A 135,392-nucleotide genomic window follows, 5' to 3' on the forward strand; every position below is an offset into this window, starting at 1 on the left:
GGAGGGTTGTTTGGTGTCGGACTTGACAATGTAAATTGAAGGCAGAAGCAAGTTGACTCGAAGGAAGCTAATCGCCCTCTTAGAATATTCGAGAGGCCTACAACTTTATTCGTACTAACTATGTGGATGGGGACGAAATTATCCTGCTCGGTTTCTCCCGTGGTGCTTTCACTGCGCGGTCGGTCGCCGACATGATTGCTACTGTTGGCTTGCTTACCCCTCAAGGATTGGACCATTTCTACAGTCTTCGAAGATTATGAGAGCATGGGAGACATCAATCGAGACTTGAGCCTTTTCTTGGATCCCGAGATGCTACCTTACCGAGACGAAAGGGAGCACGCAATTCTGGAAGAAGTAGCCCGATCTGAATCACAGCTAACTCGAGCAGGGATGTGTGACCAGCTGTCGAGCATCGGGTTTGAGATCAACCAAGGTCGCATGAAGGATATCTTTACTGAAGGCCTCCGGTCCTCTGCTGGACATCCGTTTTCGTATGTCCCTTCGAGCCCCTGGACGTCATGGCTGTGATCAAAGCAACAACTGCCGTGGGCAAACCCCAAAATCTGTCCAGTCAAAGTATCGAGCATACGCCGGGATGACACTGAATGTGACGGGAAAGACCATCATCCGATAGGCAGTGAAGAAGAGCTCTGGAAAACGGCTCGTCCCTGGGGGCTAGGCCAGACCCGATATCCCACCAGCCGCCTCCAGACCATGACAGGAGCCACGATCCGGCACCCTGGGACCTTCATGCGTACAGACCCTGAAACCAATGAGGATACTTAATACCCTTTGCTGAACACCAACGAGAGAATTCATAGCAGCGTGCGGGTCCGTCTAGCCTGCCAGGGCCTCGGAATGGACGATGCCGAGGTATGGGACTGTAAGCCTCTGACTACGGACGACGAGGGAAACAAGCTTTGGAAGCTAGAACGTATGCCTAAGCAGGACGCCTCGCCGGCGGAGAGCATCAAAGAATCCAAGCCCAAAGAGCTGGGCCTTGACGTCGGGGTCTATAATGCAAGACTCTATCCGGTTGAGTAGGAAGATGGCCAATGGACATGGGCCTTTGCCGGTGTTGACAAGCAGCGCAACGCCATCCCGCATGCTAGAACCTTGCCGGAAGAGCCTATGATAGGATACTGGGAACGGTACCTGCTTTCTTTGACAGTAGGAAAGCCTGACGTGCGGAGGTGGGCGGAAGAGAACCCGCCTTTTGGCTTGATCTAGGCCGTCCTTGTCTCAGGCAATGGTGGGTATGTGGAAGCCACGAGATCATGAAAGCAGAACGGATATGGTTACATGTGTCGACTTTGTACTTCACGTCTCGAAATAGCTGCAAATCGGAAAGGCCCCCTCTGTGGCTGATCGACATGCCAATGCTGTGTGCAACACGCGTGAGTTCGAAGTTACGTCAACCTTACCCTATCGTAAGACTCCAAGACCGAGCTGCAAACTCAAAAGGCTGCTAATTGAAAGTGTTTGATTGCCCTCGCTGACCTTGGTGGTAGTATTTCAGCACTTGATTCGAGCCGCAGTCGAGCCCGCCCACAATGACAAGTATGGCCGCATGCGACCTGTGTGGTTCACTTCCGTCATTTCAGCAGCCATGGGAGTGCAACTGCAGCTGACTAAACGGCATTTACCGACAGGCTGTCAAAAAGAGACCATTAGCCATGTCTCTAGTTGTACGAGACATTTTGGTGGACCTTGCCGTGTGCTAAGCTGCGCACTAACGGTCTTCGTGCAATCTGGGAGCTCTCCACCCCGCTCGGCCCTGGGCCGTATGTTCTGTGGTCCATCCAGCTGTAAAGTCTTTCCATGAGAGCTCAAAGATCTTCACTTTCCCGCTCAAGCCAGACAGTTGTGGGCCCCATCTTCGGAATCTTGGCTATCGGTCAGGGCAATCTTAGTCCTAGACAGTGACTGCATTCGTATGTTGACATTGTCCGAAACGGGAAGATCGCGGGATTCGTTGAGAATGACAAGGCATTATATCGAGTATAAGATCGAGGCGATTTTCTTCCCGTCAACAAACTCTTCTGATTTATCCCTGCACCTTGGTCTTCTCATATTCTCTTCACCTGATTTCATTGAATAAGTGCTTGAAAGATCACAAGATGGCCTCTGTTCGCACTATTGCAAGCTTGGCCCTGGCGCTCGGCGTCGCAGCTATTCCTGCGCCCGCTCCCATACCCGAAGCTGCGCCTGCCTTGGTCGACGACCTTTCACAACTCAAAGTCAAGGTCGCACCCTTTTCTCTTTCACTATTGCCCCTCCAAAGCAGCATCGCGGTCAAGGGTCCAGACGTCTCCATAGCTCTGCCGAGCATTGATGTCAAGTCGGATCAGGGTTCTCCTACGGCCAAACTTCTCCCGCGTGTGACGGCGCTTCCAAACGTGCAGCTTCCCAAGATCCCACAGGTCTCGACCAAGCTAGATGGGTTGTCGCTCTCAATCACTCTACCGGATTTGAGCATCCCGAGTGTGGCGATTCCGACGCTGCCTCCGATCCAGACCCCTGCGCTTCCTATCCTCATGGCGACATCACCGACGTCTCTAGGTCTGCTTCTTGCGGGGACGCCAATTGCTCTACCGACTTCGATACCCCGCCCTTCTACTTTTCTTCCAGAAAAGCCAACTACCTTGTTGACTCTGGTTCCCGCCCCTTCAGGATTCCTCACCTGCGCAACCATCCTCTGCAGAGAAGGTTATGTCTGCCGGGAAACGGAGGGCCGGCCCGCTTGCGTTAGCAGGACTCCATGCGGCAATGTTTTCTGCCCGTATGATACTAGCTGCTGCAACGCTAGCTGTAGTGTCTGCACGCCTAAAGGTGTCATGTGCACCCAGCAGTCCTGCGGCCACCTCCCGTCAAACTCGACTGCACCACTTAAGCCATCTGGAGACCCGGGAATCCGTTCTGTTCCTGTTGTCGATGAGAGCCCGCAGTAAACGGACGCGCCGTTGATGTAGGTGCAGGCACCAGGAAAAGGAAGCGTTTTTGGGAGGGTGGGGGGAGGAGACATGGGTACTGGAGGCGGCGTTGCTCGGATGCTTCTCCGCACAAAACGGAGCAGGGGGCCGCAGTAGAGAAGACGTGTAATGCGGAAGGGGGAAACGTCAAAGTTTATCACCCCTGAGGCATGACTCTATTAATTGCTCAATACCTAATGCAGTTCATCTATATCGCAAACTGCCAAGCGGCGATCATCGCTTTCGTCCGAACCTCCCGGTTCTGCTGACTCCCGTTGCTGACTCTTTGACCTCCAAGGTCTATTCTTCGCCCTTAATAGAACTTAATTTAACAGATTATAAGCCTCGTGGTCTTAGAGTACGCCCCTTCGCGTCATACACAGGAGACGGTCGTCGGCGCCGTCAATTAATCAGTCTCGAACAATGGAAGAGGATCATCGCCCGAGTCGCGCTAAACTCACTGTCTGTCTTCATTTAAACGGTTCCCTGTGTCGGAACCATAAAAGGTTGTCGCTTCCCACATCTCAGCTGTCGACTGTGATTACGTTGCAAAGCCATTCATTCTTTCAAGTTTAGCCTTCGGCTTGTACTAAACAGCTGTCCAACTCAACCAGTCGTTCTTTACCAACAGCTCTCAGAATGATGTTTATTCGTGCAATCCTTGTTGCTACCGCCGCCCTTGGCGCCTCCGCTGTCCCGGCCCGAGCCCTCAAGCTACCGAAACCCCCGCACAACCCGCAGAAGACCGGTGCGCCGGCGTTACCTGCCCGGAAAACTCGTACTGTAAAGTTTTCGACTTCCGTCTAGAGCAACCAGTCGGATGCCAAGCAAACGGCACTGTCCCGGCCGATGCGGAAACTTGCGGAAGTGTCATCTGCCCGACTGGAACCACCTGTTGCAACTCGCCATGCGGCGTCTGCACCAAGCCGGGAGATCCATGCTTGCAATGGGTCTGCTAAAGAAAAGGTAGCGTGCATCTCGGGTTTGGAAAAGAGGTCAATGTCAGGAGTTGGGCGTCGTTCGGATCACTGTGTTAAGGCATACATGGGGATTTGTCAACATCGTGGTGCGAGTTCTTTCAGGATTTACGAATAAAGATAGGAATGAGTCCCGGATCAACAAATCCACAAACTCAAACATCCAATGTCAACCACTGTCATCGTTTCTAACTGTTCGTTGGTTGATCCGGTGAACCATATGCTGCAAAAGGGGGTTTTCATGAATCGTGGCCTGTACCTAGGTACTGCGTACTTTCAGAATAGGTCACTAGCCGTCTGATCTTCAGTCTGCTAAGCACTGATGATGGAGAACCCGAACTATTGTCTGGGCTACCCCTGTCTCATTTCGTCACTCTTGTCGATCGACAAGCCGCCGCACCATATTTGACTTTGATTTTTACTCTCTCATCGTTCGTTCTCTCGGGATCTTTTCAGACGGCGCTATCTCTCACTTCTGGCTTTATCACCCTGGACCGCCTCCCACTAGTCATCATTAGTGGTGATTCTATGCCTGCAATACGAGCAGATTTAAGTTTCAACTTGCAAATAGTTCGCTATATCTTCTAGGAATTACTCATGCGCAGCCTAAGGGTTCAATTTGAAGTGAAATCCAGAAATAGAGGCTTCCAACAGGTAATTCACAGGTTGATATCTTGAAAGATGTTAAGATACTGTGTAATATCATCAACTAGCTTATGTTTGCTGTCGGATTGCCATGTTCCTATGACAAGATCATACATGAATTTAGTCAATTCTGGAAACGACAAACCTCTCTTTCCCGAAATCAAATAATGCCCCACGTGGTGAATTCCTCTGGCTCTCTGCGCATTTCCACTGCATCTACACAAGACTTAGGTGATATCCCCCTGCAAGGTAATTCCCCGTCTTTCTTCTGAGCCCGATTGGCTGACTCATCATCGGCATGTAGAACCTGACCACATTCGGCGAATCAGTTCAGATGGCCAGTCTTATCACCAAGAATGTGCTTTGACCCGTTCGCCAATTCATTGTCGAGTATTGTCTTATATACAGTTAATGATCCCAACGAATGTTGTTGTGATGGTGATCCTGACTGTCGACTCGTGCTGTCTTCGCATGCTCGCTAACCGGAACGCTGAGGAGCAAGTTTATAACATGAATGTCGAGATAAAGATTGCTAGGCCGTGTTGTACAATTTCTACCTTTGCTTCGGATTTAAATCAGTCTGATCTTCGGCCCTTGACCAATCGCTTTGATCTCTTGCCTGCGTATTCGTGGCAGTGTGCACACCCCTCGGCTCAAACTACACGTTTGACTCTCAGACGTAGCGAATTGTCTTCAGCAATGGCGATAACCAACCGCTAGCGACCCGAATGGTAAATGTTCGCATGGAAGTTATCAGACAATCACAACTGTTTTCACTTGGAAGCAAAATATGGCACGGAGGGTTGAGTACGGCATCTATCGTTCCATTGCAAGCAAATCCTGTAAGCAGTACAAAGATATCATATTCGCGATACAGCCAGACCCAAAAAAGACCAAAGGAGTGACGCAGACCATGATACTCCCTCATCTCGCGCAACCGTTTCAATCGTCAGACATAACAAACTACCATGCTAATTATCCTCCTCTTTCCAACTCCTGTCGTAGCTTACACAATCTCATATACGCCTGGTGGGGACCAGTCGCTTAGAGCATGAAGGCACCAAGAGCGAAAGCGCCAGCAACGATGGCACCAACAGCGCCGAGCAGGCCGTTGCTGCCGGGGGCGACGAGGCCGGGGGCGGCGTTGCCAGTCTGGCGGCCACCACCGACGATGGTGGAGGTGGCAATGGAGGGAAGACCGCCGTTGCCGGAGGTGAGGAAGGTGGTGGTGATGGTGGAACGCTCGCTGGAGCGAGTGCGGCTGGAGGGAGGCTGGGTAGCCTGGCCACCGCCGAAGGTGGTGGTCAGCTGGGAGCTGGCAGTCAGACGGGTAGCGAGGACGATGACGGTGTTGGCAACGCTGGTGGAGGAAGAGGCGTAGCCGCTGGCGCTGGGAAGCTCGCAGACGTTCATGATGCTCTGAATACCTATAAAGAACCAGTTAGATCGCCTTATACTGGAATGCGTTCATGATGTGGAGACTTACCCTCAAGGCTGCGCTGCTGGTCCTGGGGGACCTTCTCGATCATGCAAGCATTGCACTGGGGAGCCAAGTTCTTCAGGTCGAAGGAGTTGTTGGTGCAGACACACTGGGCGTCGAGCTCATCCTGAACCTGGTCGCTGTTGTTGTTGCCCTGGCCAATGTTGAAGTTGACGGTGCAGATGTTGCCGAGGTCACGGATGGGACGGCAAATGGCAGAGCAGTCCTGGGGAATGTCGTTGTTGTTGATGCGGAGATCAGCGCGGACGACGGCCGCGGCGGCAAGGGAAAGAGCAACGGCCTTGGCGTGCATTTTGAAGGTTGTTGAAGGGGTGAAGTTGGTAAAGAAGATGGTGTTGTTGGAGCGAGTGGTGGATGGAGCCGAGGCTGCTAAAGTTGTGAGAGTCGAAAAGGGCGAGAGACTAGCTGTCGAAGGCGAAGTGAAGCTGGATGAGTGTGATCTGATGAGAGAAAGAGACCTAACTGATGGGCTCGTGATAGGATATTTATGTCCTCGGGCTCAACCATTCATGCCTGTGTGAACCCTCCTCGCCCCTCTGCCCGGATATCCGCTTCGGCATGGAAGGCAGCCCTAGGCGTCGAAACAGCGAGCACGCTGAGCCATGACAAGACACAGGAGCGTGACACTGATGGGGAAAGGAGACCTTCACCCATGAGGCAGGCTGTGGTTGGCAGTGCCAAGCTACGTCTCAGAGCTCCGAGCAGTCCAAGCCTCAGACCGAGAGAGGCTTAGTGACGCTATCGGTATTCCTGACCTGTTGGGTCAGACAGTATGTCCTCAGGCAATGAGGAACTTGTCCGTTGTGGGCGCAGCACAGAAGTAGGATGGTCAAAGAGCCATGCACCCGTAGAACAACATCTGCCGAAGCATCGTATCGTGAAACAACATCTTTGCCTGTCACCGGTCTGTCGCCTCTCCCCTCCACGTGAACGGCGTCGACTAGTGTCTCCGCTCAAACCTTGAATGCTAGCGCGCCGCAGTACTCACTAAGCGAACTGACGGTGCTTCTCTGAGCATTACGGGCGCGGAAGAACATGATGCGGCAAGACCAGATGCAAAGCACGAGTCTTTCCAAAGAGGCCCCTAGTGATTGCTGTGTCCGTTTGATCCCCTGCGTGTCCATCCGTAATAGGGCCCACAATGGCATAGCAAAGAACCGATCGTGTGGTTCACGTTGTCAGTACCAGTTCGAGGTCCATGTTGAACCTCCTCATCCTCAAAGAAAGGGTCGAGGTAACAAGGGGGCTAGGAAGGGTTCTCTTGGCAGCGGGAGGCAGTATGATCAAGGCTCAGAGTGATCATGGCCATGACCGGTGCGCCCCCCTTGTACTAAGAGCGTGCTCCCGCCGCGAAGTTGTGGTAGAGACACTGGGCAGCTGCCATCGGCCAATCATTATTATCAAATCGTCAAACAGCCGACCATTCGTTCTTCTGCAGAGAAAACGATGACTGCTCATCCTCGGCACTCTCCTGCTAGGCGCAGAGCTGCGGGTAGCCACAAGATCGATTGCTGGATCTTCGATTCGAGTCTCGCTACCTACAGTTCCCGAACCCAACTGGGCAATCGCACGGCGCTCTCAGTCCTCCTCCATTGTCCCGACGATCCCCTCGTAGGCGAGCTGTCGCGTTTCACGTCCCGCCGTAGCACCGGGCCGTGCGCAAGGACTAAGGCGTGGCCTTGCCACAGCCGGCTCTGTACTTCCCCAAGTCGTCCGGTGATTGTGGAAACCATGTCTGTTGCCCTTGAATCCTGCAGTTGTGTCATACCGAGGTGCCGGCTAACCGATCCAAGTTGGGGTCGATATGTGGCTCCGGTGCAGCCGTTGGAAGACCCACGTCTGGGGTTGAGCATGTATTGAGGCAACTTACTTCAATTGACTGGTGACTAGTTACGTGAAGCTGTCGGAAAACAAATGCTGTCTGTGCATCCGCTAGGGAACGACTTCTTAGCCCTATTCGAAACTGAGTCGCGGAAACGGACAGAGAGCGGCCTGGTTCCTCGGGGCGTGAGGAGGGCGAGGAAGTCCAAAGAGTATTCATCTTGGCAACACACGAAGAAACAGACACCTTGGCCGTTTCTGGTTACTGGAGAATATACTGGTGTACCCCGCTAAAGTATTTCAAGAATCGGAGCTTGGTCACCTAGGCAATTCTTAATCAGTAGTGTCCGTCACCATCATCAGGCTAGTCGGCGCCACCCTGCCGCGAGAGATTCGATCAAAGTTCTAGTCCCGTTGCCTTGAACCGTTTGGATTTTTGGAGGCAGCCGTCCCCAGTCACATTCCGGTACTCCTTAGCTTCAGCGTAATTTGTCTTGTCATTGTTCTCGCATGAGATGCGGTTTGGCAGTCGTCAAACCCGGGCCGAATACATGTCGCATAAACATGACTGTCTCCTGTCGTTCATCACTCATATGAACAGAGTTGTGCGCACTCGGCAACGTGTTTATGCCGTGATTCAACCCTGGGCTCGGACCAGTACGAGGCGTCCATCGAGATGGCAAGTTCGTCCAAGGTGCTCGCCTCCCGCGACTCAACGGGCCACTCCCTTGCCCCAAGCTTCTAGCCATCTCAAGTTCTCAGTGGTTCCTGCTTTGCAAAGGAGTTGGAATTTTTTATTAGGTGACTAGTTATTCGCCGAATTACGTCACAGCCATGCAATTCCCCGACACACTTGAGTCGTCGAGGCTCGTGGCGGAGCATATCTGCATGCAGCATCGTGGCGGAGGTCTGCATCTCCTCGACACTGCCAAGCCCCAAACCGGAGTGAGGGAGAGGGTTTATCCAAACATCTGCTGCACGCTGCACCCCGCGTTTGGAAAGCAAGAGAGGCCATGATGGAAGCCTTGAGCCGGACATAGGCTCAACAGCCGAGTCATCGGAGCAAATGCATCCACTACCACCTACTGGTTGGAGGAGGGGGACCGGTCAGGGGATTAGAGTTGTTCGTCCTCAGTGCGAGACCGAGCGTCAAATGCCTGCATGGTTTGCTCGCAACCAAGGCTGGAGCAAAAATTCCGAGCAAGAGAACCTGGGAGAAGCCTACGGGCTACTGCATCCGACCCTCATGAGAAATTTGGTGGGAACTAGCAGCCCGTGCCCTTCGTCTCACGAAGTGGTCTGGTCCAAGGCGACCCTTCTCAGAGGCGGCAAAGGACGGTGGCTCGGCCTGCGCCGAAATTACTCGGCGTCGAGACATGTCAAGGCCGTCTGTGCGGGACCAAGAGCAGGAAAACGCGACAGGCATCACATGTCCGTCGGTCACTGAAGGGAATGTCAAGGCGGGTGGCTTAATCTGGGGTATTCCCGGCGGACCAACGTTGGTGAGGTCCGGCCAATGACTATCAGTAGGCGAGAGCCGTCGTGCTGGTCACCTCCGGGATAAAACATCGTCAGACCGGCGCTGACATACCGGTCATTCGTTTTGTCACTTCCGCCAGCCAGTGAACCACCTATGGACCAAAAGTATATTGCGTTCGGTTATTAGAGGGTATCCAGCAATTTTCGGCAATTTGCAATGCCGGTGCTGTTGTTCTATTACTATGTCACGATTTTATCATTTGGCCGGCTAACGAATGTTGCAGTGAAGAGTCAATGTTGAAGTGAGCGCCAACGCAGCAGCGCGTGGCAAATCGCATCGATGTTGGCTGATGAATCTATCAAAAACTACGCTCAACAGAAGCGCAGACGGGATGCGCACTTTGACTTCTAAAAGTACATTTCCGGCCCTCATTATCAGTCAATTCGACGAAGGCGGAAGTATTCCAGCCAACATTTCCTCCATGCGCGCTCGACCGATCGCCTCCGCACTCTCGGGCGACAGCGGCGGCGTCGCACTGGCGAAAAGCGGGGGCCGATTGTACCGGTCGGAAGGATTCGGCGATTGGGCGAATCGGCCGATAGAGTACCCTAGATCCGACGGGACGGGAATTGCGGGGCGTTCGGAGACCCGGGTCGGGGCCAACGGCGGGGTTGTGGGCTTTTCTACGGGGGTCCTGCGGGAGGCAGCACGGGTCAGCAGGTGGTCTCTCGGAAGCGAGGCACCCTTTGACTAGGGATCCTGTCTGGATACGTACTTGTGATCAGAACCACGCACCGCGGCCGTCGAGGACGAGGGCATTGTGCACGATTGCGATGCTGTTGGCACTGCACGGGTCGATCTTGCCTCCGTTCAAAGATGTGATTGGGGACCGGCGGGGAGCCGTTTGTCGCTTGGTTCGGGTAGAAGTTCGGGGTGGGACCCATCCAATCGCTCGCGCGCAGGCTAGTACTGGTGTGGGCGGTCCGGTTTGCAAGGAGACTGCCGGATGTCGGGCACGGTGTTACGACACAAGCTTCAGGCAAGATGATGCAAAAGCAATGGTGATGTGAGCTGCAAACAATGGACGATGTACGCGACCAAGACTAATCATAGGGATCGGAGCCAGGACGATCGAGCATATTTAAGGAAACGGAACCCATCGGCGACACACTCTCATTCAGCTGAGCAGAGGCCAAGGGGGTCGTCAAGCAAGCAAGCAGCCCACGGAGGCAGCCTTACGCTAAAGATGGTGGGATGGCCGGTAGGAACGCTTTCCTCCAGATCATCCAGGGAAAACCTATGGAAAGCAAGCATCAAGGGGAGGGTGACGTGGTGACCGTTCTAGGCCCGCTACGGTCTTGAGCGCCGCATCATCTTGCAAGTCGTCGACACCCCCCCCCCCCCCCCCCCCCGATTACAGCCTGAACAAATTTGGCCAAATGGTTCGCGTCCCGTCATCACCACTGCAAGAGCAGCTCGCGCAAGGCAGTTGCATAGGCATGTTTACGAGTGTACTGAGAGGTCCCTTGCTCTGCTCACACTGGGAGGCAGGTTGGCGATCAAGAGATGCGTCAGTGGTCTAGACCACCAGGCACTCTGAAGACCGTAGCGCCGAGCAAAGGCAATCTGACTTTGCGATGGCTTCCGGCGTCCCTGGAGTCCCATGCCCCAAGCGACCCAATGGATGCGGACCCAGTGGCCGTCAAGCACTCAACAATCGGCAACCGCCAATGATCCAGAGAAAAGAGCCCGGTCCAGAACCTCCAGCCAAGAAGAAAGTGTGGCAGTCTTAAACAGTGACGTCAGGAGAAGACGGGGAGAGGAGACAGGGTGCTTGCGCGAGGCATCCCAAGGAGAATCAGGGGTCTCTGGGGAACCGATGGCGAAAGGGCCTAGACCCCATACCCCTGCACTGACTGCGCCGTCAAGCCAACAGGCGCCGGCAGCGGGCTACGGTCCGCAGCGCAGAAGATTCCCCAGCTGAGGTGGTTCATCGCTCGTGAGTCTGGACCACGAATGACGTGCGCGGCTCATCGTCTTTTCCTGAGCTTGAAAATTGAGGAACCGACGGGTTGTTGTTCGGTAACCTGCTGTCATCGTCCGACGCCCTACTCTCGCCGTGCTTGATTGGGGGGGGCCCTTGGTGGTGTGGCTCACAACTCGCACAATCGATGGTGATGGTTCTTGGAGCAAAAGGGCCCTCAGGATGGGATTTACTGATGCCCATCCAGCTGCCCAGCTAGAAAAGCCAAGTGGGAAACCGAATTCCAAAAGAAGTCCCATCCACAGCGGTCAATCTGCCATCCTCTAAAGTGATGGTTGGACCCTGAAAGCTGTAAGCCAGGGGCCTAGCGGATACACATTTGGCCCAAACGAGGGCAGATCGACGGCGATCCTCCGGCGTCGCCCCGCAGGGACACGGAAGCCATCAAAAACATCCGATTCTTGGCTCGTGTACATCTCGAAGTGTGTGCATGTGACAAAATATACATCGTATGATTCCTTACCCGTGACATCTTTTTCATAATCTCAAGCAAGGCAATGAAAAGGCTGATGGAGATGATCTGGGCCCAGGGAGAAATGACGCAAGCGGCGCAGGTTCAGCTAATGACGTCAAAAGTTGCACTGCCCGCCCCGGTCAGCACAAGTGGATTGTGGTGCACTCACCAACGAGCCCAGGCCTCTAGTTAACTTGTGAAATTTCCAACGAGACTCACTCAACCTTCAACTTGTGACGCTTCTGCAGCTGGACTCAACAATCAACTGGTCTCTCACTAAACAGAATCGTATAGCTGATTGAAAGTGCTTGAGATTAGTTTGTTTTCATTACTTATTAATGTTCTTTCTAGGGTATTGCGAGTATCATCTCCTGTAGTAGGAGAGTTTCAGACTGCCTCTATCACTGTGAAGTCGAGACAAAACGCAAAACAACCCCTTCAGAAGGTTCAAAGACCTCGGCGTTCAACAACAGCTGCCTTCCGCACCATCAACAACGCCAGGAACGAAACCCGCGGTGAAATTGAAAAGACTTTTGCCCCCTTGTCCGAAAATGAAACTGAAGTTGTCTTCCGAGTCTGTAGCCGCCAGCAGAGATGAGGACGAGAATGAATCTGTCGATGAATGCATGGTGGTCGGCTTGACTGGCATCGATCTCCCTTGAGATCTTTCTGATACTGGCCGTAATCTCTTCCTCAAAGGCGCAATTGCTACCGGGGCTGTTCTCTTCAGTTTCGGGGGAGCTTCTGACTCTTTGTCGACCCATTCGCAGGCCAGTACTTTGAACTTGACGGTCTCGGGGTGCGCGTGTTTGCTGAGTTTACTTCGAGTAGCGTACAGAGTAAACCTCTTTCGAATCCAGGACAAGGTATCAACGACCCTAGACTTGACGTTCCACTCGTCCTCGGTGAGTTCGCAATATACCCTGCCTTCGCTTCTGAATACCTTTCTGGGGGCTCTTGTTTTGTTGCCTGTGGTAGGTTGAATTGTTTCAGTGGTTGATGTATTACTATCATGGTAGGCGGCCGTCTTGTTTGGCAACGAGTCGTCATCGATAGCGTCCTCCTTCTTGCCTTTGTGAGTTACATATCAGTATTCCATCGCTAGGCCTATAGAGAAGGATTCTTACGCTTGTCGGACTTATCTTGAGTTGTGGTTTGGGCCTCGGATGATGACGAGCTGGGTTCTCTAGACCTTTGCGCGGTCGAATCAAGTCCCAAGGTCTTCTTCACGATGAGATAGTCGATGAAGTAGAAGGTCTGCAGGTTCGGTAGGTGACGCGCAAGAAATTCGTACAAATGGACGGGATAGACCTTGCTGACACCAGAACTGTGCCGGTTGCCACAGTGGCTACAACAAAACGCGGTGCTCGTCGCCTCCCAGCCATGGCAGTAGGGTATGGCTACATGGCGGATGTTGGCTAGCTCTGGGCATTCAACGTCCAGGGCCATGCGACACCAGCTGCGGAAATTGTCGGCAGACAAATACTCCAAGCACACCACGTCTTCAGAGGAGGCAAGAGACACGATGCGACCGCCGTTCAACTTGACGCTTCCAGGCTGGTTGACCAGACGTTGGACAACCTTCGCTGACTCGAAGCAGGTTACTGAAAGTTTGGACAAGGTACGGTTGAGGGCGACGTAGTTGGACATGTTTGCCCGAGGAGTTGGGTAGCGAGGCTCTAGAGTCGCCGGCCATAGCTTGGAGGGAAGTGATTCGCGATTGAAGTCAAGAATAGGGTTGTTCTGTTCCTCATCCTCGTTATCGCCGACGGGAGAAGTTACAAGAGGCGATGGCAGGTGTGCAGCACGAGCTACGGTCTTGAGGCGGAGGAAATGCATGCCGGTATCGAGGATGGCATCCTCCCAGATCTGATGCCGGATTTCGGGGGCAGTCTCGAGAAGGGGTGGAACGAGCGCGCGGAAGCAGGGATATCGAACTTGATAGTTGATGTCATGATGGGCGATTTCTGTCGGGATCTTGTGGCTGATTATAACGAAGGCGGCGAGAGACTGACGAAAAGACTGGCCATGACACCCTCTGGAGAGAAGGTTATAGTATGTGGAGACTAGAGGGCAGACTGTCGTGGGATAGGAGTAAACGAAGTGTTGAGAAAGGTGACATGCTTCTATGCCTGCCGTGAATTGAACCAGGTGTTGCTTGAGGAGTTTTAAGAGTAGTGCCGGCCGCTTAGAATGGCCGAGTGATGGTAGAAATAGGGGAGGTAGAAGTTACCAGAGCTGCTCGCCAACAGTGAATCAGTGATTCATCCAAGCTAAGATCGAATCACACCAAGTAGCTCCGATCCAAAGTCGTGCTCCTTCCTCCTTGGTCGTAGCTTGATGGAAGGACATGGAAGGAGACCGGATGAAAACCACAAAGAATGAACGGCATGACTCGGCCTCGGAGGGAAAGTGCATCGGCATGGAAAGAACGAGCATAAAGACGTTGCAGCTGCCTACTCCGGCGGAGTGAAATCAAGTCGAGACACGTGGATGGAAGGAAGAACTAGGCTGCTAGAGTGAGTAATCAAGAGCCGAAACCCGAGTACCTTGATGATCTGCGCCTCCTTCTTCATCTCGTCTCATCTCATTAGGGAAACAAGACAACCCGTTTCCAACCTCGAAGTTCAGAATGTAGTTTTGTTCATCATTACACCATGGCTCTATGTCTTGGAGCCTGAAGCCATCATACATACTAAGTTGATGTTGGGGAGCTGATGAGTCTTGATACATAAACAAAGCCATGGTGTTTATCAAAGAACACAATCGGCACGCCGGGAGTCTGCGCTGGTGTCCAGTAAGGTTGCCTCAATGTCAATGTTCACCTCAATAGCAACTATGTTAATGGAAGTATTAAGTCGAGTTACACTTCGAGGTTGATTTTGATGGAATGTAGCCTTCTTGCCTTGATTAAGTTCTGAATACTTCTGTCTCCTTCATGATGATAGGACTGTAGGTAAGCTTACCACTCTCAAAGCGGTTTTGGAGCCAAGACCTTCCAGTATCAACCTCACCCAGTCTCATTTCGTCAGTCGCTAAGAAAGCCTCCGAACACCTACCGCAACTCAAGGAAAATGGGGGTAAAAAGCGTCTGACCAGTGCAAAAACTTTGGACTCGTCGCTTCCACCCAAAGAGAACAACATCGAATGATCATGTAACATCCATACAACGCAGGTATCATGGCTTCCACAGCAGATCCAAATCAAAAGCGATCTGCATGCGAGAGCTGCCGAGGACAAGAGCTCCGGTGCTCCCGCTAGGAAACTGACGAGAATCGCTGCTTTTGCTGCGCGAAACTCGGCGCCGAATGCCTCGCCGGTCAGCAGCGCCGGGTCGGAAGGCCTTTGCAGGGCACGACTACTGGCAGGGTGGAGCCGATACGTCAAACCAATGGCACTCAGACCTTATCCTTGGACGTCGCTACAGCCATCGGCACAGAATCACGGACCGGAACTGAGCCTCCCGCAAGCCCGACTGTTGGCCTATAGATTAGGGACGAGCCGCAACTACGACAACGACAACAACGATACGCAATGACTCAGCCTTCAACCCTGATGTAACAATTAACGCCCTGTTTGACGAGAGCCCCCGGGACGAAGAAATGGCGATATTGCCGCATCCCAAGTGCCAAATTGGAGAATCCAGACGCCCAGACGGACTTGGTTGAAACGCATCACAAATTACCCAGGGTTCTCGCCAGACATCTAGACATAAACCCAGCTACCTAGCATGAGGCTCTCATGAAGGTGTCAAAAATCAACGTGGATTTACATTCTCATGTCGTCAAAGTAGACATCAACGGAGAACGTGTTGGCTTTTGTTCCTTCACACAGCCGGACTCGCCACTCAGCGTTGGCGGTGTCACCGTTACGGAACTCGGCCTCGTTGCTTCTCAGGATTTCACCGAGGACCTCGCGGGTCTCCACAACGTTTGCGCAGTCCATAGAGAAAACGCAACACCTTATACGAGCATTCTATTTCGACCAAGTCGGACAACGTGGATTACATATCTCGACCGGCAAAACTTACGAGTGACGTTAAAGGCATGCAGGAAATTTTGACCGGGGCGCAACAGACATGAGCTAGCTAGCTCAACTGCACAATACGTCTTTGGAGTTTGTGGGCGTCCATGTTATCACCAGCTGTATGTGACAGGCGCCTCGATAAAAGAGGAGAACGGCTTCCGCGGGGTAACGCAACCCACCGAGTGATGGTCATAGCAGCAGACTCGTAGGTTTCCAACTCTCTACAAAATGATTCAACCGTATGATTCTCGCAGGTCTTTTGGACGAGACGGGTGTCGGAACACTTTGATGGTACCCAAACGGGAAACCACACACCCTCGTCTGGCGTTGCAAGACACTCTATTTCACACAGCCGCCCCGTTTAATCACGCCGACCTTCCGTGTAAGCGACATTTATCACCAAATACTCTTGCAAAATTGCTCAAAAAACCCTCAGCAACGCGGCTACATACGGACAATTCTCACATCGACATAGTGGCACGGTCGGCACATGCCATCCGCGGCAGATTGTTCCCGATTGCCCTCTCAAAACGCCTCAAACCCGCTCACATCAGACCCCCACACCCTCCAGGGAACCCACGCGGACTCGGGTATATATATCTGGGGACCCATTGCCCCTTCGTTCTTGGCATTTCCCCCTTTCGTCGTAAAAGTCGAAGCCAAATGAGTGGCAGATGGCGCCGAGTCCCGTCGTATCCGTCCCTTCAGTAAACGGCCCGCCAACCTAGTCTCCCCCAATGAACTCCTTCGTAGTCGTCGCGCATACCCGGCTCCCTCGACCCTACACTTCCACCTACTTGGAACCTGGTCATTCACGAGACCAGAGCAAGAGTTGACCATTTCCTATAGTCTTCTGTTCAAGCAGAGCTTTCCGATTATGACCACTGGGCCGATGGCAGACATTCGAGGCTCGAATCTAGCCCACTCACTAATTTCCCAAAGGTCTAGGCTATGAAGAGCAAGCAGAGACACGCGGTCTCATCATCTGCTTCCACACTGTTGACTCAGCTGAGCAGTATCGTCTAGGCGGCAAAGGTGCCAGACCAACCTCATGGGCCCCTGACACAATGATCAAAACCGGCGTCAAGCGTCCGGCGGAAGAACATGACCACCACCACAAACACCGAATTCACAGGTCACAATCGCATTCGAACAGGGACAGCAAAGTTGTTTGAAAATATGCACATTGCAAAATTTGCAAGACGCCCAGGTGCACCACAAAAAAAGAAAAGGGTGCCCTGGACGCCCGTGGTGGTGGTCGACTAAAAAGGGGTGTTGCAGTGATATATACACCGGGTATAAATCTATTTACATGGTTGTTGAGAAACGAAGCAAAAACAAAGAGCTCTTTCATTTTCCGTTCGGAAGGGGGTTCGGAGGGCGGCAGGCCTTCATCTCGTGTGTCCGGTGGACATGCTCCCTACGCTTACAAGCGGAAAGCGCGAGCGTGGCGGCGGGTGCGCTTGGCGGCGCAGTCGTCGGCGTCGGCGGCGTCAGAGACGGCCGGGGTAGCAGACGGGAGGGTGGTGGTGGGGGTGGAGGGAGTGGCGGGAGCAGTGCCGTTGGTGATGGGGGTGGAGCCGGAGCCAGAGCCAGAGCCGGAACCAGAGCCGGAGCCGTAGAGGGCAGGGCCGGGATGGTGTAGTCGGAGATGGTGGTGTAGGCTGGATGAGAATGTTAGCTACCGTTGCGTGTCAAAAGGTGGATCGAGAAGTAAACTTACGGTTGAACTGGATGCCGGCGTCGGTGGCCTTGTACAGCTCGGTGCCGAGGGTGCCCTCGGGGTTGGCGGTGCCGGAGCCGGTGATCTCAACGTTGACGCACTGGGGGTAGTTCTGGGCGCCGTTCAGGGAGCCAGCACCGTGCATGGCAATGATCTCGTGGCGCAGGACGTAGTTGCCGGCGGCGAGGTCGGAGGGGATGGTGGAGGTCCAGGTGTTGTTGTTCTTGATGAGCTTGGTAGCGGCCCACTCCTGGGTGTCGACGTCGATGCCGGCCTCGTCAATCTTGACCCACTTGAGGGTGGTCTTGTCGATGGAGGCGAAGTCGCCGTCGACCTTTGCGGCGTAGGTCAGGACGGGGCCAAAGTGCGACTCGGGCCAGGCGGACCACTGGAAGTCGACCTTGCCGCCGGCGGCGACCTTGGCCGAGGTGCCTCCGGGCGCGGCATTCTTGTGGCAGATGATGTCGGCGGTGGCGTAGCCGGTGCCGTCGACGAAGCCGTTGTCGAGGTTCTCGGCGGACCAGGCGGCAATGGTGGGGGCGTGCCGCCGTTCTGCTTGAGGTAGTAGTAGTCGAGGCTGTAGCCCTGGGCGTAGGTGCCGTCAAAGACGTAGCCATCGACCTTGCCGTGGGCAAGGGCGCCGGCGGCGAAAGCGCCGACGAGAGCAAGGGTGGACTTGACGGAAGACATTTTTGGAGAGCAAGGGTTGGAAATGTTCCTAAGAAACGGAGAAGAAAGTGAAATGGAGTGAGAGTCTTTGTTTGTTCGTTGGATGTAAGAGTTGCAAAAGAATGTCCCAGCTTCACACAGTGAAGAACTGACGGTAAGACGGTTGGAAAAGAATGAAGTGGTGAAGAAACCAAAGAATGTGTGCGACCTGCAATGTTGGATGCTGAGCTAAAAAGGAACGGGATTACGATGCGAGGGACTCGGCTCTGTATTTATCACATCGGGAGTGCCAGAGAAACGGCACGCTACAAGCAGCAACCCCTTTCGACCTCGTTGCTCTCCTTCTCTCTCCTTCTCCCGTCGTAGCTGCCCCAGACAATCCTGACATCGTCGCAGGCGCCAAGAACTGAGCCGCCTTGACCCCGGCGGACTGGGAGGAGACTGCAGGTGGAGTTGATAGAAACTTCATAAGACCGAAACACCTATATGCATACCGGAGTGGTGGAATTTTGGAGGGGTGGGCACCGGGCCAGGCCGGGGGGCCATTACACCTCTCGGATGTGCTCCGATTTGGAAGGGCGACCGGTCTTGGAAAGATGAGATGGACCGTTCCACTCAAAGGCCGTGAGCGCTTGGCTCCGTCAGCGCAGCCGTTGGTTCCTGGCATGCCTGGGCGCTCTGCCGTCATCCCATTGACGCATGTTCTGGGCCCAGGGCCTAGAGCTGGACGATATCAGGGCCGGGGTAGTGCAGGCGCGGGGGAGGTGACGGTCATGACGGGTTCAACAATGGTGGTTGTGGACCGTTGCTAGTCGGTTGGTTCTCCCAAGACAGTTTTACTCAGGGCCTTCTCGGGGGCAATTGGTTGCTCAGATGATGAGCCGTCCTAGGCCCCCCCCTGTGAGCACGTCTTCTCGCTCGGAAACGATACAGAGCCGCAGGGGTCACCGTAGGCGACTTGGGAAAGTTGACAGACGAAAAAGGCAAGTCTGCCATCCCGGCCACGACACCTGAAGCAGCCAAGCAAAGTTGCCCAAGTGAGAAGCGCTGTCGTCTTAGTCATGCGCGCAGGACGGGACGTTGCCGCGTAGAGAGCGCGTGTGGCCGCATGCAGGCGCAGCGATAACGTCGGGCTGGGCGTACCGGAATCTCAGACGTAGCGCCGGGCATGAAACGGACCCTCCTGTCGCCCTTAATATGGAAAGGAAAATCATAACAAGATCGGATCCGCGTTACCTAAAAGGCACGACATGCTCCACCCCGCAGAGAGAGCCGCCGGGCCAGTGCGTGCCTTGTCATTCTTGTTTGCGTGCGTATTGGCCCGATCTGGACTGGGAATCTGACAACTTGAGAAAAGCAATTTGCGAATATTGGGAATTTGGGCCCGGTCGGCCGTCTTGCCAATAGTGTATATTGACGTTGCGTCTCATCGAGTTGTCCCAGCTAGGGGGGTGCACATGCCCTCGTGGTATTCGAGGCTAGGCCGTAGACGCTCTTGTATAGTAAGTGATGGCCGTGACGAAGTGATTTACAGCCCACGTCATGCAGTTTATCTGGGGCCGTTGATTGCCCAATGCAGATTCTTTGCGCCTCGATGCTCAAACCTCGATCAAGGTTGAAGTAATTAAGGTGTGGTTCCTGGCGCCATATCCCCCCCTTGGCTAATGCTCCACAACTGCCACCCACGTTTTTTTCTCCCTTTTCTGATGAAAATTGCCCACCCCTGGGTGATGCATCATGGTGATCTCGTTTGGGCATTGCCTTGCGTCGATCGCGTAGTCGAGATGAACCCGCCAAGACAACTGCCGCTAGGCCGTTTCTTCTTGATGCGCCGAGGCTGGTGCCCATTGGCGATTCCGTCCCGTCCAGCGCTGCCGTCGTCTGTGGGCACTATCGATGAAACGGTGCTTGCATACCAGTCCGCCGTCGGCGATGATTAGCGATCTCGCAAGTCCGCCGACCGTCTGGCGGCGTACAACCGCCATTCCTGCAGAATGCGACCTTCAGGCTCCCGCGTCCTTTACGTTGCATGTGTGGTTAGGTGGTTCACGAGACCGCCTCATGCAGCGCTTCGCTGAGACGGCGTTACGACGTGGGAGTCTCAATTCTGGCCACATGCGACGGGACTGGTCACTTGACAGTCTCAACGCCACGAATCGTGCCCCTACCATCGACCTTGATTGAGTTAGTGTTTGTTTGAGATATACCGATACTTTCGTCTTCGTCAAGCCTACACGCTGCAGGGATCTCTGCAGCTCAGAGCTTCTGCTTGGCTCAACTACACTCCATACTTGTCTAATATGACATGACGACGACGACGACGACGGTGAAGGTAGTCTGCAGGGAACACCTCTGCTCGGTCTGGCAACCAGTGTCCTTAGCAGCCCCTCTCAACCCTTGAAGCTACGCATTATATGGGACAAACTCTTGATTGAATCATTGAAGCTTTGGCCTCTTTGGCAACCTCGTCTATCAAAGCAGTCGGTCTACAAGAATCCCTGGATCGCCTCCCAGAACGCCGCAGGGTCTTCCCACATGGGAAGATGGCCGGCGTTTGGCACAATTTTCAGCTCCGCCCCCTTGTCTCCCACCAGGTCCTTGAACCCATCCATCGCCTTGACAAGCGCGCCTTTGCCGTCACCGTCACCGACGACCAGCAGCCCGGGAACTTGACAAAACTTGAGCGCCGGCTTGAGATCATAGTCCCACAGGGCCTGGCAGCTGTACTTGAACCCTTCAACGTTGTTGCTTGCGACCATTTCCGTCATCGACTTGACGACGCTCTCCTTTTCCATTGTGGCCGGGTGGAACCAGCGACCCACCGTCTGCCCAGCCAACTTCTCAATCCCGGCTCCGTCCTTCTCTTCCGCCACCGCGATGCGATCTTTCCACGCCTGAGTGTTGGCGGCGCTGGACGTCACGTTGAAATCGCAGGCGATGAACTTCTTCAGCCGCATCGGATACGTGATGGCAAAGTTGGTCGTCGTCGCACCGCCCATGGAAACTCCAATCAGGGCATGCAGCTTGCGGATGCGCAGCGCGTCGAGAACGGTGCATAAGTCCGAGGCTAGGAGATCCAGTGTCGCCGGCACAGGTGGGTTAGGGATCGAGTGGCGGCCACGCGTGTCATATCGCAAGATGCGCAGGTCGGGACGCTGCTCTTTCAACAGCTTCACGATCGGGTCCCACATGTGCAGCGACGTCAAGAGCGAGTTGCAGAAGGCCACCGTCGGCGCGTCGTCCTTGGCGCTGCCCTCCAGCCTGTAGGGGATCGACAGCTGGTCCTCCGTTGTGATGTAAGAGCTAATGACCTCGTCCTCTCCGGGAATCGTGGTGGTCTTGCCGTCCGGGGCGGTAAAGGTGCCGGCCGAGGCTGGAAGTTTTGCCAGGTTGGACAGGTCGCGGGGGCTGGTCCGAAGACGTAGAAGAGCGAATAAGTACGGCGGTTCTTGGCCGTGACAGACTTGGCAACCTCGGCGCCCCAGGCAGTGGCCACGGAGGCCTTGTGCTCGGGACCGCCCAGGCCGTTTGTACGGGCGTAGTCGTGTAGTGCGAGGTAGGTAGTCTTGCTCCCGGCTCCGTCGCCGATGGAGGAGATTTTGAAGAGGCGGGTCCTCAGCCAGCCCGGGACCTTTGACACCATGGGAATGTGTTCCTCTCCGTACCACTTCTTGAACTCGGGTTCGGCGGACTCGTCCTTGAGGGTGGTCTCGACGGCGACAAGCTCGATTCCCTCGGCCTCCTTGTCGGAGAGTTGCTCGATGGGCAGGAACAGCGGGGCCTTTTGCTCAGTGACCAGGTCGTAGAAGTATCTCGTGACTTCGACTTGGCCAATGGTCTCTGCCTCGCGGGCAGAGCGGTTCGCTCGAAGGGTGGTGTAGGTGGGCGTTTCGAGGTGCGACATGGAGGTCACGTCGTAGACGGCGAGAAAGGACGGCTCCTTGCCGTCGTTGGCGCGGTATCGCAAGCCGTTGGTAAAGATTTGGGGAAGACGCAGGCGGGTTGGGCCGTGCTCGTTGTTGTACCACTCGTGGAACTGCTCGAGAGCCAGGCCAGGCTTCGGCTGCATAGTCACGTAGAGCATTCCGGGAGTTGCCATCTTGTTGCTCGGGTCAATCGGCCTTGTTGGTGATGTTGAGGCGTCCGAATTGATTTCAAATGGGGATTCGAAGAGGAAAAGTCGACAGAAACCGCTGGCAGATGCTCCAAGTGAGGGCGGCTCTGGCTAGGTACCGTGGGAAGCGTGGGGTGGGGTTGATGACGAACGCGGGGTCGGAATTGGGGGAGGGTCCGGCGTCTCTCGGGATGTTGCCTCGGCAAGCAGCGCGACCTCTATGACAGCGACTGCGTCGTAACTAGACCGGGAGATAATCTTTTGGGAGTGGTAAAGGACGTTAATAAGGGTCGGTTTGCATTTGCTTCGGGCTGTTTGAGACGGGGTCAATTGTGCGAACGGGGAGTTTTCGCTGGGGTTTGGGGGTTGTACAAGTATACCTAGGTTCTCGCGGTTCGTGGCGGAAAAGTGTTCTGCCAGAGCATTTCGTGTGATTGATGATTCTTCCAGACCGGGTCGGCCAATAGCGATGTCGGTCCCCATCGGGTCGTGTCGTTATGTGCTGAAGAGTCGCTGCAAGTCGTGCCAAGCCTTGAACGACTGCCTGCTCTATGAGTCAATTGACGACTGGCTACCTGCGTTCTTTTAATTTAGTTTTGCGGCATTGCATCGTCGAATGACAGAGCGGGTGGACGAGGAGACGCCCCCGATGGGAGACCGACAGTTTGGCAGAGATGCTACGGACTGCCGCACACGAGAAGCAAGAAGTGAAGCCACTAGAAGTTTCCAATCCTCATTTCATGCCATCTGTATGTGAAGTGTCTATAGGTAGGTGCTCCTCAGTCTTCCAGCCTTCCATGCCTGTAGCTTCTTTCCGCCTCGCGATGCTTGAGACGGCCGGGATGCGCCAGCACAGCAGGCACTGTTTGTCAAGCTCGGCGCGTTTGGCCGTACCGTTTCGGCAGCTGCTAAGGGTTCGACCAATCATCAGCTAGTCCGCCGTTATGGTTGGTCAAAAACCGCGCTTGAGGACCCATCAAAAATGCAATCAGTCTTATTCGGGAAGCAAGCTCAGACTCTATTCGGCTAGCGCGGGGTAAGATACCTAGGTGATGTGCTTCCTCAGTTGGACCGCCGGGCTTGTGAAGCCCATCTCAGCGTTTGAAGCTTCGTCTAAGTAAGGTAGGTAGGTAGGTCGGTAGGTAGAGCTTCGTTCTTCACCTGACAGCTCCTTTCCTCACCTCATCTCACTACCTAACTGCCAAAGTACTCGGTTCGGCAGTCAGTAAGTCCTCACCCGTTTTTATTATCAGTTCTGATAGACGACTTAGAAGCCATCATTACCCCTGCGCCTGTTCGTTTGCCCTGCCACCCGGCTTCCATGTAATCCTTGGCCGCCGACCACCAGCCTCTTAGGACTCAACTGTTTCTGTTTGTTACTGTGATTGGACTCGGCCATGCGCGTAAAGGTACCGCGCGCCCTCCCCGCTTCCTGTTGCATCACGCCGCAGACCACACCGTATCTGGGGCTGACACTCAACCGAGATGCCGCACAGCCTTGTCGAGCCCGTTCTTCATTGAAACCACGCAGTTCTGTTCTGAGATCCCTTTTTTTTTCCCACCCGCAACGCGATGCGATTTCTACGCCTCGCTTGATCATCACCACTCTAGAACCTGCTCTGCCGCCGCGGATGTCCATCACCAATAACCACCTTCACTCTCAGCAACCAAATCTGTTTGGGCTATACCCAAGGGTATCCACGCCTGCCGCATGCGCCACTTCGCTTGCCATCGTCCAGAAACCAGGCCAGGCCCCCCGACCACCAATTGCACCGAGTCGTCCCAGCAGTCTTCGCCGTCATGGAAGTCTTCCTGTCCAACGTCCCTCTGAACCTGACGGACCGCACGCTGGAGCAAGAACTGAAGCCGTACTTGAATGCTTTGGGTATTCTTGACTGGTCATGCTCATCCAAGCGAGACAACAAATTCGGATGGGTGACCTTCCTCCATCAAAACGATGGTCACAAGTTCTTGAGCCGCCATGGGAAACAGTCCATCACTACTTCTGAGGCCACTCGCATCTTCACCTCACTAGGCGGCCCTAAGAACCGAAAGGGCCCAAGAGAGAAGGCAAATCTCTATCTCATGAACAATCCCGTTTTTGTCTCTCAGAGCAATAAACCTCCAGACCCTTTCGTGCTCAAAAATCTCAACCATCGCCTGCAAGAGAAGTGCTCTCAACGCAACCAGCAAGGTGCTTCCACCAATAACGATACTATCAAGTTCCACTTCACCCATTTGGCATGTGGCCACAACTCATTTGGGGACGGCCAGAAAGCCCTCATATTCAACGAGCAGTACCGCTTCAGCGATCAAGGCCTGGCAAAATTCGGCAATAAGAGGCTCATCTTGAACTCCAGTCGTGGCGCCAAAGTGGAAATGCCCTATTCGTCTGTCGTCGAGATGATACACAGCTCGACCCCAAACACTTTTACACTTGTCTTGAGTGAACCCCCGCACTTCTACCAGACGAATCTCGAGATTCAACAGAAGATGTATCAGTTGAGCCTAGGTCTTCGCATGCCACAGCAAAAGTCGCTGGCCCGCTGCCTCGGCATTCCCGATGCCAAAGAGCACGCCAAATACTCTGGCAATTGTCTTGTCTACCAGCTCGGTGTTTTTGACCCCGACTTCGACCACAAGATGATTAGTCTTGAGAAGAAGGGCTTGCTGGTTATTGCTCACTCCAAGGTCGCCCTTAACCAGACGCCTGCTTTCCGCAAAGAAGACCATCACAGTTCGTGGACTTACTTCTACGGCGATCTGGCTGCTGCTGGAAAGAGCGAGATACTCCCTTTTGGTATCCTCTTTCAGCTGCAGTCTCTGGTATGGAACAACTTCTTGCATCCACGCAGCGCACATCGAATGTTATTGTCTCTTCAAGTCATGTTTCAGACAAAAAAAGCGGACAACAAACCTGCGCCAATCTCACAACAGGCTTTCAAGAGCCTGCGTGGGAATATGCAAGATGGCATACCCTTCCCATGCCATGACACAGATCCCAAGATTCTAGACCCGACTGAAATTCTGCGATACCTCTTGGTGATTGAAAAGCGCCTACATTCCGAAAAAGATTACCGAAATAACTTGCTTGGGCCTGAGATGGCGGATCATCACGCGTGGGTTTTCAAGGCTATGGTGACACCAACAAGAATTACGCTCCACGGCCCAGAACCAGAGCCCCTGAATAGAGTGCTTCGCAGGTTCCCGAACCACACTAGTTATTTTATGCGGGTTACCTTTTGCGACGAAGATGGCAGTGATCTGTTTTTTAACCCCAGGGTGTCCTATGACCAGATCTTCGATCGCTACAGGGAGGTTCTGAATGGAGGAATTCAGGTCGCTGGCCGAAAGTACCAGTTTCTCGGGTTCTCCCATTCCTCTCTCCGATCCCACTCGGCTTGGTTTTCAGCCCCATTCGTGGATGATACTGGAAAACTGCAGCTGTACGCAAACATAATTAAATCCCTCGGCGACTTTGAGCACATTCAAATACCCGCAAAGTGCGCCGCGCGCATCGGACAGGCGTTTTCCGAGACGCCTGCTTTCATCAATCTTCCAGAACATCGCATTCAGTCTTGGGACATACCAGATGTTAAATCATGCGACAGGAACATGGAACGAGTTTTTAGCGACGGCGTGGGAACGATCTCACAAGAAGCTGTCGAACTAATTTGGCCGCGTCTCCCTAGAGGGTCGCTGGTTCCCACATGTCTGCAGATCCGCTGGGGTGGCGTCAAGGGTATGCTTTCGCTGGATTCTCGGCTGCCCGGCCGTGCCATCTGCATCCGGAGGGAATCCATGGAGAAATTCCCGAGCGATGATGTGACGAACCTCGAAATCTGTGATGCGGCGTCCAAGCCTCTCAAGTTGGTTCTCAACCGACAGATGATCAAGATCATGGAGGATATGGGTGTCGACAAGAACTTCTTTCTCCGATTACAGAAAAAGGAGCTCGATCGTCTGCGTGCTGTCACCGCAGACGCCTACAACACCGGCACATTTCTGCATCTACAGGGTGTGGGCTCGGCCTTCTTTCTTCCGACCTTTATCAAAAGCCTCGAAAGGTATGGTATCGATTACCGAAGAGACGAGTTCCTGAAAGCGGTCGTCGAGTCTACCGTGTTAAGGGAACTGCGGTTGCTCAAGCATAAAGCCCGAATTCCTGTGTCCGGTGGTGCCACTCTCTTTGGCATAATGGACGAGTCGGGATTCCTTAAAGAAGGCGAGGTGTACGTCTGCTACGACACCTACAGACGTCCCGGGAAAGCTCACATTGACGATTCTTTGCGAGACGGCGAGTTATTGGTGACACGATCACCTGCTCTTCACCCTGGCGATATACAGAAGGTCAACATGAAAACACCGCCACCGGGCCATCCGCTGCGAAGTCTCCGCAATTGTGTTGCTTTTAGCCAGTTCGGCCAGCGCGATCTACCGAGTCAGCTAAGTGGCGGCGATCTTGATGGAGATCTTTACAATATCATATGGGATAAACAAGCCATGCCACGATGGACGTACAGAGCCGCTGACTACCCTAGAGTAATACCGAAACCTCTCGGCCGACCGGTGCAGAGAGAGGACATGGCAAACTGGTTCGTTGACTTCATGAAGTCTGACGTCCTCGGGTTGATTGCTACGCGACATCTCATTTTGTCAGACCAAGACCCTAATGGCACGCTTGGGCTTGACTGCCTCAAGCTTGCTGGGCTGCACTCCACAGCCGTTGATTTCTCCAAGACAGGGATCGCAGTCGAACCGAGCAATATTCCAAAGGCCTCCCGATTCCGGCCTGACTTGTACGTATATCCTTTGCGCTCTGGCAACAACACTGCTTATCTGCGAACTAGCCTTGCACCAGCCCCTCCGGCCCAGCTTTACGATCGGACCCAGATTGACTTCCTTGGTGAAGACGAAGCAGTTGATGAAGACGAAGATGAGCTCGGGCCGAATCATAAGTACTACCCGTCGGTCAAGGTTCTAGGTGAACTTTACCGGAATGTCAATGAAAGGCAGATTTGGGATGAAGATATCAGTCGCGTTGTCTCGAAAGCTGGTCCATCCGTCTGGGACCAGTTCGTTGGGCTGATGCAGCGCAAGATTGAAGAATACAGCAAAGGACGAATCAGCTGGAAGACGAAGCGCCAGGAGGCCAAAAGTCTGCGTGACGTGTGAGTAGTAATTGCTACGGTCTTGGTCTCGATGTCGCTGAAAATTTCCTAGGTACGAGGATACTGTCAACGGCTTCATGATACAATACTCGGACAGCCACATGAAGCAGCTTACAGAAGTCGAGGTCTTTTGCGGCTCGATCTTCAACAAAACAGGCTCGCAGACGAGACGTCAAAAGGACAATTCCAAGAAGCTTAAGCAAGATTTCGATCGCCTTGCAGATCATATGACGCAGCAGATGAGACGGAGAGTCCGGAATGCCGAGGGGCATGGCACGGCAGCGTATAATAACGTCGACTCTACCACGGAGAAGCAGGATGTTAGTTCAACGCCTGTTGACGATATTGACCGATTTCTCGCGCCCAACAGGGAGGCTTTGGAGATGTCTTACGCCTGTCTAATGGTGGGGCTGCTAAAGAACACCGACGTCGAGTACGAACATTGGACCCATTTGGAGAGCTTCAAGGTGATTGCAGCTAGCGTTCTGCTTAAAGAGCTAACAGAGCTCGCAAATCGCATCAAAGGCGGTCGGTTGGTTAACCCGGCTGATGGGGGCGAGAGCGCGAGCGGAGGCTTCGTCGGTGTCAGCTCTGGGCCTGCCTTCTCGTATGCGTATAGCGGCTACGACGTCGATGTTGGACAGTATCCAAACTATGGATACAGTCAGTATCTGTGATGCGGCCGGTTCAACATACAAAGAAGCTTTTGTTAGATCATGTATGAGTTCGGTTGTAACAATTTCCGTGTTTTCCGGCTGGTCTTTGATGTTGAATTCCACCTCTTTCTTCGAGGAATCGGCCTCATGCGTGTAATCCAACAAGCAAGCAGTCCAATCAGCGGTTGAGATGTCCGTCATGAAAAGCTTCTGAGTCTCATCTAGAAGTATTACCTGTCGACCAAATGCCGATCAGCACCGATACCTAGAAAAAGCATGCGAATTGCCTTTTGTGTCGACCAGAAAGCATTCTGCTGACTCGAGATCATATACTTTGTCGACTACACCATCACGAATCGAGGTTGAAATTCAGCATGCATATCAACAAGCTGGTACTGTATTTTCTCACATCAACGTCTCAAGCCGAAATTATCCCTGTCGGCTACATCAACCAAGGATAGTCTTCGAGCATGAGAAAGCGGTAGATTATGGCGGTCCAATAAAGACACCGTCCATCTTACCGAATTAGCAGGTGGGAAATTCGCCAGTTGTATATAGGCCACCACAGGCCTATGAGAAGGATTGCCGCTTCCGGGCAATCCTATTCACCCTCTGAATAGACTCCGTGCTTGCATCGCTGGAAAACACAGTCGTCGTGACTTCGCTACCCACCATCGCTGAAAAGTTGAACTTTGGAAGTAGCTACGTATGGCTCGGTAACATAATCTTCCTTATAAGGTTGGTCCTCAACTATCAACCAACCTTGCTCCTCACTCCTGAAACCTTGTTCTTAGTACTACTGTGCAGCCGCTATTTGGCCAACTCACCAACCTTTTCGGCCGATGATAATACCTCACAATCTTCATTGTGGCGCTGTACACACTCGGCTAAGGCATCAGCGGCGGCGCCATGCTCATCGCCGGCCGTGCTATTCAGGGCATGGGGAGCGGCGGTATCAACCTGATTGTCGACGTAACTATCTCCGACATTGTCCCCTCCAGGGATCGGGCAACCATATTGCCATGTCTCACCAACTGAATTCTCAAGGTTATTTACCTAGTTTTGTACTCAGGTTTATGGGTTATGTAGAGATCTTCGTAACCAAGCCAATCAATTACTGAGAGCGGCAGGTTTTTGATGCGTACAGTAGACAAGCAATGTGAATTGGAACAGTGTGTTCTGGACTCTCTGCCCTTGGCAAATCAAAATTCATCTTCGTTCGGGCCTGTTGCTTGAGCTAGGGTTCAGCGTCCGACTTTGCAGTTCCGGGGTGTTGGGGCAGCGAATCAATCGCCATGCTGCGGCTCTAGCTCCTGGTGCGAGATGTCTCATGGTCAAGACCCCTCAACATCAATCGGAAAACGAGCCTCGTAGATTGGATGATCATCAATTGTTCATAGCCATAGTGTCATTCAACTAGACTATGTATATGTTAGTAGAGGCGTATTCCTTGTATAGCAATAGCTTTTCCTGACCTGAAGATACTAATTAATACTGGTATGCAGGAACTAGCTGTAGCGTCAACTGCGCGCTTGGTCTAACAACATATTCCCAAAACCAACCATCTTGTGTGTCGGTTTGTCCTGTCAAATGCTGCTCTTTTGCTAACTACACCACCCGGTTTGCAAAAAAAGAAAAACAGGCACCTTAGCGCCTACCACCACGAATGGTTTCAATTCACCTACTTTGCAGCAACCAAACCATCATTAATTTGATAGATATCTCTATACAAATAAACACAGATTAACAGTATAATGCTCTAACTACCAATGAGTCATTTTACCTTAGCATTCATTCGTTTCTCCAAAATTGTGCGGGTATTCAGTTTATGTCTTGTGCCTTTTTTTGTAAACCGGGTGCTACACGAAGGACGAAAGTTATAAACCCCGCATCACAAAATCGTTTTTTGGCCCATCAGAGAGGATTGAGTAAAAGCTTAAACGTCGATCCGGGACCACCAAGCTGCACGGATCAGTACCACGGGCTCCTTGGGTTTCTATTCGTTTCAACGGTGTGACCATTGCGGAAAGGTCCTTGCTTCCATTTTAAGTACAGTCATTCATGCTCTCATGCTCTTCTTTTCCTGTTTCGCCCATTTTGCATAGGTCAGCGCGGCCTTCCGTCAAGGTTCTCTTGTCTTCTTCCCCCTCACCAACTGCATCGCAGTCCCAACAGGTAGCCTGGCAGACTAAAGACTATGTTTCTGAGGTCCTTGGGTCAAGACTGACTCGATCATAGTTACGGGCTGGATTGCTCCGTGTCGTGCAAGCCTACTCTCCAATTATCAGCCGAGTTCACTGACAGCTAAGCTTTATAACCTGTTCCCCACCTGCCACAAGAACTTTGCATCTTCTAGGCTTACATACTTCCGGCGGCCATATCTAAATCAATTTGTAGCCTCTGCGCATCGAGCATCGCAACAGATCAACGCTTCTTCCCGGCTTCTCTCCATCAGCAATTGACATGAGGTGGTCACTTATAGATGACGCGCGCCGGTATGGATCGGAGCAGAATCAAGAAGGTCGCCAGACCTCGAGTTGAGCGACCACTAGCCCGACGCTGCCTGTCATGTCGCAAACAATGGATTACGGTAAGGCCTCATGTACCGATGCTGGTGCTAATGAATAGAACACGTTGTTAACCGGAATCGCAGTGCGACTGCCGGCGTTCACACGGCTCCCACTTGGGAAATGAACTAAGCTCGTCCTCCGGAACAACTCCAATGACCCAGTCATCCATTGAAACGCTCGAGTCCAAGGCCACCAGTCCATCAGACCTCTTGCTCACACCGGGTACCTTGGAGCCCCTCCATGCAGCAGTAACAGCAGCGTTCTTCGCGTTCGTCGGTGACTCGCCTTCACCTATAACAGACATCTTCTCAAGGTCCTTTATGCGAACCTATCTCAGGACATCGATGCCCGTTCGAGCTGTTGTATCTACTATAGGAAACATCTGCTTGGAGTTTCAGAAACGCGCCAGTTTGGAGAGCAAAAAAGCTGCAGCGGCTGCTGTGATGGCAAGAGACCGCGCTAAGCTAAACAAGTTTCTGGAACGCCTAACTGCGCCAGACAGCCACGATCAGCATGTCATACTGCTGTATGGAATTCTAATGATCTATGCTGAGGTTCGCTTCAAACAAAAGGTCATCTACAGGCGATGCAAACTAACTTTGCACACAGCTCATGACTAGCGAGACTTGGGTCTATTTTCAGGCAGCTTTTAGAAAACTCTCGGCAAAGATCCGGGAACAACTTGAACAAGAACAGCGGAAGCCACTCCTCTACCTTGACAGAGGGTTACTCATGAACTTTTCCATGATGGCCACTTTTTACGCCCAAGTTTCCTTCGGGAACACGTTCCTGGTCGACCTCGAACTCTACGATTCCGAGCCTTTTGAGAACGTAGACTCGCTCGGTAGCCAAATCCGTATCAACTCTGCGATCTTCCATCACTACACTAAATTCATGGAGCAGTTTGCACGCTTACATCACAGGTCAGCGGTTTCTATTCATGGAAGGGGCCCACCTTAGGGGCATAAGCTAACAGTTTAGAAAGGGCATTCAAGTGGGTGCAGCAAGCTCGTACCGCTATCAAGGACCGCCACCTGACAGGAGAAGCGCCAGAGGAGGAGCTGAAGGAGACGCTCACAAGCACGGGTCTGATGCAGAAAGGAAAGGATATCATCGAAAGCTCGGCGGCGGCGATCGACGTAATGGAAAACCTTCGCGGAGGAGCCTATAATGATGAAGACGACGACAGAGGCACGACTGACTTCTGCATTTTGAGAGAGGCTTACTACCACTACTCCCTCATGGGCCTTACCCGTACTTTTTGGGACCCGGTATGGAAACTGGTCGATGAAGACTTGCCTCATGTTGGGGACATGCCCGACCTCGAGGCCCACGGCGAATTCGTCCGCGAGCGAATTGCGCAGAGGATGCCGGTTGTGGGGATGGAGGCGTGGAGCTACCTAATCATTCTCACCGGCATTGGTATGGAGTCAAGCACGCATGAGAACAGGAAGAGGTTGACTGAGCTTCTCTATGGTGTCATGGGAAAGGGTTTTGCGACTGCAGCGGCCTTCTTGGAAGACATGAAGCTGGTTTGGGGGTGGACTATGTATCGGCGCACAATGTGTCCGGTTTGTGTCATGATGGAGAAGAGCTGTTGCGAGATGCATTGTGATAGACCATGCTTCTTTAGATCTCACCGGGTCGTCCAAGAAGTGTCACACAGATGCAATGAATAATTAACGCAGCCATCTACACACTGGACTGTACAGATAGCTCAAACCGTACGTAGCAGAATGACTTGGTTAAAATGGCAGTGGGGTGGCGATATGATCATCGGCGTCGACTGGGAGTTCAGTGTTTGGGGAAAACATTCCTTATTCGGGAGCTCATAGTTGAGCGAAACACAGCTGCCGTTGTCTACATGATTATCTCAAGTATAAGATGACCGACCGGATAACGGTGTCAGTAGTCGTTCATGCAGCCCGTGGTAATGAATTCATCCGCCAGAATGACGTCATTTGAGCCCCGCGTACAATGCAATGTCCCCGCATCCAAAGGTGCGCACAAGGTACAAATATCGGGTTGGCTGAAACTGACTGGGATGGGTTTGGTGAAGTTAGAACCATCATCCTATTTCTACCCTGAGGAATCATAAGAAAATGGCGCCGCCTATCTGTACTAAGACGTTCAAGTTGAACAATGGTAAGCCATGCAATGGGTCGCTGACGTCGTGATACGTAGTGAGGAGTGCTAATGCCCGATAGGCCTTGATTTTCCGGCCGTTGGTTTAGGCACCTGGCAAGGTAAGCAAGTCCCGTTCCGTTATCATGACCCATTGTTTCTCACATCTTTCAGGTGCGCCAGGAACGGATGATGCCAAGGCCTTGGAGGAGTCCATCATCCATGCTTTGAAGATCGGTTACCGCCTCATTGACACCGCCCAGATCTACGGCGTAGAGGAGGTGGTGGGCAAGGCTATCCGCAACAGCGGTGTCCCCCGGTCCGAAATTGTTGTCGTCACCAAGTTCTGGGGCAACTGGCACCACGACCCAGCTAAGGCGCTGCAGATCTCGCTGGACGCTCTTGGGCTTGACTACGTTGACGTCTTTCTCATGCATTGGCCGTGGGCCACAACCCCTGCTCCTGAGAAGAAGGTGCTGAAGAAGTGGGAGAGCCCGACCTTTATCGAGACCTGGAAGATGATGGAGCCGCTGGTCGGCGAGAAGTGCAGGTCCATCGGTGTCAGCAACTTTATGCCAAAGGTCATGGACGAGCTGCTTGCAGAGGCCAAGATCGTACCGGCCGTTAACCAGGTTGAGCTTCATGCCTTCAACCCGAACCTCAAGCTTGTGCCCTACTGCCAGGAAAAGGGCATTGTCGTCACAAGCTGGAGGTGAGAATTCCAAACACGTTGCGGTATGCTGTAGAGGGGATGAATGCTGACCTTGCTAGTACGTTGGGCGGTTCGCGCGCGGCGCAGAACGAGATTCTCACCCACGAGCTGTTCACTAGCATTGCCAAGGCTCATGATGTCTCTTCTGGCGTAGTATCCCTCTCTTGGGCGGTGCAGCGGGGCATTGCAGTCATCCCCAAGAGCTCCAAGAAGTCTCGCATCGAAGAGAACATCCGTCTTGTCACCCTTACTGACGAGGAGATGAACAAGATCAACGAAGCGCACAAAACAATCAAGAAGGAGAGATTCTCCAATAACATTGCATCGCAACACATGGAAATTGACGGCAAAATGACTCAGCAGGGCTGGACTTACGTTGACATGGGATATGAAGATGAAGATGGCAACTGGTTGGCGTGAGAAACAAAATGGGCTGAAAAAGGCGGTTCATAAATGTGCAAACTTCGAAAATCAAACCGACCAACTTCAATTGGTAAGTGCACATTATAAGTGTTTCATCGATGAGGTATGGCAGAGATAATAGCTGAGGCCGCACATAACCCATATGCCAAGCCCAGAAATCTTATACCCTATGTCAGCGGAGTTAGGCATTGTTCCGGAGATAGTGATGCCTCTACATGAGGCAACCTGTGAAAAAGACTTGAAGCAGAAGGGTGCCTAGCGCCCCATATAGCTATCTCACTACACAAAATAAGCTCGGAACAAAAGCTTACAGCCAGAGAATTAAATCGTAATCTAAATTTAAGGAAACAAAAAGGAAGTTTGCTACGTAGTTCAAAAGGCAGATGAGGAGAACAGTTCCAATTGATCAATGATCTGGACTGGCCAAGCGATCGAAGCCAAGCCTGGCCCTAGCACCAACTGGGTCGGGGTTTCGGCTCACTAGTGTCGCAAGCGGAAGCATAAAGTCGACCACTACAGCTCCTGTAGCTCTACTGGTCTGTCTTCCTCTCCCAAATTCTACTCAAAATTTCATTGCACAGCATAGGAGCTTGCAACGATGGATAGGCCACCCCAAGAGACGACCGTGATAGCGACAACAACGCTCCAGCTGGACAGAATGCCACAGCAGAGCGAGATAATTGAACCGGGCGAAGACTGGACCGGGGTGGCTTCAAGCAAGGAGAGGAGAAAACTCCAGAATCGCTTGAACCAAAGGGCGCGTCGTTAGTCCCCCCTGCATCTTCAATATGAAGCCGACCTGCGCCTGACGTTTAACTCTTGTATTCTAGGTAGAAGACTGAGGCAGGAGTTCTTCCGCCAGGTAGAAGGCATGACAGACGAAAAGTTAATAGAAGCTGGGCCCTCCGCCAGCGATGCAACTGAAGGCGATGCAGCCGATGACGGATACATACTTCTTCCCTGCCCGGACACGAGGGCCCAGCTGAGGATTGCTGTACAAGAAGCACGTAGGAACCTCGTGCTGGGAACGCCTCAGCTTCTGCAATTGCCAGTCATTGTTAGATTCAACCTTCTCACTGCTCTTGCACGCAACACCCGAATAATGGGCTTTAACAAACATTCCATCTGCGAAGACGAGTTCATCTCGCCATTCAATCTGCAAGGTCCCGGTCTTCCTTGCGCCCCTCGGCAAGCATCTTCATGGCCATTGTTTCTGCGCCCCACAGAAGCACAATTTAAGATAACCCACCATCCCTTTTTGGATGTGTTTCCTATCCCATCACTACGAGAGAACGGCATCCGGGCCGAGGAGCTTGGCTTACTCGATGAGGACGACTTTTGTAATGACATCTTTAACATGGATGACAAAGACGGGGATGCACAACGACCTCGGTTACTGGTCTGGGGTGAGTCCTGGGACCCTCGAGGATGGGAGGCGAATGTGGCGTTTTGGAAGAAATGGGGTTGGCTTATTCGCGGTTGTCCAGAGATAGCAGAAGGAACCAATTACTGGCGTCAGAAGAGGGGAGAAAAGAAACTGAACTTCAATTTCAACCGTTGAAGAGGTCGCGTCAATATAAACCTTGAGATGTATTATGATTGATTTTCTACCTGAAGTATGAATCTTGATCGGGAAGCTGTCAGTTGCACAAGACTTGGCTTAGTCGATCTGAGGAAAGCTAGCGAATGTTGGCACTTGACCTTGTTTTTCCGGTGCAGTTGCTTTACCCACCTGCTCTCCCAGTTGCAGCTGCTGTGAAAGCGATCGTGTGATGCCTGAGATAGCTCGGTGTCATGCAGCAGTCGATGGATAGTGTTACTCCCAATCATCATCTTCCCAGCTGTTGTCTCTCTTCCGCTCTTTCTTTGTCACAATACCCTGCGTGGTTTTGAGATCCCGGATCAGCAATATCAGTAATATCAGAGAAAAAGTACAATATAACCACCAAGCTGCGGTTAGCCCTTTCGCCCACACACTGCTTCTCCAGGTCATAGTCCCTGAGTTTCGGGACATACCGGGGAGTTTCGCACGCCCAGGCGTCTAGGCTGAAAAGTCCGTAGTCATAGGCGGCGGTCTTCATGACGTATCCAGGGTCGAAATGGGCACTGCGACCGTGCTGCACTAATATGTAGATCATGAAAATTGTAGCCAAAAGCACACTGGCGCTCAGGATGGCGATGAGCATGGTTTGATGTTTGCGCTGTAGTTGAACCAGGCACTCTCGACGGTCTGACCGATAGGGTTGCGTGGTCTTTCTTCTGGCCCAAGTATCTCATGCACAAGGTATGACAGAGAGAAAACCTGCTCTCACGGCCGCTGCGCACCATCCGCTTGGTAGCGCAGCGCGTCGTGGCTTTCCGCAGCGGCGAGCCAGATTCCGAGACTCATGACGCAATGTAAGAGTACCTCTGGGAGATCTGCCAGCTCTGTTCAGAGAGCAACCAATCCCCGCCGGTGTATCGATTCTAGTTCGAGGTACCTGAACAGATAGATCCTATTCACGATTCAGACATCAATCTCATCGAAACTTTGCTTGCTGCAGCGACAGCTACAGAAGACCTGGCTCTCGTCCGAGAGCTACTTTCCTCAATGCAGGTTTGCGAGCATATGATCTACCAAAACGGTGAACATGAACATAAGTTAGCCCATTTCAGACCCTGGGTATGAGACAGTGGCCAGGATGCCATGCTAAATGAATCTAGCCCCATACTAGGCTGGGCAGTGGATATTGCGGCCTTCTTAGGTCATGTGGAAATGCTACGTATGCTGCTGGGAGCTATACAAGATCCATCTCACCTATATGATGCACGTTGCGATGGAATAACCTTTGCGAGTAGAGTTAACCAGTTGTGACCCTTGAGCTTTGTCTGGTTCAAGCATACGAAAGCGATAATCCCGACCCAGACGAGATTCTCACAAATACAACAAGCATTGCAGTATTCGACGCCGTCTTTCAAGTGTATAAAGGACTGTTTCAGGCAAATCCCACCTAGTCCTTATGAGCCGAAGCCAGATATATTACGTACATAACTGAAGCTTATTATCAGTCACTTCTCGTCATCCGCCATCGAAGGCAACCTGGCCTTGGTGAAACCCATTGTCCAGCTTGGAGTCTCGCCTACATGTAGAGATACTGGTTCACAGGATGACAACAAACATCGGTACAGAACGCTAATCTAGACATACGCGTATCCGTGATTGGTTTCATTTCAAATCGGCGAACCCACGCGACTTCGAAGCAATGATGAGTTGGTCCCGTATCTGTTTGATCAGGTTCTTAGCAAAATAGGACTAGAGTACTAAATCCTGGAATGTGTTGGTAGTCGATGTGATACTGCGCGTGTTTGACGTTGAAAGCGCTGACATAACTACCATGATTGCTCAGTCACCGGGTCATAGCGCTGCATAGAATAGAAGTCTACGGCGCCTTCCCCGCACTTTTGACCATCCCGACACCAACTACCGGACCATATTCCATTTCCTCCTTAATAAGAGTTTCTTGTCTGTCATTCCCCTTGATGGTCCGTCAGCAGTTCTCTGTTGCACGTATATAAATATGGAGCAGTCTCAGATTGCTGAAGTTCTGGACGTATCTCAATGGCCAACAGCAGAGAGGTTTGTGTCAAGATGCAGTGAGTTCTTGAATGAAGTTCAGGACTTGTAGGTCGTCCTTTCCTTTAGAAGTTTGACTGAACCAAAGAATTTTAGCCAGAAACTAGGAGATAACTAACACTTCGATCAATTACCAGAACCCCTGGGAAAGCCCTTGAGATGAGACTCAACAAAGACTACGGCCCAGGCAATCAGTTTTATGAGGACTTTTGTAGCTTGATCAAGCAGGGTCTTGAAGAGGGATGGGTGGCCCAAACTGAGATCGAAGGTCGGAAGTATCGGCGGGGTAAAATTGCCCTTCCCTCAGCCGTGACGAGGTATTTCAGCATCACAACGGTCTACATGAACAGCGAAAAAGAATTCAGGGGACAGTATCACGCTCATCCTTATGGAGAGATTAACTGCGTTGTCCAGGTTGACCCTGATGCTGAACTAAAAGGGATGCAGGGGTGGCAGGGTGCAGGGTGGACGTCACCTGGGCCAGGTACGCATCATTATCCGGAAGTACGCAAAGGAGCCCTGGTTGCGCTTTTCTTCCTGCCCGCTGGTCGAATTTCGTACAATGCCCAGCCTGGTGCACCACAACCAATCTCAGTATGACGGGTCTACGCTATGCCCCCAATCAGTTGGACTTGAGGCTTTCTGAAGTCCGTTACTTGGATGCAGCTGAGAAGTTTGATCAAGTCAACAAGTTGCTGACTTTTTGAGAATTTTGTATCGCCTTGGTGGTAGTTTATATGCAAGAACCGCCGTGCTTTCTGCACTATAATAAAGACTATGGGTCGATATATTACTCTCTTCTTCAAATGTATAGTGTCTGCATGGTCCCTAATCTCAAACCCTGCAGCTTGTCACTTCGGATCGAATTTTGCTTGATCAGCAATAGTCTCATCGAAAAGCCGTTGAATAATTACTATCTGGAGTAATTAAGTACACTAGACGCTTGGTTTAAGTGCGGACAGACCACGTTTCCATTCCGATGAAGAGTAGGTCGGGGAGGCTATGTAAAGACCGACCATTGTTTTAGTCGTGAGTATTGGTCGAAACAAAAAGTAGTCACATAGGAAAGATAGAGCTATAGAAACTTTACGAAGAACCCCTAACCTTGTCATCTGCTACGTTCGTAAACTAGTAGAAGCATGGCCCATTGTCACGGTTACGTTACGCGAGCATCGCTTGTATTGTTACATTAGGATCCCAGTATGCGGGGTATCACAGCTTATCTATGATGATCTCTGTCCAAAAGATAAAGTGAGGGGCATTCAGACGAGGACGCACGGAGAGCCCCGGTATTCGAGCTGTATAAGTAGAAACGAGCTGTTGCAGTTGTAATTGGATGCTCATAAATCGATAAAGCCTGCTACTTTGGGAAGTTGTGCCTCATGGATTTGTTTCGCATTGCGGCGGTCCTTTGCGCCCCAGCTTTAGCTTGGGGTCTCCAACTCCTCCCGCCAACTCTCGAAGCCACGAGTGCCCCTGCAGGAGCTGCCTGGCAAGTCGCATCGAGCTCAAAGATCATCTACATCGATAATAGCTTCGCCTCCAAGGTTGATACGGATGGTCTGACCTTGATCCCACCCAGCAGCTATGACTTCGCCAGCCTCTTCCAGGAAGACATCAGCCAGCTCACGGGCGTCAACTGGACTTTGAAGCGCGTCGATCGCCTTCCAAATTCTGCTAATGCAAGCGGCATTTTTCTTGGCTCATTCAACGGCAACGCTTCATCTATCACGTACGAGAATGGCAGCCCAACGTCTGAGGGCTATTTACTCGATATTTCACCCATCAGCGCATTCATCGGCGGAACAGGCGCCCGCGGCATGTGGTGGGGAACCAGGACGTTACTCCAACTGTTGCTCTTGCAGAATGGGACTCTCCCTGTAGGACGTGCCATTGATGCGCCAGCATATGCTACGCGTGGCTTCATGCTCGACGCTGGGCGCAAGTGGTACGCACCAAAGTTTCTCAAGGAACTGTGCAGCTACGCCTCTTTCTTCAAGATGAGCGAGTTCCACTACCACCTGAGCGACAACTACCCTCTCAATCGCGGACAGAATGACTCCTGGCAGGATGTTTACTCGCACTTCTCGCTGCGACCAGAAGATGAATCTCTGCTACCAATTCTTCATGGCCGCGAGAACGAGACGCTGTCTCGTGAAGATTTCGCTGATCTTCAGAGTCATTGCGCGGCAAGGGGTGTAACAGTCATCCCCGAGATCGAGGCCCCTGGCCACTGCTTATACCTGACCAAGTGGAAGCCTGAACTTTCTCTGGCGAAGCGCGACCTTCTGAATCTCTCACATCCCGAGGCAATTCCAACGGTCAAGCGCATATGGTCCGAGTTTCTTCCATGGTTCGAGACGAAAGAAGTGCACGTTGGGGCGGACGAGTACGACGCAACGCTGGCTGATGTGTACATTGGGTTCGTGAATGAAATGTCAGAGTTCATCAATTCCACAGCTGGCAAGCGGATTCGTATCTGGGGCACAAACGAGCCCTCACAAAATGTCACAATTTCCAAGGACGTCATCATCCAGCACTGGCAGTACGGCCAGTCGGACCCAGTGCTACTTACCAATACCGGATATGACATTGTCAACTCGGAGGACTGGTGGGCGTATATGTCGCTCAAGAATGACCACATGCCCATTCTCCCCGCTAAATACCCGCAGTTTTTCAATGAGAGCCGCGTGCTCAACTTCGCCGAGGAGCCCGGATGGCAGTGGACGCCCGCCGACTTCAATCCTTTCAATAAGACCATGCAGGTACCTGATGGATCGCACTTCAACAAAGGTGCCGTCTTAGCCGCGTGGAACGACAATGGCCCCGACGCCTCCACTCAGCTCGAGGCATACTATGCAATGCGTCGGGGTATAGCGCTCACTGGAGCCCGCGCGTGGAGCGGCAGCCGAGGTCCGGAGCTCATCGCAGATGATGTGGCGTCCAGCGTTGACTTCTTCTCACCTCTTGCGCCGGGGCAGAATCTCGACCGCGTGGTGCCGTCTACTAGCCCTTCGGCACCTCTGGTTGCATGGACTCGCTCCGCCAAAGACCCTGAGACAGTGCACCTTGGCCACGGCAGCAAGGGCATGAATTACACCCTGACGTTATCTGTCACAGGACCCTTTGTGCTTCATGGCCCAGACAACACACTCTCTCTTGACGGCAATGGTAGCCTCCTCTTTAACACGGACGGTTGGCTGTACCCGCTACGGTCTGTAAGTGAACGAGACGCACTAGATCTTGATCCAGGGCACCCTGGTCGTATCTGGACGAACGTTTCTACCTCGTCACACGAGGTGGTGTATTTCTCAACCTTGCCAACGAACATTACTATTGCAACAGACGATTTGCACGGAAGCATCGCTTGGGCTGATGGGCAGTTCGCAGGGAGGTTCGAGGTTTTTGTGTATGGCGGACGAAATTCTCTGTTCAGTTGGAGCCAAATGGCTTTTGTTGCGCCACTCGAGGACACAACTGGACCCGGACTACATAGCTTAGTCGTTGAGGGAGACATGCATATCCCCTCATAGAAGCCTTCGTAATTTTATTTATTTATTTATTTTTCGAACGTGATCAAGACTTGAATAGCCTTAATGGACGAAGCGCATTTCAAACTTTATGTCGCTTGTGTATTCCGGTTTGTAGTTGTATGAGCTAGCACATGTTTCAACGCAATTGTGATAGGATCAGATCAAAGGACTGCCCGAATTTCCGACAATACAAAACCGACCTCGGTCCTGACAGTGAACCCCATGAATAAAGTCGACTACCCATTACGTTTGCCAACGCATTTCCATTACAACAAAAGATTGTGTCAGTGACCCTTCGGGCAATGATATATTTCTGATGGACCCGGAACTGAGACTGCTGCCCCAAGAATCCGGTCCCGTCTTGGTCATCTACTTAATTGCAAAATATCCACTTCTATGGCCCAACTTGACACTGATCCGGCACTTGATGATCTCCGAGCTCCTTAACCCGAGCAGGAAAATGATAGAGAATATATTCTGTAGGCAAATATATACTCTGAAAATACATGCTGCATCTTGAAATGAATAGATATTGATTTGATCAGGGCTATAATAATGGTGTTTATTGTCTTCTTGTCTGTCAGAGTATCAATAAGGTTCGACATGAATAGGTGATATTTCCTCGATGATGCCCCTTTCTTTTCTCTGTTTGCTTTTCCGATCCCTTTTTATGTCTATCTAGACGTCATTCATCAGAATAATTAGCTGACTGACTAGCAGAAAGGCTCTAAAACCAAATACTCAGACATCCAGGTGTTGAACCCTGCCCCTTTCCAGTACCCATTTGCGTCCTCAAGCGCCTAATGAAGCTTATATTTGTTATATTTCTTTATTTTGTAAAAAGAAATGTTCATTTAAAACAGCGTTGTTTCAACTAAAACATAAAATGCTGCAATAGGTAGAAAAGAGGAGTAGGTTTGGCAGCGACGCGTTGTTGTTCAGAGTGCGTGGTGCGTGAAAAGTAGGGGAGTTGAGTTAGTTACATGTTGACATCGACTTCACGCTAAATTTGTGCAACGTACAAACAACTTGTTTTCGTCACCTCAAAGATTTTTCCTGCTCTTGTCCTTGTATCTTAGATCGAGGTTCACAAAATTCCACCTTCGCATCAACAAAATCCCCATTAGAATACTGATTTGAGCGCATTTTCAAACCAGAAAATTTCATCATCACACCACTTCACAACAATGACTCAGCCATCGGTTTGGTTGATTACGGGCACCACGTCTGGCATTGGCGCGGTCACGACAGAGCAGTTCGCCGCCAGATGAGATAGAGTCATCGCATCAGGCCGCAATGTCTGCAAGAGACTTGCAGGCATGATAACACACAGCTACATCCCCTTCGATCTTGACGTGACGTCACCTCTTCCTGTTATCCAAGCACAAGTTGAGAAGGCCATTGAGATATTCGACCACGTCGACATTATCGTCAGCAACGCCAGATACGCACTTCTGTCGTCAATCAAAGAAGCTGAGTATGGGATTTGGATGGATCTAAGCCTAAATGATGTTCTAATACTAACGGAGTGTTAGTGGAAACCCGTACAGAAAGTGTTTGACACCAATTCATTCGGTGCAATGAAGATTGTTCAGGCTATACTTCCACATTTCCATGACAGAAAGGCTGGACGCTTTGGCTTCACTGGTGCCGCCTTTGCTTGGTCATCCTTCCCGTTTTTGCCGTACTATGACATGACCAAGGTGGCGCTCTTTTGTTAGTCATTGAATGCTGCACCATTATCTGGATGAACATACGTTGACAAAGTTTTATAGTGTTCGTAGAGGGTCTCTAAAGGGAGACTACTCATCTTGGTATCAAGGCCGTCATTTTCGAACCTGGCGGCGTTGACACAGGCAGAAGAATGCTTCAATCGTCAGGGGACGAAACGGCCACTGGTCCACCACAAATTTCAGACTACCAAACGTCATTCGGCGAAGCATCTGGAAAATTCGCGACGGAAATTACCCCAAATCTCCCATATTCAGCAGAAAAACTTCGAGCAGCAGTATGGGACCTCTTGAAGGGAGAAGGCCTCGCAGCAAACAAGACATTCCCCATCAGAGTGCCTATTGGTGTTGACTCTGTGGCCATCATCAGGCAAAAATGCCAGGAACAACTTCGTCTTTGTAATTAATGGGACGAGATCGCTACAGGCGTTAGCAGAGACGGCATCACTCCGAACGAGTACATGATGAATAAGTGTCAATTTTGAATATGGCAGAATGACGCACCAAAGAAACTTTGAAAACGAAAGCGCTTTCTTAAGGGCCCCATAGAAACCGAAGCTATAGCACAAACTCAAGAGCTCTAGAAACATGGAATTGAGCAGATGTGTGACCGAAAGATAATATTCTGCCTCATGACTATCCTGCAAGTTCACTCTGTACTCCTCGGAGAAAGGTTTATACCAGGTTGATCCAGCAAAACAAGAGATGTAAGAGGCAGGAAATGAGCTAAAGATGAGAGAGAGAGTAAAATTGGATCGTCCGTAGAGAATTAATCATTGTCTGAGACTATTAGTGCTTGAAAGGTCAATTGGGCTACCACTGTGGTTTCATGTGATTATTGTAGCAACAAATGTATTCGGCAACCCACACGGTGGCATCATGGGCATAGTATGTGAGCAATTTTGGCATTCGGGTTGCGGATTTCTCCAGATGCCCGCACTCCACAGAAGCAGAAGAGGGGTTCTCTCCATGAGAAAGCCTGTCTTCTCCATGCGTGAATCCCGTGGGCGGACGCGATTGGCCCATCTGTGGCGATGTACTTGCTCACACCGACAACTCGGAGAGCCACTATCCCGACTTGGGCCTAGACGAATAGTCGTGGCATAGAGAAGCTATCCGTCTTTCGATTCTTACTATCCCTGCTCTGATGGGCTTGTCTTGCGACAAGCCCAGGGGCAAAACCAATGATAAGCCCGCAAATTGCTCCAACTTCGAGCACGTCTGGTTGATCCAAGGGGTTGAAGCATGGTTCCGTCACGTCTTTGACACATGCGAGTGGCATACTCTAATCTCTGTTTTCCTGCGGAAGATTTTCAATACTCTTCGACGTACATGAGCAGTTTCCGAAAGTGTTGAATGGATTCTCTCTTCCTGAGAGAACCCGTTTGTACGATCGTACTCGGGTTAAAGTTAGGGTGAACCAAAGATATATTTTCCGTGATTATCTTCCTAACTACAAGACTTGGCTTTCGTACACGAGATATATGATCTCGTACGTCCCTGAGTCAGTTCGGCATGAATATACTTTTGATCCCCTCAATGGATAACCGAGAGCCGAATATCCAGTCTGTGCCCTCTGCCATGATGTGTGTCCCTGAGTCGTGCGTGTCGTACAACCAGCTGGTGCTGTTATTCCAACAGAAAGTCTATATGTATATATATATATTTACGATGATAGCTTCATTTAAGGTCATCACTCTTTAAATCCTAGGAATATGAGTAGCCCGACATTCACCCTCATCCATTACACATCAAGTGACTAAGCCTATTTATATCGCTGCCAGCCTGCCGTGCGCAGTAGGGTTGTAAGGTTGAAAGTAGCTTGTATTCTCCAAGTGCAATCTAACGCGAAGCTGCTTCTAAAGTCAGGGCCGCTGACATAGCCAGGCAAGGTCGCGTGAAAAGTAAGGTAGTCTACCTATCTGGGCAGAATCAACTTACACCAGGAGGATATCATGACAATTTAACAGGGGCTAAACCAAGGTGAGCAGTTGGGTGAGGCGACCGCACTTGAACAACAGAGTGCGCTGCCATTTGAGACGGCCTTGGCTTGAAGGTTATTCAGGACAGTGGAACTCCAGATCCACAGGCGTTACTGACAACCTTATTAAACGGAAATGGCTAGCTCTTAGCGGAGGTCGTGGAGAGGTGGCTTGTATTGAATCGTTATAAACAGCTAGCTGAACCGGAACGAAGCTCCTTGCCCTGTTGACAGAGGCTTGAACTCGATACATGGTCGCTGTCCGAGGCTTCATTGAGCGAATAAGCTTCGAAAAGTCTGCGTTAATAGTCGATCATTTTCTAATTTAATAAAGTCTCAGCAGTCTAGAATGACGGTGTGGACGGTTGAAGCGGCGGTCTTTCCTTCAGCTGGAGTGCACTGTGGCGGCTGAAGCGATCTGTGGCGTTGATGCATCCGGCAGTCATACAATGTGTCTTCAATTAGCGATCTTGCAATTACCGGAATTGGTAAGCCCCTTATTCTAGCGCCAAATCAGGACTGTTCCAGAATTGCATTGCATGTCTTATAATCCTCCTCAGATTCCCATTTCCTTGGCCTGCGGGACAGCTTTTTCTAAGGCCTGCTTGATATCTGCATTTTGACACTCGACGAAACTTCACCCCTTCCCTTCTGGACTACAATTGATCTTGGCTCATTGACAGAAACCTTTTCCACTGTGCCGCACATCGTTCCAGGGTGCAGTCCTCCACCGGACTTAACCGACGAGCCACGATGCATGAAGCCTCGATACTGGCAAGGCAAATGACACGACCAGGCGTAGATGATACCAGAGCACCGCTGCTTATTGGTATGGGCGCTGGTTTCCTAGCCTTCACCCTCGTATTTGTAGGGCTTCGAGTCTATGTACGAGCTGTTGTGATGAGGAAGTGGGGGCCGGACGATTTTCTCGTCGTGATTTCATATGTAAGTCTTTAGGCTGACTTTACTTCGTAACAGCCCTGACATGGGTTCAGATTCTGGCATTGTTTACGGGCATCGTGTTTTCCATTTGTGAGTTTATTTATTTGCCATAATATTGACGATAATGAACGTGATAGCTGAAATTTGAAACAAAGCTACGACAGTTGGCCTTGGGAAGCATCTTTGGGCACTTCCAGTAGACGATCAGCAGGCAGGTCGCAGAGTAAAAGTCAAACACCCGTCCAGATGTTCATGGCAAATACTGACTTTCGTAAAGTTGGTAGTTGCGGCAACCTTGAGCTATCAAATCACCTTTATCGTGGTCAAGATGGCTTTCCTCTTTCAATTCCGTCGCGTCTTTGTCCTCCCAAAGTTTGTTGTGTTTTGCGACATCATGATAGGCTTTATCAGCATATTCGGCATCGCCGTTGTTGTGTCATCTATTGTCTTGAACACTCCGAGATGGAGGGGAGAATCGAAGACACAACTGCAGTATGACCAGGGAATGTGGTGGCTTGCGACAGCCATTGTGCATTTGGTAACGGACATCATCATCTTCTTGATGCCGATACCTATGCTCAGCATGTTGAAGCTGAAACAAATGCAGAAGGTTGCGCTCTTCGTCAGTTTCGGGCTTGGATTTGTGTGAGTGAACATCGGCATTGGATGTTAAGATTGGGCGGCTAACACATGCGCCAGCACAACATGCATCTCCATCGTCAGAATGTCAACCCTTCCACATGTATTCACTAAGGACGTAACTTGGGACATTATTCCAGCACTGGTCTGGTCCGAAGTTGAATTGTGTTGCGCCGTCACCTGCGTGTGCATTCCGACCCTTCGGCCTCTCTTACGTATCAACAAGTGGACACGGACGCAGTATCCGTATGACCGTCGAGCATCAGGAGTAATAAGCGTTAAGGCTCGTTTCAACCGAAAGCCCTTCAATGGTGGGACCTTTGGGAACCACAGTCAGCAGAGCCTTCCGAGTCCAATGTTTATAGATGCCGAGCCTGGGATGGAGCCGAATCCAGAGCTGAAGATGCCATCAAGTGAGCTGTACAACGAGAGTGGTCTTAGGGTAATGGCGGATGTCAGTCCTGCATTGACGGCTGGTGAGTCGGACGATGGGTCTGAAGAGTTTGGGCCGGTGGACATGGAGGTCGTAACACCGTTGAGTCCGCCGCCGCAATGTTATGCCAGTCCAGATAGACACTTTTCTCGATCTCGACCGCTGTCGCAGTCAACTATTGAGGAATGAGTGAAGACATAATGAGTTTCATAATTCAATGTCTGTTTGACAAGTCAGTTTCTAGTCAGGCTTAGCAGGCACAGAGTCTATTGGTCTATTCGCATAGACGTAGAACCTCTTGATTTGTGCATATTCAACGTGATGAAGCATCCGGGCTATCATGCAACCTGGGCAGAGCGGTACAAGTAAGCTTCACGCAACTAAGCCTATGTCGCTATGTCGCTCAATGGTTCCTCCTCTGTAAGCATAAGTAGTAGAGTCAACCAGCAGCGCTTATATTATTGGAAATACCTTTCCCCTGGCAACATGCTCTGTGATGAAAGCTCGTGTTAATTATGTAATCTCAATATCCGGTACAACCGGATGATTGCCGGTACTAATTACCATGTAGGCTATCTGCAGACGGGGAGAAGAATCCGAGGTGGACCCTGAACCAATGAAGAATGCTACCGAGTCAAGGAACATGTGGCCTCGGCGCACTTGTGATTTTCGGGGTCTTAGAGCCGGGCGGGCCGCTAGTCTGGATGGAGACTTTCACGTGCCGTGCTAGCTCCTTCTTGGAAGGCGGTCGAGTAGTCAGACTACGCGGAAGTCTTAGATAAGCCGGCAAAATGGGAACGTCGCTCGCTCGCACGGCCGCCATCGCCGCCTGCCGAGAGGACACCGAATCGACCCTCTTCCGTCCCATTCCTTGTGCCTTTCCCACTCGCCGCCGCCGCCACCTCTCCCTTCTCGACACCTTTCGTCTACTATACAATTTTGGACACCCCGATACCCGTACAAGAAGCGACCCATAATGGCACACGGGAACGGCGAGCATGCTGCCGCCGCCTCCAACGGCTACCCCGCCAAACCCCACTCTTCCGAGCCGACCCCGCGGAGCTTCCACGATGTGTGCGACGAGCTGCGACATAGGGTCGACGCCTTCTTGGCCGAGGAGCAGAAGACAGAGGTGTTGCGCAATGTCCAGGCGCAGCTGCGCGTGTCAATGGGTGTAGTGGAAGAGGCCTTGGCGAGGTACAGGTGCGTCTGCGCCTATGTTAGCCCTACTTTTGAATGCTGATGGATCGCTGATGCGCCACAACAGCTTGGAGCAGATCTCGCTCTCGTATAATGGAGGAAAAGACTGTGCGTTCTCCCTATATCCTCCATGCCTATATACCAACACACCTTGTGGCTTGCGTGTGTTAGAGCTGTGTATTGTAGCTCGTGTCACCCGGCGAATCACCCTCATAACGTTATGATGTATAGAATGCTAATCGAGCCTTTATGATAGGTCTCGTACTACTGATTATGCTTCTCGCCTGCCTCGCTCGTCGATATCCCTCGCCATCCAATTCCTCCCAGACGAACGACTCGAACGGCACGACACCCTTCCCCAATGAGTTTCAAGCCGTGTACATCGTATCCAAACATCCTTTTGCTGAAGTAGACGACTTCGTTGAGACGACAAGCTCTCAGTACCACTTAGACGTAAAACGATACGCCATGTCAATGAAAGAAGGACTGGGCGCATACCTAGCAGACCGGCCGAGTGTAAAAGCCATCTTTGTAGGGACGAGGAGGACGGACCCTCACGGAGAGAAGCTAACACATTTCGATCCTACCGATTCCGGATGGCCCGACTTTATGCGAGTGCACCCAGTGATTGACTGGCACTATGGTATGTTTAATGGTGCTCCTGCTTTCATGGGAGATTCTTGAGCTTTTCGGTTCACTTATGTTCTGAACCTTTCGGAGATATGGAGTTTTCCAAGCTTTGTTTTGAACTGAGGCTAACGTTTTCCCTGCAGCTGAGATTTGGGCAGTAAGTCGCGAATGGGTGTACCCACCTCTTTGAACAACGGCTGCAAACAAGTACAAGGAGGTTTAGGTAAAGATCATGGCTAACAAGGCGTCAGTTTATTCGGCATTTGAACATCCCATATTGCCCTCTATATGATCAAGTAAGCCGAACCCAATATCCATTGAAGAACGATGACTGATATTTCACAAAGGGATACACGAGTTTAGGCGGAACGCAAGATACCCATCCCAACCCTCAGTTGAAGAAACAAGGAGATAACGGCGCTGGCTTCCGGCCAGCGTACGAGTTGATGGAAGACGATGAAGAGAGGCTAGGTCGGGATAGATAACGTCAATACACAGACATGTTGAATTTCGGTCTGATTCCAAGCACAAACGGGACCTATCACAGCGGAGCGTTTTGTATAGAGCATAGACATTGGTGTCATCATCATCATCATCATCATCATCTCACTCAACTCCCAGAGCTATCAATTCTGACATTAAACATAACGCTGGACTTTATCGTATTGACAAACCCAGTGGTGAACACATCTGACGCAGAATTCTAGCGTATCAGCCTCTGATGCGGCAAGCGAAGTCGTTGCAGTCCATTACCTCGCAAGGATTCGACAGTCTTCTCACTGCATCCTTGTGGGGGCGCAATTAACGTCATCGGTTTCTTAGCTGGTCTCCAATACTCCTACCGCTGCTTCAGGCATACAATGACAAAAGTGGTGGTCCTAATCTCGTAGTTGCTTTTAATCTCGACATGAAGATTTTAATTTTGTTCTCAATTCAATTTACTGTTGTCCACGCAATCGTTTGTTTCCAGAACAACATAATTATCACTGGCCATTCACTTATGCCATCAGGCTCTCGAGAGGTTGTGAGCTCAGCTGCTGGTCATGGGCCTTTTCTTTTTCTTTCATCCGCATCCCTTTCGAAGAGCCTTCTTTGAATTGAGATAAGCCTCAGACTGTCATGTAGTAGTACCTCGTTGCCGCATCATACTCTAAGAGCACTTCGGCCTCCATCTGGTCAACGTCAACAACAACGTGACGCCACATACTCAACTCATAAGAGTCAGCCATAAACCCAGGAAGAATCATCGCACAGAGGTACTTGTTGCCCCCGCCAGTGAATTTGCTTGCATCATTGACTAAGTCACGGCTGACATCTCGCACGTTTGGCCCCACGGCAGGTTGGGGACTCAAAACAACAGCCATGTTCAAGCCAGGAAGTCCAAGCGGGAACGTCGATGGCGGAGTCCAGCGTACGACCATACCGGGACGAATTCTGTCTTTGAAAGGCATTTTAGCAGTCTGTGGGTCAGGATCAGCGCTTGATGACAGCATTTCTTGATTCATAACCGTCTTTCTACCAACGCCCTCTTGAGTAGGTTCAGCTTCGGTCTTGATCTCATTCAATTTTGCACTGGACTTTTGCGAATCAACATGCAAGCGCCAGAACTTGGCTTGGAATGCACGAGCTTGATCCTCCGTAACCCCATGAATCTTCAGACACCGAGTGAGAAATTCTGGTGTGGGGAGACGGAGGAGCAGCGCACCGGTCTCGAACGGAGCAAGGATCTCGCCCGAGATTGCAGGGCTTCCGGACTATGAGCCGTTAGCCAGATCTTTACACGAGACGAAACTTATCCTTACGTTTGAGTTTATCCAACTCTTTAGTTGTTCGTTCGACCACGTAGAAGGAACATCGGGACTATAAACCTGAGTTTTTGCCTTAGGCAGAAGTACGCGCAGCATTTCGGCGTACTTCAGTGTGTTTTTACCGGCACCGGCGTCCAGAAGGCTAGGGTTTACGCATGCCACAACGACAGTTTTACAGCTACGCCGGCCAGCGGGATCGAACACATGCTTGAGGATCTTGGTGAGAGAGCTCTGGCGGAATGGGATATGCGTCGGCTTCTTGGGCTTCCCCGTCAATGACGCCGCATCAACCATTGCCCTGCCTCGGATGCAGTCTTTCAGCACTGATAAGCTTGTGTTGATCTCACGAGCCTCCTTCATGCGGTCATTTGTGTGGTTAGCAACATCCCGAGCAGCTTCGGACCCGGCCAAATCAACAAGATACAGCAGTCCATCATCGTCATTCGGCATAGATGGGTTTTCGATGCGGATCCGGCAAATGGCGTGTGATCGTGATGACGCGTCGTTCTTTATCGTAGATGCAGTGCGGCGAAAGCTTGCTGCTTTTTCAACGAGGTCGAGCAAAGTAGCTGCTTCAGTCACCTCGAACTCCATGGCCCAGCAAGCTGCGTGACACCAAAAGAATCTTCCAAGATGGAAATGGGCTTCCGGGAGTTCAGTAGATCTAAGAGAATATTCCACAACTGTCAGCTCAGGTTGCTTCTCGCCAGACCAAATTCGATAGGCTTACCAAAAGAGGAATTGCCCGCTAGCTCGATAATGCACGCATACACTTTGCGCTCACCCTCAAGATCTTTGCTCATAAGTGACTGGGCGACCAGCTTCTCGATGGCGCTGACAGTGAAGGTCTTGCCGGAGCCTGTTTGGCCGTAGGCGAACATTGTACTAACTCCGCCACCCCATGCCCAGGGGACCAGCGGCTGCACCAAGTCTTGATAAATCTGCTCGGAGGTGTCTTCCGGGCCGTAAGCTCGGTCGAGGCGGACTGATGTAGACTATACCAACTGTCAGCACCCCAAACCACCAAAGTGGCGAGATTGGAGTCGCAAGGTAGTAGCTTACAATCAGTGTTGGTGGCCCAAGCGGCTTGATGTGCTTGCGAATTTGGTGTATGTCGATGGCACCGTTTCCGCTCTTCCGGGGAAATACGCTCCGGATGAGACCAGCAGCCACTTCATCCTCCAAAACCGGTCGCAGTCGGGCTGCAACGACCATATCTGGGTTGGATGTGCTGTTCGGGTCATCGGGACGAGTAAGGTCCTGTTTCATCGCCTTGGCGATAAAAGCTTCGACGGAGGCCTGGTACCAGGGAGTGTGTTTGATGTGATACTCGTCCATGGTGGTCGAGGAACTCCAATGCTAGTAGGAGCAGGCCGGATTGATGCTCACAAATTGAATCTCTCTTTCCCAAGACTTGGTCTCTTATACCTTACTGGAGTGCTGGTTTCCACCTAAAGGAGATTATAAAGAGCGTCTCAGCCCAGTTTGTGTTGTTGACAGTAGTGTGACATCCCTGCAAATTCCAGCCAGTCGGCGCCGAAGCCACAACTGACAAAACTCGGTGCCTAAGATCGGTCAGCCGGGCGACCAGGCAGCACTTTTATTCCGTGACAAAACCAAGGATTAAATTTGGCGCGCAGGTAAGCTCTCTGTGAACCAGACCAGAGACGGTGTTTGTCCCAGAAATTGATAGATTAATAGGTGCCTGGAAGTAAGATGCATATGGCAATAGGACCCTGGCCGTATCCCCACTGCGACATGGATCACCCGGACACGCACCACATGCACCTGTTGGAACCTGTTGGAGGATGAAGATTCCTATGCCGCATAAATGTCGATAGTCCACTTCTTACTGTCAGGGTTCCACGGCAACGGGAGATTAAGCCTTTGATACGATCCAAGGCCAGTCGTTATAGCAGCGAGCGGGGACTGCAGCCGCCTCTGTTTCCAGGTCAGAACACTGGTGATATGTGTGACAGATGCTTTTGTATTGTAGATACTTACTCTTGAAAGTAGTGTGCTTGGGTAAGTGAAAAGTAGAGCTAGCCCACACGATAGAGGACTCGGCAGAAATGCAGTGCGAGGTGCGAATCTCGTGGAAAGCGGCGACTCGATCTCCTTTGCGGAAGCTTAATTAGCACATTTTCGCCAACCGCTTCAACATAGTCTGCAATGTCCCGTCCAGGTTCAAAAGGCCGAGTTGCGGAGCCCAGGCTTTGTGTACCTTCCAGTCCTTAGGATTCGTGCCTGAGATGATAGTCTTGATCAAAATTTGGCCTGGACCGAGGACTGGTATAAAGACATCGTGGATGTCGACATGGAGAGTTTTGTCATTGATGTCTTCGTTCGTTGTGTGATCCGTGCTAGGAATGAGGAGTGCAGGGGAGAGGTAAAAAAGAACTTTGATTCTCTGATAATGCTGAGAGAACGATTGATCTTGAACTTGTGCGAGCTGAACATGTCATATTTATAGAATTCAATCGTAGTCCCTCAAACAAAAACGCACAATATTATGCCGTCATGATCTTTTCTGATCCGGCAAGATTAAAGTTATAGACTACAAATAGAACAGCCTTCGGGCAGTTTTTAAGCTGCTCTGCAGTCAGAGGAGTGCAGTAGTTGCGTAACTTTTTAGTCTCGGTGGAAAGCCCAGTATGCCAAAGACGACCACATTCAGAATTAAGGTGTGGAAAGCCGAGACCGTTTTCAAATTGACCAAAATGTCTCCAAGTTGCAAGATCAGAGGTATGGATGGAGCTGAGGTGGGTTAGATGCGAGTGTTGGGGCTGACCCACCTAGAAATTGGAGAATTGGAGACATGGGGTCGTTGTACCTACGTAAGCGGTCTTTTGGCATTATGACTTCTAAATAGAAGAGAAAAGATTGGATTTCTGACTTTAGTCCGAATATCATATCGTGAATCTCTCATATTTCTTTGCTTGAGTTTTCGTTTCAGTGGAACCATCCTTGTGCCCTCTATACGCTGGTGAGTATGGGTACGTGACCCGATCCGAAGCCGCGGCTTCATCGTCTGTGGATAAGATGCCTATCACAAGGGAATCTCGCAAGCTTACTTTTACCTCGAGTCATCACAAGCGGCAATGATGTGATAATAAACCATCTAATTTTCTTATTACATAATGTGGCGTAAATCGATGCGCAAGCTTGTTTGGCATCCCTGGAAAAGAAATCCATGCATGTTCACCAACGTTGCTAAGGTCACCGTCGAGTCCAGCCAGTCGACTCGCAAATCCTGCGGAGCATATGTTTTTGCTACTGAAAAATGGCGGGCGACTACCTCCTGGTCGCTTCAGCATCTTTACCTGCAACTGTATTATTCGTCCTTCTCGGCTCAACCAAAGACATCTTACTGAAACTCTGCAGCAATGTCGGCATATCATGCTATTGACAATCTTGAGCTGAATGTGACGTTCGATCGAGACCTTCCAGTTCCCGTCCTTAAAAACGAGCATGCCACCAATAAGTCAAAGAACGGCCCGACTCCCCACTCACGGACCGGGCCGGTATCGTGGCAACGGGATGGATTCCCCGAGCGGCCCCACTCGGACTGTCGGACATTGGTCCGAGCACTCGGAGAGTTTGGAAATTGCTGGAAACCTCGAAATCTCCCCACCCCTCCCTAGACTTACCTTCGCTGTTACGTCACATATACGGCATGTTGCAGCGGTATGCGTGTGCTACGGCAGGCCGCTGTCTCCAGATTATGATCTGATAGAAGCGCGAGGATGCTCTTCGATTCTGATGCATGTACATATCCATCCTATAGAGCCTCATCATTTTCTCCCTCCAACCACCTTGGTGTCTCCCCGTTGTTGGATCATATTTTCAGGTCGCGATTCTCCCCTTCGCATAATACGTCAGTTTTTGGTTTACCTCTGTCAAATGTCGCTCGCTCAGCATGTCACTCAGGCCGAAGGCTTTGATTATGAGCGCCCTGCAAAGCAGGTCGGACACGACAATAGTGAGGCCGTCTGTGGCACACTTCAGCCGGGAGCGATAGACATAAACAACGACGATCCACAATGGCGGCGTTTGAGTTTCGCCCCCCTAAAGACAGACCACGTAGAGAAGCCAATCGCAGCGTACAAGGTCTCGAACGCGAAGCGATGGGGTATGTGATCAGCTGTAATTGAAGAATGTTATTCATGGTATAGCTAATATCTCACAGTGCAGGTAGCAACCGGAATTGTGACTTGTTGGCTCGCTTCGGGCATTGTTTTCGGTTTCGCCGCTCTCAAGCCTGTTCTAATCTCTGAAGGAGTATACAGCGAGCTATGCGATGCCAATGACCCGAATTCACTTGAAGATGGCGAGTACATCCCATGCGTCGAGCAGGACCTACGTCTGAACCTATTCTTCATCGTTGCATCCGTTACGACGAACGTTTCTTCTCTGTTGGCTGGTTCCGTTCTTGATCGCTACGGCAGGCGGGTTTGTTGGATCGTGTCATCCATCTGCCTCGCCATCGGCTGCGTCTTGATGGCTGCTTCGCACAACTTCACCAGCTTTGATGGATACTTCCTCGGCAACATTTTTCTTGCCCTGGGTGGTACCTTTGTATTCGTGTCCAGCTTCCAGCTCGCCAACGCATTCCCCAAGTACAGCGGGCTTATCATCGCACTGGTTACGGGTGCGTTTGATGCGTCTGCCGCTGTATTCCTCCTCTATCGCATGGTCTACGAAGCGACAGACGGAAACCTTTCACTTGAAAAGTTCTTTTACGCATACATTTCCATTCCTGCTCTAATCCTTATCGCTGAGCTTACGTACATGCCGGTTCGTTCTTATCACACTACCCCTCAGCTAGAGCAAAAGATCGAACGAGCTCAAGACGAGACGCGCGATTGTCACGAATCGGACGAGGAAATCGAGGACGCCAGAGAGCTTCGGAGGATTCGAAACGCTCGAGCAGATCGCCGGTTGGCCAAATTAGACCAGATTGAGGAGGTTGCTGGCGATGCTGGGCAACGTGAAGAGCGCGTCAAGGTCAATGAAGAGCGTCAGGAAGCGAGCGGTGTGTGGGGCGTTTTGCATGGTGTTCCGGCTCATAAGCAAATGCAGAGCCCATGGTTCATTCTCATTCTGCTTCTCACCATTGTGCAGATGCTGAGAATGAACTACTTTATTGCCACAATTCGGGCCCAGTACCGGTTTATGTTGGGCTCTGAGGCCGATGCCGATGCTATCAACCGCTTCTTCGATGTTGCTCTACCAATCGGTGGTTTAGTATCTACTCCATTTATTGGCATCCTACTTAACAACCTCAGCGTGCCCATAACGTTCGGGGTCTTGACCGTCCTGATTGTTGCTATTGGGGCTCTCAATTGTCTCCCCTTTGGCTGGGCAGGATACACCACGGTCGTCCTCTTCGTCATATTCAGACCTCTCTACTATTCGGCTATATCGTAAGTCATGCATTTATCACTTACTTTATGGTTGTGCTAATTATTATTAACCAATTCCAGTGATTACGCAACGAAAGTCTTCAGTTTCGAAACCTTTGGGCGCATTTACGGCACCATAGTCTGTGTGTCCGGCCTAATTAACTTTTCTCAATCCGGTCTTGATGCACTTACACATGGTCCTCTACATGGCGACCCAACACCAGTCAATATCACGCTCGGAGGTGCGGGCGCCATTATTGGAGTCGCTCTTACCGTGTTTGTTGCCATCAAGGGCCGCACGTTTGTCAAGAAGGAGAAGCCCGCATTGGACGCCACCGAAGAACGGCAAAGACTCTTGTCGTCCGTAGGGCAGGATTATGGTAGTCGAGAGTGAGATTGATTAACCCTCAGCTGTGGGCCTAATTAAGGGATTATCAACCAAGAGCGCTTTCCCTCTAATGGTTGTTAGACAGCATAGAACTTAGAAATCATCACGTCCCTAAAAGAAAAAGTCCCGTCGCCCCCTGCAAGTCCCCCCCCCCCCCCCGTCATACTAGATCCAGTCGGCTGTAGTGATCATAGACCATCAACAGGGCCATCACTTAGAGAGTTTTTGTCTATGTTAAGGACTGCACTAATAAACCTTCCTTATTTCCGATCAGCTGCCGACGTTCGGGCACGATGAGAACAACGTTCCTCGAAGGGTAGGATGGAACGTTGGTGATGAACCTATAATAACGGTCTAAAATAGGCATTTCCCAAAGGTAATGACGATATCGGGACAATTCATAGCGAAAGATAAGCTGGCAAGAGACCAGAATCTCGTGCGGCAGTCACTCGGATATGAAGGCATGCTCGCCTGGTACATGAAAGAGAATAGACGGAGCTCCAATTGCGGCAACGACTGGCACGTCTGGAAAAGGGAAGAGTCAGATCGCCGGCCAAAACTCTCCGCGTTTTGCTTCTTGAGCCTTCAGAGTCTGGTATTCAACGTACCACCAGTCTGGTTTGGAAACGAGCTTGATCTACGTCTACCAGTAAGATGTGACGAGTGGCAAGTCGACGACTCGTCAATATGGATACAGGTTCGAGCGAAGGGTTCAGCGCCGGTTCGCTTCTAAGAGGCTATTGTTGCTCTGTTTCGACCGCACTCAGAAGACGGTCCCATCATTTCGCCGTTCGGGAATTTTGTCCTTCTACACGCACTTCTGCAACGTCTCATGGCTATGAAGCAACTTTGCCTCGACCCTCAGACTCAAAGTTTTTAGGTGAAGAAAGTGCAAATTCGAACTGTCGCTGCATCGATGGCGCAAACAATAGTGCAATGCCCCAGAGTCCGTCTTGTACGTTACCGTCTTGTAAAACACACACCACTCGTTAGAAACACGAAAGAATCCCTCTCCTGGACAGCCACATCTCTTATTTGGCTGGCTCATGTTCGCTTATACTTTGCCCGTAGGGCGCAGCAGCAGATCTGCTTCGGCAGCCCGGGAGGTGAAGCCTGGGATGCGAAGCCACCAAAGCGCGGGCCTCGGCTTGCCTACGCCTTGTTACATTCAGTTCATGCGCTGAATATCCCCGTGCAACTCGGCATTGACTACTTGCGAGCTGTCAGGCCTTCTTCTGGAGTTTGCAATACAATTTTTGTTCATTTGACGCAGCTATTTTCTTCAGTAAATGGCTTTTTTTGCTCGTCGCAGACCAGGGGTCGGTGGAGCCAGACAGTAGGTCGCACCGTACCACGAGACTCAGACAAGATTATGACTAACCGTATTTCTCAGCAAATGAGCGTAAATTGCACGGTGGATAGAATGCATGGTCGACGAGAAGCTGGTTTCACGGGATGAGATCGAGGTTCACGACTTGACACTTCGCATCCTTTGGAAACTCTTGGGAACCTGATCATCAGGTTGTTCACCAAAACATTTGAACATTGCAGCGGTGGTTGGCCAATAATGAGGAAAATCGGCAGAAGCCTGCATGAGTACTCGACGATGTTGGATGAACACGGCGGGCTGGCGAGTGTCAGCAAAGGCAAAGGCAGTGCGACGGGTTCGGCTCCAATTCTACAGGACAATGAAACCGGACCTCAAACAGTCCACATCGCATTATGAGCCGAGCTAAAAGTCGTCTATTCAACTTGAACAAACTCCCTCATCCACACAGGAAACTGCAACATAATGTTGTTGTTCAGGAGTCAAATCATTCAGAACTTGAACCCATTTAGATCTCGGAGGGTAGATCGTCAATTTTGTATCAAAGTCGAGCTGTAGCGGCCCTGTGCGCATTACTAGGTGATATGCCAAACATGGTTCAGACGACGATCAAACTGAACGCCTACCGATCTAGCCGTTCGGATGACACACGCCATGATGCGAACCCGATGGGTCCCGGAGACTATGCGGATTGACTCCCACAATGATTCGACGGTAGTCACGAGGGTTTTGACAGGCGAGTTTCAGTCCTTCAAGCGACTTCAGGTTCTTCGGCGCACATGTCGCGGTTCAGTGTCACGGCGCCGAAGCTGAAAACCAAACCGGGGAACAGGGTATGACTATCCACAACTGCGAAACTGTGACAGACATGCGCGCTCTGTCGAAATGTATATGTATCCAAGACGTTATCATCTCAAGATTCTCCTATCCTCCAGTCTCTCAACCTACACAACCATCAACCAATTTTCAGTGCAATTACATTCGCTTCAACGACCTGGCGTCGCAACTCAGTTTATACAACCATCTATAATTATACTCACTTTTACACTCGCAAAAATGGTCCGCATCTCTCTTCTCGCCACTGTCGCTTGTAAGTTTATACCTCTTAAATCTTGACCCGTCCGTAATACGATCTGACTCCAACCCGTAGTTGCGGCCACCGCTTTCGCAATCACGCCCAACAACGCCGGCGCCAGAAACGTCGGTAAGGGCGACGGCTCTCAGTTCATCACTGGAGGCTGCGTTGACAACGCTGACTGCTCGTCTGCTTGCTGCGCGGATGCGAGTGGCGTTGGTGTGTGCTCGGCCGAGGCGGCCCAGTTCCAGAACGGAAAGAACGGCTGCAACTTTGTCGACCCTAACAAGGCGGCAACCATCGCTGCGGCAGCGGCTCAGGTCAAGAAGCAGGGTTTCTAGGCTGAAATGCAGGAACCTTGATAGGACGAGGGCTGGATTTGCAGAAAAGTAGTTGGACTACGGGTTAATACATCTGGAAAGAAGTAGTATCCCAGCCAATGGCTAGGCCGCGGTCTAGATAAACTGAACTCGAAACTTCAAAGCCCATATGCCGTCAATTATATCTTAAACCTGGCAAAAATGTTCCTACCTAGTCTTGGCGCTGTGACGTTGGATATCGGTTGTTTTTTTGCCCCCATTACTGCGCTCACAAAGGAACCAATGATGCTCCCTAGTCACCAACATTGACGTGGTTACCATACCGATCGTAATCAAGATGGGTTTATGAACATCTAGGTGGCACCATTAAAATTGCTATTTATTGTGCAATGCATTCTGTCTCGAAGTAATCGTGCTGCTGTCAAATGTAATGAAGGCCAACTGCGCACACGGAAGACGGCTTGGCACCAGTTGCTTTTTTCTCTAAATCTATGGGAGTGTGCTAGACGATACTTGAGAACTCAAATGTAAGCTGATTAGGAAGTTGTGAGAATCATGCACTGGTTAAGCGAGTTGCAATGCCAAGTCAAAGTTGGCCTGCTGGATTGGGCGCTTCGCCAAGCAACATAGTCCAGCAGAGGGCACGGAGCTTCCTAAATAGAAACGGGGTCTTTGGTATGGCGGTGGGTTATGCTTACTTATATCTTAATGGCGTGACTACTGTTTTCCATGGCGAGCATAAGTAAACGAAGCCACATCAAGTACAACCCCTCGCATTGCCGTTTGACGGCTGAATGCTCAACAACCGAGTCTAGACTGGATATGGCAGCTGATATCAAGGTGCTGGCTTGGCGGGCCCAGATAAGCTTAAAGTCAATGATCCTCCTGCCCCATGCTTCCCTTCGCTCCGATGAAATGCCACCATTCATATAAGCCAATCTAACTATTATGTTTCGCTTCCCTGATCATTGCAACCTGGGGGTCGATCAAGATGCCTTTTTCGGCAGCCGGGCGCAGTGGAAGCTCTTGCAGAACTTGCGGCCCAGCCCGGACTTGCAGATGATCCCCCGCAAGTGAGGCTCACACCTGACAAGTCAGATTCTTCTTTCCTTCCGTCTGGTGTCTGTTCGTATTGTTTACTCGCCTTTGCCACATTCACTGAATCCTTGGAAGGGAAAGAGCGGAGCGGTAACAAGACGTCGGTTTATAAAAACCAACCCTCCGCTCCACCTTGTTTACAGCTTCTTTCTTTCTTTCTTTCTTTCTTTCTTTCTTCCTTCCTTCCTCCTCACTCGCGAGCTTTTCTCTCAAGCCGTCTGTCAACGCCACCTTCATTCAATACTACCAAGGTACCCAACAGACATCATGCGCTTCAGCACCACCCTCGCTGTCGTCGCGGCTTCCTGCGGCCTCGCTGCTGCCGCGCCCGCTACTGGCGATGTGCACCTCAACCCCGGCCTGCGGCTCGTCAAGACCTCCGAAGATGATGCCGGCGCCTGGGTCACCGAGGATGAGAAATTCGAGAAGTACACTTCCAAGGGCATCGGTTTCATTGACATCACCGACATTTCTGTAAGTTTGCTTGGCACTACCCCCAACATCGTTCTTGGCGAGAAGGGGGAAATGCTAACCAATTTCCCAGGATGAGGAGGTCCTTAACGTTTTGTCAACCGCTCCCGAAAACGTCACTTCGCTCATTTCTCGCCAAACCATCACCTACCCGACGACCCTCACCCACGTCACCGAAGCCAACTCCCTCATCAGCCGTGTCAGCAACACGAATCCCCAGTCTTGGCTCAAGACCTTGACCGAGTAAGTCGTCCCACTTCGGAACCGAACTCGTCAAAACATGTCACTAACAAACAAATTAGCTTCAACAACCGTCACTACCGCTCTACCACCGGCACTCAAGCCTCAACCTGGCTCTACAACCAGGCCGTTAGTATCGCCTCTGGCTACTCGGCCATCACGGTGTCGCGCTTCACCCACTCCTTCAACCAGCCCTCCATCATCGTCAAGTACCCCGGTACCAGCTCCAACCTCAGTAAGTTGCATAAGCGTTCCACTTGCCCGTATCATGGTTCGGTTGCGCCTAACATGCTCTTCAGTCATCGTTGGTGCCCACTTCGATTCCACCGCTGGCGCCACCACTGCCCGTGCCCCTGGCGCCGATGACAACGCCACTGGCACCGTTAACCTTCTTGAGGCTCTTCGCGTACTTGTGGCTGCCGGATTTCGACCTAAGAACACGATCGAGTTCCACTTCTACGCAGGTGAGGAGGGTGGTCTCCTCGGCTCCCAGGCCATATTCTCCAACTACCGATCCGCTGGCAAGCGCGTCCTGGGTATGCTGAACCAGGACATGACTGGCTACTCCCCCGGCGGCCGTGCTACCGTCTACACCGACTACGTCGACAGCGCCTTCACTGCCTACGTTCGTCTCGTCACCACTCAATTCACTGGTGCCACCCCTGCTAGCTCGCCTTGCGGTTACGGTTGCTCCGACCATGCAAGCGCCCGCTCCAACGGTTTCCGTAAGTAGCAGTGTTGGGTTTATAATAAGCACTTTGCTGACATGGGAAATAGCTGCCGCCTTTGTCAACGAGGAGCCTTTCAGCACATCCAACCCCAATATTCACAGCTCCAGAGACGTACGTGAAGCCATATGTCGAGAAGGCGGTACAGAGCTAACTATGATACAGACCTACGAGAGCATTCAGTGGAACGCTGTTCTCCGTCACTCGAAGCTTACCGTTGGCTTCCTTGTCGAGGCCTCTTACTTGGGTTAGAATGCCGAGGAGCCCGAGAAGCCCAAGGAGCCTGTCAGGTGCCCCATTCATGACCGTCGTCAGCCCTGCTGAGTCAGATGATGAAGTCCATACGAACTAACATTCTACATCCGCGTCCTACTTTTTATGGGAGACAATCCTATCAGTAGACATAGCGTAGCATAGCATGAATATCTGTGAAACAGTAGCTGTCGTTCTAAACACGTGATATGTTTTTTTCTTCTTCTCTCCTTTACGGGTGAAAGTACATTCACTCATAGCGATCGCAGTGCTAATTTCATGATGGCTTACTAGCATTGCACTCTGGTGACTGGGTGAAGCATAGATCCTGAGGAATTCACGAGGTGAAACCCTTTAGGTTTTCTCAAAATATAGATTCAAAAGCACACTCTCCACGCTCATATGAGTCTGGCCCACGTTATGGCTCAGTTGTGATTGCAACGCAAAGGTCCCTAACGGCGTCTTGCCACAGAGAGCGGGCTTAGATCCGAGCAACATTATATTGGAATGAAGATGTCGCCTGGTCCACAGCTTACATAACTACCATCCAGAGCTGCCTGGGGGGCAAGCAACCAGTGTGAGACTTTGCCATCCTATCTCTCATGATTTACGACGTCAAGTTAAAGTCCAACCACTGGATACATAGTATGACGTTGACCGTGTCGCAATACCTTTATTGTAACGCTGCTGAACTGGAGGGTTTAGCCAACAGAACAACGATACAAGCACACATTGACCTAGAATAGCGTTGTTTGGTTGTGAAAGAAAAGAAAAGAAAAGTTTCGTGAAGGGAAATCATATTCCATTTTTGAGGGCTTCACGTTGCATAGACGGCGACAATGAAATGGGAGTGAGCGCTTTGATGTTTTTAATGGCCACTTTAAATGCTCTAAAATCTTACATCGCGCATTTTGGGGAGGCCTTTCTAGATGACCTTCTTCTTTGGGTGCAAAAAGATAGCGAAACCACAAGGATTCAAAGCCGTTGGACTCCCGAATGGGACTTTTGGACGCAGGTATCGGCGTGTCTGCATAGCCACTAGCAATTTGTGCAGCACCCATGCATTTAAATTCCCATCACATTTGAAGATTTGGTTCGCCCAGCCTTCGGTTTCTTCGTTCAATCATATCTCCACGACCCTTATTTGCATGAAGTCCGGTTTGGACGTCATGCGGTTTACATTCTTGACGGTATCCATCGCTTTGGCGACTCTGGCAAGTGCCCAGCTAGGAAAACTCAATAACTGCCCTCTCCTGGGACCGGCTTACCCCCCTGCGGATCTTCAAAGGTCCCGCGCGATCAAGGACGCTAAAAAGTCATTTGCGAAGCTTATCGATGATGCCATCGCGACCGGCGAAACAGATTTGGGCAAGCTGAACACCGCCACCACCTCATTCTCAGTCGGTGTTTTCTCGGCGCACTCGGACGAGTTCCTCTACGAGCACCACCATCGCGGCACTAAGCTCAATGGCACTCTCGCCGGCGATGTGTTGAATGCAGACACGCTGTACCGCATTGGCAGCGTGTCGAAGCTACTGACCGTGTACACCTACCTCGTCAAACTAGGTCCTGCATACTGGCATGAGCCGATCACCAAGTTCGTTCCAGAGCTGGCGGAGTTTTCGGCGGGAGACAGGGTGCACCGGGTGCAGTGGTCGGAAGTGACACTCGGGGCTTTGGCGGGGCATATGGCCGGGCTTCAGCGAAACAGTTTGGGCTTCGCTCATCCTCAGAAAATTCTGAGCCGGCAGCTAATTCTGGTTAGATGGATTCGTCGACCTATCCGGCGTACCTGGAGTTGAAGGCATCGGCCTGCCTCGTCTCAACGATTCCGATGTCGCCAAGTGCGGTCTACCCGGCATGCCTGCTTGCACGAGAGAAGGTATTCAGAACCCGCTGTCATGTTCAGGAAAGAGATTTGTCTAATAGGTTGAATGCAGAGGCTATCCGTCTGATGCTGAGCCAGGACCCTGCGACAGCAACTTGGCATACGCCTGTGTACAGCAACGAAGCCTTGCAGCTCCTGGGCTGGGCGTACGAAAACATCACAGGGGAGTCTATGGAAGACGGGTTTAAAACTAGCATCCTGGAGCCCTTGGGTCTCTCGCGGTCTTTTTGGTCTCCGCCCAAGGATGACCCGAACGCCAACGTCGTTGAACTCGATCCCTCAACTATGAAGGACCTCGTAGGATATGACTTTGAAGAGGGTCTGGCCACTTACACGCCGTAGGACATCGCACCCCCGCCTTGGGCATCCATGCTGATCCATCTCAGAACTGGCGGCATCTACTCATCCCTAGGCGACCTCTCCGCCATAGGCCGCTCCATCCTCTCCTCATCCCTTCTCCCGCCGTCTACAACTCGAGAGTGGCTCCGGCCGATAACCCACAGCCAACACACCCACACCGCCATCGGAAGACCCTGGGAAATTTTCCGTATGGACCTGCCCTTCACTCCCGGCTCCGAACAAACACGCCTCGTGGACATCTACGCCAAGAACGGCGGCGTCGCTGCGTACCTTACCTATCTCATCCTCTCCCCCGATCACGACATCGGTTTCACGCTGATGGTGGCGTCCAAAACTTCATTTAGCGGAGATGGGGATCTGGACTCGACTTTCAACATACTCAGCGAGCTGCTCTTGGAGAAATGGGTTCCGGCGGCAGAGGCGGCAGCTCGAGAAGCGGCTGGAGATGATCTGGCTGGCACCTACGTGGCAGAGGACGGATCAGACTCGACGGTCGAGTTGGCGCTGGTCCCCGGCAGGCTCGGTCTGACGGTGATGAAGTTTGTGTACAACGGTACCGACTTCTTCGCGACCGTGGGTGAGAACCTGGGCTTTCAGGGGGCGGATCTGCAGTTTATGGGGCTCAAGGACCAGGGTGAGGCCTCCTTCCGCGCAGTGTTCTCAAACATCGAGAGTGAGAGTTCGGGCCGAGCATCAGTTGTTGGGAAGAAGTGTGGGTGGACGTGGGGAAGCGCAGGTTGGTTCACTTATGGCAACGCTGCCCTCGACGAGGTTGTCTATACCTTGGACGCAGATGGGAAGGCGGCGGCGGTCAGCTTCCCGGCATTACGCTTGAAACTCGTCAAGACATCAAAGGAGGAAGCAAATGGCGGTGGTGACAGTCGAACTGCTTCCCAAGAGCTTTAATTTGATTAATACTATTACCATAGTATTCAAAATGGTTAAGGTATATGCAAGAAGTCCTCGTCAGCTCTCATAGACATGCTCCCAGTCACTCCTCGTCATAGACATAGACGTCATAAATATTCATCCACCTTCCTCCAGGCTCCACAACTCCTCACTCAAGGCATCAGCATATGCAACCTATCTGCTCGTGAGAGCGTGAATGCTTAACCACGCGCACGGTACTGGTTCCAGAAGCTGTACATGCGAGTCTGCTGGTTGGGAGTGAACTCCTCGTAGCAAGAGCTGCCATCTTGTTAGTAACCATCGTCAACTCAGATAAAATCAGGGGTTACTCACTCATAAGAGTAGTCCATGTAGTTGTGGATGGGATCAAGGCCGGCCTGGCTGGGGCAAGAGTCACGGCCGGTAGGGCATCCGGTAGAGAAGCTGGCCTGAGCAGGGGTGTCGGCGATGGAGTCACCGCTGCCGGTGCAACCACCCTGGAAGGTGTGGTAGAGACCGAACCAGTGGCCGACCTCGTGGGTGACGGTCTTGCCAAGGTTGTAGTTGGTCTCACTGCCACCGGGAACGGTGGAGGAGAGGATGGTGCAACCATCGCGGATGTAGGCGGTGGAACCGGCGGCAGCGGTGGTGGGGAAGTAGCAGTAGCCAAAGTCACCGCCGACCTCCCGCAGGAAGTACAGGTTGAGGGCGCCGTAGTTGCCCTTGCGGAGGGCAGTCTTCATGGCCATCTCATTGCCATCCTGGGCCCAGGTGGGGTTGATAGTGCGGGTGGTCTGGACCAGGGTGAAGGAGATGCCGTGAGGGGCGTAGTCCTTGTTCATGACTGCCAGCTGGTCAGACAGCATCTTGTCCTGTTAAGATTGTCAGCATGGCTTGTACTCATAGATAGGTGCAAGTCTGCTCACGGTGATGTAGCCGTTAGCCACGGTCTGGGAGGAGGCAACAACGTGGAAGTAGGTGGGGACATTGATGGTAGCCGCAGCAGCCAGTCTGAAGTTGCCGCTGGTGGCGTTGGCAGCCTCCTCCTCGGCGAGCTTCTGGGAGATCGCAATGTGCTCAGGGGTGGGATCGTGAGTGCCACAGCCGAAGCGGCCCCTCTCGCCAGTAACGGCGGCGGAGGCCATGGCGGCAAGGGCCGCAACGAGAGTGAACTTGGCCTGCATGATGGAGAGCTAACCGATTGGATCGAAGTCGAACGAGGGAGACTGGGGGCTTGAGAGCTGAGAGGGATGGCGAGCAAAGGAAGAGAGAACCTTGATGGTAGACAACTGAATTATATATACTCGAGGACATCCTGTTGAGTCTCTCTCACTCTCTCTCTCTAGTTTCCTTCTGTAGACTGACTACATGACTCTGGAGCCAAGAGGTGGAGAGTGGCGACCTTCCGGATCAGTTCAAGGCGGATATTGGGGCTGTCGGCAACAACGAGATTACGAGGAGGTACAACCTCAAAGATCGAGGACAATGGAGCACGGGAGTCAACGATGTCGGGGTAAGCTTGGATGCCTTCCTCTTTGAGGCTAACCTCCATCACCCGAATCTAGGCAAATGAGCTTGATTGAGAGTTGGTGGGCAACTTCGAGGGGCCTCCAGGGGTAGAAGCTGTGAGTCCATTCGTCAGCCATGACTTGGCATGCCAAAGAGCAAATTAAGGTAGGGACTAAAAATCCAAGGCGATGCTTCTGCCGCCTGTGGTGTGCTCCGCTTCGCCGGGCATTTGGGCAGCGTCGCGTTGCATGAACCGAACAGAGCGAAGGCGACGGATCCGAGGAGAAGGAGATTGGCAGCTGAAGGAGGGAGGAAGGACGGCGATAAGAGACCTGCTGGTCTGGGTCCAGCGAGACCGGGCGGCGACCGGAGATGAATCTGGAAGGACGAGATGTGCGGAAGGACGAGTAAGCTTCGGAAGCCGGCGCTAAGGGGCGTGCTGTTGCATCGCGATGCTCAAGGCTCCGTTCTACCTGCATGCCAAGCTCCCGCCAAGACGGCCAATCATCCAACCAGGGCAATACAGTCGAACCTCCCTAATTGGGATTAAGCGGCAGTATTGCCGCCTTCAGGGATGAGCGACTTTTCATTCATACGAGGTCCTTTAGCGACTCCTGTTCGACAGGTATAAGCACTCAGCCCGGCGGCCATGGACATGTCTCGAGTCAGCTTGGTGGGAAAACCGCAATTTTCCGCCACCGAAGATCTCGGAATAAGACTCCGCTCGAGAGACAGCACCCAAGGTCAAAACAACCTTCTGTTTCCGGAGCCATTTGATTGAGGGGACAATCGGTGTAGGCTTGTGCGAGGGCTCTTGGCTTTGCCAAGACCAGAGACTATTGGGCTCCATTGCCGGGTTGGGAAACTGACAGCAGTAGAGTGACCGATCGGCAGGGCTTCTTTGCCTGGCATTTGCTAGCCGACGGCACTGACAACTGGGTCTTTTGAGAGTTGCGGAGCCTGACGCGGCAATTGGATCAGGCCGAGGCATGGCATGACGAGACAAGACAAGACAACTTAAGAGCCCGCAGAGAGCTGGATGATAGCCAAGTATGCCATTACTCAATGGCTTCGACAAGTCCGACGCCAGGGTCAAGGACAGCAGCGAACGCAGAGGACCTCAAACATGACCGTTCGCTTGATGTCATGGGTAGTGTTCTACCTTCGGAGGGGAACCCACTAGGGGGAGGGGTGCGACGCTGCCTTGGACGCATGCGAAAACATTTGCATCGCCCTTTCCAAACGGTGATCGAATATTCGATCAAAGAGAAAGCAAATGCAGCCTATATGGTACGGCGTGTCTCCTGGCAGACAGAGGAGACATGATCGGGACTTCAAGCCTGTCGGTTGGTCCCAAGAACAATGAAGGATATGAGCAACCGAGTCTTTCTGGACTCAGAGCATGTATGAAGTCAGGCAACTGACAGTACAAAATTGCAACAAACAAACATGGGTAGGCAGCAGGCGGAGGCTTGAAGGCGGAGGCTTGAAGGCGGTGAAGGGTGCGAGAAGAAGCTTGCGTGCTGCACGCACATCCTTAATGGTAAGCTTATTTTTCGGCCCGGGCTCACCTTGCATGTGGCTGGTGCCTGGTTCCTGAGTCGGTGAAGCCCGGACCGGAGACAGCCACGAACGGCCCGAACCCAAGGCATCAGCCACTCCTTCACGCGGACCCGCTTCTTCTCCCCCACCACGTGATTGCGAGTTGCGGCAGCTCGCAACTTCGCGTCGCTGCCTGTTGAAGAGGCGCGCCGCGCGACGGCCACTTAAGCTGCCGCCCCCACGCCCGGCAACGGAATCTTTCTCCCGTCAGCTCAACCAGCTCGTCGCAGCAACCCCTCTACCGATCGAGACAAGCCACGGGTCCTCGACACACCGTCAAGCTGGGCCAATTGCTGGTCTGCACGACATCATGCCCGACTTTACAGGTATGCCCTTCGGCCACTCATCACCGACCAACGTCTAACCTCACGTGCGTGTAGAGGCGGATACCATCCGCATTCTGGTTGCGACAGACAACCACGTCGGCTACGAAGAGCGAGACCCAATCCGCAAGGATGACAGTTGGAAGACATTTGACGAGATTCTGAACCTCGCAAAGAGTCAAGATGTACGGAACTGTCCTCACCCCCGAGTGCTTCGTCGACTGACATGAAGCACAGGTCGACATGGTGTTGTTGGGCGGCGACCTCTTTCACGACAACAAACCCTCCCGAAAGTCCATGTACCAGGTCATGCGCAGTCTTCGGAAGAACTGCCTCGGCATGAAGCCCTGCGAGCTCGAGTTCCTCAGCGATGCGAACGAAGTCTTTGAGGGTGCGTTTCCCCACGTCAATTACGAAGACCCTGATATCAACATCTCCATCCCCGTCTTCTCGATTCACGGAAACCACGACGACCCCAGCGGCGAGGGCCACTTCTGCTCTCTGGACTTGCTCCAAGTGGCTGGCTTAGTCAACTACTTTGGCCGTATTGCCGAGGCCGACAACATCGAGGCGAAGCCGGTGCTGCTGCAAAAGGGACAGACAAAGCTTGCGCTGTTTGGGTTGAGCAACGTCCGTGATGAGCGCATGTTCCGTACCTTCAGAGACCATAAGGTCAAGTGGTTTCGGCCGGGCGTCCAGCAGTCGGATTGGTTCAACCTGCTCACTGTTCATCAAAACCACCACGCCCATACAGCAACATCATATCTCCCTGAGAACGTACTGCCCGACTGGATGGATCTCGTTGTCTGGGGTCATGAGCACGAATGCTTGATCGATCCCCAGCAAAACCCCGAGACGGGCTTCCATGTCATGCAGCCGGGTTCCTCGGTAGCGACGTCGCTCGTGCCGGGCGAGGCGGTGCCGAAACATGTTGCCATCCTGAACGTCACTGGGAAGGACTTTAAGGTCGAGAAACTGCCTCTGAAGACTGTCCGACCTTTCATCACGAGAGAAATTCAGCTGGCGACAGACCCGCGTTTCAAGGGCTTGCATACCAAGAAGGACAACCGGCAGGAGCTCACCAAGAGACTAATGGTGGTGGTCGAGGAGATGATCCAGGAGGCAAACGAGGAGTGGTATGCCGTTCAGGACAACGACGAGGAGGAGCCCCCATTGCCGTTGATTCGTCTCAAGGTAGAGTACACCGCTCCCGAGGGTGGTCAATACGACTGCGAGAATCCTCAGCGGTTTTCAAACAGATTCATCGGCAAAGTGGCCAACACCAATGATGTTGTCTACTTCCATCGAAAGAAGGCCGGTGCCTCTAGACGCAATGCCGGCACTGACGTTCCCGAGATGCTGGAGGAGACATTGGGTCTCGACACTGTCAAGGTCGAGGCCCTTGTGCAGGAGTTCTTGATGGCCCAGTCTCTCAAAATCTTGCCGACGGCACCTTTTGGCGATGCCGTTAACCAGTTCGTCAACAAAGACGATAAGCACGCAATGGAGGAGTTTGTCAGCGAGTCTCTGGCCGGGCAAGTGAAGCAGATGCTCAGCCTCGACTCGGATGAGGAAGATCTCGACAACGCCATGGAGGCATATCGAGCCAAGCTTGAGGAGCAATTCTCAAAGGGCGCTCTGAAGAGAACAACGAAGCGCACCGTCAAGCCGAAGCCGGATGAGTGGGATTCGGATCTGGATGGCCACTGGGAGGATCAACCCGGTGTGGTTGAGACCGAAACCGTGTCTCAAGCACCTGCCAGGTCACGAAGGGCACAAACACAGGATGATGACGACGACCTAATGGACATGGAGGATGTGCCAGCCGCTCGTCCAGCACCCGCCAAGAAGACGGCCACCACCCGAGCTACAAAGCCGGCCCCGGCGAAGAAAGCACCGGCGAAGAAGGCGCCAGCAAAGAAGGCCCCTGCTCGAGGCCGCAAGAAGCCAGTGTTTGAGGAAGAATCCGAGGAAGAGGACGTAGTGATGGACGATGAATTCGAGGAACCGCCGGCGCCGACCCGCGCTAGAAGATCTCAACCCGCGCGTGCGGCGCCAAAGGGCCGTCAGACGAAGCTCAACTTCTCGCAGGCTACGACTTCGCAGGCTGCGGTTGAGATTAGCGATGATGAGATTTCTGACGATGATGCCTTCGGGCCTGCGCCGACAACCACCCGTTCCAGACGGAGATAGTCGGCTGGTCGCAGGAAGGGCCATGGCTGATGACTCTGGGGCGGCCCTGGGTAGAGGACATCGTTATTGTGATGAAAGGTTTTTATCGAGACCTTTGAAGGTTTCGTTTGCATTTGGCCATCTGGAGTCAAGGTAGCGGGATTTTGCTTTGCCTTAGATCGATGAACTAAGATACCACGTCGCGAATGAAAAGTTTGCCTCTTTTCCCCTGACTTGTGACTTGTATTCGTCGCTGCTTTTCTTGGTTCAATAGTGCTGGTGTTGCCAGGTATCATGCTCTTGACGGTCTTGAGTACTGACTAGATGTTGTCCCGAGGTTGGGATTTGCACCTCAAATATCCGGTCCTTGCGTAACATCATGACTTAATTGTGACATTACATATGATCTGCTATATTTTTAAAGCCTTTCTTCTCTTAGCTACGGTGGCCAAGGTTTCAGACACCACATTGTTCGAAACCTCGTTGCTCTAGCCGTTCAGTACTCACGGCCGCTTCACATCTCTTTACCCTCTATCCTCGGGTTTCAATCTACGTTGCTCTCAAAATTTTTTTTGGAAATATTCGCAGTGGATCGATGCAACATCAAATGTTGACTCATTGAGCCTCTGAAATACTGTACCCGACCTTGAACTCATGGTGCTAGTCGGACTACTTCCATTGGATCGACTCCGTCTTCATGCTGAAGGCATCACACACTATATCAGTTGCCGCATGGATATTTTTGCGACAACCCACCAATGATTCCTGTGTTGACCCTGCCTCTGTGTGCTCTAAGCACGCTTCACGGGTCAGCGCATGATGTACTGTTCCTTGCCTCACCAGCATATGCGGTGGCTTTCGCTTCTACCCGCACATCCAGTTGACGTTTCTGCCCTTGCTCTTGGTGTTTTACGATGTTGATAAGTTCTGCCCGGCTGACAACACAAAAGGGTTAAGTCAGGGATATCTTATACTGGATCGGCTTATGTTATATTCCCCTCATTCTCTTGCGTTCTGTACAACTACGATATATCCAGTTATGTTCAAGTTTCTTAAGTCCAAACTACTTTTCTTCCTTATGTCCTACCTTTTTTTATATCTCTACCAGAGTTGAAAATATGGACTCAGAAGTTTTACGAACATAGACCATCACACTACCGCCACGCGAAAGTAGTCTGGCCAATGCGTAATATAGGCTCGCCCCCTCTGCTCTGAGAGTATCTTCGAAGAGCACTATCTCAACGCCGCGAATCAGAGTATAGCACAGATATAAACAGAAATCGACACAAATCCTGAATAAATGCATCAGGCAGTCTCACTGCCTGTTCACTGGTTGCGCTTGGGCTGGTTGTGCTTGGGGATCCTTAGTTTCATCTCGAGCTAGAGCGGCGGTGCGCCACGAAGTGAACGCCTTCCTCCAGCCGGCCAGCACCATGACGATGTGATATCCCACGGTTACCAATTTGTTCTTTGATGTCTGTTTAGTCACCACCGTTGACGGCCGCCATAGTGATCACCCCGGTGGCCTCCTTGAAGGTCGGCCTGGCTCCTCTAGCTGAGCCTTCGGCCCAAGACTGCGATAAGTCAATGCTGGTAAGCCGTCATACCACTCGTCATGGTCGTCAGCCGTGCAGGTCACTCAGCCTTATTTTGTCCGCAGACATATCGTTGGCTGGTATCATAGCGTTATATGCCTGTTGTGGAGATATCATCCGTTGGTTTCAGTCCTAATTGTAGCTTGTTGCAGAGTGGTTATATACGAATAAAAAACCATAAGGCGCCCTGTTGAATTCAAACTACTATCCTGATTTTAGTTTTATATCTCGTGAGGCCGCGCGCCCAAACCGAGCTATAGTAGCTCTCCTGCTTGAACCATACAAGGATGTTGCTGTTTCACCCTTCCATCCTGCAAGCTTCTCATACGGGATTGCGTGTCAAGATACCAGGTGTTGTGAGAACTTTTCGTCCGTGGATCGACCACAGAAGGGGGGATGGACTTTTGCATACAAGTGCTGTGAGCCACGCCATGGCATATACATCTGCGCTAGTTGAAATTACGCAAATCTCAACATACTCCCTCCTTCTTTGTGTACTTCACCTGGTAAACGTCTCTCATCTGACGATCGAGACCAAGCTCCAGGCATGCACCGGTAGCGTCAACTGCTCACCTAGAAATGAAACATACTTCAAGGATATACCGGCAAAGGATAATCCTACTCTATCGTCGCAAAAGGATAGATCCATTGGGATTCGGGTTCCGTTGGTCTCATATAGCTTTAAGCCCCCGGAATCGCCAGCCTCCATATACGTTACATGTCATATCTTGCTTGAAACAAGCAGCATCTTAGCAGTTGCATTAGGCCGCGTGCATTTCCATCCTAAGCCAGTCATCAATGCTACATCAAGCACGGCTTCAAAACCAGGAGATGGGGCTCGAACTACAATCCATCTTGCCAAGTCATAGAAACCCTCTATCTTTGTAAGCTTTTCGCCCGGCTACACAACAATACAGTTATATATATCTATCAGCGGCGCTTGGAGTCCTTGAAAGCCTCCGACTTCGCATCTCTTTCGGTGAATGGCATGTTCCATGGGTAGTCAGTCCATGGAATCCTTGCTTGGCGTGTAAGTGTACGTAACCGAGATCCAACATCTCTCCGGGTTACCCTGCTGTATGGTTATATGAACGCTCCATAATCGCCCGACGGAACAGAGAAGCCGGCATCGGTCACTTTTAACCGGCGCTGTCATTACTACTCAGGGTTTTCTTTGACAGTCCGAACCTTCTAACTACACGTCACTCGCAACGTGGGTATGTCTCATGCTCTCTTCCACCTCCCGGTCGCGTCCAGCCTGTAGAACGCTATGCTGGGGTAGAACTTTCCAGTTGTTTTCATGTTGACGAGGGATGGCCAAGTCCAAGGCACCCAAGATAGAGTTGGTTGGCTGTCAAGGTGCAGAACCTGCGAGCAGATCGGGGCCATGGAACCCCTGAGAGCCGGCGAGTGCGGCGAATTCGCCACCTCGGGATCGTTCCTATAGACAACGTTAAGTTGAGGAACATCCCGTCCGGAAGATCCGGGCTAGAAAAGGGGTTCATCAAAGTCGACGGCTACATACGTAACCACGGCATAACGCTGGGTCTTGTGTCCCACGGCCACAACTTCAACCCCCTTTTAGAAGGGGGCAACCGACAGCCCTCAAGACTCGCCAACGCCAATCCTTCCACTAGATGTCTCCGGAAGACGGTTGTAACCGCATGCCTCATTTACACTGCCTCATCCCCCCCCTTTTCATCTCATCATACGACCATCGCCTAGCGCCAACAGCACAAGGCACCAACACGAATGTGACGGCTCATACTCTATCCCAAAAAGGCGGCACCGTCAAGCTTTGCTACCACGGCGACCCCAGCAAACCCAACGCAGCGGGAGAGTCTAGGAGTACTTGGTAGCGAATGGCGAGCTTACGAGCTGACGCAGCGCGCTTCAAGGTTTACAAACATAGAATACCTCATTTACCCATGACTCGAACGCCGCGCCCTTTCCTCAACAAATTCACTTGCCAGATGCTATTCGGGACTTTGTCTTTCGTTCTTAGCCCGCCTCCAATCTCACAAGGTGCCTCGAGAGCAATCTGGACGAGGCTGCTCGGGCAGCATAAATGTAACGTACAGGACGGTTCGGGAGGTCACGAGGACCTTCGGCCTCGTTCTTGAGGTTGATCAAACTGCCCTTCGAGACCTTGCTAGGACCTAGGAGGCAACCATCCACGTGACGTTTGGAGACGCTCATCAAAATCAAATGTTCTGTGACTGGAAATTTGCCTATAGTGCCAACAACCCCCGCGGAGCCTCTTCCGAAAGCCTCACATGGTTCAAAACCTACGCCCTTCTCCACCCACGCCCTCCCACACCCCCTTGGCCTCCCCCTCAACGCGTCCGCGCAAGCTCGCGGTCACAAATACGCCGCAACGATCTCATTTCGCGGGAGCCCGGCTTCTCGAAGCGCGAAATGCGAGTGGGTGGGGTTGCGACGAGTGAGAAGTAGGAACCAAGAGTCCACTTGAAGCCTAAAGGGTCCGTCAGACTGGACCGGACGGGGCGACGTCAGGCCTCAGGGGCATCTTTAGCCCCTCGCCTCCTTCGCCGGGTCGCTTTTCTGTTAGTGGACTGAGGATCCCTTCGACTTTTCAAAATCGGACCCAACGATGTCACCGGGCAGGACCCTTGCCTGACGACGAAGGATGGGCGGCGTTGTAAGACGTTGGAGATCGTGTCTACGGGTACATCGCGGCGGTTCACCGGTGACTCGACGGCACAAATCGGGAGAGTATTTCCATACATAGCCGGGTAGCGTGGGTGTTTGTAGCTCTGCTGCGGAACCGTGCTAAAGTAAGATTCTTGGGTGGTGGCTCTTTTTGGCCCGCGATATCGGTGGGGAGGTTGTCGTAAATCTCGACCATAGGTTCAGTCGACTGGCACAAGTCAAAGTTATGCTTGCCAACAGCCAAACGAGCATAGCGTGAAATGCAGAACAGAGGGACCCGCAAGGGTGGAGGGGATTCCGACTCCTCGGCACTGGGCTGCCGATGGGCCACCCGTAGATTTGTCCCTGTCGGAAATCTCAGCTAACTGCCCTCATCGCACCGAGAAGGCAGAATCATTTAGGAGCGGACGTTGCTGAGACCAGAGATTATCGTATGACCGATCGGCCGCCAAGGTAATGAGCCTCTAGACTCATCTTCATTTTCCCAAAAGACCGACACAGTAGGTTTGACAGGCTCATCGCTTGCAACGATGTGCGAGTGTGCCAACAGAGTTATCGACTCTCGGTTCATGGGAGGCTTCCAGATACAGTGCTGGCTGTAACACTGCGCTTAGGAAGTAATACTAATTCGAACACGAAGCTTCGACTGGACCGTGGTCATGGACCCCAGGCATGCCCCATCCGCGTGATATTTGCTTCCCGCCGTGCATAAGCGGAATATGTAGCACCCATCCGCGTGTCATAACGATCACGTGGGATAAGGATGAGTCTCGTCAGCATAAGTTCGTGACGATCTGCGGTTCATCGAACCAAGCTTATTTGCTTGCATAACACCTAGAAGACATGACCATAAATTCATCGCCTGCTTCCAGAGACTTCTAGATCGGTCAAGTCTGGGCGTAACGTGATGGAGCCAGTGCCGCTCTGGGGTTCCTCTGACTGCCAGATCTGAACCGAGCATGGGCATCGCCAACACCGTGTAGCCGGAAAGCATGGTGCGATATTGTTGCGATGCAATACACTGCAAAGCACATCTGCGAATTGAATGCGTCTTTGCACATCCCGTGTAAAGACGCCCCTTCGCGCGCCGCATTAGTTTGACATGATTTCGCGATGGCCATGGGATTTTGTGGAATGGGTATCGAGAAAGCCACACTTTCCCTTCGGAGCTCCGCTCGAGGAAGCCGTTTGGAACATGAGAGAACCTCGTCCGTTAACCAGGGCCATCACTCGGCGGCAGTTCAACATCTAATAAAAGATGATCCAGGGTCATATTACGAGCGCGCCAGCAATTGTGGCTGGGGTTGGCGACGGTGAGGGAGCCATGGCCGAGACACAGGGCACTTGCACGAAGTCCTGTATTGAAGAGGCGCCCTCGTGGGGTACCTGCCTAACAACAGGGCATCAAGATGTTTGTGCATGGGTGACAAGCCCGCTGTTGCTGTTTACGGTCAAGTCATTCCTCGTGGAATGTTGAACAAGCTGAGCCAGCGAGTACCGAAGTACGACGCTGGACTAATATTGTCAAAACTTCTGGGGGCTCCCGAGGGCAATTAGGCGAAAACGCGTCCTGCATGTCTGAGTTGTATGGTCTCGTGTAAAACTGGGATGAGGATGCCTGCTGTACAGTACAGACGCTGTCCACTGGATGTGTCGCTGTAAATTGCTGTGTGGCGATGATGGCGCATATTTCGCAGATGATTGCAACCATGTGCCCACAAGGCGTGGTCTAAGGCAGCCATCGGGGAATGGCTTTGTACAATCCGGTTCATGGGCGGCAAAGCCACAATCTATTAGCCCCTAACCGCCATTGGGCAGAGCCAAGGGGGTTGTTGTGGTAGGCTTGTGTACTTTTTGCTGCCGGGTTGGCCAATAGATGGTACCGGATGAACTTCAATGTCGGTGTTGAACGAACTGGTGACCCTGAACACCCATATGATGAAGCAGTGAACTGTTGCTTCGATGCAACGTCCTTGGGTGCGCCCCGGCCATTTTGAGGGGTGCGTTTGCCCACAACACTTTGGAGGCCGACCCGGGATACCTGAATTGGGAAGCCAGTGAATGGGTTGAGAATCTCGTTCCCGGGGTTCTCGCGTGGTTCTATGTGAGGATCGAAGGAGGCAGAGCGAACCTAGTGAGCCTGGAAGATCGCAAGGTAGACTGGCGAGTCGGGGTGGCTCCGGAGACATTGGCTGCGACGGCGCACCGGTCGGTGGGTAAGATTAAGCTCCATCTCCATCTCGCATCTCATGAACGGCAGGGGTGTCGGACGGGGATGCGGAGCATGGGACGCAAGGGTCCGGCACATTCTGTGAAAGACGAGTGCCGCGCGATGGCGCGTGTGCGGTTTTGTGCGACGGTGCATCCCAGAGTTCCATCACTCCATGTGGCACACAGTTCAAGTCGACCGAAGCTCAGGCCAGACTCGATCATGGCTCGATCGTGAATGTTGCCAGGGTGAATATCTTGGACTCTCCAGGCGATTGCACAGGTATCGGAGTGAAGACCTTCTAGAATCAACGGAAGATTGCGGCAGACCCGGAAGTTGGAACCACTGGACTCAAGCGGGGAGATGGAAATTGCGTCGCTGGGCCTTCACGACAGCCCCAGTTGCCAGCGTCGAAAAGGGGGCAGGTGATGATCAAAAGTAGCGGGCACTACTAGCACCACCATTGTTTGCGCTTTGCAAGCATCGTGGCGGCGCCCAGGGGGGAAAATAGGGGTTCGCGAACCCTAGAACATTACCAAGGCGACGGCAGCCGTGTCATGGAACTTTCGAAGCAGTGGAGCAGTGGAAGCATCGCCGGGCTTGTGTCCTTTTGTCGATCTCGCTCCGGCTTGAGGTGTTCCTCGACGACTGACACGAATGAGACGTCAGCCGGGCTCTTCGCTGCCTTGACGTTGACGGCCGCTAGGGGCATGTTGGGGAACGGCGAGGACTAGGCGTGTAGATCTGGGTCCAGCGTAACGGCCCGAAGACGTCAAGGGCAGGCGTGCGAGGTTCCTTTGCGAGGAGGCACCTGGTTGCTGTCGATGAAGACTCGAGTGGCGGCAGCACCTATGAGCAACTCGTATTGCGGTTTCCTTTGGGTGTCTGGAATTGCTTTTGAAGGCGGCATGGCAGCAGCCAGCTGCTTGTTGGTGCCCTGCCTGTGTGCCATTCAATATTGTAGTGCACTCAGAGCTGGATCTGCAGCTTACAAGGAGATGCATTTGCAGCTGCAGATGGTGCGGACGAACGCGCATGTTTGCGTTACGTCGAGGCCGCCGACTCGACAAGTTTTGTGAGTCGAAATATGTACCGAAACGGCCTGGCTAAAAGGCATTGATACAAATGTTCCCACTCAAGTTCCTGGTGTATGGAATAGATGCGCCTCGAACAAACAAAACGGCCTATTGGTAACCTGTACTAGCATATCGAGGGATGGGAAATGATGGGAGATAGTTGATGGTGGACGATGATGGTGACGGGGGACAAAGACCCCGGGCAATGTGCCACGCGAATTGGATCCCACGTCCGAGGTGCTGGATCGCCAAATGGATGGATGCAACAAGCAGGAAATCGACCCGTCAAAGCGGTCGTGCCGATGGTGCTCTCACTTTTGGTGAAACGGAACGACGCGAGAGATGCGGAGTATTTGTGCAGCAAGCGTCCTTGAATCTTGGGCGCCTTTATCGCGACATAGATGGCAAGGCCAGGCCCCTCCTCTAAGAAGGGGTTATGCACAATGCAGGGGCAATGCGGCGAGAGAAGAGAGCGGCGTTTGGCGGACATCTGTGAAGGGCTCGAGAAGGTGACATTTCAAGGCATGTTGACTGCTTCAAACTGCTTCTCGCAAGGCTTGTCCATGTCTGGCCTGTCTCAGCGGCAGCCTCATGTCGCCTGTATGTGGCGCTTTCGTATCTCGACACAGGGCAACGAATGCCTTGGGTTTGGGTGCGCACGCCTCTTCCTGCTGCAGGAGCTACGATTGCGATTGCGATTGCGCTGGGTGTCTCCATAAGCAGGAGAGGCCAACCAGGGCAGTTGGTGCGCCATAATGTGATTCGATGTAGTTAGGCGAGGTCTCCAATATCGGATACGGCGCAGTTTGACCTGTCCCGCCGTGCTGTTGTGAGGGTAGCGACGTAGGTACCTGTACGCACAGGTAGAGAAGACGATGGAGAAGCAGACTCCACCATGACGTTGGAACATGCAATGCCACGTGCGAAAGCAGGCCGATTGTCGTTGGGAGCTTAACTGGTTGGAGACGGGCAACGCAATCCAAGGGCAGCTGGGTGACGATGTTGACTGAGTCGAGTGCGGACAGAGAAACAGATAGGCCGACAGACGGACAAAGATGGCGCGCAGTCGGCAAGATGTGTCGAGACTCCTCCCAATGGAAGGCCGAATGGACATATCGAGGTTCATGGCCAATGCCAAGGCCCGACCCAAATGCTGTCTCGCTCCTGCCGGTTCGAATGCATTGGGATTGGTGCGCGCGAGAGTACCGAAGCCAACGTGGAGAAGTTCGGCATTTTGGCCACTCTTATTGGCTGCAGCTCCTGCATCTGGGGAGTGTCGTGCACCTTCCTCTCCCACTTTCTGCACAACACAACTCAGGTGCTGCTGCAGGCACGCGCACACACATAGTTAGGACTTTCTTGTTGCTCCTATTGGGCGGCATCTGATTGGCCGAAATGCACAGTGTGAAGACAACTGTGCAACAGACAGGGCATCAAAGTTTGGTTCCAGTTTGCTGCAAGTCAAACTGCAAAACCCCCTCACTGCTTGCGAATCGATTCAGCCCGCTGACTCCGATGTTGGTTGGAAACACTCGCAAGATGGCACCGAAAGGTTGATTCTGATACGGTGTTCCCTCTAACCCTCTCTCAATGTTTCCGGCAAGAGAATCAGCAACGCATACAAACCTACCCGATGACACCCAAACTAAGGACAATACGAACCATCCTGCTCTGCCGTGAGTTCGTCTGATGGGCCCAGGTATCACACTGTCGAGGTGCCATCGCTTTTTCCTGGAATCATAGCCCATCGTGAGTATTCTCCCGCCCCTGTTACTTGGGGAACCCTCTCCGCCCATTGGATGGTCGTGGGTGCGTTGCGGTTAGGCTGGACAGTGCAGACATGTCCGTTGTGATGCGATCGCACAGTCTCTGGCCAGTCTGGCTGGGCAGGCTAGTCATGGCTGCACCAGCTTGGGTGCAGATGTCGAGGGATATTTTGTGGATTTTGTGCGTGTTTCCTAGCAACGCACGGGACGGCGACGGCGGATGGTTCCATGATCCATCGCCTTCCACGATCGGTGAAAGAAGGGTGCCAGATGGCCATGGCAGCCGGTGGGCACGGCCAGACAGGCTGCTTCCCTCTTCCCATCTGGCCCTACTGCGGAGTTGGCGTTCTTTTTAGCCCGGTGCCAGACTGCCAGTGCGGCAGCAAACGACCAGTGACAACCGCCGCCGTCCACAGCTGACACTGTGTTAGCGCCGCGTCTTCCTGCCCGGCGTGCCTGCCGTGCCTGTTTGTCTGTCTGCGTCTAGCTGGCTGGCTGGCCGCTGCCCACAGTCTGGGCTCTGGGCCCTACCTTTCCTCGTCCTGGCATGGCAGTACCACACCTTACTATAGTAGCCGTCCGTGGTCCCCGTGCCACCTTCCCGTCCCTCCTTCCCAGAATGCGACCAGAAACATCCATGGCATCGTGAGAAGGTGCGACTGCGGCTGCGACCGCGACCGCGACTGTACCTACGTCCAAGGCAAGGGCAGCTTCCTTTTCTTTCGTTCTTTCTTCCTTCCTTCCTGCCTCCCTCCAGGGAAGGCACCACTCCAATTCCAGAAAGAGGGGACGGAGGTAGCGAGAAATTAAAATAAAATAGAATATAAAATATCTGCACGGAAGGAAGTCAGACACGTTTTACACTTACGAGTACGAACTCCACGCGCATCCGTGCCTTCCAGTCCTTGCGTCCTGGATTGCACCGCGCCCCCCACGATGAAATGCAGCTAAGGTTCTCGAGGGATATGAGGTAATGACGGCCGCCGTTGGCCCCTCTTCCTGCTCATGGCAGCCCGGCATCCATCCCGTCGCCCTTGCGCCGGTACATGGTACCTGCGATATCATCCACCTTATCTGCCTCTGTTTCTTGCAGCACCGGACAGAAACAGACATGGACGGGACAGAGATTTTGTGACGCCCCTCTTGTCGAACTACGACCTTTCCCGCCGCCCGGTGCAGATACTCCGTGGGGCGGGCTACCGACCACTGACCACTGATGTACTCGGGCTTGGGTTTCGGCTTCATCAACAGCGACACTTTCGCGTCTTCCCCCTTTTCTCCCCGAGCCTCATTGTCGCTTCACTTTGCTACTCCTCCACTCCAAACTGCCCCTGCGAAGGCGAAGCTCCAATATCCGTCGAGGACCCCCTCCCCGCTGTGGAATTGTTCCGGTTCCATCGTGAGCTGGTCGTCGGAGCCGACTGATATCCACGGCCATGCTCCAACCCCGTCGGTGATAGTGAGCCAAGGGTGGAAGAAGAAATGGAAGGTGAAAAGTCTGGAGAGACGGGCCCGATTTTCACCTACGCCATGGATTGTCTTCCGAAGGGGTACCTGGCGGGCTCCTTGCCCATTTGGCATCCAAGACCCAGGGTATGGGCACGAGCGAGCATGGGCACAGCATAGCATGGCATGGCATTTAGCTTCCATTTCCCATCGGCTTTTGGCACGAAGTGCCTCACAGTCGCGGAGGTGTCACGTACCAGACGATCCATCCATAGGCTTTGACTTGTTTTCCCCTTGTCCCTCCTCCTCTCACTTGACTACGGCTACGTGACAAAACTTGCACGCGACAAACCGGCACAACACGAGACGAGACGAGACGAGACGAGCCCTCTCTCCCATGCCCGCTAGCAGCGCCCTATCCACTTACCACGCACACCGCACCGCACACAGTTCGCCGGGGGTACCTGGCTTTGCGGGATCTGGTCTCGTCTTTTTTCGCCCTCCCGCTTGCTTGCACAGGGCAACGACGGGTAGTTAGGTATAACGGCAGGGCTCCATCTCCATAGGCGGGCGGGCGGGTGACCCTCTTGGAGCCAGACATTGTCATAGCCGGGGAGTTGGAGGGTCAGAGAGTCAGTGCCGGCGTCAACACGCAGCTCCTTCTCGCATTGACAACACTCTCTCGACACAAAGCCGAGAGATACATCAGCAGAAAGACCTCTCGAGCACTCGGTTGTTTGCAAGCTCGCCAAAGTTTGCCGACCTTGGGACATGTCTTCGCCCAGTACCCAGCCTGCCTGGGACGGACTGTAATGGCCATGACCATAGCCCCATCCATGATATTGCAAGTCAATTTTAGCCCAGGGCCCTGACTTTCCGGCCATCAAATCATCGGTCAACGGCCCCCCGCTACCCAAAGAACCTAGCCGTGACGGATACGGGTGGTATAGGGACGGGACAGACACAAAAAGGGACACCGCCAGCGCCAAAGCCAACCCGGTCAACTGTCTGAGCCCACCACAATAACAGAACAGACCTTGACCGACTGCTGGCTGGCTGTGTTTCCGCACGTTGCTTTCAGCGAGCCGACTGGCCCTAGAAGCTGTGGGACCCCCATTTTCTTGGGTAGGCACAGGCCAGGTGGTGAGGTGACTCTTTGCCTTAGCTTCTTAGCACAACGGTTAAGAAAGTCCCTTGTGGTGGTGTATGGCACTCGCTTGATGAGAGAGGCCTTGCCGAGTCAAAGGAAGCCAGGACATCCAGGCCAGATAAGACGGTCAGTACGTTGTTGTGTTTGGCCTGGCGACCGCTGACTAGCTCGCAACTCAGTCGTCCCTCAAAGACGGAGACAAGAAGAGTTGGGAAATAAGAATAAAAAATAAAATAAAAACCCCCCATTTGTTAAGAACGCCAAAGATGGGAGGGGGGTTGAGAAAAGGTACATTGAGCTCGGTACCTTTGCATCAGGGGCGACTTCCTTCTGGCGTGAGTGACAGTCCCGCCGCCAGTCGCGTTGAACGGGCCATTAGTGGCCCTGTCAGTGTCAGGTTCTGGCCCGCCCATTCGTTTCTGGCCCGTGTTTTGTTTTGTGTGTTTTGTGTCCATTTTCATTGTCCGTCACTCATTCCCTCAGCGAGATATGTTCAGTACCTACTACGACCTACTCTGGACAGTCGGATTTCTCTCGTCAATGAGCAAAGTGTCGGTCGCCCCCTACAGTCTGCAGGCAGGGTGCCACTGTCAATCTACCCCATCGTATGGGCCCTGGCCCTGTCCTGTCGTCTCCGGCCCTGCTCCTCCTCTCTCTCTTACCCCCCCCGAACTCTCTATCCTCTGGGCGGGAAAGCCCAGAAGAGTGAGAGAAGCCCACTGTCTCTCGCTGCCCTTGTCGCCCATCGCTCCTTACCGTCCCTGATCCCTCCCCCCGGGCCCTGGCCTTCTTTTCGCCTTCTGCCGTTGCCACACCCATTTTCTCCCACTCCCCCGTTGGCTGGTACCCGTCCTGACAGTGGGCCTCTTCATCAGCTGCGTCCACTATCCATCGTCGACGACGAGGGGGAAAGAAATACTGGAAGGGGAAGAGAAAAAAAAAAAAGAGAAGAGAAAGCTCCCCTTTTTAGCCTCCTCACTTCAGCTTCTTTTTTTGCTGCAACATTTTCTTTCCCCTCGTCGCTCGATCTTCCCATCCATCCTCTTAACAATCCCCTTAACCCTCTCCTCTTCCCTCTCTTTTCCCTCTCCCTCGCCCCTTGGATTTCATTGAGCCTCAACACCAGGCAACGAGAAGCAGCGCCTGTCGTAATTCCTCCACCTCCCCCTTCTCTCTCTCCGTCTCTATCCTCTACATCTCCAATTTTGCCTCCTACCACCACCACCACCACCACTACCGCCGCCACAGCCTTTGCACGCACCTGCCCTTACCTCCTAAAGGTGCACACCCAAGCGATCGCGTGTCTGCGACGGCGTCTGTCTCTGCTGCTGCGTCTTCGGCGGAGAAACGAGCGAGCGAGCGAAAAGCAAGCACCAACCCACCTGCGCCCATCCCGCAAAGCCCGCCGCATCCAATCCAAATTCAATACATACCAATCCCGCATCCACGTCTTCCCGGGGGTTACCTTACCGTACTTTTTTATCTCACTCTCCCACGCCCCTACACAACATCCGCCACGACATACTATTTTTTTTCTCTTCTCCGTCCTGGCCACAGTGTGCGACTCCTTTGCTGCTCGCATACTCCCATCCCGGTTTCCTTTCCCATCTCGGGGGGTCTTGCACGACTCTAACGACGAGCGATTCCAACGAGCGAACGGCCGTCTATCGGAAGAAGAAGAAGACTACGACGACAACGACGACGAAAAAAGAATAATTCCTGCGACTTTTTGTTGCATGCTGCGTTGCGTGTCTGGCAAACTGCATTCTGTTCCTGCTCCGCATACTGCATCTGCATCGCCCACCAGGCCTCAGGACGTTGTTTCCCCCCGTTCACACGTCCACAGCACGTCAGGTTTTTTTTTTGGTCGAGGGCTTTTTTTGCTGCATCCGCCAACTGCCCCTTGCCAACCTGCATCTCCCTACCACATCCGCATACCAACAACTCCCTCCTCAACCAAATCCCCATCACTCTAGTCGGCACATTGCACAGTTGCTGGATCCCGACCCAGTAGCTGCCAGTCACCGGGACTAGATCTCGAAGAAAACAATGAGCCAGCAACAACACGACATGTATCTCGACTACTCAGCCCCCGCCAATCGCTCACCGAGCTCCTCGAGGGCGTATGCGGGCGGCTTCCAATCTGGCCTCTCCCTACCCCGTCAGGCCCAGCGTCCTTACGACAACGGTTTGGGCTCTTCTGCCCTGTTCCCCTCCGACCGTCTCGGTTACAACCCCAGAGCGATGGATCAAATGTCGGCCAATGGAATGCCCGGGGGATACATGCTGGACAACAGCCAGGCTTGGAACTACAATGCCGGCGGTGTTGCGACCGTCAACGGCGCCATGAATGGCGCGAACAGACAGAGGAGCGTCAATCGCCGGGCTGCCCTGCCCACGGTAAGTCCTTTCCCCCTATTTTAATCAATCCGCAAAATGCATCGCACCTGTATTCTGACCTCTACACTTGAAGAACTGGACCGACCAAGGCCTTGGTATGCACAACTCATATGGATCTGGCCTCAACAACGGAATGTCGAACGGCCTTCGCTACGATGGACAAGGCGACATGCGACCCAGCTCACAAACTGAGGAGCAGCTGATTCCCACCGCGATTGTCATCAAGAACATTCCATTCGCCGTGCGCAAGGAGACACTCGCTGCCGTCATGTTGGAGATGCACCTTCCTCAGCCTTACGCTTTCAACTACCACTTTGACAATGGCGTCTTTCGCGGTTTGGCCTTTGCCAATTTTCAGTCTCCTGAAGACACCAAGATTGTCATTGATGCCATGAACGGTATGGAAGTTCACGGCCGCAAGTTGAGGGTCGAATACAAGAAGATGCTTCCGGAAGCCGAGCGAGAGCGTATCGAGCGCGAGAAGAGGGAGAGACGCGGCCAACTGGAGGAGCAGCACCGTGCCCCGATGCTGCACCAGCAGCCTTCTTTGCAGACTCTCAACAGCGTGTCCAGCAACCCGCCCCGTGGTCCACTGGGTAAGTTGATACCTCCAGGCTGTACCATACGTGTATACTGACGAAACAGAAGGAGATATTGACCTGAATGACCCGGAGACTCTGGAGTTCTACACGGAGCTCACCCTTTTCAAGCGTGACACCTCCCGCGAGATTCTCATCTTCCCCTCCACTGTTGCACCCGAGCAGCGTCGTCGTATTCATATCCTGGCCCACCACATGGGTCTCGAGCACAACTCGGTTGGGGAGGCTGAGTCGCGCCAGATCCACGTGGTCAAGCGCCAGCTCCCGTCGCCCACGGCTCAGATCCACTCACCCGCTGTCGGGTTGGATTACCACAAGAAGGGTCTTAGCAGGGCAGCGACGTTCGACTTCGCCGCGGACAGGGAGGCTCGCAGCGCCAGCACCAACTACTCTCACGCCATTGGTCGCCAGGGCCCGACTCTGGAGCTTCCCGGAAGCCCCGATGGAAACGGCCTTGCTAACCTTCGTGCCGCCAAGAGCTTTGCGGACCTGCGCTCTTTTAGCCCTAGCCCGTCTGCGTCCTCTTCGAGCTACCTTACGGCGATGAACGGCATCGGCAACATCCCGCAGTCCAGCAACTCGAACGCCCGCTTCGGCGACTACAACGGAGGCGTAAACCAGTCGGGTCAGCTTGCTACGCCCAACCTGACGCCCACTTCTGGTACGGTTGGCACTCCCGGGACCGACAGCAGCCTGCTCAGCTCGCTCGGCGGGCTCAACCTTGGGTCCTACGAGTCTGCCGCGCACTCGCAGGCACGCAGCACCCCAGGTGCCATTGGAAGCCAGCGCCCCGGTGCCAACAGCGGCAACCGCAACGCCCCCGAGAGGCAGCCCCGAGGCCCCGAGTGGGAGACCTCCGCCGGCTTCAGCGGCCGCAACCGGTCCAACGGCCATATGCAGCGCGGAAGCGGTTAGTTTACACGATGCCTCCCTCACCTCCTGATCGAACCCCAAGGCTGATTAGCACTAGACTCTTCCGACAACGCACCTCGTGCTGGAAGCGCCGGCGCATCTCGATTCCACTAGACAAGATCCATAATACCTCGCCGAGACTGCCACGACAACCGTTACAATGAGGACACGATTCATGACTCGCGACGCATAGAGACTACAAACGACATTCGACGAGTTCACCAAGCCCCCTCCCCCGGCTCGGTAATCGAAAAACCCCCTGTGTTATACCTGCCATTGATTTTCATGATGGACACTCTCCCCCCCACACCACCCATATTGCTTATAATGATGATTTTGTTGGACACGAGCCTTTGGCAGCGTCATGACGTTTCGCTCGGCCGTCTCGGACTTGGTGGATAGAAGAATCCAACGCCGTGGCGGCATCCAATTTTGGATTCACGGCACCCGCCCGGCAAGGAACCCTCGGCTCATCGCTGTTTCACGACCAGAGAAGGATGAACGGAAAAGAAACTTGGATACAAGAAAAAATAACTTGATATGGGCAACCATTTCGACATGGCTAAAAGGCCCATGGGCGGTCCCCCTATACCCTCCTGTTTCCCCGCCATATCTCCTTTCATGGCGCGCGGAAGCATATGAACCACCCTTGACGATGAATACGCTGTTACGACCATTTTATGTCTAGATAGCTGTACCAGCATGCTCGACAAAACCGATTCTTTTTTGGATGACGAGAACATGCTTCGGCGACCATGACTATACCCACCTAATTATCACGGTCCGGCATCACCTGAACAAGGCCACCCAAGACGGATGTAGTCTTTTTGGTCTCATGACCAAAACCGGTTGGAGTGTCGAGTTGGAAACAACACCAGCCCATGAGCGGCTCACCGAGAAAAAAAAAAGTTGAAACTGATTTGGGGCGTTGTTCCGCACTGGCATTTCCCGTTTTTTGGTCGTTTTGTTTTGGGTCCCAACCCCTTCCTTCCCTGGGTCCTTTTAACCACGCCCTCAGTTCCATAATGAGGGTGTCGTCCCCTCGAGCTCTGTTCACTCTTTGGATGGTCTTTGGGGACACTCGGTGGGATTGTAGGCGTTGAGGCTGCATTGGGGCTGCTTGTTTCTGTTTTGTTCGGTCTTTCACGACCTGATTGTTAGAGTTTGCTATTTTTTGTTGATTTTCACCATGCATTTGCGAGCATCTTGAGGGAAGATGAAGGAACGGAATCAGTGGATGATCTCACGTTTGAGGAGATAAATGAGAGAAGGGCGGGGGAGATGGCAGAGTGAGCGGACTGCCAGACGTTTTATCTGCGCGTGGTACTGTGCATCAGGCACATGAATAATTCGACGAGAAAGAAAGAGGACAACGATGTGAGGAGAGGAGGAGAACCGCACACATTGGGCCCCTGTGCCGTTTTGCGCCTTGTCAAATATACTGCGTTTGGTTTCAGGCTCGAGTTCTCACGATGATGAATTTCCATGATGACGTTTTCCATGAGGTTTTCTTGACTAATTGAGTAGAGAGATGGTTGAGCGCCGAATTACTAGGATTGGTTCGTCCGTGACACATGTCGATTCTGCGATACGCTGTTCTGGACCTGTCCGTCGAAATTCTTCTTTGTCTGACAGCCTCTGGGGACCTTTGCAAGAATGGAAGTCTGGGCGTTGGACCAGTGTTCTTCTGCGTCGGTCTCCTCCATGTCGAGACTGTAAGAGCGGAGTCCCTTGTTGCCTTTTTGTCTCCCAAGAAGCCGTCAGAGGGGATCTTGCGTCGTCTTTGATCCGAACCTCGTCCCGATCCGAACGTCTCGAGACGCTTTGAGCGCAGAGACGGTGAAAGGCCGCGCGGCCTTTGTAGTGTTGCTAGGTGAGGGGATTTAAATGGCCCTGTTTCTCAGCGGCCGGGTCATACATACTATGGTCCGCCGGCCGGCTGAACGACCCGTCATTCTGGGGATGGGACGTTATGATTCTACTGTGAGCCGGTGCTTGAGTCCCGAGCCCGTTTGCTGAGGTTTAGTATGGGTTTGTTGTTCATTGGTCACTGTGTTGCCCAGCACCGTCCACCGCTTCTCAAGTGATTCAGCGTGATGTTTGCATGTCTTTGACGGATTGCCGCTTTCCTCCATATACCTAGATACGGATCCCTTGCGTTTTCGATTTGTATCTGGTGGCTGTTCACACTTACCCAGCTCAGCATCAGTCAGTCTCCTAGCTAAAGATATTTCTGATCAATTTACTCTCCAGAGCAGAGGCAACAGACAGACAGATATCAGTTATACATACCTTTTTATACCAAACAACAACAGAGACGTGAGCCAAGCCAGACACAGAATCTTGAACGCCAGAGCAAGAATGGCCGATCCGCTTCGATTCAAAGAGTTTCTACGCCCGGACGAACCACGTCGCAGCCCACACGAGGCATCGCCATCCAACTCTCCACCACCACCCACCACCACCTCTCAACCCCCTCCCGGCCACAATCGCCGAACCCCTCTCTCAGAGCCTTCGAGCCCTCCAGGCTCTTCAGATCCCACGTCCCATCCGCTGCTCCCCCCAACCTTCTTCCGCCCGCCGCCGTCCCCTCGCCCCTGGGTCTGGCGCTGCCACAACTGTAACGCCCTCTACCGCCTCGCCTGCGCACGCCGCTGCCTCTACTGCGGCCACCGCCTGTGTACCCGGCCAAGGCGGCGGAAGGGCAAGACATGCCGGATGGAGTTTGACTACCAACGCTGGCGGGCGTGGACCACCTGGCGCGAGAGCGCGAGGGGCTCATCACCGCCGATCATCGAGGGTCGGTGCGGGCGGCCGCGGCGGCGGGACTGCTGGCGAGAGTGCGAGTACCCTTCCGAGTGCCACCACTCGCGCACGATGCGCCGCGGCAAGGTGGACGTCGGGCGGAGGTCCGTTGCCACCGTCGACGAGGAGGCGCGGCTTTCGCCGATTAGTTCGCCGGCTCTCTCGCCATGTCTCGGGCGGGCCGTGCCTGGTCCCGGTGTGGAAGTGAATCAGGGCAGGCCCGTCTCCGTCGCAGGTGGATCCCTAGAGGAGGATGACAGCTTCATCAGGATGATGGAGGGGCAGCCGGGGTTGGAGCAGTGTCAGACCACCAATCCCGTGATACGTACGGGCTCGCTGATGAGCGTGCTAACCGGAAGGCTGATGATGGGTGGAGAGGCGATGATAACCCTAGGATCCTGGTCGCGACAAGGTTGACGACGTCAAGATGAGAGTCTGTGGGCTGGTGATATGGTGCTCCATAAAAGAAGTGTAGTATGTACATCAGAAAGCACGCGTAGTAAAAAGACCAACATGTTGCACCCCCATTACAGTTTTATTCGTCTACCTAAGCCCATCAGCCAGTGCCATATCCGCGTGTGCCTCGCTGGGAACCGAAACAGGAACCTCGAAATGTTATACACTGTTGAGTTGAGTGCCAGACTCGGGGCGAATCTGCGCAGGCCCTGGAGTGCGCAGGCTGCTCTGCACACCCCTCATGAACAAGGCTCCCTTGGGTCCTCTGCGGCCTCTTTTAGCACCGTACCCCGTTAACGTCCAAGACCGAAAACCCAGCATGCACAACGCTTGAGTCGCTGCATGCTCTTCTTTGTTGTTTTTGTTTCCAGACGTTGTGAGGCAGATTAATCAACCCCGGACACACCTGCATCGTCATCGTTTCTGACTAGTGTTAAGGAAAGCGGAAAAAGAGCATCCCTTCAGACCGAACCGCACCCCAAACTACCGTCCTGAAAAAAAGCCAACCGGGAATATCAACGTAGATTGTGTTGCGAGACTTGTCGGGGAATTTATGCCTCGAGCGCCTTGGCCTTCTTCTTTTGCTCGACCTTGAGGAGAAGAGCGCGGTTGATGTGTGGCAGAACACCACCAAAGGCGATGGTAGCACGGATCAGGGTGTCGAGCTCCTCGTCACCACGGATGGCGAGCTGGAGGTGGCGGGGAGTGATACGCTTGACCTTGAGATCCTTGGCGGCGTTCTAAGGGACGCGTGTTAGTGACGAGTCCAGGCAGAAACCGCGATGAGTCAACGGGATGCGCGGGGAAGAGGAAACGTACGCCTGCAAGCTCGAGGACTTCGGCAGTCAGGTACTCGAGGACAGCGGTGACATAGACGGCAGCCTTGGCGCCGACGCGCATCTTGTTCTGGGTGTTGGCCTTGAGGAAACGCTTGACACGACCGCAGGGGAACTGGAGAGTCCGTGGTTAGCAAGCTGCGACGGCTAGCTTGAGAAATTTTCATCGCTACGCGCGATCCGGTCTTTGCGCCATCGATTTCGAGTCCGACTGCATCGTGCACGCGACAGTATCCAGTCCATCGTCGTATGCCACGTAGACGACGCAAAAAATGGTCGCGCAACATGGTTGTCGATGACATCTGGCGCTGCGCGGCGAAAATCGATAGATAAAGGCTGGGTTCGTCGAGTTTTGCAGTTGGACGCGTCGAAAAGGGTGTCATGTGTCGGTCGATGCTCGATATCGGGGCCCCAAAATCGACGTGCAAAACCGGCGCATCATCAGTAGAGCGCAACTTACCTGGAGACCAGCACGAGCAGAGTGGCTCTGCTGCTTCTTGGGGACCTCGGCCGCAGCCTTGCCTCCGGACGTCTTTCCGCCAGACTTTCCCTTGCCGCCAGCCATTGTTGATGTTGATGCGGAAGCGCGAAGAGACTCGATAAATCCAGAGGGGGATAAAATTCGATGATTCGGTCGAAGTGGGGATGCGCGTTGTCGAATGCAAAAATCTATAAAAAAGAGCTTCTCTACTCGAAGATGGCTGTTGCGGGTTTGGGTTGGAGGGGTTGTCGAGGGAAGCTTTGGTGGAGGTGGATGGAGATGGCAGAAATTTAGCTCGAAGGCTGACGGTGATTGTTGTTGTTCGTCGGTGACGGCAGGAGTCGAGGACAGGGGGGCGAATGGGAGCGAGGGAGCTTTCGGTGCGAGCAAGAAAATCGCGGGTCGGTGTGGTGTGGTAGGTGAGGTGAGATTGGGGGGGGGGGGGGGGGGGGGGGGGGGGGGGAGTCGACAGGTGCTGGGTGCTGCTGCTGCTGCTGCTGTTGCTGTGTCTGCTGTGTCTGTTGCGTCCCGTTTCTGAGAAGGTCCACGGTCCACAGTCCACGGTCCACGGTCCGCGGCACGGCCAGAGTCTGTTGCTGCTGCTGTTTCTGCGAATGCTGGTGCTTCTGCCTCCCTCAGAGTTTGCTGATGAGCTGTTCGGCGCTCCTATTCGTCGGATGGAGCTCTGCTGTGGAGGGCTGTGTTATGACGCTAGCGACAGGTGCCCAGATTTCATGGACAGAATGTTATTGCCGGAATGTCGCGCTAGCCGAAGTAAACCCGGCCCGCAACCGCAGGAGCCAGGAACCTTGGGGCGGGCGGGCTGGATGAGTGAGATGAGCGAGGCAGGAAAGGCCGCCGATGAATGTGTAGCACATGGCAATGGCCAGAACAGAGTCGCTCTGATAGGAGAAGAGAGGTAACGGCAGAGAGTAACGCTTGTTCAGCTTGAACAAGCTGCCCGGAAGCCAGGAGATACCGTGGTGGCAGAGAAGCACATACCTTGGCCTTACCTTGAAGTGAGGCTCTGCGGCGGATGCCAGCAGAAGGCCTTGGCCAAGCCCGCTGCACTGCGGCGAGATGGTCGAATGAAACTCAGGAGGCAATGAGAAATGACCTACTTGTCAGGCTGGATCATACCGCAGCCTGCCTTGGGCCATGGAGGGGATGTGCTGTCATCTTGACAGGATCGTTGCTGATGTTGACCTTGATGTCGAGGCAAAACGCAGACCGAGAAAGCGTCCCGCACGAGGCTGGTGAGCAAAGTGTGGCGTCAAATCACGTGATGTGGCTAGCACCTGGTCACCTCATCCGTCCCGTCCCGTCTCATCCACCCTGCTGCTGCTGCCCTTCGGATGGCCGGCCCCATAAATGTCCGGCGATTCCCTAGTGATGAGCGGGGTGGCCGAGCGCAAATCAGTCGGTGCCAGGTGCCTTCCCCTCCCCTTCCATCTCTTCTCCCCCATCTGCAACGCTCCCTCGTCCCCTCATCAGCACCAGTAAGAGGTCGCATACAGGGTACACATGCATTTCTGTCAAAGTCCGAAACTATGTGCAACCTAATTCGAGTCACCTGATGGCACAGTAGGTATGGCGGAGATTCTCTCTCACAAATGCCCGGATGCTTGGCTGGTTGGCCGGTCGACACAGCTCTCAATCTTTCTGTGTTCGTTGATCTTCCATGTCACCTGAAGCCCGGCCTGCAAGTCGGGGGACCCGAAACGTCCTCTTGCCCCCTCACCCTTCTCGTCTTCGGTTACATCGCGCCTCTCTACGTCGACTTTGTGCCGTTGCTTGGTCATAGTCTTGGCTCTTTGAGTGAGGTTCCGTCTTTGCCCAGCTGGCTCCGTATGATGCGCGTTCGCCGCGTCGGCTCGTAAAAGCTTGATCTCTCATCGGGCATCGGAGACGTGGATCGTGTCGCCAGAACTGCCGCATAACGACAATCCCACCGGCCACCAAATGTGACGGCAAAACAACTGCACTACACTCCAACCAGGCATCACGACCCCGTGGTCCGTCACTGGGCGTCGCTTCCCGCCACTAAGCGTTCCTTCCAGATTGCCAACAGCTTTCCAAATGACAAAACGTTAAAATGGGCGGAATGCGGGGGATGGCTTTGGCCGCTCAATGGTTGACGTTGACAAGCTCGCCTCATTTGAAACGTTCCCTGACGAAGGCCGGGATGGCTTGGTTTATTCTAGCCATTCTTGTCCGGCCATGGCTCCAGCGTAGGCCCTGGCTACCGGCGTGGTCCAGAGCTTTTCTCTCGGAGCTCTGCGCGAGACCACATGGAGGTCCCGGGATCCGTCCTGGCCGCGTAAAGCATGTGGGTAGTAAGGGAAGGAAGGGAAGGGAAGCAAGTAAGCTAGGGGGCCGCGGAACCCCTAGTATTCGAAACATGCGACACACCCAAAGCCCAACACCATCGACCCTACGTTGCTAAAGATGGACATGGAGATGCTTGGCCACGTTTTGACGAAGCCTGTCGCTGATCTGAGCGGTCCAAGGCGATGTACCATGCTGGAAGGCCTCCTGGCTTGGCATCACCTCCTGTTCGGAGAGAGAGGTCTTTTTTAATACAAGGAGGGGTCCTCTCTCTACAGGTTTGCGGACAAACAGCAGGATTAAAGACAAGGTTTGGGGGTTTCCTCTTGTCTCCTTGTTCTGCACTGCACTCTGAGAATACTCGACCAACTTCTCTCGTCTTTCCTCCTCGATCGAAAATTTCTCCACCGCATTTCAAAAAGACAAGCCGTCGTTCGGCTGGCTAGATCAGCAAATGTCCATACCACTCTCGTTCGACCGACCCTACTGTTGACGCCCGAACGCTAGACGGCAGCCCACGGACCGGAACCCCACCTCCAACTCCCGGGGTATCTTGGACTGCCGAGGTACTTGGCTCGTTGCCCACCGCCAATACGTGGATTGCGTACCCCCCAGGTCACTATTGGCCCTCTTGCCTCCCTCTTCCCCTCTTCAGATCCAATCCCCAGGGCGCACCATTTCCACCGCGTTTGCGCCGGAACACGCGCGCCGTACCAAGTCTCGGCCTCTCCTCTCAGCGGACCCTTAGCAACCAACCAGCCTCCCTATGATCGCTGCGTGGCGGTCGCCCGTTCCAGCCCGTTCGTTACATGTGGCTCTAAAAAGGTGAGACCACTTGCGGTGTCTTGCGCAGGACAAGAGTTGACTGACTCTCCTGTCTTTTCTTTAGTGCTTCTCTACCGCATTCTGGTCCTGGGAAACTTTGCGCTTGCTGCATCCAACCGAACGGAACCCCAAAATCCAGGAGCGAGAAAGCAACCCTGCATCAGACCAGGTCGAATCAAGCCCGCTGGTCATAAGAGGGAAACGAAGAAGAAACGAGAAAAAAGAGCCCAAGGCGGGCTACCACATCACAGACCGATCAATACTCGACCATCCTCCACCACCGCCGCCGCCCCCATCTTCTTTCCCTCTTCTTCTTCTTCTGCTTTCTGTCTTCTCCCCCCCTTTCCCTTCCTTTACCTTCCATCTTCTCTTCCGAACCAGAACAATGTCCTATCGATTTACGGCCACCGAGGCTACGATTGCAGAGGTTGGCTAAGACCGGCCGACCCTTTACCCGCTGATCAACCTACTTGTTCGCCCATCGAACTCACACTCTTCACTCTCACCGCACTCTTGTTACCTCCATCCCTCGGCATCGCCCCATCTTTCGGCCTGGGATTCCCGGCGCGGCTTATAGGCCCGTTTCACATCGGCCCTCTCTGTAGCACGCCGGGTTCCAACCAGTTTCAACCCTCTGTGACGAGGGGATCCCCGGTCGCCATCCGACCCGCAACACCACATATCCTGTGTGCGACGGCACATATCCCGCTGGCGGTGCATCGCCCTTGAACCCTCGTCCAACCTCTCCCCGTGCCGGGCTTACTATGGATGAGGTCGTCCGCTCGTTCGGCAGGGGAATCTCCCGTGCTGCGCGCGGCGTCCGCAGGAAGGTTCAGCGAGGTCAGCATTCGTCTGATACTTCTTCAGCTGCTTCGTCGTCCGCCCCATCCTTGACCACTTCGTCTGGCACCGCCGAGGCCACCGCACATGCACCACCACCCGCGCCCGCTCCGAACGCCCAGCCCGATCTCGAAGCCCAGCTTCCGGTTCACCCGGCTGCTCATTCACAGTACACGGCCGTGCCGCTTGCGTCGCCGCCGCCCTTCACCCCGACTGCACCGGAGCCGGCCTCATCATCGCCTGCTCACACTGCGCCTAATAACCATGTCCTCCCTACGCTGACGCTCGGCCCGTCGGCCCAGCACCCCACTCCCGATGATGCATCGCCTCAAGCTCTCTCCCCTCACTCAACCGGCACCTCATCCGCCTCCGATGCTCAGACCTTAACCAACAACATCACTACCCAGACTCTCACCGTCCCAGGCACCCAGTCTCAGTCCGTGTCGCCGTTGTCACCCCCATCGGCTGTACTTCACTCACCCAACACGGCTCAGCTCTCTCCCTCATTCACTCCATCTGCCATATCCTTCGCACCTCAGGTTCACCCTAATTCTCCGTCCCCTCAGCCGCTCAACCTCTCGGCCGCCGCCTCGCCGGCTCAGTACTTACCCTCGCCTCTCGAGTCGCCCCTCCCCCTCGACCTCGAGCAGCAAATCTCTGGCAAAGATGGCGGCTCGATCCGACCCCAGAGTGGCCGGAGTGGCCGACCCCGGACGTCCCGCTCCCGGCGTGACTCGGTCATCGAAAAAGTCGCCTCCTTGGACCCCCGCCGCCGCTCCCGCAGCCTTGGCCCCAGGACCGGCAACAGCCTGATGGACCTTCCACCCGAGCTGCACCTTATGATCATCGACTACCTCGAGTTCGGCGAGCTTGAGAACCTGCGCCGCACGTGCCGCTTCTACCGCAACTTCCTCACAAAGCAGACGATCCGCGACCTCTTTGGCGAACAGTTCCGCCTCGCCCTGCTGGCGCACTGCTATATTTGCTTGAAGTACGACCCCACCCGCGGAAGCCTGCTCTGGGCAGACTATAACCACCCGCGCTACCCGCTCGCCAGCAAGTGCGTCGACTGTGCGTACCAGGAGGACGAGCTGGCTGTGGGCAAGAAGGTCGCTCTGGGGAACTACGCCAGCGTGTGGATCTGTCGGTGGTGCGGGTATCCCGTCGCGAGCACCCCGTCGCCCAATCAGCCCGAGTTTCATAAGGACTGCTATAGTCATTACAACAACGTTCTCCTCGTGTATTTCGTCTTGGGTTGGATCCAGTTGAGTCTCGGTATCGTCGCCTCCGGGCTATGCTGGAGGTTTTTCAGGGACGAGATCTTGGTCTTGGTGCCAGCCATCGTAAGTCTTGCAAGTCTCACATGAGATGCTTTTCTGACTCGAGCAGGTCAACTTCGTTTTGCTGTGGTGGTGCTTGGCTTTCCTTGTCGTTAGAGGCGAGCACAAGCGCACGTATCACTTTACTGGCATACTCGAAGCCGCGATACTCGCCCTCTGGTGTTTGCCTCTTTATATTCTAGTTAACGACGTGGAAGGCGGCGTCGTCGGAGCCTGGGATCGGAGGGTCTTGGTGACCATGATCTTCATCGTGTTGAACATGTACGTTGCGTCTCATTCCTACCCAGTGTCGACTACCACTCACAGAAATAGGGCCTTTCGTCTCTTGAACTTCCTCGGCAACATCATCCTCACCCTCGAATGGCGACACTTTGCGCGGAAGAAGCCCAGGCTGACGCCGGCCGGCCGGTTCGGCAACATGGTCCTGGCCTTCCTCGTTTACTGGACCTACCCGCAGGCCGTCGAGCAGGAGTATCCGCCACAATACCACTTCATCAACACCGGCCGACGACGAGTAAAGAGAATCCTTGCCGAAAGAAACGCGCAGCGGCTACGGGAGCAACAGCAAATAATGACCATGATGTACTGAAAACGAATATCCGATCTTAAGTAGGGGGGTAATGTGGCTGAAGATAATGAATGGTAATATGGGGAGCGTCGAATTCAACATGAGAAGCGCAACGGATATGCGGTTTTGTTCAAATTCAGGGACGCTTCTCGCGGGGGATTTCTTTTTTTTTCCCCTGAGGCAGCAGGTTGTCATGGCGTACCACGGCGCAAAGAAGACGGAAGGACCGTATGCATGATTGCAGGTGATGATATCCTGCCCAGCAGCCTGTTGGTCCTACAGCACGACACTGGCGCTGGTGATGACCCATGATAAGCAGCGATGAGTACTCCTGCTTCCTACGACTTGTGAAGGAGGTGGGTAAGATTATAGGCATTTTCTGTCAACTATCCAGGGGCCAACCTCTTCATACTCCGCTCTCAAAATACACATGTTCCCAAACGTGGATAGCTCACTCAGCATCGAGCCCCCGGCCCACGCCGAAAACGCCCTGTTTCGCGGGGCGATGACGTTTACCCTGGTTCCTTTTGCTTCCGTGTCTTCGAGGCAGCTTCTCAGTCTGTCGCCGAAACCAGCAAACATGGAATTCCCTCCAGCCTGCGACGTCGTTAGCATCCAACACGCCCGAGCAGAAGCTGGCCTCAAGAGACTCACGAGCAAAATGTTAGCATACAACCCCTCCCGTAGAGCCTTGTCGCATCTCCTTACGACGTTGAAAGCATCGTGTTGCAAACCGCCGGTGTCGAGCCCCAGGATCCCGGGATTAAGCAATACTTCCCCTGCCCATAGACCCAGCGGGCGGTCGAGCCGCACTCTCCTTCCATCGGGCAACTCCCACGTTTCGCCCTCCCCAGCTTCCTCACGCCTCGTCCATTCTTTCAACTCCTTCTCGAAATCGCCCGCGACGAGGCACCGCTCAAACTTAAATAGCCGAATGACGTCCTCCCACACGTTGGTAGACTGCTGTTCGAGCCCGGCTTCTCTGACCAGAGCCAGCTGGAGCCAGTCGTCAATCGCCTGGCCGCTGATTTCGTTGCGGCGGGCACGGCAGCGGATCGGGGTGTGTTCGTAGATCGGCACGGTGGCGGTGCCGGCGAAGCCCGAGTCGATGACGAGCGCGGTGGGAAGGTTGGCGGCGTAGGTTGAGAGGAGCGCAGGGAGGGTCGTGTAGTACGCCGGCGCCGAGAGGGATTCGAATACGTGGGATAGTTGACGCTGGCTGGGGATTGTTCGTCAGGACGAGGTTATCAACGGGGACCGCTTGGAGTTCTGGTACCGCTGGCCGTTGGAGGCGTATAAGGGTTCCGTCATGAGTATTGAGTGAGATAGCGGGACCGAGGTTCCCAGCTCGAAAAAGACATGTTTCCAGAGTTTCTCCATGTCTTCCCAGCTGGTCACATAACCCCCCGCCTCGATTGGCTGACGGGCGCCGCGGAGGGATATGTGTGAGTCGTTGAGGTCGACTGTATGGCCAACGTTGTATATGGACTGACGGCCGACCAACTATCTGTAAACTTCTCAAACATTGGTGTGTTTGGATACGTGAGCCCCTCTTACCTTCCACTCATCTGTTTCCTCGTTCAGTGGCGTCCTGGTAGGATATTGAATGAGTGTAGCTAGGGAAATGGGTTAGGATAAGAAAGGTGCAAAAAAGTCTTTGGGCTCGTAATTACGGAATACCGTCGAGGGTGTTCGATCACCCCCGTAACCAGCTTTCATGAACCCAGATCTGGATCATGGTGCGTTCAGTAGACGACTGTGGTTCGGATTGAGTTTGTGTACTGACCCATTGTCAATTACTATTGTTGGCAACTCCATTTTACATAGCGATATGCAGTGGGCCTGTCTTCTACAAGCTGCGTCGAGTTTCAGTTGTGGGGGGCGACCGACTTATATAGTTGTGGTTCAGATCGTCAGCAGAGTGTGCTTTAAACGCTTGCTTATTGAGGCGGTGCACTCTTGGATGCGGTGCTAAGCGGCAGTGGGTGCAGACAACGGTCTCTCGGTACTTGGGTCTTTGTAGTCAACTTTTATTTCCCAGCAGAGGCTCCCAAAAAAGTCATCTGGATGCTTTTGCAAACGAGATGTCTTCCTCTTCGCAACAGAGCCAGGTTCACGCTGCTGTCGTAATGTTTTGTCCTCAGATATTCCGAGCAAGGATCACAGTTTGCTTTCATACGATATAAACTTCAAATTTGGATTATGAGCTAGGCAAATCGTGACGCTGACAGGTCACATTTCTCCTCATTGCGCATCAGCACTTCCCTCTCAGGACCGACCCAGTTCTCAAATACTTCGAGATCACCATCGAAATAACCGCCGCGAGCATGAACCCCCCAGCAAAGATCCACGTCCCCTGAAACTCCCTTTGCACATCCGCTGCCCTGTCTCCCTGCGGCCTCTGCGCCGCGCCTCCGATCGGGTTCCCGATCAACGCTCCCAAGCTTGCAATAGTGTACCCCATGCCCATCCGCGTCCCGTACTCGGATAGGTCGTCCGTCAGGTTCGCAATCGTGGCCGGCGGCAGCGAGACCATGCCGCCCGAGATGAACCCGTAGACGATGGAGATCGCGATGAGCCCCGGCAGGTCGTGCACGAAACGGAAGAGGAAGAGCACCACAGCGGAGCCGATGCAGCAGGGCAGCATGATGGTCATGCCGCCATACTTGTCGGCGAGCCAGTTCGGGGCTAGGCGACCAAAGAGGCTTGCCGCGTTCATGGCGCTCAGGAGGTAGAAGGAGGTGTCTGAATCGACACCTAGGCGGATGGCGTACGCATCTACGTAGAAGAAAGGGACGTAGACGGAACCGATCATCAACGCGAAGGCTGGGCAGCTGTAAGCAGGGGTGACGTATGGGAGATCAGAAGTGGGTTTTCAGACTTACCGATGCAAAAGGTAATGTAGGGGATGTCCTGGAAGTGCTTCAGGCGGAAGAGGGCGCCGCGGCGCTTGAGGTTCGGCCGAAGGCGCATAATGGCGATGCAAACCAGTAGACTTCCAGTCACGATGAATGCAAACACCCTAACGGCCCAAGGGAAGCCGATAGAGGCGATGAGGCGCCTCTCCATGATAGGGTACACGATACCCGCTGGGAACACGCGTCAGCAACCGTCCTTGCTTCACCAACATCACAAAGCCATGAGGACTCACCCAAACTGCTCCCCGTGGCGGCAATGCCTGTCGCAACCATCCTCCTCCGCCGGAAATACAGCGGAATCACGGCAACGCTCGTCAACCCCAGCAAGCCGCTGCCCGTGCCGACGCAAAACGCCTGCGCAAGAAGGATTTGCCAATACTGCGTGCACAGGCTAAGCATAAAGAGACCCAGGGATGTCATGGTGGTGCCGCAGATGAGGATGAAGCGGAGGTAGCCCGCGTCGAGAAGCCAACCGGCGCACACGCCGATGAGCATCATCAGGAAGATCTGGATGGAGCCGATCCAGGAAATGGTCGAGGGATTCGTGTCCGGCAGGAGCTCGTTGGAGTAGTACGCCTGGAAGACGCCAAAAGAGTTGGAGAGACCCCTTGAGGGGGAAGTCAGCGCGACTGCTCATGGGTTTGACGCAAGCCTGTTCTATCTCGGTGGGCGACTTACCAGGTGTTGGCGAAGAGGATCCAGCTTCCGAGGACCTGGAGCCAGGCGACGACGCCTTGGTCCATGGGCAACTCCTCTGCAGCATCTTGCACCGGCTCATCGTCACTTGCTTGCGGCGTTGCCTGAGCCTTCTCCCTATCCGATGACATGATGATCTGCGAGACGCCGTCGGAATCACTGTCCTGGCTCTTCGTTGTCGCCATGTTAAGCCGGAGGGGTATGACAGAAATCAGCTAGACAGGTAGTGTTCCAAGGGAAGGAGAGAGAGGCCTCAAGGGACAGGACGCGAAGGCGGACGTTGAGTTCATATTAAATCTGGTCGAGCCGACCTTTCGAGCCGCGGAAGGGGGACTTCAAGCCGAGCATGGCTTTCAGAGAAAGCCGGCATGCTGACGGGGCTTGTTGGGCAAAAGTGCCCTTCAGTGGATCAAAATTGTGACGAGGAGCAGACCTGCTCCCCAAGTCCTCTAGCGAAAAGAATCTAGCCCGTCCAGCAACCAACGGGAACCTCGCGCATCGTGGGCACGACGCAAGGGGCGGTCCGGCCACTAGACGGGAATCCATGTAGCTTGTTGTATGGGGCTTCCGCTCCCGTGTCCTACCGCTGCGATGTCCTGACGGGGACATCTCCGGGTTCAGCGCTGGCTGGTGGGGGTGTAAGACGTGCTTCTAGGGGTCCACTGTGTCCATTTTGTGACCGTCTACCTTTTTCTTTTCTTTTCAGTCCAGCAGCAAAGGCCAAGTAGTTTGCGAGTTGATGTATCTTCGTAAGATTCATCTTGCTTCTAGATTTCTGAAGCTGGGTTCCTTGTGAACGCGCAGAGTCCCGCGTGCTGGCTGCGAGCGAAGTCGCAACTGGTATACAAAAGTTTGGTGCTTTGTTGAAAGAAAAGAAAAAAGGCCCTAGGCTTGGGGTGTGGGCCGCCCCGAGAGATCCCTACAAGCGTGGATTGTGGGTTGAGCCGAATGGAAGGACGGAAGCAGGGTGTGAATCCTTATACTCCGAGATGTCTTGCTTCCCAAGCCGAGATAGAATAGGACGAACAAATGCACAATGCTCTGGTACAACCAAACATGGATGAGTCAGAGTCATATTAGACTGCCTTTTCTGACTGAAGGCAACCATTGGAACAGCTCCCATATCATCATGCGCGGTGCGAGGGGTAACGTGTCTTATATCGTCATTCATAGGCCAGCCCCCTCTCGGCTTGATCAGTTTCGGCTTCGGCTTCGGCTCCGGCTCAATTGGACAACTCCCGCGAGAACAACGCTGACCAGACTGACACGGAAAGCGCAATCACACGGACAAATCAAAGGACTGCTACTAAAAAATAAAAATAGAAGGTTCTGTAGGGAAATCAAAAACACAGCCCGGGTATGCAGGTCTTACTCAACCCATCAACTTAGCATGCAGAAGGCGCCGCGATAACGAACAAGAAATTTTTAAGGGATTAACACCCCACAAATGCAGCAAAAATGAAAAAGACTAAGAACCCGTAAGAGTGGCTTTGCCAATCGCGGCGAGGATTTGAGCCTCACGCGGGGGTCGAACCCGCAACCTTGAGATTAAGAGTCTCACGCTCTACCGATTGAGCTAGCAAGGCGGGTCTTGTTATTGTTGACAAAGGCCACAATTTCAGGACTTGAGTACCTCCCGTTCCCTGTCTTCCTTCCACCAGCTTTTCGTCCTCAACCACGCCGTGACAACGTTCTGCGGTTCCTCATCAAACTCTCAACCCGAAATCAACTCTCTCACAACCTCTTCCAGAGTATCTGTCCCCCTCCACACCCTGAGCCCTTCATACATATCCGCCTCTATGATACCACCCGGCAGATAGCTCCTCGTCATCTCCACAAACATGCCCGCCATTGGCTCTCTGAAGACTTGGGCGAAAAATCCCTCCAATTGCTCGTCTTCCACTACCCTTAACTCGACCTCTTTCTGGAGGACCGCCTCAATAGCTCTCTGCACATCCCGCGCTGAGTACGGCCGCGGGCCCAGTAAGTCAAAGACACGAGGGTTACGCCGCAGCGGCGACCCCGCCGCGAGGACTTGCGCCGCGCACGTCCGGCCAATGTCGTTCACTGACACCTTTGATGTCATGCAAATCAGCAATCATTCACTCGTTATATTGTCAGTCGGGGCAACCGCCCCTCAAAACTTACCATGGGCATGTGAAAGTCTTCAGGGCACAGCACGGAGTAAATGAAGGGCGGCTCGGCATTGAGTGTCTCAAGCGCGGTCGCCCAGTTCTCCATGAAAAAGGCGCACCGGACGAAGACCACTTCGGGGGCGGCGCCGGTGAGAGCCTGCTCGGCCTCATAGTTGGTCTTGATCTCGCCCTATGTTTCGTGTTACTCGGCCAAACCCCCAAGAGCTGTTCGTCTGAACGACATGGACCAGACTTACCGTGCCATATTCCAAGTGAGCCCCCACGCTAGACACATACACCAACCTCCTCACCGAGTCCCCCGCCCTGCCAATGGCGTACTTGATATTCGCGGCCATGTCCCGTGCCCTCGCTATCGGTTTGGCCTGGGAGAACAGCGGTGGGGTGATGGTCACGACAGCGTCTGCGCCGGCAAATTTGAGGGTCCCGACATTGGCGACGTCGCCCTTGATGGCCGTGAACCACGGGTGGGTTCGGAACTCGGCAGGCACCCTTCCCAAGTCTCTGTAGACACCCGTCACAGATGGACAAGATGTATCATTGAGAAGGGCTCGAATTGTGGCCTGCCCAGTCTTGGGTGACGCCGGGACGACAAAAATATGCATCTCGAGTAGGTGGCAGTGGTGCTCTTCTAGTTTATTGAGTCATGAATCACAATCGCAGGAGCTCGGCAGCCAGGAGTTTCTGAAAAGATATATATAATAGAGACTGTCTGCTACATGACATCATACGGGAAACATGTAGATTCGATTCTATCGGTCGCTCGCATTCTGCGCCTCGCATTCGCGGCCGTTTCACTCCTAAAGCTCCCAAAGCTTCGTATCGCGGTTCCTAAGATTACTCCTACGGTCTTTTCAAATCAGCTGAGCCCAAAAGCTTGAGTCTGTTGACGGATCAGAGTCTCCGTGATGCGGAGAGAGCTAGGCATGAGCTAGGTTATTTAGTTTACGTGACCTTCCACGTTCGCTTCTGCTTTCGGTCAATCAAGGGTGCCGTCCCATACTTTAGACCTTGTCAGAAACAAGGTTTGGACGGCAGCGGAGAAGCTCCGACTGGACTACCCCGATTCTAGAAATCACCTTCGGCCTTTGCTGGCACCAGGTCCAGGGAGCTTAAAGAGGCGTTAGCTCAAACGCCTATAGTAGCCAGGCCTCGGCCCGGCCCACCTTGATGAGATGTTCTTACTGTAGAATGCGCCTTCAAAGTTACCCCGCGATAGGAAGAGGGAAGACAATGGCTGCCCCGCGGCCTTTGAGGTGAGCCCTACGGCCTTTGAGGTGAAACGGTTGTCTTCGCAACAGCGACTTAATGGAACTCAAAGGTCACCCGCGGAGGACCGCCACGGTTGAACCTCACCTTCTCGGTTACCTGCCCCCACATCAACTCATCGTCAACCAGATAACAGCTTCCGACCAGGAGTCGATGATTTCCCCGCGGCCGTGCGACGAACGGCATGCGCCCCCGAAGAGGACGACAACCTCATCGCCCGGCTGCATCATCTTGGGTCCAATGCCCACACGTCCATTGCGAGTCACGAATGCCCGGCGATTGTTCGAATATGTTCGTGCCCCGGCACCAAAGATCTGCAACTTCTCCTCCCGCCCTGCATGTCCGAACTCGTCCGCCGTCAGCGGGAGACCAAACTCGGCTATTTGCGTAAGGAACGTCTCCGCAAGGTCTAGAACCTCCTGATCTAACTCCTTGAGTGGCTTCCGCGTGCGGTCGTCGAAGAGTGGGTTGAGCCCCCATGTTTCTGGGTAAGAAGATGACTGTATCCAATGATCAGTCCGAGGACGCTGGCCAAAACGGCCTTGCAGAATGCTACGTCAAGCAGGCTGCCGTCTCGATATTTCCACCCGCTTCTGGGCGCAATGGGCACATCGAAGAGCTGCTCCCAGGCATCCACGATAGCCGATGCCGTCGCCCGCGACCCCCACCCAAACTCGAACGTCTCGCTGGTCTTCTGCACCAGATCTACGTGATACCCATCCAGGGACAGAACCTTTGGCCATACGGGATCGTCGCGGACCGGAATATCATGTAGCTCAGCAAAGTACCGGAAGTGCCCATCACAGAAGCCGGCGAGATACGCCCCCTTGAATACGAAGCAGGTCCTCCGGTCGAACCACTTCGGCACCCACGACGGGTACTCCCCAAGACCTGGATCTTCGTTATGCTGTACATGGTCGAGGACGTCCAAGATCCTCGGCTGCTTTCGCATGAGAAACCGCGTCAGGTCGCAGTAGACCAGCACCGTCTCCCTTTTATAATCCGGCCGCAGGGCCCTTGGTCGGCCAAAGTTCAGATCCGGCGCGAGCCCGTTAACGAAGTTGTTGACCCGCGTGAGGCCCCGACGGATCAGTCGGATGCGCCAGCTGTCATTGTTGTCAAAGACCTGCGTCAGCGCCAGCACGGGGTTCAGCCCCTCGTCGCAGATGCCCAGGAGAGAAAACACCTTGTCGCGCTCGTCGGTCGCCTGCAGCGTCCGCGTCAGTTCGAGCAGGCCGAGGAACGAGCCAATTGAGCCCTCAACTTCGGGACGGCTCTGGTCCGTGTTCGGCTGACGACGCATCAGGATCAGGTTCCACAGCTCGTAGGGCCGGTGGATCGAGATCTCCCCTTTCCAGCGGGCAAGGATGACTAGTGACGCGATGAGGTCGAAGAAGGACATCTCCAGATCCTCAATCTTGGCGATCGCCCAGGTCGATGCTACGACTTCCTGTACACACCAACATCGACTGAAGTACTGCCGTTCAAACACCTCGTCCAGATGGACCATGCAGGTCTCGGGTAACTCGTCAACCATGCTGCTCATCAGTTCCTGGACCGCATTGGGATCAAGTTGCTCGGTGTTCGGACCGGGATGAGTGTATTCTCTGATCCTCGCAAGCCTCTCCGCAGCCATGAATGCCTCTTGAGTCCCAGCGGTTTTGAGACCTAACCAGACAATCACGCGAGCGGCGTGTTTATAAACCAGTCTCATGTACTGGACCTGGCGAGAGCGCTCGTCCAAGTCCGACTGGTCAATGCAAAGAGCGTCGATCCATAGCCGGCGCACCTGCGTCGGCAAGCGCAGGGAGCGGAGTGCGTCCTCTAGGTTTGGCTTGATGGGCAAAGGGTGGCCCTGTAGCCATATGTAATCCCTCGGCTTGTCAGTGGGTTTCCCCCAGGTATAAGACAACGCCTCATAGGGAGGCGCATCTTCGATGTTGACAATCTGCAGTTGCGCCTCGAATGGGTCCTCACCCAAGCCTGGGTGCAGGAAGAGCAGGCGTGTAAACGGCGGTGTTCGACCCTGTTCTGCAATGGGAGGCAGGGGCTGATACCGGTAGGAGCTGTCTTGTCCGACCATGTCGACGTCTTCGGTGTCGCAAACGTCTCAATGAAGTCAGAGTTGGTTCATTCTCTCCAGTAGTAAAACAGGCGACCTTAGTGAACATGGCTGAATACCTCGAGATATCAGAATGGCATCACGTGTGACTCCTGGTGCAGAAATACCATTGTCAGAATGGGACATAATTCGCCCGGCCTTGCAGGGGGTACAACGGGTGGTGCCATTCAACTGGACGCCATACCTCAGCCGCTCGCGCTAGATGGTATATGCAGGATACCTTGAGGAGTCTTTGACCAGGCACCCCAACAAATTGCATAGGCACGAAGTGGTGTGAAAGATGTCCATAGCTATGCAGGGATAAGTTTGTTAATACAGAGGGCCACCATGTTGACCACACGAATACTGACGGCTCTTCTGGGATGTCCAGCTTTGGACTGTCACCGTGCCGCCTTGATCCTGGCTCTGGAGGAGCCCTTTCCGCATCCGATTCTGGGGTATCATTACAGTAAAAATAAGTTGCAGTAACCTATGCTGCCCATCGCACCCCGGTTCCTATCGCCAACGTCGTGAGCCCAGACCTTCAAACCACGATTGTGACTTCAAGCTAGCAAGTAGGGCTCTCAGCTCCAGATGCCGGCGCCGGGGCTCCTTGGTTCCTCATCGGATTTCAGGCTCCTTCATGAAATCGGGAACAATAAGGCCGGCTTCGAGCACAGAAAGGTCCCAAGGGTCGGCGGGCTCCTCATCCACCTCTTCATTCACAACCTGCTGAGCAGCCTTGTCAGTCGCACAGCTACAAATGAATAAAGACCATACTCACATGGTTCGCACTGTCCATGTCGACATTGGGGGCATCAGTGTCCGCCGCGTAGATTTTGATGGACCGCAGGTGGGTGTCCTTTCCGTTCTGATGGTTCTCCAGTATCTGCATCTGGAACACGTACGAGACCAGCGTGTTGCCGTCGGGGCCGCCGCCAGCGCCTGCAACCGGAACCTGCTGCCAGCCAGAGGGTTGCGACATCTCCATTGTCGCGAACTGAATGAGGTTGTTCTCACTGGTGCCGGACTTGAAGATGATCTTGGTGGGTGTATAGGACTCGTCCTCGTTGTAGTCCACGAAGAAGCGGATATCTCTGATACCGACCCGCTTGATGAAATAAACCGTCAGCTTATGAGGTTGGGGTCCATCGGATCTGTTGTCGGTCAGTAATCTGCTGCCAGTCCTGGGAGCTAGAATCACATACTGCCAGTATGTCTTCAGACTGTCGTTACGCAGCTGCTCAACGCCGTTGCCTTGCTTGTGGCTGCTGACAGTGAACTTTCCTAGATTGGAGATCTCCTTCAGCCCGGCGGCGAGAGGGTCGAACTCGGGCTCTTCGTGGTGGTCGTCGACGGGGTCCCCATTCTCGCCGTCCTCAACGCTAGTGTCGGTGCCGGATATTTCGCCGAGGTCGTCAAGGGGCATGCTGATGCCCTCCTCATCAGAATACTCTGGGATCGGCGCGTTTCGCAGATACTCCTCCATGTCGGCGCCGGCTCTCATGGCCTCCCAGTCGACGCGCTGTGGCGGAAAGGCTTCGCCGTCACTGGAAATATGGTCGTCTGGATGTGAGCTGCCTGGGGGTTGAAATGAGTCAGCGGTTTCGTTGACCACGAATTGAAACAATCAAGACCCCCATGGCCAGGCTCCCACTTGGGAGGTCGTCTGAAGTCTACGGCCGGGGCCGCATGAACCAGGCGGGTCAGCAGATGGCCCCGGTGCTCAATCAATCTCCTGCGCACATTCATTTGCTGACGAACTACCCCAAACCACACAAGCTCTTGCCGGCGGGCTCCTTCGGGAAGACGTATTGCGAGGGTGCACAATTTCGTGACAGAATGAGAGCAAACGAAGCCCTGGTCTTTGGGTTGCAATGACGGGCCAGAACTTCTCATCAAAACCGCGACCGGATTGAGACCCCTGCCGACAAGAGGCCACCCCTGTCTACTTCGTCCGTCGACCAAATAATACGCCTGCAAGCTCCGTCGCTTGTTTCTTTGGAGTGCAAATGAAGTGATTTAGATGAGAAGCTAGCAGCTACGGTCGGTGGGTGTAATTGCAGCTGCCGTGCCAAAGATTGGCTGCAGATGAGATGTTGGAAGGACCTTTGACGTAATCATAGATCTGGCTTTTCGGGGAATGAAAGACGTAACCCACCGTTTGGACCATGAGTCCTGGTAGCTCGGCGGTCATAGTAATCGTTCATCCACTGCTCTGAGTGATCGGCCTCGAGGTCGAGTCCGTCACGGCCGTTGCTGAGCTGTTCGGGCTCTGCAGGTCAGGCCGTGGGCGGCCGCCGTGGAAGTTCCCCCGCCGGTGGTCTTCCATTGCCAGCTCAAGGCTTGAGGTGCACGATTCTAATACCGAGGGCTGGACAAGGTGCGCGTTCGTGAGAAATGGGACGTGGTGATGCTCTGGCAGCGTTCATCGCCTCGAATCACGTGGGTCCACCGAGGCGCGTCACGTGTCTCGCTTGTCGGTGAGATGCAGCTCACCGAGACACCATCGTCAAGGTCATCAACCAATCTTGGGGGTTACGTGCTAGACAACTCCAAGCTAAAAGCCTGGAAAGACAACTAACTCTGAAAATAGACTAAAGTTCCATTGTGGCTTGTTTCTCGCATAGCACGCTAAACACTGGCCTCGACTGTCTTCCACCTATGCGACGCATTGCAACATACTTGCAAAACACATAAGCTATGTCTTGGAGGGTTCCGTAAGGGGTAACCCAACTACACTAACAACCTGTCCATAGCAGGGTTGCAAGCGATTGGTTGTGGTTGTCGAGGGGTTTCGACTTGCATTTCAGCTGAACACCTCTTTTGCTTTTTGCATGGTCCAGCCTTCACGTTACCCCGACTCCGTGTAAGCAATTTACTTGACAGCCTTCTCCAACGGCAAACCTCCTTCCATATTGGCACTAAGTTATTGGAAAAACTAATGCACCTAAAAGTCCAGTGTATCTTCACATTGTCTCGTGCAAGCGCCCGTCAAGTCAGCCTGTCGGGTTCTCTCATACAGACCGGAGGTTTTACTCGAATTAACGAGGACTGACAAAAAGTAACCAATGGCAGCATCCTCGAATCATTCCGGTAACACTGTTGAGGTTCTATATCGGTCTAGATGCTGACGCTTATAGTCTGATCCTCACCGCTACAGTGACAAGATTCATAGTCTAGGTGTCAACCGGTCAAGGCTGTAATCCCTCTTCTGGATGTTGCTAGTCATTCAGAGAGTTTTGGCCCGTGTGGCTTACATCGAAACTCATGATGCATCCTTTATCTTTGAAAGCTGTATGGATGGAGCCTTGTGGCATTGTCCAAATGATGGTTCCCAACTATAAAAGACGTTTACTTCCTTCGAAGCTGCAAAAACCCCTCGTCAAAGCCATCACACAACAAATCTCAGCACTCACCTTGTATCCGCACCAATCTACAATCACAATGAGAACTTCAGCTCTCGTCTCGGCCCTTTTCTTCTCCAGTGCCCTGGCGGCCATCGGCAGCTACTGCAAGGACAGCAAGGTCCGATTTACACCGCCGTCTACTTGTTCATAGCACCCCGTTCTCATTGACTTGACTCTACAGGGCAACTATGGCACTTGCCAGAAGGTCACCAAGTGCAAGTCTCTCAACGGCTACACCAAGACCAACCTCTGTCCCAATGACCCAGACGACGTAAAGTGCTGCTTCTATCCGGATTGCAACAGCAACGGCTTTTGTCAGAGGGACAGCATATCCTGCAGCGGCACTTACTCTACGTGAGCTCCTCCCTCAGCTCTGATGTAATACCAACAGGCATGCCGGCTAATACGACGTCTCTATTCCTGTAGTGGCGATTGCCCTGGACCCACTGGTTACCGCGTAAGTACACGCCATTATCTGTATGCCTTCTCGATGCTGACTTGAACCAGTGCTGCAACTTAAAGACTGGAAAGCCGCCCATCTGCAGCCGGGACGAGAAGACTCGTCGCTGCATTCCTCTTTGATCTTGAGTGAAGGAAACATTGTGCTTGTTGTTGAATCCAGGTGGTTGGAATCGGTAGCAGTACAAATGCTTTTAAGTCTGAATGTGCCGTCCGCACTGCATGTTGGGAACAAGGCGATATCTAGTGGTGTAATGTGTGGCCACTACATAGCCCTAGCATGTGAGATGGAGGAAAGTAAACGAAATAGCCTTGTGGCACATTGTCATTAACCAGCCGTACCAATACAAGAAGGCTCTGGCAATGAAGAGCACAAATCGAGCAAGACATACTAATTGATTCACAAGGAGACATGCCATGACTGATCAAGTAGACAAGTAGCAAAGTTCAACAAGCAATTACATTGCATTTTTTTCCTGCCAGTAAAAGAGAAACTATGCCCATCCAATGATCAGACCATATAAACCCCCCAGGTCCATCCCAAAACGCCGGCCAGAGAGATCAAGGTATCATACAGCGCATTGAACAATATGTTGATGCACATGAGGCCCAAGTGCCGTCTATGAATAAGAAACGCGACGCCGCTTGGCTCCCTAAGCACCGAGGGAGCTGCGCTTCTTCTTCAGCTTCTTCTCCTTCTTGGGCGTCTCGTCGTCCTCGTGCTTGCGCTTCTTCTTGCCGCTGTCGGCAGCCTTGACCGGCGTCTCGTCAGCCTCGTCCTCGCCCTTCTTGAGCTTCTTCAACTCCTTCTTGCTGAAGACAACGGGCGTGCCGTCCTCGCCAAGCTGGACATCGCCGCGCTCGAACTTGCGCTTGAACTTGGATACGCTGACACCGGCGGCCTCGGCAAGGCGCTCGTACTCCTTTTCGCTCAGCTTCGCGGGTGTGCCCTTGACGCTCTTGCTCTCCTTGACGGGAGTTTCGGCTGCCGCGATGGAGACACGCTTCTTGTCCTTCTTTTCCTTCTTCTTCTTGTCCTTTTTGCTCTTCTCCTCTTCGCTGGCATCGTTCATCTCCTCATCCTCCTCCTCATCGCTGTCAGCGTCCTTCATCTCCTCGTCGACGACCTGGATGAGCTTCTTAGACTTCTTCTCAGGCTTGCCGTTGGTCTCAGCATCCTCGACACCGTCGGCGTCCGCGTTGTACTTGCGGGACTCCTTCAGGTTGAAACCGCCAGGGGTGGTGAGCTGGCCGTCGGGGCCGACACCGACACCCTTGGGCAGAAGAGGCTTGCCCTCCAGCTTGCGGAGCAGGTTCTCGAGCTTGATGCGGCTGGTCAGGCCGAGAATGCTGCGCTCCTCCTCATCGTCCTGGTTCTCCATGTCGCCAAGGGCGTCAACACGCAGACCAAGGGCAGTCTTGGCAGCGAGGGAACGGGCGATCTTTCCCTTGTTCTTGCCAGTAGCCTGGCCGACGAGGGAAGAGTGGTAAATGATACCATACTTGGGTGTGTCGTGCTTGGTCTTGAGAGCACGGAAAAGAGCCTTCTCGGCACCGAAAATCTGGATGGTCGACGAGGGAGCCTTGGCCAAGCTGATCAGAGAACCAGCATGGGCGATAAGACGAGCACCGACGAGGTAGCCGACGAGGGCGGTCAAGTTGGGGGCAAGAGCGCGCATGCGAGTCTCCAAGTAGTTGGAGAGCGAAGCACGGTACTCGGAGTAGGTGATGACCTGCTGAGCCAACAACTGGATGTTCTCCAAATCTTCAGGGGTGATCTCAGTTCCCATGGAAATCTCTGCAGCGGTCTTGACGGGGGTCTCAAGCTCCTCGGGGAGGATGTCGGAGAGGTCGGCCTCGTTGAAGTCCTGACGCATGCCCACGGCAACGACAAGGCGGGCGTAGACCAGGTTATCGTTGAGGATCTTGGCAAGCTCGGGGAAGTGCCAGCCGTACCATTCCTTGGTGCGCATGGCGTAGACGTTGAGCTCCTTGTCGAGGTCATCCACCAGCTTGATCGCCTGAACAACCATCGCGTCGACCTTGTCGGCAGAGAACTTCAGCTTGTGGCGCGAGATGGAGTGGGACAGACCAAGGGCCATGCGGTCCATGGTCTCGGTGGTGAGGCCGGGAATGAGGGACGACAGGTTCTCGCGAACAGCACGGAACAGGTCCTGGGAAGCGGCCTCGGAGACAGCCTGAATGTTCAAGTCGGGAAGCTTGCCAATGGCAGTACCGAGCTTCAGGTCGGCAACGGCAATGGTGGCCTTCTTCTCATCCTTGATCTCCTTGAGCAGGTTGGCGAGCAATGGCGGGACGCGACCCTCCTTGAGACCGGCGGCTTCCTCGACGGCGACGGCGGAGCTATCGAACTTGACGAAGGACTTCAACTTGAGCCTGTGCAACGATTAGCTTTGTTTGTACTAACACGCAGCATTTTCCGCGATTCAGCCCGCAAAGTTGTAACGCGTGTGCGCTGCCTCGTGCGTCTCGCGGAAACCGACTGCCATTGACTTTTCGGGAACGCGACTTACATCTCGTTGATCTTCTCCGAAGAGGTAGGACCCGAAGTGAGCTCATCGCGCTTCAGAAGCTTCTTGTCGGCAGCCTTGAACAGACCGTAGCTATTTTTTGTGTTAGCTTCGAACAAGTTTCTGCCACTCTATTTTTCTTGCAAGTCAAAACGTACCCTGCCGGCGTTTCGGCGAGAACGAAGAGAGACATGTTGAATACTGTCAGAACCCTTCAAATCTAGCCTGTGGGTTCCCTCGGGTGAATTCCTCCGCTCGTGGGTGTAAATGTTGTTGTCGGCGGAGGCAGGTTTCCAGAGCGGATTGATGGTTTGGAAATATTTTTTTTCTGAACTAAGCTCCACCAATTTTTTTTCGATGCTGCAGACCTTTGGGCGGGCCCCCACACCCAATTGGCAAGTGGGATGGCTCGGAGCGCGTAAAATCAGTTTCGCCGATGGAAGAAAAAAACGGGAGGACAGGTGCACAGCCTCAGCGGGTCAATGCGTGGCTGTAGAGCGTAATGCTCGGGGGCGGACGTTGACTGGTCGGCTGGCTGAGACTGGGACCTGGCAGCTGGCGTGCAGCCATTTGACTTGCTTTGGCTAAGAGAGTGAGTCCTTAAGTCAACGACCAAAGCTGTCTCCGTCTGCGCCTCCACACGACCGGCGTCACCATCTCCAGCTCTCTCGAATCGAGCATCCACAATCCCGTCAAGATGGAGGGTCTTTTCTTCAACGTCAACAGCGGGTGAGTTCTGCCTCCGTGATGGCTGTCGTGCGCGCGGCTGGTGGCTGACATGGTGCAGCTACATCGAGGGCATTGTCCGTGGCTACAGGAATGGTCTTCTCACGAGCTCCAACTACAGCAACCTGACGCAGTGCGAGACCATCGATGGTTAGTTTTCATCGATATTTCAGCGTGATGCATGTCTGATTTGGTTCTAGATCTTAAGCTGCAACTCGGTCCTGCGTACGGCGACTTCCTCGGTAACCTCCCCCCAACCCCTCGACGTCAGCTCTCGCCGCGAAGACGACCGACAAGCTCGTCTCCGAGTTTCGCTATGTTCGAGCCAACGCCGTCGGTGCCCTTGCCCAGTTTATGGACTACCTCACCTACGGTTACATGATCGACAACGTCGCCCTGCTGATTACCGGTACCCTCCACGAACGAGACACCCGCGAGCTTCTCGAGAGATGCCACCCCCTCGGCTGGTTCGAGACCATGCCCGTTCTCTGCGTCGCGACCAACATTGAGGAACTGTACAATAGTGTTCTTATCGAGACGCCCCTTGCCGCTTATTTCAAGGGCAGTCTTAGCCACCAGGACCTTGACGAGCTGAACATTGAGATCGTCCGAAACACTTTATACAAGAACTACTTGGAGGACTTCCACAAGTTTGTTAACACCCACCCCGATATGGCTGGCTCGCCGACTGCCGACATCATGTCGGAGATTCTGGAGTTCGAGGCCGACCGCCGTGCGATCAACATCACGCTCAACTCATTCGGCACCGAGCTGAACAAGAATGACCGCAAGAAGCTCTACCCCAACTTCGGCAAGCTGTACCCCGAGGGAACCCTGATGCTTTCCAGGGCTGATGACTTCGAGGGTGTCCGTCTCGCGGTTGACGGTGTGGCGGACTACAAGAGCTTCTTTGAGGCTGCTGGCCTCGGTGGCGGCCCTTCGGGACCCGGCAACTTGGGTGGTGGCTCGAGCTCCGATGGCAGAAGCCTGGAGGACATGTTTTACCAGAAGGAGATGGAGATCTCCAAGAACGCTTTCACCCAACAGTTCACCTTTGCCATTGTGTACGCCTGGGTGAGGCTCCGCGAGCAGGTAAGAGATCATGATAGTCGAATGGGAAATAAGACCAAGCTAACAAAGTATTAGGAAATCCGCAACATCACTTGGATTGCTGAATGCATAGCCCAAAACCAGAAGGACCGGATTGGCAACTACATCAGTGTGTTCTGAGTTTAATGTTTAGCAGTCCTGTTATCGTACTTTTGTAGAATACCAGTTTCATCGTTTAATGGCAGGTCACAACGGCGCAAGGAGGTTGCTCAGGTTCATGACGTGGAGATCAGCATCTTTACCGATCGCTATAGTGTACATAGAGGACAATTACAAGTCTGAATTTTACACATGGTTTCGCCTCCGCCCTTCACCTTTTCGCCCATTCACCTAGAAGCTGATCTGCTCCTGGTACGTTGCCGGAGACAGACCCAGCTTCTCCAGCAGGTGCGTCCACCGCTCGCTTCCTCTCTCCTTCTTCTCCATGTACTTGAGCAGCTTCTGCCTCCTGTGGCAGAGCACTCTCAGGTTCCTCTTGTTGTGCTTGTCCTTGTAGCCGCGGTTCTGCGAGAGCTCCTGCGCCAGCTTTCTGATCTTGGCGGTCAGGATCGCGATCTGCACCTCCGAGCTACCCGTGTCTGGGCCAGCTCTCTCGGGCGCCGGCGGGGCGTTAGGGTCCGCAAGGGCGGACTTGGGCTTCTGTCGTAGGACCTCGTCGGTGTTGTGGCGGCCGAACTCATCGACACATCTCTTGATGTTGGTGTGTAGAAGAATCTTGGAGTTGGCATTGTCCATCGACAGGATGCGGTTGAGAGCCTCGACCGCCTTGGCGTGATTCGTCTCATGCTTCTTGTCGGCCAGCTCCTCCGCCGCAGGGTCTGCATAGTCCCGAACGTCGCTCTTGACGGGCTTCGTCAGGACATAGGCCTTCTGTATCACGTGCTCGAGCTCATCCTTGGTGACGAGGTGGTTGAGAAGACCCGGGGATGTAGGGAGCGGGCGGGGCTCAGAGATGATGTTGCCGTTGTCATCCTTGACGAGCTTCGTCGTCGGTGCCTGGCCGGCCGAGTCGAACGATTCGACAAAGGGAGTCGGGATGCCGTGGACTGGGTCGCCCCATTTCGCGTCCTTTTCCGCCTGAATCTCGCTCTGCCTCTTCTCGTTCGCGGCCTTGCGTTGCTGCGCCTGCTGATACCGGTACGGGTCCTGCTTCGCCTTGCGCTTCTTCTCGCGCTGGGAGATGTTGGCGGTTTGAATGACGGGGAGGAAGCTCGGGGTTGCTGGCCTCACGGCCGGGCGTAGGCACACTATGACGATCAATTAGCCATTCAATTGGTTTCTACATGTGTTGAGGCGAAGCTGAGCTCACAGCTAGCAGTGCCTAGCCGTTGCAGGCTCTGTAATCTGGGAGGCATGGCGGCGACAGTTCCCGTTCAACACGATCGTCGGCGTAAAGATTCGCCCTATTTTTTTCTCCAGACTCCCGAACCAAAGGCCCAGTCTTCCGCATAGCTTAGGTAAGGCGAAGTGGTCTTTTCGACTTACCTCAGCAGGTCTGGACCCATTGCTCGATGCAGGTTAGCCTGCACGTCACGTGCATTGAACGGAACTCCAAGAGCTACGTACCGATCAAAGCCCCGCTAAAGGCCTTAGCGCGATGAGGGCAAGCAGTCGCACAGTCGCACCTGCCGCACCAAGCAATTTTGTCAATTTTTTGTCGCGATCTCGAAACTTTACGATTTCGCAGTCTTCCCTTTCTTCCCCTCCGCACCACCACCGTCCGACACCGTCTCCCCGTGGAAGAAAGACCGAAACCGCCCAAGATGGCTCCCGCTAACCTGCCCTCGATCTTCAATGCCACTTCCCAGGACATTGAGATGCTCCTTGCAGCTCAAGCCCACCTGGGAAGCAAGAACCTCCAGGTTCACATGGAGCCTTACCTCTGGAAGACCCGTGCCGACGGTGTCAACGTGATCAACGTTGGCAAGACCTGGTAAGAGAACATTTGCGCGCTCAAGCTACTCCGGGAGTAGAGGGAGCGTGAGGGAGAAATTGGCGCGCAATTGCTGACCTTCGCGCTCTTCAGGGAGAAGATTGTCCTGGCCGCCCGCATCATCGCCGCCGTTGACAACCCGGCCGACATTTGCGTTATCTCTGCCCGTCCCTACGGCCAGCGCGCTGTCCTCAAGTTCGCCGCCCACACTGGCGCCGTTGCCATTGCCGGTCGCTTCACCCCCGGTTCCTTCACCAACTACATCACCCGCTCTTTCAAGGAGCCCCGCCTGATTATCGTCACCGACCCCCGTACCGATGCCCAGGCCATCAAGGAGGCTTCCTACGTCAACATCCCCGTCATCGCTCTTTGCGACACCGACTCCCCCACCGAGTACGTCGACGTTGCCATCCCCACCAACAACAAGGGTCGTCACTCCATCGGTCTTGTCTGGTGGATGCTCGCCCGTGAGGTCCTCCGCCTTCGCGGCACCATCTACAACCGCGAGACCCCCTGGGACACCATGGTCGATCTGTACTTCTGTATGTTTTTCCCCCGCTCCCCGAGGTGTAGGATAGTGAAAGAAGAACATGGAAGAGAAACACGAGACTAACCGCATGCACGCGAACAGACCGCGACCCTGAGGCCGAGGCCGAGGAGAAGGTCGAGGAGGAGAAGCTCCCCGGTGTTGAGGAGGAGGGTGTTGCCGCCATCGAGTCTGGCTTCCCCGCCACTGGTGACTGGGACGCCCAGGCTCCTGGCTTCACTGGTGCCCAGACCGGCACCAACTGGGACGGTGCTGGTGACGAGTGGGCTGCCGCTGGCGCCGCTCCCACCGGTGACTGGGCCGCTGCTGGCGAGGCTGCTGCCGCTGCCCCCAAGGAGTCTCAGTGGTAGATTTCCCGCGATTCATCAGGTGTCGGCATGAACGAAGGATATCCCCCATACGAACGCTAAAAAGAAGGTCATCGGTCATCGAAACACGGTGGACCTATTCCACAAAATCGGCGGAACAGCATCACAAAAGGTCATGGAATGGTAGATATGATCGTCGCTGGTAGCAAAAATCTTCGGGCAAAACGGGTTCAACTTGGCTTGCACTAATGAGGGAAAGATACTCGAACCAAAAGAAAGTGTGAAATAGTCGGCAGAACCACCACATTTCGCGGATTGTTGTGCATGTCTTTTGGGGAGAGGGAAAGCCCTGTGTGGCCAAGAGGGGTGGACTTGATCGTTATCCCGCCCGGTTCTTGTTCCGTTGACGAAGGCTCCTGGTCGAAAAAAATCATCAAATGTTTTGGGGACTGGGTCAGGGTTGCAGGACTTGCTTTGCAATACCAAACCCCGTCGTTGGTCTCTCATCTTCTCTCCCCTTGTCCAAGTACAGTGATTCGACGTTGTCAGCTCCTTCATCCAAGTGATATGTGTTGTCGAGAAGCCTCCCATTAGGAACCATCTTTCGGTGTACAAATGCTTTCCATCTCGCAAGTTGCATTGTAATTCGCCTTGTTCATAATAGGCTTATGTCATCCCCATTGGTTCCCAACAGCTCCCGACATACGTGCTTACGCCGTGAAACCGGGACACCGAAGTGCAGCTGATGACACTAGAAGTCTAACAACGGTATAGGCCACCGCCATGTTGCACCAGCATTCTTTTGAGAAAAGGCTATTCATTGGCCCGAAGAGTTTCGGGCAGCCACCCGCTTGTGTCTGATAACGTTGATGAGAGACTCGGGAGGACCTCCATATACTCGGATTCGAAGACGGCAGGGCCAAAACATCTCTCTCGACATTCGGGACCCATCCTGTACGCCCTTGCAAGGTTCTGCTGTCGTAAGAGGTTGCACTCCAAACGCACGGTTAGTCCGTAGTGTCAAGATGTGACAGAAGCGAGCCCATGGTGACATCTCAGACCACGCCTCGACCCCATTTCATCACCTGTGCCGTCTGCCTCTGAATCCACCTTTTTAAGGAAATCGTGCAATGTTTCCTTCTTTTTTCCCCACCGCAGATATTTTGAAATTCACCATGTGAAAGAAGGCATGAACATTGATGGCCCTAGGCATTCATTATTCTGCCCGCGAAGGATGGGATCGCGCAACCACTCCCTCTTCGAACAACCCGCCTCAGGGACTCTCGCAACTATGCCAGTGCCCACAGCCACATGAAGCCGGTAACGCTTCATTCAGGCCAAGGCATGTCATGGGTCGTGATGCTCTTCAAGGATGTCACCAGGAAATGGCATCAACCACTCTCAGCTCAGATCATGCACCCATGGACCATCTTCGGCTAAATTCCCTCTATGCTGTCCATCAGTTGATCATGAACCCCGAATGTATTTTCACTTACGAGTAGTATCAATCTCTCACCTCGAGTAACAGAGGCAACACAGGCATCTACCATCACCCACCGCCGTCAAGCCACCTTGATGGCAGTAAGGTACACTGCAATCCCAACCCCACGGAACCCATCTCATCATCACATGACGTCGAACACTCCCACCATTCACAGCGCTGACAACTGATTCCTGTGATAGACCGTAAAAAGCTAAAAATAGAAAGCCAAGAAAAAATAAAGACAATGAAATGCGGCTTATAGACTCTAAATTTAGGCAACCGGCGGGTTGCGTGAGGCTCATGATGCACTGCATTGTTAACCCCACCGGAGGCAACCAGGTTTTTTTTTTGCGGCTTCTGAGGCATGGTACTTTTTGGTTTCACTGCATTCTTAACCTCACCGGAGGCAACCGAGGTTTTTTCCCGGCCTTTCACACCTAACTGACCCGGGTCAGAAGTGCTGCATCACTGCGCTTCCAACTCTTCCTCATCTCATGGTCACTCCACCCTTCCTTTTTCAGCATGGAAACACTTGGGAACCCTCCCGTCACGAGAACAATTCATCGCCCACATGGACCCCCGGAGCCTCTCGCAACCCACGCCCGCCTACTTGCTTCAGTGGCCATCAACAACCCAAGCCCAGCCTCATCCAACGCTTTCTTACACAGTGGCCCTGCCGACGATAGGCCATGTTGCCGTTTCATGTGAAGAAGTGCTCCGAGGTTTTCTGGGGCGTTGGTTTAGGTGTAGGCTCTGCCAAAGAGATGGGGAGAGAGTCTTGAGCATCGTGAAGCTGTGAGAAAGAGTTAGGGGGGTTGGCATTGTTGCGCTTTCACCAGCGTGGACAGAAGAGGACGAGATCACCACTTCTTTGCACAGTTCGCTCTCTTGCCTTGCGGACAAGGACCCGAAATAATCCAGTAGAGAGCTTCGTCATATTCCCGGTTTGCGTGTCACGGATGCGGGCCAAACAGGTTGAGAGATGTCAAGGCATTTGTCTGATTTACTCCGCCTGTTCGAGTCGACGTGAAACTCTAACATGCAAAGGGGGTATTGAATATGGCCTGAGAAGCCTCAAGCCCAGGAAGTCCAACATGGATGTCCCTTTCCGTTCCAAAATAAAAAAAATTCCAATGTCCCTCTCAACTCCCTATGCTTGCCGGTGTGGCCGCTCGCTCGCTCAAATGACGTTAAGTAAGGGTATAGACCACCGCTTTCTATGTGCATGCATGCATGGCCGGCCGCGGCCGCGGCCAGATGTCATCTTTTCTCTGCATCCTCCTCTCCTCCTCCAATTCCCGAGCCTCAATGCTCGTGTGGTATCATGCTGGTATTATCAATACAGGGTATATGACCACTGCCTTGAAGACGCCACTTCAAAGCAGGGAAGGGTGTGAACAACGACCGCTGGAAGAAACCTCGGGTGATCGTCCAGGTTGAAATATGTGCGTGTACAGGTATAAGATAGGAAACGTGAGCGAAAGTTGTGGGTCGTGGGAGGCGCAAGTCCACTAGTAAGGGGCGTCTTTCGGTGATCGTGATAGCCGCCTTTGAAAGCAAGACCATGGGTACCAGTGATGAAACCGATCTGGCTCACTCGAGGCGATAAGAGTGCATTCGTATATCGTCGTCGCTCAGAGCGCTCATCCATAGGCAGCGCTCAGTAATGCCCTCCACCGGCTGGAATTGGTACAGCGTACTGGCCTCGAGCAGCCTCAACAGCGTCTTGACAATGGTGGCAGCGTACCTGCATCTCTCAAAGTTGACGAGGGGTGCGGTTGTCGGCGAACTAGCAATTTCGGAAGGGCGCTGGGCATTGAAAAGGAGATCGTGTGTGTAGATGCCTACGAAAGGAATACAACCCGTATCGGAGCCACTCTCCATCTCCGCACGCAGGTTGTAAAAGTTGCGTGTGGGTGAGATGAGATGTTCGAGATCCCGTAGAGTCTGCATATCGTAGGGCGGCACCATGGCCCATGTGTTCGTAAGTCGAGATATCTCTATAGAAGTCAGGGCGATGGTAATCTGGCTCATGGTAGCAAAGTTGCGGTAGCGGCGGCAGTGGGCGGCGATGTGGATGAATTTGATAATGCATCGGGCCCGTTCCTCAATGTTCTGGGTGAGAACAATCTCGCTGCACGCCCATTTCACCATGATGTTGAAGCGCGCAATGACGACTTCAACACCGTGGGCATCTGTGTTGCGCAGGAAGTCTACCCATGATCGCGAATCGTTGTTGGTTGCGTGCTTCCAACCCATGTCGATGAGCTCCCTCCAGTCGATCTCGTTGAGGGCGTCCTTCTCAATCAGCGTGAATTGCTGCGCCAGGATCTCCGAGTCGAAAGCGAGGGTGAAGGGCAGGTGGACAGAGAATCTCAGCGACGATTCACGTTCCGCCTGGAGGTACCTAGGCTGTCCGCGCAGTGCCTCTTTAGTGCCAGTAGGATCAGATGACGACCTAGCTTGGGCTCCGGCCGCCGAAGCGGTGTCGGGGGTCTGCAGCAGAGATCGTTGCTGGTACACTTGGTCTTCGTGAAGCGCTGGAATCAAGACTGCTTCGGGCGACATTTGGAGGGCCTGAACAAGCGTCATTGGTGGCGAAGGAGGGCCGTCTGACGAGCCAATAGTCGACTCTCTCAGAGGGCGAGGATCGAACTCCAGGATAGAAGCGCTGCGGTGTTTATTGCGGTTGGGCAAAGGCTGTGTCTGGTTCATGGCAAACTCTTCCGGTTCGACCATCTCTGCCGAGAGCTCAGAGGAAAGCTCCGAGCCGAAGTCATCTCCATCGCTGTCATCTTCCAGGAATGACTGCTCACTGGGCGGGGCCTTCGTATCGTCCGAGGTGATCCTCTCCATGCTCTCGGTCTTTCGGACGAACTCGAAGGAGGAACCGTCCAACGAACCCTCGTACATTGGTCGTGGAGTCTCTGCCGGTGAGATGTCCTCTGGTCCCTGGAGTATAGACATATTGGTCCATTCGGGGGCGGATGCTTTGCTACGGCCATCGTCCGTTAGGTCGCGTTCCAGAAGGGGTATAGAGCAGTACGATCCTGCGGAGTTGTCCGACAAGAAGCTCGCCTCAGTGCGTGGTCTTCGGGGGATATTGAGGAAGCTGGAATGGGCTTCGGACTCTTCGTCTTGCTGCACCAAGACTGGATCGCCGGGGAGGACATGCAAATGACGATGCTCCTTCTTGCCTTGCTTTTGAGCCTCGGGCACCTTTTTGGCCTTGGTAAGACCGTCTACGCCCTGGAGCGGGGCGTTCGAGGGTTCCATGGACAGTTTGAAGGTCTTCTTCTCATACTTTCCTTCCAACTTGAGCAAGGCCGATTCCACTCCACCGCCATCCTCGTCGTCGGGGATTTGTGCAAGCTTCTGTGCCTCCGCCTCGAAAGAGGGGCGCATGATCGGTTTGGACGAGTGCGTGCTAAAGAATGAAACCTGTCGTTTTGTTGATGGCTCCGCCATGGCACCGAGGGAGAAGTTATCTGCGTCGGCTCGGTGCGAAAATTCGCTCGAAACAACGTCCACAAAAGCGCTGGTATCGTGGTTGGGGCTTTGCAAAGAAGAACTTCGCATCGACTCCGAGTAAGTCGTGAGAGAGCCTGCAGACCGCGACTTACGCAGTGGCAGAGCATCCAAGTCTCCAGTATTGTTCACCGCCCGTAGGTTGCCGCCTGGCCGCCGTCTCAAGACACGAAGAGGGGGAGGTACCGGGCTAGGCTCGTCTTCGTCGGCCACAGAACCACCCGTGTACGTGGTCGCGTCAAAACTCTTGACAGTCGAACGAGGATTGAAGGTGCTCCCGAACGAAGCAGTACGTCGACGGATTATAGCCGAGTCGAGAGACCGGTTAGTCCTGCTTGACTTCTGACGTGAGTGTTTCCTCGCCGATCTAGTCAGGGTAGGTCTGCTGGGAGTTCCCTCGACGAAGTCGGAGAAAGGGCGATCAGTGTCCGTGGACGGGCGCGTGCTTTGCTCGTTGCCCAAAGTTGCTAAGTCAGGCACAAACGGGGGCAAAGGATCCGCAGAAATTGAAGGTCTGGTGACGTGCTGATTGAGGAGAAAAGACGACCGTCTCGGAGTGCCCATCGAATGGCCGGGAGGAGTGTTCGGTGGTGTCGGGTCCGCACCAGTTGGCAGGAAGGTATCAGCAAACGCTTCAATGGACTCGCTGGCTGGTAAGGCCCCATGCATTGTTGGGATGGAGAATGGGATCGTATCGTCGACGATGACAATTGACTTGCTGCCCGTCGTTATGGCCATGTCACTCACGGGCCTCGGAATGTCGGTCTCAGAAGCGCTTCCAAATGAGGAGACCACATGAGCTTCTGAATAGTTGGGCCCTTCCCTCGAAAGTGCATTGCGCAAGGCGTTTGCAACAGGGTCCATGTGTGCCCTTCGTCCGGCTTCGACAGCGGCGTCGGCGGCCGCGTCTTCTCGGACAGCCTTCTTGAAATCCTCGACAATATCCGCACCCAAAAGGTCTATCCTCACAGGGGGGCGGATTCCGTTGTGCTGTGGCCTGGCTTGGGGAACAATTGCGGTACCTGGCAGTCGATTTGTCGTCGCTCCGCGAGGTCCGATAGGAGATATGTTGATGAAGTTTCCTTGTGTTGGCGAGACACCCTGCCCTCTCGTGCTGAGGGCTCGTCGAACGCTACCAATCAGCTTCTTCATGCCTTGGCCAGACATCGCCGACGCGCTTCTCTGTTCTCCGGGCACCTGGAATATTGTAGTGTGTCGTTGGAAATCACCTGCGACGTTGGGGGACATGACATCAACATAGGGTTGGCCAGGTGGCATCAGATTTCCCCGAACAAGACTGCCGGCAAATGGCAACGACATGAGAAAATCTGCGTCTTGAAAGCTTGGTTGTTCAGTGGCAGGGTCCTTTTCTCTGAGCGAGTCTGCCAAGCTTGCGTTTCTCTTGTGCCCATGACCTGCTCGCACGCGCTTTCCAACCAACGCTCGTGGTGTCGTGGCCACCGCTCCCGCGTTGGAATACGCCGAACTGGCGGGTGCCACGGGATGAGCACCCAGTGTGTAGTTGTTACCATGTTGAGCCCCCTTCGAGGTCTTACCCGGGAAGGAGCAGGAAATAATATCCATGCTGGCGATGCTCGTTGGGGAGGCTGCGTGTCGCCTGTCGATTTCCTGGAAATGGCGGTTCTCCGGTGTAGCGGGTCTGTCATCCATGACCGTGGAGTCCCCAACATGCCCAGCGCGCGATACTTCGGCACGGAAGCTTGTATGTTCTTGGTCTTCCAAAATCGGCGCAAAGTGACCATCAATCTGCGGGGCGGCGTCCTCCCGCTCCCAGAACGACGGGTCTAAGCTGGCATTTCGATGGCCGGCGATGCCGCCTGGTGCAATCGGCACGTGCGGCCCAAGAGAAGGATCGAATTCGGGGCCATCCCAGAACTGAGCGCAGACTCGTCGCCAACACTTCTTCAACTCGGCCAGGATCTTCATCTGGACTTTCCGGCCTCGAGGATCAGTCGACATCTCATCGAACATGCCATTCAGAAGGTTGCAAAACGATACGCGCAGACCGTATTCGATGACGAAATCGTCCATAAAGTAGTTCAGAATCCAATGCCGCATAGCGACGAACGTTCGCACCCGTACAACCATTCCAATCTCGTCGTTTAGGCCCAGCGCCCATCGCAGACGCGCCATGAGAAGCTTCACAAGATCACCTGCCTCTAGAAAGGTTCGGTACGTGAGGAAAAAATCGGAAATGAGTTCGTAATCGAGGAAGCTGGGAGAGGTGAACTCGGCGACAAGCCGAGGAGGCGTTGCAGCCGTCACTGCGCCGGTCGACGGGGAGTACCGTACTATCGATCTGTCGTCGCATGTCGGCTTGAAGGTGAGGGCATCGAACATGGCGGGTTCGATGACCAGATGGGTCGACATGTAGGTAGAGCGGAGGGCGGGCAGCCGGGGCGTTCTCATGGAAGCTGGACTGAGGGGGTCGGCGGACCTCGTGGGTTCCAGGGGCGGCAGGTGTATTTGAGGAATCGAGATCGGACTGGGCTTCTTGGACGCTATTGAGTCGGGGATATTTGAGGCGAGGTCACCGGCCTGGGACCGGTGCAGGAAAGAAACGTTGCTAGAGCGAGGAAACTCCTCTGTTGGGGCGTAGCTCGACCCTCTGAAGAATGGAGTGCCTCTAGCGGTGAATCGCGGGTTGCCCAATTTCCAATTTGGAATCTCAATGTCTAACAAGGGAATTTGAGGCGCGTCCAAATCTTCCGTCGTCTTTGCTCGCTTTTCATCGCCCGGCTTGGAGATGACAATCTTGAAGCCTTCGGCCTCGGAGTTTCGACTTGTGGCGCCGTCATGAGCCGTTGAGTCGGAGTGGGCACGTCGGTGTTGAGAAGGCCTCGGGGCGTGGCCAGAAAAGTTGCGACTGCTGCTCGCCTCGGGGGGCTGGCAGCCGTTGCAGCCGTTGCAGGAGACGGTGGCGTGGCCGCCCACTGGCTCAGATGAATTTCACTTCCGTTTTCTTCCCTCTGTTTCTCGGTCAGGGCATCAAGACCAGCAGTCCCAGGTGGCGTTATAGGAAAGACAAAACTGGGCTGAGGGTATCTCTGGTTGGCGGGGCGGACAGTTGGTCTGTTTGTTGTTAGCACGTTTTCGGAAGACACAAGAGATTACAGTGAGGTCTCATCATTCCTGCCCGTGTAGGCAGCGTCGAATCAACCAACGGTCACCGCATGTGACCAAGAGAGGGGAGCCCACCTCAAGTATATCCGGCCATTGTTCCCCACGTTGGCAACGGTGAACTGTCTTCCTTCGCGGCCAGCAGAGCTCCCGTCGGGAGCGATCTCAAATTTGTCGTCGATGGAGCTGTTGGCTCTCATGCGGCGCGTGGGGACCTGGTTTCTCTCCTCCAACATCCTTTCTGTCACTGGAACAATCGGTTTTGTCGAGGGCCCCGGCGGGCGCGTCTTGTTGGGCCATTTCCCCCCAGATCCAGCTCCCACTGCCGCAGTGGGACCCTGAGATTCCTTCCCTCCAGTTCCCGAATTTGGCGACCCTCCGAACCTCGTTCCGCGGGTGAATGTGCTTTTGGGGCTCAATGGGCTGCGCGGAGGCTGATCGCGTTGGGGAGAGCGCACGCTGAAGCCGGATCCGTCTTGCGGGGACCGCGGTTCGATGGCCTCCATGGCCGGTGTTGCGCACGTCGTCGTTTACAGCTGCGGGCAGCGGGTGGTGCTCGCTGCGTTGACTGGTCGCAAAGGCATTCGGTCAGCTCTGTCGGGATACACAGCAATACGAATGGGTAAGATGCATTCAGACAAGGTTAGGCGGGGACGACAGCAATGCATGGGAAAATGAGGCTCGGTACGAGGAAAACGAGGGCAGCAAGGTAGTCAAGGCAAGACAGGCGACGACAAGAAGGGCGGCGCGTTTGTTTGTGTGTCAAGGCTCTAGGCTCCGGACGCAGGGCCCGGCGTTGTACGCTCATGGGTGGTAGGGTGATGGTGCTATACTAGATTTCGACTTGGGCCCTCGCGGGTCCGTGAGAACCAGGGACCAGCTCGGGTCCAAGTCTAGATCTAGGTCTGACGCTCGGGGGCAAAGATGAGCTCAGGGTGCATGGTGTGTGGAACGTACGTTTTGACGCCATAAAGAAGCAATGGCAGCGGTGGCGGCGGGAGCAACGGTAGCAGTGTTTTGCAACAAGGCACCTCAAAGGTTTCGCTCGCTCAGTAGAGACAGTGACAAAGACGGAGTCGGAGTCAGGGTTAGGGACAAAATTAGAGACGCAGAGGCTGGCACAAGCGTCCAACGGGCATAGTCCCAAGACGCCGAGACCTTATTTCGAGAGCCTAGTGAGCGCGGGAGACTGGAATGTGCTTCGACGCCCGGACAGACACAAGACAGGGCAGGCGTGTCGAGGCGAAAGAGGTCGGGCTGTGGTGGAGGATGGCGCTCGTTCGTATGCAATGGGCGTCGGTTCCTTGTTCTCGTTGATCGTCTCCGGATGGGCCGTCTCGGGCGAGATCGAGGTCGTCGAAGGAAGAAGGAACTGTTAGGGTCCGAATGGTGGAGATGGAGAGGAGAGAAAGCAACGACGCAAGAGAAAGGGAGTGCGAAAAAGATAGAGAAAGTGTGCGTGGGTGTTGTGAGTCGAAAGTACACACAAAAGCAAGCAAGCAACGGATGGACCGCAAGGTGAGGTACGGAAAGGCCAGGCCAGGCTAGGCGGCCAGAATGGCAAGGATAGATGGATACGGGGAGCGAGGAACAGGACCGGGAAATGGGCAGTCCAAGTGAATCGGTGGCCCGTGAGGCGGGAGTTGATGATAGAGAGTGCAGGGCAGGTGCAGTGCGATGTACACACAACACAGGCGCAGGTACGTACCCCCCTGCTCTGTCCCCTCGCACCGGACAAAAGTCGTCTCTCAGTCTTCCTGTCTCTCTGTCAGGTGGGAAACCGGGGACAGGGGACGAAGAGAAGGACGAAGGCGGGCAGGGAAGGGCATTGGAGGCTTGGAGGAGGCCGGGGGGGTGGCATGGTTGGTCAATTGGAGACGCGGCACAGAGCGTTGCGGTCCATGTCATTCATCACGCATCATCCATCCATCCATCCGCCCGTCCAACCAACGGACCTGCTTGGTCTCTTAAGGAGGCAGAAGCAATAGCATCAGCAGGCACGGAACGGAGCAGGGCATGAGGTGAGCACTATCTACCTAACAGTTCCGAGCAGAGAGTCGGAGACAGAGTGACCCCCTAGGGACATCGTAACAGCAACCAACTAGGTAGCTTCATGGACTGACTGACCGGATGGGTCCCGTCGTCGGCCGGGGGTACCGCGCGGACCTCAGCACACACGCGCTTTCTCTCTCTCTCTCTCTCTCTCTCATGCTGTCCGTCCGTCTCGTTGCTGGTGTGGACGGGATGAAAGGGCGCCTGGATGTCTTGTTGGTAGTAGTGTCTTTGGGCAGGGAATGGGCAATGGACAATGGGGACTGGGTAATGGGACCTGGGTAATGGGTAATGAGCAACGGGCACATCACGATACCGAACACTGGCCTGAGACTATGGGGCATAGCTATACTACTCTGTGTGGAACATAAACTACACATACATAGATACGCACACACACAAACCACACATTGGCCCCGCCCAGCACGACACAACCTGGGAGATGCACGCCGCGGGAGCGCGTGGTTGCTTGGTGGCCCAGTGGCGCTAATCTCCCCCTGGCCAGGCGCTAGCAGCGATGCTTTGTACGTACCTAGTGTACACAAATAATAGGTAGGTAGTATGTAAGAAGTGAGAAGCCTTTGTCGGCGACTCGAGGTACGTACCCTGTCGGGCTGATGTCTTCTAGACCCATTCCTCCTTTGTCCCGGCGTCGTGGTTGGTTCAAACAGGCCATGGTCGGCACGTATCCGTACCTGAGCTGAGCTCCCACGGAAAGAACAACGAGGGCAACGGCGAGGGGCGGCAGCCACGGTTTCTGAGGGGTTTTGCTGGCGACGTACCGCGCGCACGGTTAGAGCCCCGTAGTTCCAGTCTTTTTTTTTTTTTTTTTTTGCGTGCAAGGGGCACCCACCCGCAAGAACGAAGGTGGTACGTACCCAGGTACAATTTTGTTCGCAATGGCAGGCAGGCAGGCAGGTATGCAATTGCTTCTCCCTCAGTGGTTTATGTCGATGAACCAACCACTTGCAGACGTCACCTCATCCGTCTGCACCACCATCTGCATCCCTCCCTCCTCGGTCTCGATGCTGTGGACAAGCACGGCCCTGCTGCCTTTGGGTGGTTTTAACCTTGATTTCAACCTTTGCCTCTGCTGCCTGCTCAAACTCGCGGATAAGTTCGACGCCGCGTTCGAGGAGGAGGGGGCTAAACATTGGACGGCACGACAACGGTCCGGTCAACGTGGAATTGAGCCTGACGGGGATCATGAGCTCGCTCACACACGCTTCCCGCCTGTCCCGTCTGGTCTGGTCTGGCCCCTACGGCGCGTACCATAACCCATGTGACGGGATTCCTCGCCCTATGTACTTTGGCTTTCCCATGTACATCTCGGTCATGTCTAGGTACTATGGAATGACGAGGCAAAAAGAAACGACACGGCACCCGCAGCGGATGGTTACCTTTCCTTCCTCCAGCCTTGACGCAGGGAGTGTTTCTCCTCAATGCGCACATCCAACCTCGCAGCACCCGACCAGAAGGGTTTGACATGCGGTCCACGAATGGCTTGGTCCTCGGGATCCGGATGCGTGCATCGCCGTCATCGCTTGGTCATGGCACCACAGAGAACCGTACAATAGTGCACAGCGTTTCGTTTTGCTGTGCAGTCCACGTCCAGATAGATAGGTACAGAGAGACGGGCGGCGTCGACGCCATGGCTAATGGTCCCACGCATCGGAATCCCCCTCCCCGGGTTGATGTCATTTCCTGCACCCAACCTCCTGGAAACCGCCGACCCATTCAAGAAGCGAGACGAGGCAACATTGCAAGCGAGACGACGAGACAAGGACGCCAGAGCCAGAGCCAAAGCCCTGTCTCCCGGCTCCAGTTGGCTCCACCATCTCAGGGTTCGATTGCTCTCCGTTTCCACCTCGACTCCGGTTTCTAGTATTTCGTCTCGTGCCGTTCTCCCATGTTCCTGTGCCCGGGCCAGCGTGCCACCTTGGGTGCAATCGGCCATGTCTCCTCTCCCTCGCTTGTCGCGAGCCGAAAACACTGGAGTGGCGTCCCAAGGCTCTGAGGTTGACCGGGACTGAAATTGAAACGACGCACCCAAGCATCAAGGCCTTACCTTCATCGCTCGAACAGCATGACATGACCCATTGCACGTCTGAGTCCCAATCAATTCACAACACGGCACGGATACCTCAGAGCCGCTACGCAACCCCATGCCCGTGTACATTGATTCGTTTGTTCGACTCTGTGGTCAAGACACCGTTGTGAGTCGAAAGAGTACTGTTCCATCTTACCGATAGATTCTCCGTGCCGCCTCTCGCCCATACGTTACTTTTGCCGTCTATTCTGAAAAAAGGGGGCGGACGGCATGGAGTACCCTATCACGATGCACATGGGGCTTGTCGCAAGCTGTGGCAGCAAGTCACCCAAAGCCAACCACCGTTTCTGTGCATCTGCATCTGTCTGCATTCGCTCTCTGCACCCTGTGGCCCTGTCTCCAATTCATCCCGCCCAATCCCCATCCCGTCCGGCCCCTGTCCGCAACGGCTGCCCGCTTTACCGGTTGCAATTGGCAGCACATGTGCCGTGCCTGAGATGGCTGCCTCGGCCGAAGCCTCAGAGAAGGCTGTCGGAACACCGCCTATCCTGTTGGTGGCCGTCGCCGTCTGCCCATGAGCCGGTTGAGCCTTGGTAGCGTGGGCAGCGGGAAGATGGCCCACACCTGCAAGAGATACTCACAGATCACGGCGCCAGTCCCCCAGCAGCTTTCCTCCTGCTCGCCTCGCCTTACACACTCTTTCAGCGCCGTGGTCTTGCCTTGAAGCGACGGCACAGCATCGGCGCACATAAATAGCCGTGGTCACCAGAATCGTGTTTTCAAACCTGGATGCCTGGATACTCACGGCGGAAGGTTCTTCGCGCGCCTTCATCGCAAACGCAGTCCGGCACCGGAGATAATTTTGCACGTGTGCTTCGTGAGCTCCATCAAGGAGGGAACGACGAGGGGAGATCAGCGGATGGCGTCCCATTCCTCTTCTGTGCCATGAGGCGACGATCCATACTACCTCGGCCATATAAGACGCTTAGCAAAACACTTGTCGAAATCACCACAAAGGGCGACGGTTTCGACGGTTTCCTCATGATCACTCTGTCTTGTCCAGCATCCCGGAGGAACAAGTCTGAATGAAACGGTGTTGCAGACTGTCTGGCAACAAAGAATGCTGTCCCTAGGGTGTCCTGTGCTCTCCTCTTGCAGACCCTTCCCTCCAACCCTCGTGGCATCCACTGTCAGGGAATGGCTGAAAGAAGGGACGAAAATACCCCGCAGACGCACAGCAACGGGGGGGTCGCTTAGCAAACCTTTTTCCCTGGTTTTCGGTCAATGACAAGTGCAGTCTTGTTGACCAGTTGACGCGAGTTTGCAGCACAACCCACATGTCCATACCTCCTATTCCAACTGCATCTATTACCTACTAGTATGTAGAACGAGCTCTGGACAGCACGAAGGACTCGGAGGCCACACAGTGAAGGTTTGATCCATGGGTTTACAGGGTATTTATGGCGACGCCAACGTCACTCGTCCTCGCCCAAACACGCACGGCGCTAGACTAAGAGCTACAAGGATCATCGAAGATAGCCACGACGTATCCAAAAAAGGACTTTGGGTCTTGCGAGTATCGCAAGCATTAAACAGCAGCGAATGTGCTCCTACTGAGGCCAAGAACTCACACCAACAAGCAATGCGTCTTCGCACCCCACGGTACGGAAATCCCGTTGATACCTAGTCAAAGACGCAACGTCCCCGCTCGCCGGGGGTCCCTTCAATATCACACTGTTAAATGACCAACGACCAGGGTTGGAAATTGGTGCAGGGGCCAACGGCGACAGCCACCAGCAGCCACGCCGAAGCTTCTCATTCAGGTATCACTGGCTGGTGTGCGCATGTAATAGTAGGTGGGTGTAGGTATGTGTGTGGTCCCCTTCTCACTCTCTCTCACTCTCCCTCTCTCTCTCTCTCTCTCTCTCTCTCAACGGTCGACGCTCTCTTCGTCATCCTTCAACTTTCCCGGGTCGCACCCGCGGCGACCGGAGCGGAGCGCCGTCAGAGACTAGCCCGACCAGAATGGGAGGGTTGGTGAGACACTCGACTTTATTCAACTGCAGAGAAAGGGTCGGATTCCCTCTGATCTCCACAAATGCCCACCACCCGGTATCAAGAAAGCCAGTAATTAGAGGCAGCGTGGGTGATACTTGCGTAGAGGTGGCTCTCACAGTTTCGTCAACGACCTCTTACTACGTGAGGGTCTTCTGCGACTCGGCCAACAACCATGGCACCGCTTTATTGAAGGGTCTGCAAGAGAGTTTTTTTTCTCAACTCATTTTGTTGCCCCTTCTGGCTAGAGCACGCCATCAGTATCTTGTCCACATCGCCCAGGCTTCAAGCTTGTCGGCTCCGAGAAGTCTTATTTTAGTACCGTCCGCCATATGCTACTTACCTAGCGCAGGCTAAATGCGAATTGAATGGAACTAACGCCGCCGCTCGTGGCACCAAGTTCTATGCCGCACCGGCCACAACAAAATTGGCCAGGGCTGCCAGGACCTCGACACCATGATTGACGCGACGAGAGCCCGTATGGAAAGAGGCGGACGCGGCTCACAGTCACATCAGTAAACTCCTAGAGACGCCCGGGAGCAAGAACAAGTCGCAGCTCCATAGCAGAATCAGATACCATACACCCAGCCGTCAAGGCTGTCAAAGGCACCCAACAGCGAGAGGACTGGAAAGGCAAACAGCGGCAGGACGGATACGACATCGAAGCCAACAACGCCGTGCGAGGAGGCAACAACAGCTGGTCAGCTGATCACTCTGCCCTGCTGAACATGTTACACCCGGTTTCCGGTGGATCGCGGATTGCCATGTCGACCCGTTTTTCTGCCTGTAGCCCATCTCCATGTCTACAACCATTGGGACATAGGCTCTGGCGGACCGTGCTAGTGACTCGCGGAGAAGAGCTTTGCGTTGCTGATCTCAGTGCCCGACGCCCAACTACGGGAACAAGACGACCGTCTAATGCACATGTAAGGAACTAGAGTGCAGTTTAGTGTCCGTATGGCAGTTGCCTGTGCCTGTAGCTGCATATTTCACAGCATGCGGACCCAGAGCGTTGGAACATGCAGTCCAAAAACGATACTGGCTGCGGCATGTGGCTCCCAAACCAGTGGTCCGGAAGTCTTCCAGCTGTGATCATCACGAGTCAAGCATCGAGAACAGATAGACATGGGCAAGTCTAGTCTGGCTGATCTTGGAACTGCGGACCATCGCGTCTCCTCGACAGTCGTCTTCGCTTCTTAGCCGAGTTGGGGCCAGCTTGCGTAACGGCCCATGTCAAACCCGACTGTCGATTGCGAGGTCAAGTCGGTATACAACCAGCAACTATGGGGTGGGCGGGCTTTTGCTCAATGTGCAAGCGACGATCTGCATTGGAGAGAAGATAAACTCATGCAAAATCTCGGTGATCACTCATCGCCCGATTTGCATCTTAGCCGTCACATCTCGCTCGCCCGCCCGCGGCGTCCGGCCAGCAGGTCTGGTCGTACATGGCTTCCAACGCCTCGAGTGTCGTTTCCAGGCCAGAGATTCAGAGTTGATGACAATCCGCCCGATTTAGACCACCAGCGACGACAATGCATCGACACTCAAAGCCTCTCTCTCGTCGCTGACTTTATCTTGCGTCACGTTTTTGTTAGATGCGCGGGTGATTCGAGAATCGTTGCACAAGGGCAAGCCCCAGAAGGGGCTGGCGCACCCACGTCGTCGAGTAGCGGCGGGCGTCGTCGAGGACAAACCCACCCCTGCCCGAGGGTCTCGGCATTGACCAATGACTCTGTTCCGGGCGGCATGACACCGTCATGCCGCCGCCTGTCAACTGGATGTTGCTGGCATCACCATCGTACTACCTACGGCGTTGTAAAACCCCTTTCTCGTCGCACAAGGAGCGCATATGGCCCCTCAACCCCGAGAGATTGGCCGAGGACCTGCTTGATACCTGTGCGTTGCAAACGAGTGTCACCCCATCTCGATCCCTCAGGCTCGCACATCGCCCGAGGGAAATCATACCCTCCGGTCCTCCCTGGGAAACACAGCAGGTTTCTGTGGCTATGCGCGGTGCTTGTTGGTGAAAGCCTATCGGCATTTGGGGGGGGGGGGGCACTGACCAACTGTCAGGGCCTCGTAAGTCGACGAGGTTGAGACGGGCATCCCGGCGCCTTGGGTCTACCCTGATCTCGTCCACACGAGGCAGTGGTTCTCATCAGCAAATCCTGCCAACGCTGCGAGGACCCTTTTGGCTTTGTTTTTTATTTTTCTTAAATGAACCCACAAATTGCGGCAAGTGAACTCCACTCAGCCATATCAAACAAGGAAGATGGGAAAACAGCACGCACCATCACACGCGCAGGGCGTTGTTATTGTGCGCTGCTGTCAACACAAATGAGCACCCAAAGTCGCGACTCCTCACCTCGTCGAAAGTGTCTACAACCGGGTTATCCCTATGCGGTCGCCCCTCGGCCAGTCTCCGAGTAAACAACCACCACAATCGCGCAGCTGTGCCAGTGTACCACCGCAGGTATCCAACTGAGTGGTCGCAATAGACGGAGCGCCCAATCTCTCGTCACTCACGAACCGAGGCGGGGTTCACTACGTTAAGCAGTCGCGGGGTAAATCGCACGTGGAGGAGACGGTGTAACCTCGCCCGCTACACCGTCGTGGTTATCCTGTTCAACAGCTGCTGGATATCGGTTGCGAGGTCTTATCGACAGGTAATATTCCTCCACAGTCTTGCAGACCGGTCCACCATCGTGGCAACTGTGGCGGTGATGGGGGAATAGTGCCGGGCGGTGGGTTACAGCGAATGGTACGTCAGAGTCGCCAAGACAAGGAAGGGAGTAGAGGCCCGACCGACCACGCGAGTCTAGACATGGGATGCGTCAATCTGCCGCGGTGGAATTGGTTGAGGGTAGATGCCATGCCCGGCCTTTCTTTCTTGCATTTAAACTACACTACACTACAGACGACCCGCCCACAAACTCCGTGTTCAGATCCAGTCCACGACGCTCGAGTGGATGAGATGGAGCTGTAATCGGCAGGTCCCTTGGCCAAGGGCAAGGGTAACACAGTCTTTGTCGAGACTGAACTCTTTGAACATGGTCCTTTTCCGAGTTATCGCCATAAGCGAACTGAGTCCATTGCGAAGCAGGATGGCATATCCACCCCCCTTCCGCTTTGACGACGGCCTGCAGCCTGGCCTGTCTCAACGGCCTGCTCTTTGCATTGATTGCCGGCATCTCATATGCCAACCAGATATTGCAGGCCTCTTTTTATCTTCTGGTCAGGGCTACTCAACTCCGCTGCGACCCGGTCTGAGAGTCCTTGCAAGCCTTGCGAAAAGAGACGGAGAGAGGCGCGCTTCTGTACCCTGCGACGGTGAGATTAAGGTTGAGTCTATTGCGAGTGATTAGGCGCGCCTTGCGGAACCGGGCGTGAACCGGCTCCTCAGCTTCACCGCTCTTGTTTGTTTCGGAGGGGGAGGGTAGGGTAGGGGACTCGAATGTCACCTCGGACGAACCACTGCGGGCCTCCCTCCTGCGTTTTTTCCCCCTGAGACATTCGCCCAAGGTCGCGACGGCCACGAAGAAGCTCCCCGATTGAGAAGGCGACAGATCCCCAAGGCGGAGTCGTTTCTGCAGTAAAGTGCGCAGAGTGGGCCGCGATTGGGATATGATCTGCGGTTTTGTTTTTCGGTAGGGCGAGACCTGCAGGCTAGCAAGCTCACCGTTGTGGTGATCTTTATCTGCTCAACTACCGAGCCATTGGCGGGAGTCTCCGAGCGTAGTCCCCAGGCTGGGACTGCCGGGGGGGGAAGAAGATTTCGGCGATTGGCCTCGAGATCGGAGACTTGTCTCGAGCCATGTGGGAGAGAGTGCGTGTGTCGAATGGAGTGAGGCGAGGCGTGCTAGATGTGCGAGTGGCTGGTCGAGGAGGTTGATTTCCTCCGTCACGTCGCATCCGAGGCTCGCGCACCTCTGGACGTCAGCCGAGGGGTGGCCGGAGTTGACCGAGCCGTGCCCTTTGTG

At 53.5% G+C, this 135,392-nt stretch overlaps 37 protein-coding genes and 1 non-coding gene across 38 annotated transcripts; 19 read left to right on the top strand and 19 right to left on the bottom strand.

Moving 5' to 3' along the window:
• Positions 1–858: 858 nt before the first annotated feature.
• Positions 859–1,044, top strand: ColSpa_12438 (uncharacterized protein; the record flags this gene model as incomplete). The annotated part of the gene is made up of 1 exon (XM_049278650.1): positions 859–1,044. The coding sequence occupies one exon, from the start codon at positions 859–861 to the stop codon at positions 1,042–1,044; it is 186 nt and encodes a 61-aa protein (XP_049134607.1).
• A 1,076-nt stretch (positions 1,045–2,120) lies between these two features.
• ColSpa_12439 (uncharacterized protein) lies at positions 2,121–2,951 on the top strand (the record flags this gene model as incomplete). The annotated part of the gene is made up of 1 exon (XM_049278651.1): positions 2,121–2,951. One exon carries the CDS (start codon positions 2,121–2,123, stop codon positions 2,949–2,951), a length of 831 nt encoding a protein of 276 aa, XP_049134608.1.
• A 2,687-nt stretch (positions 2,952–5,638) lies between these two features.
• Positions 5,639–6,387, bottom strand: ColSpa_12440 (protein CAP22; the record flags this gene model as incomplete). The annotated part of the gene is made up of 2 exons (XM_049278652.1): positions 5,639–6,021; positions 6,081–6,387. 2 exons carry the CDS (start codon positions 6,385–6,387, stop codon positions 5,639–5,641), a joined length of 690 nt encoding a protein of 229 aa, XP_049134609.1.
• Positions 6,388–9,834: 3,447 nt separating this feature from the next.
• ColSpa_12441 (uncharacterized protein) lies at positions 9,835–10,215 on the bottom strand (the record flags this gene model as incomplete). Its single annotated transcript, XM_049278653.1, has 2 exons — positions 9,835–10,090; positions 10,172–10,215. The coding sequence occupies 2 exons, from the start codon at positions 10,213–10,215 to the stop codon at positions 9,835–9,837; spliced, it is 300 nt and encodes a 99-aa protein (XP_049134610.1).
• Positions 10,216–17,346: 7,131 nt separating this feature from the next.
• Positions 17,347–18,333, bottom strand: ColSpa_12442 (polysaccharide monooxygenase Cel61a; the record flags this gene model as incomplete). Its single annotated transcript, XM_049278654.1, has 3 exons — positions 17,347–17,584; positions 17,640–18,220; positions 18,253–18,333. The coding sequence occupies 3 exons, from the start codon at positions 18,331–18,333 to the stop codon at positions 17,347–17,349; spliced, it is 900 nt and encodes a 299-aa protein (XP_049134611.1).
• Positions 18,334–20,798: 2,465 nt separating this feature from the next.
• Positions 20,799–22,411, bottom strand: ColSpa_12443 (3-oxoadipate enol-lactonase 2; the record flags this gene model as incomplete). The annotated part of the gene is made up of 2 exons (XM_049278655.1): positions 20,799–21,685; positions 21,754–22,411. The coding sequence occupies 2 exons, from the start codon at positions 22,409–22,411 to the stop codon at positions 20,799–20,801; spliced, it is 1,545 nt and encodes a 514-aa protein (XP_049134612.1).
• A 1,815-nt stretch (positions 22,412–24,226) lies between these two features.
• Positions 24,227–26,528, top strand: ColSpa_12444 (RNA-dependent RNA polymerase 2; the record flags this gene model as incomplete). Its single annotated transcript, XM_049278656.1, has 3 exons — positions 24,227–25,252; positions 25,364–26,444; positions 26,494–26,528. The coding sequence occupies 3 exons, from the start codon at positions 24,227–24,229 to the stop codon at positions 26,526–26,528; spliced, it is 2,142 nt and encodes a 713-aa protein (XP_049134613.1).
• Positions 26,529–26,782: 254 nt separating this feature from the next.
• ColSpa_12445 (RNA-directed DNA polymerase from mobile element jockey) lies at positions 26,783–28,274 on the top strand (the record flags this gene model as incomplete). The annotated part of the gene is made up of 2 exons (XM_049278657.1): positions 26,783–27,597; positions 27,650–28,274. 2 exons carry the CDS (start codon positions 26,783–26,785, stop codon positions 28,272–28,274), a joined length of 1,440 nt encoding a protein of 479 aa, XP_049134614.1.
• A 2,616-nt stretch (positions 28,275–30,890) lies between these two features.
• On the bottom strand, positions 30,891–31,127 carry ColSpa_12446 (uncharacterized protein; the record flags this gene model as incomplete). Its single annotated transcript, XM_049278658.1, has 1 exon — positions 30,891–31,127. One exon carries the CDS (start codon positions 31,125–31,127, stop codon positions 30,891–30,893), a length of 237 nt encoding a protein of 78 aa, XP_049134615.1.
• A 443-nt stretch (positions 31,128–31,570) lies between these two features.
• Positions 31,571–32,502, top strand: ColSpa_12447 (uncharacterized protein; the record flags this gene model as incomplete). Its single annotated transcript, XM_049278659.1, has 2 exons — positions 31,571–31,746; positions 31,800–32,502. 2 exons carry the CDS (start codon positions 31,571–31,573, stop codon positions 32,500–32,502), a joined length of 879 nt encoding a protein of 292 aa, XP_049134616.1.
• Positions 32,503–32,925: 423 nt separating this feature from the next.
• Positions 32,926–34,079, top strand: ColSpa_12448 (glycerol 2-dehydrogenase (NADP(+)); the record flags this gene model as incomplete). The annotated part of the gene is made up of 3 exons (XM_049278660.1): positions 32,926–32,968; positions 33,122–33,659; positions 33,719–34,079. The coding sequence occupies 3 exons, from the start codon at positions 32,926–32,928 to the stop codon at positions 34,077–34,079; spliced, it is 942 nt and encodes a 313-aa protein (XP_049134617.1).
• Positions 34,080–39,077: 4,998 nt separating this feature from the next.
• ColSpa_12449 (beta-hexosaminidase) lies at positions 39,078–41,071 on the top strand (the record flags this gene model as incomplete). The annotated part of the gene is made up of 2 exons (XM_049278661.1): positions 39,078–40,909; positions 40,948–41,071. 2 exons carry the CDS (start codon positions 39,078–39,080, stop codon positions 41,069–41,071), a joined length of 1,956 nt encoding a protein of 651 aa, XP_049134618.1.
• A 5,138-nt stretch (positions 41,072–46,209) lies between these two features.
• ColSpa_12450 (uncharacterized protein) lies at positions 46,210–46,530 on the top strand (the record flags this gene model as incomplete). Its single annotated transcript, XM_049278662.1, has 1 exon — positions 46,210–46,530. The coding sequence occupies one exon, from the start codon at positions 46,210–46,212 to the stop codon at positions 46,528–46,530; it is 321 nt and encodes a 106-aa protein (XP_049134619.1).
• Positions 46,531–47,929: 1,399 nt separating this feature from the next.
• On the top strand, positions 47,930–48,196 carry ColSpa_12451 (uncharacterized protein; the record flags this gene model as incomplete). Its single annotated transcript, XM_049278663.1, has 1 exon — positions 47,930–48,196. One exon carries the CDS (start codon positions 47,930–47,932, stop codon positions 48,194–48,196), a length of 267 nt encoding a protein of 88 aa, XP_049134620.1.
• A 1,696-nt stretch (positions 48,197–49,892) lies between these two features.
• Positions 49,893–51,185, bottom strand: ColSpa_12452 (diatom spindle kinesin-1; the record flags this gene model as incomplete). Its single annotated transcript, XM_049278664.1, has 2 exons — positions 49,893–50,537; positions 50,586–51,185. 2 exons carry the CDS (start codon positions 51,183–51,185, stop codon positions 49,893–49,895), a joined length of 1,245 nt encoding a protein of 414 aa, XP_049134621.1.
• A 92-nt stretch (positions 51,186–51,277) lies between these two features.
• ColSpa_12453 (kinesin-like protein KLP2) lies at positions 51,278–51,929 on the bottom strand (the record flags this gene model as incomplete). Its single annotated transcript, XM_049278665.1, has 2 exons — positions 51,278–51,586; positions 51,654–51,929. The coding sequence occupies 2 exons, from the start codon at positions 51,927–51,929 to the stop codon at positions 51,278–51,280; spliced, it is 585 nt and encodes a 194-aa protein (XP_049134622.1).
• A 2,565-nt stretch (positions 51,930–54,494) lies between these two features.
• On the top strand, positions 54,495–56,390 carry ColSpa_12454 (protein FMP42; the record flags this gene model as incomplete). The annotated part of the gene is made up of 3 exons (XM_049278666.1): positions 54,495–54,723; positions 54,781–56,017; positions 56,078–56,390. The coding sequence occupies 3 exons, from the start codon at positions 54,495–54,497 to the stop codon at positions 56,388–56,390; spliced, it is 1,779 nt and encodes a 592-aa protein (XP_049134623.1).
• A 2,377-nt stretch (positions 56,391–58,767) lies between these two features.
• On the top strand, positions 58,768–59,127 carry ColSpa_12455 (uncharacterized protein; the record flags this gene model as incomplete). The annotated part of the gene is made up of 2 exons (XM_049278667.1): positions 58,768–58,801; positions 58,862–59,127. The coding sequence occupies 2 exons, from the start codon at positions 58,768–58,770 to the stop codon at positions 59,125–59,127; spliced, it is 300 nt and encodes a 99-aa protein (XP_049134624.1).
• A 3,937-nt stretch (positions 59,128–63,064) lies between these two features.
• On the top strand, positions 63,065–63,697 carry ColSpa_12456 (beta-lactamase-like protein sdnR; the record flags this gene model as incomplete). The annotated part of the gene is made up of 1 exon (XM_049278668.1): positions 63,065–63,697. One exon carries the CDS (start codon positions 63,065–63,067, stop codon positions 63,695–63,697), a length of 633 nt encoding a protein of 210 aa, XP_049134625.1.
• Positions 63,698–63,849: 152 nt separating this feature from the next.
• ColSpa_12457 (beta-lactamase-like protein sdnR) lies at positions 63,850–65,049 on the top strand (the record flags this gene model as incomplete). The annotated part of the gene is made up of 2 exons (XM_049278669.1): positions 63,850–64,121; positions 64,170–65,049. 2 exons carry the CDS (start codon positions 63,850–63,852, stop codon positions 65,047–65,049), a joined length of 1,152 nt encoding a protein of 383 aa, XP_049134626.1.
• A 203-nt stretch (positions 65,050–65,252) lies between these two features.
• Positions 65,253–66,215, bottom strand: ColSpa_12458 (extracellular metalloprotease; the record flags this gene model as incomplete). The annotated part of the gene is made up of 3 exons (XM_049278670.1): positions 65,253–65,331; positions 65,386–65,903; positions 65,958–66,215. The coding sequence occupies 3 exons, from the start codon at positions 66,213–66,215 to the stop codon at positions 65,253–65,255; spliced, it is 855 nt and encodes a 284-aa protein (XP_049134627.1).
• A 2,237-nt stretch (positions 66,216–68,452) lies between these two features.
• ColSpa_12459 (double-strand break repair protein mus-23) lies at positions 68,453–70,658 on the top strand (the record flags this gene model as incomplete). The annotated part of the gene is made up of 3 exons (XM_049278671.1): positions 68,453–68,468; positions 68,523–68,650; positions 68,703–70,658. The coding sequence occupies 3 exons, from the start codon at positions 68,453–68,455 to the stop codon at positions 70,656–70,658; spliced, it is 2,100 nt and encodes a 699-aa protein (XP_049134628.1).
• Positions 70,659–77,646: 6,988 nt separating this feature from the next.
• Positions 77,647–77,826, bottom strand: ColSpa_12460 (uncharacterized protein; the record flags this gene model as incomplete). The annotated part of the gene is made up of 1 exon (XM_049278672.1): positions 77,647–77,826. The coding sequence occupies one exon, from the start codon at positions 77,824–77,826 to the stop codon at positions 77,647–77,649; it is 180 nt and encodes a 59-aa protein (XP_049134629.1).
• Positions 77,827–84,622: 6,796 nt separating this feature from the next.
• ColSpa_12461 (RNA-binding protein 25) lies at positions 84,623–86,466 on the top strand (the record flags this gene model as incomplete). Its single annotated transcript, XM_049278673.1, has 3 exons — positions 84,623–84,952; positions 85,026–85,548; positions 85,598–86,466. The coding sequence occupies 3 exons, from the start codon at positions 84,623–84,625 to the stop codon at positions 86,464–86,466; spliced, it is 1,722 nt and encodes a 573-aa protein (XP_049134630.1).
• A 2,715-nt stretch (positions 86,467–89,181) lies between these two features.
• ColSpa_12462 (uncharacterized protein) lies at positions 89,182–89,685 on the top strand (the record flags this gene model as incomplete). The annotated part of the gene is made up of 1 exon (XM_049278674.1): positions 89,182–89,685. The coding sequence occupies one exon, from the start codon at positions 89,182–89,184 to the stop codon at positions 89,683–89,685; it is 504 nt and encodes a 167-aa protein (XP_049134631.1).
• Positions 89,686–90,275: 590 nt separating this feature from the next.
• Positions 90,276–91,125, bottom strand: ColSpa_12463 (histone H2A.Z; the record flags this gene model as incomplete). Its single annotated transcript, XM_049278675.1, has 3 exons — positions 90,276–90,464; positions 90,544–90,675; positions 91,021–91,125. 3 exons carry the CDS (start codon positions 91,123–91,125, stop codon positions 90,276–90,278), a joined length of 426 nt encoding a protein of 141 aa, XP_049134632.1.
• A 3,833-nt stretch (positions 91,126–94,958) lies between these two features.
• Positions 94,959–96,963, top strand: ColSpa_12464 (uncharacterized protein; the record flags this gene model as incomplete). The annotated part of the gene is made up of 3 exons (XM_049278676.1): positions 94,959–96,377; positions 96,424–96,635; positions 96,681–96,963. 3 exons carry the CDS (start codon positions 94,959–94,961, stop codon positions 96,961–96,963), a joined length of 1,914 nt encoding a protein of 637 aa, XP_049134633.1.
• A 533-nt stretch (positions 96,964–97,496) lies between these two features.
• On the bottom strand, positions 97,497–98,253 carry ColSpa_12465 (actin; the record flags this gene model as incomplete). The annotated part of the gene is made up of 3 exons (XM_049278677.1): positions 97,497–97,539; positions 97,616–98,161; positions 98,195–98,253. 3 exons carry the CDS (start codon positions 98,251–98,253, stop codon positions 97,497–97,499), a joined length of 648 nt encoding a protein of 215 aa, XP_049134634.1.
• Positions 98,254–99,196: 943 nt separating this feature from the next.
• Positions 99,197–100,741, bottom strand: ColSpa_12466 (MFS transporter asaE; the record flags this gene model as incomplete). Its single annotated transcript, XM_049278678.1, has 4 exons — positions 99,197–99,768; positions 99,828–100,031; positions 100,094–100,467; positions 100,539–100,741. 4 exons carry the CDS (start codon positions 100,739–100,741, stop codon positions 99,197–99,199), a joined length of 1,353 nt encoding a protein of 450 aa, XP_049134635.1.
• Positions 100,742–102,069: 1,328 nt separating this feature from the next.
• On the bottom strand, positions 102,070–102,142 carry ColSpa_tRNA_326. Its single transcript has one exon. It is a non-coding gene; the product is annotated as a tRNA-Lys (tRNA).
• Positions 102,143–102,270: 128 nt separating this feature from the next.
• Positions 102,271–103,314, bottom strand: ColSpa_12467 (uncharacterized protein; the record flags this gene model as incomplete). Its single annotated transcript, XM_049278679.1, has 3 exons — positions 102,271–102,630; positions 102,705–102,881; positions 102,949–103,314. 3 exons carry the CDS (start codon positions 103,312–103,314, stop codon positions 102,271–102,273), a joined length of 903 nt encoding a protein of 300 aa, XP_049134636.1.
• Positions 103,315–104,088: 774 nt separating this feature from the next.
• Positions 104,089–106,061, bottom strand: ColSpa_12468 (heterokaryon incompatibility protein 6, OR allele; the record flags this gene model as incomplete). The annotated part of the gene is given in 2 exon segments (XM_049278680.1): positions 104,089–104,462; positions 104,480–106,061. The coding sequence occupies 2 exon segments, from the start codon at positions 106,059–106,061 to the stop codon at positions 104,089–104,091; spliced, it is 1,956 nt and encodes a 651-aa protein (XP_049134637.1).
• Positions 106,062–106,700: 639 nt separating this feature from the next.
• On the bottom strand, positions 106,701–107,568 carry ColSpa_12469 (anaphase-promoting complex subunit 10; the record flags this gene model as incomplete). The annotated part of the gene is made up of 3 exons (XM_049278681.1): positions 106,701–106,808; positions 106,864–107,236; positions 107,288–107,568. The coding sequence occupies 3 exons, from the start codon at positions 107,566–107,568 to the stop codon at positions 106,701–106,703; spliced, it is 762 nt and encodes a 253-aa protein (XP_049134638.1).
• Positions 107,569–109,526: 1,958 nt separating this feature from the next.
• Positions 109,527–109,847, top strand: ColSpa_12470 (uncharacterized protein; the record flags this gene model as incomplete). The annotated part of the gene is made up of 2 exons (XM_049278682.1): positions 109,527–109,607; positions 109,641–109,847. The coding sequence occupies 2 exons, from the start codon at positions 109,527–109,529 to the stop codon at positions 109,845–109,847; spliced, it is 288 nt and encodes a 95-aa protein (XP_049134639.1).
• A 754-nt stretch (positions 109,848–110,601) lies between these two features.
• On the bottom strand, positions 110,602–112,672 carry ColSpa_12471 (nucleolar protein 58; the record flags this gene model as incomplete). The annotated part of the gene is made up of 3 exons (XM_049278683.1): positions 110,602–112,345; positions 112,483–112,572; positions 112,638–112,672. The coding sequence occupies 3 exons, from the start codon at positions 112,670–112,672 to the stop codon at positions 110,602–110,604; spliced, it is 1,869 nt and encodes a 622-aa protein (XP_049134640.1).
• A 1,973-nt stretch (positions 112,673–114,645) lies between these two features.
• Positions 114,646–115,670, bottom strand: ColSpa_12472 (37S ribosomal protein S28, mitochondrial; the record flags this gene model as incomplete). The annotated part of the gene is made up of 2 exons (XM_049278684.1): positions 114,646–115,562; positions 115,625–115,670. The coding sequence occupies 2 exons, from the start codon at positions 115,668–115,670 to the stop codon at positions 114,646–114,648; spliced, it is 963 nt and encodes a 320-aa protein (XP_049134641.1).
• A 408-nt stretch (positions 115,671–116,078) lies between these two features.
• On the top strand, positions 116,079–117,145 carry ColSpa_12473 (40S ribosomal protein S0; the record flags this gene model as incomplete). The annotated part of the gene is made up of 3 exons (XM_049278685.1): positions 116,079–116,248; positions 116,342–116,790; positions 116,880–117,145. 3 exons carry the CDS (start codon positions 116,079–116,081, stop codon positions 117,143–117,145), a joined length of 885 nt encoding a protein of 294 aa, XP_049134642.1.
• Positions 117,146–120,179: 3,034 nt separating this feature from the next.
• ColSpa_12474 (guanine nucleotide exchange factor LTE1) lies at positions 120,180–125,761 on the bottom strand (the record flags this gene model as incomplete). Its single annotated transcript, XM_049278686.1, has 3 exons — positions 120,180–125,068; positions 125,089–125,207; positions 125,334–125,761. The coding sequence occupies 3 exons, from the start codon at positions 125,759–125,761 to the stop codon at positions 120,180–120,182; spliced, it is 5,436 nt and encodes a 1,811-aa protein (XP_049134643.1).
• Positions 125,762–135,392: the final 9,631 nt, after the last annotated feature.

This window comes from Colletotrichum spaethianum, assembly GCF_022836535.1.
Source record: "Colletotrichum spaethianum MAFF 239500 DNA, contig64, whole genome shotgun sequence".
Lineage (NCBI taxonomy): Eukaryota > Fungi > Ascomycota > Sordariomycetes > Glomerellales > Glomerellaceae > Colletotrichum > Colletotrichum spaethianum.